Raw genomic sequence first — 144,179 nt, 5'->3', positions numbered from 1 at the left:
GTTGAAGTGCTCTCCAAGCACCACTGAATGCTGTTCTATATCACCGATCCTCTCACAGCATACTCTCTCACACCTTTTTCCTGTAACTTCCAGTCCACCAGTACAGATGAGTTATCTCCCCTATTCCCTCCTCCTCTTTCTGTTGCAGTACAGTTCTTTGCTTTCTCCCATGCTGCCCTTTGTGCTGGAAAGGAATTCCTCATCGATACCCACAAAGTTACCTCAGTAACTGATCTTCCTTCAGTTCCCATGCTGCTCCTTAAAACTCAAATTACAAATCGTGATATACTTAGTAGAGGTTAAGCCTCAGATATGTTCGTATGACTCCATATTGTGGAAATAAAATCCATCTCATTACTGCCTCTATTCACTGACTTCCATCTGTCAATCAGCATCCGCTGCCTTAAGACTTTTAGATAGATATTAAACTCTCTGGGGCACAGAAAATCTCTTTATACTGTGTTTGCAAAGCTCCTAACACAGTAAAGTGCTGGTCCATAACTTGCTTATATAGGCATTGCGGTAATTCAGATAATTAATAATAAAAAATTGTTTATACAAATACTACATCTATAATTCAGTTATAGTAGAAGGAATCAACTGTTTCTACTGAAAGTTATACCAGTCACAGCTACAAAAGCTTGGAATCCCAAGCCTCAGGATATCTACAGATTATAATGATGTTAAAGACCAAGGAAAAACTGATGCAGAAGAAAAATCTCTCTTGTATTGGAATACCCTCCCCATAGGGGCAGGATGCAGGACAAAATGGACCATGAGTCTGCTCCCTATATAACTACATAAATGCAAAAAACCACAACTATTATAAGAGATGTCCAGGACATGCTCAGCTACGTTAAAAATATACCACTTATGTCTTTATGTCAATCTAGTTTTGTCAAATATGGTTCTCATTAATTCCTTGTCCTTTTTAAATAAACATTAACTTAAATAAAATAGTGAGCCATTGAACACTATATTTTCCTTTCCCAAGGAAGCTGTTAATTTATAAGCCATGGTTTGAATCCTTAGCTGCTTGAAAGATTAACAGGAAAAAAGTAGCAAAGCAACTACTCCCCTGTATATTATTTATAAATATGTTAAAATAATTGCCATATTAGAAGACCTGGATTAATCTGGAAGCTTATATAGCAATAATTTTACATTAGGATGTTAAAAAATACTTTAAAATATCTTTTAAACCTAAAGATGCTAAAATTATATTTAAAGATACTTTTGTATCATTTAAAGGTAGAGAGACAGTAAGTCTATAAATTATAACCTTGATATTATTTAATCAGACTCCCTCCAAGTTAGACAAGGTAAGTAGAGATATAAAATCAGTTTCTGGAGTTTGAGCCAGGAATTGCAGCATAGTTTATAGTCATAGCACAGAAAAAAAGAAAAAGGGGGAAAAAGAAAAAAAAAAAAAAAAAGTGGCATTTCTGCTGTGGCTGATTGCTCCAGTCAAAATATTTACAAGGCTATTTAGCAAAGAACTTCTTGATTAAGGTGAAATCTGATTTAGCATATTTTACATTCCCATACCACACTTCACAAATTTTCTCAATTCAGTAAGACTAAAGGATTTAAGACTATTAATCCAGGGATTTGTATTTCTGTCTAGGTAAATATTTTTAGCTACTTCTTACCCAGTAACTTTTACTTTTGTGTTCAAAACTTAACCCCTATGAAAAATGGACTTTCAGAAGATTATCTACTTGTTGAGAGACTCTTAACACCCTCCATGTGCTGATGTTTCACCGGGCAAGCTTCCAGAACAGGTTTTAAATTACATATTCTTCAACAAGCTGATTCATGTGAAGGAACAGCTGGTGAGTAAAGAGAAGAGTGAGTCTAACAGAAGCAATGTGAAAAAGCGGAAAAACTGGAAGTGTAGAAAACTGAAAACACATTGGTAAATGCCACCACACCTCAAAGGGCCCTCTGTTTGGTAAACAAATGGGTAGTTCCTCCTTTATTGTTTACTCATCAAAATATGCTTTCTCTAGGCCCTACTCAAAAGTCAGTTCAACTCACGATTTCAGCAGAAATATTAGGCAAAAGCAGCACATCGTTTTCTGGATTTGTCAGCTGGTTCAGCTGGCCCAAGCAGCTCAAGGGAAGGCTCAGATCCACATAAAGGCATCAGGATCTGTGCACGGGGAGAAGAGGAGTTCTTAGGTCAGTTTGTGAAATCTCAGTCCAATTCAAAGCCTGCTGAAGTCAGTGGAAGTCTACAGATAACTTCATCCTAGTTTTGTATAAAGGACTAGAGCATCATATTCACAGCACCTGCCTCAACACGTGACTTGCAGAGTAGCCACTACACATTTCTCTAGGTGTACGTGACCAAAGTTTCCTCTTGCAATCACAGAAAGTGGGTACAACAAATAGTGGGAATGGTTTTCAGCTCCCTTTTAGTAGTATTTGTAAATTCTAGCAATTCTAGTCCAAAAGGGATATTTTTTTTATTTTTTTTTTTTTAATTCTAGCTCCACTCAGATATTTTGTGTTACTAGACAAAATGACAGGATGCAGAGAAGCGTAGCTGCCCAGCGAAACAGTTCATATCACCATACCCCAATTACCTTGTGAGCAATCTCTCTTTTCCTGCCACGGGGCAACTGAGCAAGTCCCAACTCTAACTTTTAAGGAACAGCAGCCTTTTCTACAGGCATGTCAAAACACACCTCAGAAATCCTTCCCCCAAAGCCGATTTGCTCAGGTCGTGTAAGACCTTCAGTACCAGAAGCTTCTCCTGGGGGATATTGCACCATCCTCCCGTGGATGGAAAGGTCCCATCTCTTCCCTTACCCTGCCCTGGTGCACCCACCATACATTCGAGGGGCAGGTCACCATTTGGGAATGGAGATTAAAAGCCAATCAATGTTCCTGGATCACTACTAACTTCATGGCAAGGGAAGAGGGTGGAGGTTGTCAACCTTCATTAATGCCTGTTTTAAAAGCACTTCGCATTCCTTGCCTGAGATGTGCTTCACAAAAGCCAAGAGCTGTTGTTGTTATTAACAACTCGCAATATAAACACACTTGGCCTGATTTTCCTCTTGCTCACAATAGGCTTCACGCTTGTTTAAATCTCGATTGGGATGGAATAAGCAGGCTTTCTACAGTCAGTGCAAGGGGAGGCTCTGAGAGGTGGTATACAAGAACCTCCAGAGGAAAAGCCAGCAGGAATAAAAAAAATACCTTGGTTAAGTGCTCTATTCCTTGAAGGCTGAGCATGGAATCAAAACAACACTGACTGTATAAGCCTTTGCCTCTGTGTGCTTCTTAGTCACTTGAGTGAAAAATTGTCTTGTTTGGAAAATTATTTTTTCCACAAATGCTTTTTTCCTTTTTATTGTGTCAAACTGCTTGTGATACAGATAGAGCTAGGGAGACATCAAAGAAATTCTGCTGAGATGCTTTGATCAGGAAAAAAAAAAAAAGCCAAAGGAAAAAAAAAAAAAAAAAAAGAAAAAAAAAGAAAGGACACATGGTTTATCAGCTTGGATCCTGAAACACTTTTCTGTAAAGCATTAAGATATTTGGAGAAAAAAAAAAAAAAAGAAAACACCAAACCCTATCAAGTTCTCAAATCAGTCTCAGAGGTTATGAGCTTTAATGTTCTGCAAGTCACAGGAGGCCCCTTAGTTTGTCCTTGATCCTTTCAAGTAGCTGGAAATGAAAACATGGTGCAGAAGTTGCGGCTTCAATTAGACATAATATCAAAAAAAAAAAAGGTTGATAGCTCTTCCTTGCTAATGAGAAAAAAAACAAGTGCTCTGGAAGAATGCCATCCCACCCTGCCAGCTGACGTCAATAGAGCAATCACACATATCTAAATATTATAATAGTCAGGGTAACTTGCAAACATATTTTGCACCTTTCCCCTCTACTGACTGGTTCCTTCAGATGTAGCTAAAACTCTCCCTTTTCTCAGTTAAAGAAGTTTTTGATATTTTCCTCTCATCCTTTTAGCACATTAAAAAAAAAAACAAACCACAAAACAGTCAGGAAAGAAGGTGCTGGATTTTTTTTCTTGTTGTTGTTTCCCACCCCAATTTACAAATCGCACCAAAGAACAAAATTTGCTACTTCTGAAGTCACTGTTGTCCCGACTGGTAACATCACCCTAATATCAGAGAAGAGGTGTCTAAACTTACACTGGACCGATAACATTAATTTAGGAGAGGAATCATGTGAGGGAGCATAAATATATTTCAGTCCTCATTTTGCTTAACATGGCTTATTGTGTGTGCAGATATTTAGGACTACATAAGGCACCTGTGGCTTTACTGCCATGCTTTTCCACTTAAGCTAGTTTATTGTTTGAAGAGCAGAAAGAGATTTGGATTAAAAAAAAAAAAAAAAAACAACAAACCAAAACAAAACAAAAAGCCCCAACAAACAGAAAAGCCATAGAAGTGGAAAGGAAAATTACAGGGTCCTTATTCAGTTCGAACAGATTCTGATGCCACTGCTGGCCTGCATACCTGCCACGAGGAACAGGCAACCTTAACTCATGAGTTAATACAATGAATGACAAACCTGTCAGCTCAGGTCTCAGGACAGTCAGGCTCCACATCCATAGGATCAGAGTAACAGCAAGGCTGATGTAATGACTGCATACCGAGGCTCCATATGAAATATCTGAATGTTCTAGTCTAGAGCGAATACCTTGCAAAGTTCCCTCCACTGGACAATGGGACTCCAAAAGGGGCCAAGAATGTGAATATATGATTATTTTTTTTTTTTAACGATCATTACTGTAGCCCCAAGGAATGAAATCTCTTTCAGTTAAAAGATATTACCTTTCCTAGATTCAGCCAGAGAGTATTAGATTCAGTGATGTTTTCCTTCTACATATGCAAAAAGAAGTATTTTCCTAGCAGCAAGCATTAATAGCTGGGAAGAAATAGTGTATTTGCTGGGAAGTAACTTTGCTTTACGTTACTTGTAATTTAAATAATGTATCAGTTACTATGATATACTAGTATTATTTTAAATATAATGTAAAATACACATGATACAATGATGCTTTCGAACAGTAGCTCACAGCCAGTGTTCCACACATCATTGTAGGGTGAAGTGCAATCTGATATAAGGTGGAAAACTGAGCTCAGCTCTCCATCAACGCCTTACATGTTGCTCAAAGATGAGATATGCCTTGAATGAGTCAGGTCTCTTTTTTGGAAGGCAATAGCTCCAGCACAGCCCAGCAGCAAGGCCTTGCTCTCCCCAGCACCAGCCACTGCTGCTGTCTTTTCTGGTGAGCAGAGAAAGAAGTAGGGGAGCACAAAATGATCACCCTGAGGTCACCCAGTGATATCCCATTGACTTGTCACTTTCTGTACCTGGGCAGAGCGACCACTATGAATCCTACTCAACATATGTTTGGGGTTTTTTGTAGGGTTGGTTGGGGGGGGGGGGGGGGGGGAGGCTGTTGTACATTTTGTTGAATTGAGAGCTGTGAGACATTCTTCGTTTTGTGGCATTGTGTACCAAAATGTTCAGGATCCTTCAATCCTTCATGGCTTGCTATTTTAAAGGAGAATTTACCAGTGAGACAAAATACTGGCCATTTCCTGAAGTGAGCCTTAACTAAAATAAATAAATAAACCAAACAAATACCCTCTCAGAGCATTATATACTTCAACTTCTTGAAACAATTTGTTTTCAGAGTTTTTAGCACTGTACACACTTTTTACAAGACTCCTAGCCCAGGTTGCTCATGGAATTGCACAGCTCTAGCTGTTATAATGGAAGGTGTCAGGGAACTTTCCTAAAACCCTACTTTCAGTTAGTTATGACTTTGCAAAACCCTAATCACTTTATGGATTTTGTGCCAAGGATGCAGGCTCCCTTGATCCTATTAAAGGTACCTTTGAGAATCACTTGTTTGCAGGTAATTAGTAGAGACTTGCTGGACCTTGACAGCCAAGACATCTGAAAATCTTGAGTGTATGGAGGCCATGCATAGTTCTTCCTGTTGAATAGATTGTACACGTGTTAGGCTAAAAACCAAGCTGAGCATGCTCTAGCTTTTCACAACCCCTTAATGCAATTCCCAGAGTAATGAAATTTCTGTGCAATTTGCAGACTTCTCTTTTTTCATATAAAATCAAAAACAAAGATTGGAAAACTGGTTCTGTGGAAAGCTTCTTAGTCTGTAGTTTACCAGTTACATTTATTCATCTTCATACCTTCCCCTGCTCCACCCCATAAGGTAGCGTAAGCATAAGTCAGACTCAGAAACTTCACATTTTACAGCCAGAATAGCTGAAAACTCAGCATTTTCACATGCTGAAACTTTGAAGAAGAGGCCTTTTGCCCACAAGACTCAAGCCCTTATTTTGTACCAGCTAAACCAATTTAAAAGTTATTACTGGCATTTTCACCAACAAAGACACAGCTCACAGGTAACCACCATAGACTTCTAGCATTACAGATGTGCAGATCCTCTGAGCATTGCGGCAACGAAGCTGCACAGAGAAAACCAGGGATACTTCTAAGCTACGGTTCTTACAGCCATTTATTTCAGAAATCATCACTTCGGAACTGTTGTTCACGTTAATTAAAAATAAAGAAAATACTCCCCCAAATATATATCCCTTGTTTCTTATTCTTGTGCATCAAAACATTGAGTGTTTCAACCAGTCTCCACCTCTCCGATTCTGCTCTTTGGAAGGGACAATAGCTACACAGGTGTAATGACCACTGACGATGCTCTTTAGCTTATAAAAAGAAATGGAAAGTGAATAGTAAGAAATCTTCTCTTATGGATAGCTGCTCTTTGAGGAGGGAACATTTAATTTCAGGTTAAATAACTGGAGCACTTCTGCTACAGAGGACTTTCCTTTTCACCACTGCATAGGGCAGAAAAAGAGGACAACGGTTAGGGATTCTTTTCTAGGAAAACAGTTTAAAGAAGGTTGCTTGAAATTGCACCTTATCTTTGTACCCCTAAGGATGATATCACTATCATCTGTAAAATCTCTTCAGATATGCAGGTGGGAAATTCTGTAAATAAATATTATAAATACATCAGCTTTCAGAAATTAATCCTTCTCCATAAGTCTTACTTTTGGGGGTTAGAAAAGTAATAAAATGTTTTAGTTATGTTCAAGCACAGGTGTGGGATTATGCTAGTGGTATTCTCATGTTTTGATCTTGACTCCATCTCAGCAAACCTCAAAAAAATTTTTAAAAAAGGACTGAAAAATAGGGAAGACAGCAGTCCCATGAAACCCTGGAGAGTTGCACATTCACTGCTCATATGGTATAAAAGGCAAGCTCAGAATGCCTTTAAGTCCTTAATTACTGAAGAACAAGGCAGTATAAATAAGGGAGAGGGATGATGTTCTCAGATCTGCAGCAGTATTTATAACTTTCGTATCTAAACAGGTCATTGTATGTTTAGTTTTTCAGATCACATTAATTAGCAGAACTTACGGCTGACTGCAAAAGGCTTACTAGCAAAAGAGCTGGGCATACTAGTTTGCAAGTGAGTTGTCAGCAACTAAGCTAGCAAGTTGTCTGGGGGGTTTTTTTTAGCAATTCTGCGGGGGAAATAACTAGATCAAATGATCTTCACTGAAGGATCTTAAGAAGTACTACTTTAGAAAGAAACTATCAGCAACAACCCAGGCACCATCATCAAAAATGCTTTAATTGGAAGCAGTTGTGTAGTCTTTGAAAATTGTTCTGGATTTTAAAGAAAGATCTAGAACTAGATCTGGAACAAAATTTGATAATTGTATACCTTTAAAGTTGGGAGAATTCAAATTTGAAGCCACACACAGTCAGGTAGGTTAACTATTTAAATAAAGCATGAGCTTTTTTCTTCCTGCAGAGGAACAGTGAAGAATAGGAGTTTTAACTGAATGAAAGGGAAATAATTGTCCTTTTGAGCGAAATAGATTGTATTGTATTTTATTTATATAGCATTTCATTCAATATTATAATTATATAATGCATTGTGTGTTGTATATTGTGTATATATTGCACTGTAAAAAAATAATTTATTATAACATAGGATTTAGCTAAAGTTTGCACCCAAGTCAATTGAATGGTTAGTTCAAAATAAGCCTCTCCTCTTCAGCAGATAAAAAGAAAACCTAAACAACTAACTTTTAGATGACTGCTGCTAAGAGAGATTAACCCTACCCGATATGATAAATATAGGCCCAACAACAAGCAGCGTCTTTCCAAGAACTTTTTTTCCCTGCTTTCTTTCAGACTCTCTTCTCTCTGAAGAGGAGCACAAGGCTTATTTTTTATTCCTTACTCCAAAATACAGAACAGAGCTGAAAAAATTTCACTTTTGAGTAGGACTTCCATTTAAGATTATTAATTTAGCCTCATCTACTGTTAGATAAGCATTCATCTAATTTTAGTAAATTGCTGCAAAACTGCTATCTCCAGACACATCCCTGGAAGGAAAGCCCCATGTTATGTCACAGACCTTTTGATGAGGTCCACAGCACACAAATGCCCTCACCCATCTTAACACGTGCTGCTTATTGCTACCAGAAACTTGCTCTTCATTTACAGTGCAACCTGCGGAAGTCCTTGGGGAAACCCATGAAACGGCAGTTGATTCACGTGACTTCCCCCCTGTTATTACAGCATGCAACTGGTGAGCACATCTGCAGAAACACAAGCCACAGCTTATGCTTTTGTAATGTATGCTGAATTTTAGGGCAAGACAAGTGAAATATTGCAACTGTGACAAAGAGTTTTGAAGTTTAATTGTTAATCAGATGTCAGAAGAACTCTAATTTCTTACATAGTGGGACACTTGCATCTTGCACAGGTCATCTTCCTCTGAAGTCTCACGTGGGCAGATCGTTTGACTTTATGTATCCGTTTTCTAATTTTGTATCGCAAACAGTGATCCAGAAAACGATTTCCAAGACATGCAGTTTTCACTAAGTAAACTTAAATTTTCAGAAATAAGCAGCTAAAATTATATTTGCTTAAAATTATTTTAAGCAAGAACTAAATCCTGTATCTAGGCTCCATGGCACTGATTTAGAAGATTTTGATCATCTACCACTCTGAAAACGACTGCAATAATTTGATTTCTTTGCAAGGTGAATAGAGTGTTTCCTTACCCGAGGGGAGGGGAAAAAAAAAAAAAAAAAAAAAGGAGAGGATATTTATTTTGGTTGAAATGTATCTCCAGGGCACACTGCTAGAAATCAAAATAATTTTTTAACAAACAAATATAAATTATTCTACTGGCTACTTGCAAAAGCCAACAGAAAAAACAAGTCATTCTTATCGAATTGCCGCTACCCACTCAGGAGTTATGTGCACAATAATTAAATTTAAACTTCAAAGCTTGAAGAAAAGCCCTGCATAGCATTGGAGAGTTCAGCTCTTAACATTACCAACTATAAATATAAAAATAAAAAAAACCCAGAAGTTAAATTGTACTGCTTGTCCCTGCAGGTAAATTAAAAGCAGAATTAGACACTGAATTAGTAAATCCAATGACATCAACATAAAGTCCTTGAGTTTAGTCAGGGATGATCATTAGGAGGCAGCAAATTAATTCCCTTCTCAACAGAAATATGTTTTCCAAATTTTTTTTTTCTTTAATTGGTAGGGAAACTACCCCAAATCAACAAAAAGGAAAAGAAAAAAAAAAAAACAGGCATGAAAAACTCTTAACTTTTCTAAAGAATCATGTATGTTCTGGGTTTTATCCTTGATTAAAACAGACATGCCATACATGCTCCAGAGAAAAGTGCACACACTCAGCTGAACTTCCAACTCCTTGGTTCAAAGGATAGTATCTTGACATTAATCACTGAAATATAAAAGCAAAAACAGTCAACAACAGCAAAAAACCATTGTAACTTTAGCATGATTTTCAGCTAAGACAGCTTTGGCTGGCTGAGACCAAACTACAGACAGACACCTCTTTTTAAAACACAAGTTGAATGTTGATGACTCTGAGATTCTTCACGACTACAACAGTAAACTGAATCCTGCTATGAATTACTGGGACACTGCCAGTTTGAAGACAGAACTGTAAAAGCATCCTAAGGAGTCGTGATCATTAAAAGAGAAACGAAAAATATTTCTAATTTTGTGTTGTTTGAAAACAGAATTTATTTTCTATTGTAAGATCTTTTATGTTGTTTCATATAAACTCAGGTTTTGCAGAGAGAGGATTTAAGCATAGTCTTAGCTTGGCTACGTCCAGAAGAACTGGAAACATGATTCCACTACTATCAGGCATCCAGGCTACCTTCCAGGTCAAACAGGTAGTTATACATTTACATTATCACCCCCGGCAGAGAAAGCTGAAGATTCAGAACAGAAGCAGCAGGTTTGAACATCTGTAGTTTTGGTACCCTGACAGAAGACTGGTGGTCAGAGAGATGAAAAGCCTCATTTTATCCAGAGGGCAAGAACAGCACAGACAGTGGTGCTGGAAGCTTTCCATGTTGTCCTACCCCTCAGAAAATACAAAAACAACAAGCAATTTTGAACAAATCCATCTGGCTTATTAATTCCAATGGATTCCAACTCCATCTTCTCCCCTCACCAATAGATCTTGAGCACCCACTATAACATCCCTAATAATAATAAAGTATCTTTCATTTCCAAAGCACCACAGACAGTAATAAATCATGGAACAGCACTGTTCCTGAACACCAGTGTCTTTGTCTTTTCTGTCTTGAGGATCTCATCTTAGTTAAAAGTAAGTGACTGAGCAAGGTATACACAGGAGTTACTGTCAATCACACCATTAAGAGAAATTTTGATGACTGTTTTAGAGGTATAAAATCTTTGCCTGAAATATCTGGCATCTTCAAAACTGCTGTACTATAAGACTTTTCTTTTCCTGCATGACCTGTCATTTTTAAAAACAGGCAAGCAAGGCTTTAATAAAAATAACACAACAGTTAAATTTCTGTAATCAGTGTGCTGTATTTCAGTATTTCCATATTCAGAAATATTTCATTATTTCTAGAAAATGGCTCCAAGAAAAAGAAGGAGTACAGTGAGGTTTAACTGGCTCTTTAGTCACTTGATTCAGCTGTGGATATCATGTGAACCGAGTTGTTCTCTTTTCTAGCTCCAAAAGCTTCTAGCTCTGACTAGGTAAAGCAGCTATAAGTGAGGTCTGGAGGCCAACCAAGTTTAGTGGAGCCCAGATTTCACCCCATAAAAAAAATGACCAAGGTATCTATATATTTTCACATCATTCAGGACCAACAGAATCCAGATTAGGTGAAGAAAGAAGAGACCATTTTTAACCTTAGTTTAGGCTTCATTTTATCTAATCTATAGTGGTAGAACGAAACAATCAGATACTTCTCCAGTTAGCATGCCATTCAACTCTTCACATGCCATTTCATTTTGAAGAAAGTGGGTGGATAAAGGTTTGACTCACATTGAAATGGACTGCCTCTTTCCAAGAGAGTCCCCTTCTGGTCCTAGTTAACTTAAAGGTAGCTCCAAATGAAGGTATAGCTTTCTCAAAGGCATTACCAAAAGTCTGATGTAAAGCTCACAGATGTGAAAGAAGTCTGGCACCTAATGACATTTGATCCACATAACCCATAATGGATTTTATCAGCACTTTTGATTACCCAGAAATGCAGTATGTAACTGATCTCACGTTTAATTCCTACCAACTCGTCTGCCTGAGCTAGTAAAAACAAAACTTGGAAACCGGACTCGGCGTGCCAGAACAGCAGCACACAGAGTAGGTTTACAGTTTTTATTTTCACTTGTAGTGAGATTAACAGGATAATTACTCCAGAGTTTAAGAGAGTCACTGAGGTTTGGATGAAATTTTGCCAAGATTTAGGTTATACAAATAAAGAATAATTTGGTTATAGTTTAGAAAGTGAACAGAACAAAGAGGCTGTTGTTTACTGGGAGCTTCAATAATTTGATTCTTTAATAACCTCTTCACTACTGGTAGAAACAGAACTACATAAAGCTACATTTATGGAGACTGGCTGTTCGCTGAAAAATCTAACAGTTCCTTCAAATCCTGGCCTGTTATCATATTGTTGTATTTTTCATATTAAACTACAATTACTCTCTTTCCATGGTTCAGTTACATTAATTTCTAGATAACATTAGTGTTTGTCTACAGCAGATGCGCTTAAAACAGATGTAGTTTCTTTTGCAGCTGTACTGTTATTGAGACCATATGGCTGTTATGCTGGTGGTGTTTCTTCTTTTGTCCTCCCCGCTTGACAAAATAATAATTTATCTTTAATGTGCTCACACTCTTCAGAGCCAGCCTGAACACTAGTTTATTTTTATCCCCCCCGAGGTGCTAACCTCACAAATAATCAAAAGTCAAGGGAATAGAGCATGGATGTTACAAAGGTAAAACTTCAACAAATTTTTCCACCCATTCCTCTTTTTTTCTTCATCAATATCAAGATTACAGCACAGTTTGAAAAAAAACACATGCAAACATGTTATATGTCATACACATTTGTCTGCTGTTACACTTCCAATTTTTAGTGCTATGGCATTGCGTGTTGCTTGGAATCACCAAGAAAGCCATTACCTCTCAGTGTCACCAATTTCCAAAATTCGGGTTTTGTTGTTTAACCTGAGCCTGTTGAAGGATTTGCCAATAAGGGTATGCAAGTAATATGTAGAAATTAAATTCACTGGACTCCACAGCTAATCTCTATGTGACCACATAGTCTAAAAAAAGTGTATCTGATATGGGGACAGGGGGGAGCAGCCTCGTGGATATCAGAGAGCTGAAGGTGGGGATTTTCTTGGGTCTTCACCGCAGAAGGACAGAATTAACATACAGTTTAATTTCTTTACAGAGCACAACTCTGCATCTCCTTTTCTAAACAGCCTTAATTTAATTTTAAGGTCCTGTTTGCCAGCAGTTTGACTATATATTAAGGCTAATATATAAGAATAAGAAATTTGCACGAAGGAGGATTATAGAACAAGACCAGCTATCCAAAGCCTACAATAGGAAAAAACCCTCAGATCTTCTAGAATTAACAGGAGAGGCATATACACAACTGGTGAATTTCTAAATATTTTAAAAAGAGTTGTATATTTCTGATAAAAAGTCTAGTCTAAGAAGTCTTTGATGGCATGCAGGAGAGATTTGGCATGTGACAGTGGCTCAGTGGTGCAGCCAAGCATCTTACATCTGCCCTGCACTGGTCCCTTCTGGAATGAGGGCACAGCACCATGCCACAAAAAAAGCAAAAGTTGCTGTGCAGTGGTTTTCCTGGTAAGAAAGAAGGAGGAAAACAACAACAACAACAACAACAACAACAAAAAGAAGGGCAGGGGGAAAGGCTTGTCTTATTGTTGGAATAACATGGAAAAGAATGCCATATGACTCCTGTTGTTAGAATACAGAGTCTTCCACCAAAGAGTCATCTGTGCTGTGCTCTTGCCATAAAAAAAACCCACATTTCTCAGTTTTGCTTCTAGGAAGAGCAACCTGGCAGCAGCATCCTTCATTTGGAGCACAGGCCATTCTTTTAACCCTTGGTCTGATGCTTCTTCCAGTGTTTTTATAGACGCATTTCAGTTCATATTTCATTCACGCCAAATGTAATATTTCTTACAAATTTCTACAGCTAGAGCTAAGAATGCAGTCAGACAATCAGCAAAGAGTGACCCCAGGAATATTTTGCACGTTGACCTAAATTTGAAATGAACCAGTTGATAACACACGCAAGCAATTCACAGTGTCTCCAAGTGCAGTCCCACACCTCACGGCTACCTCAGCTCGTGCCAGGGATGAAGGTGGATAAGCTTAGTAACCCATATGCCCAAGCAGACTACTTTGCACAGAGCAAGACTCGTGAAGAGATCTGCCTTGGGCTAGAGAGGGGCATTTCCAGCTCCCAAAGCAACAACAAACTACTGTGTGGTCAGCACAAAGAGAGCACCGGAGTGGAAGCAGGCTGAGGCAGGCTAAAATAAAGAAAGGAGTGTCTGTATCTCTTGAACGCAAGAAGGAAGATGTTATAATTGAGCACACAAGCATCTGGCAGATGCAAACCAGAACCTAACAGCGCTTGCTTTTTAATCCATTTGTCTGCAGGAAGAGTAAGTAAAATATTCCTAACTCTTTTTGCCCACAGCACCTCAGCTGACATCTCTGGGTGGCTATCCAAAAGCTCTCTATTCCAGACACTGTGGTCTCCTGCATGTGGCTTTCTGTGGCCTGTTACCATAGCTTGGTGCCATCGTCATTAGGCAGACGATTCAAAGCCAGGACAAGAGCCTTCATGCAAAAATGAGTGGTGAGAACCCAAATGCTCAGGGTGAAAAGAGGAGGCAGAACAGCCTTTCCCAGAGGGATGCAAGACCGAACCAAGTGACTAAGTTAACACAGAAGAACAAAGCAATAAACAACAGTTGTTTGAGGGGAGGTTTTAAACACTAAACCTACACATTTGTTAATTAGGACTGAAAAGGCAGGCTTGCAGGTTTGTTGTTTTTGTTGGTTTGGGTTTTTTTAAAGAATCTCAAATCCACTGAATTTTTTGGTTGTTTGTGGTGATCTTTCCTGGATTGTTTCAGTATTGTTCCTACATACACAAACCTAGTGCCACTATTTTCAAAACCGTATTTAGCAATTCCAAATTAGAGAAATTCACCTGACAGCCCTATGTGTTGCTTTATTTAAAAAACACACACACAAAAAACCACCCCAACAAACAAACAAAAAAAACCAACCCACCCAAACAGAAACACACAAATAAGACCGGGAATAATGATGTATTTTTAGGTACCATTCTTCACATTGCATCAGTACAGATGAATTTGGATCAAAGACAAAAGAAAATAGAAAACTAAGGACCAAAAAGGGAACATAAAGAAAAGCTAGCTCACATGCAACTTTAATTCCTTCTGTACTAAAATGTGAACTCGCTTGACTCCTGTTCTGAAAGCCAGTTGCGCACACTGATAATTACTTTGTCCTTTTAGTTATATCTAGCAAACCCCCACATTCATTAAGTAACCTTCAGCTATAAACTTGACAAAGCTTTTTTTAGTGAACTATCAACATAAAAAACATGAAGCAGTGTAACAGGCAACTCATCTGATTTTGCACAGCATATTCTCTTTCCTCCTATGCATTTGACTAATGTACTGCTCCTGCTTGATTTCTCTCTCTGCAGCACGGTTGCTGCTGGATTCCTTATCATCCTCCTTACTTAATGACATTGGGACATTTCCTACGGCTTTCCAGGAATGCCACAACTGTAGGATGAATGTGAACATACCATCATCAGTCATAATATCTTCTACAGCAGATATCACTCTCTTGGCTCAAGTACAAGACAACTTCAGACCTAACAAAATCCTCACTTCTAGGTTGAGAGAAAAGAAGCAACACAGTGTATTAGAAAATATCCGTTCCTTTACCTGTGGAACAGTATAAACACCACCCCCCCACCCCCCCTTGATTTACCATCTGGATTGAGTCTACCTCTGGACAAGTGCCCCCCTACTTGGCAGCCACATACATGGACCTACAATCCCTCCAGGCCCGAACAGTCTCGGTGGGAAGGAGAAGAGCAGCAAAACTCTTACCCATCATTTTTAGAGGAAAAAAAAAGAAAGGAGGTGGGAGGCAGGGAATCCAAGTAAAACACCCATAGTCAAGACAGCCCCTCAACCCCCTTTTCCAACATGGCCTGAACAGAACGCCCTCCTCAAAGTGGGGAGAAGTGACCACGCGACCCTCCTCCCTTGTTTTAATCCACTCACCTGGCTTTGTCTGGATGCATAGGTCACCCTCCAACGGAGCCACAAGTCCTCAGCTCACCACCTTACACAGGCCCTCCGTGCAGCCCATTAACCCAAAAGGCCTAACCACCACACTCTCCCCCACCCCCTGATATCACCCCCCCCCCCCCCACAGCTGCCAGGGACAAAGGCTAATGAGGGCCCACCCACACCCTCCTGCAGGTCACAAAACCACCATGTTTTACCAGAAGACTTGGATCGATCCTTTCAGTCCCAGAGCACTAGATTTTTGGAATTAGGCTATTTTTCAGAAGCAGCCTTAGTCCCTAGGCTAGTACCCAGGGACCTCTCCCAGACTGGAGACTCTGCCCGCCAGTCCCTGCCCCTAGAGTCAGTTACCTCTCTGTCACCTTGCTTTACCTGGGCAGTGGGTCAGCAATAGGGCTCAGCTGTTTAGGACTAACTAGCTTGCACCTGAACTGCAGGGCTTACCTCTCCTCAGCTCCAAGATTTGCCATACACCACTTCAGTTTCAAGCAGGAGATGTAGAAGTCCTACTTTGATAGCCTGACCTGTTGCCCCGTGGTTCAGCTGCTCTTCAGGGTCGCATGAACTTATCCTCTCCAGCTAAAAAAATTCAATCTCCCGGAGGGCTTCTGGGTAAGAGCTATTGTGTAAAAAGGGGCAGCAGCAAAACCCACTTCAGCCTTCTCTGACTGCACATTAAAAGGTCCTGCTAAGTGCTTTGGGAGGAAGAAAACCTCAGTCACGCATTAGATCAAGGACTGGGAAGCAGCATGTCTTGGTGTCCTCAGATAAACGTTGAACATAACACTTGCCTCTATTTCCAGCATTTCCATTTTTTAAACTGGACCTAGACATGAGGATTCAATAGGGTACTGAAGGAAACCGCAACTTAGGTGTTAGCAAGCCCTGGTGATTTCTATCAGATGGCAAAGGAGAGCTCAGTTGCTCCTCAGCCCCCGGTGCCACATTCTCTGCATCGTTAGCAGAGTCACATCCAGCCTAGCTAATTGTGGGCAGGCTGAGGGCACTAACCTTAGCCCCACTGATGATCTGAGAAATTTCCTTGGCTGCTTTGTTCCTCTGGGGCCTCAATAATATGCATAGGGTTCTGGGTCCCTGTCTGGGGACCAAATGCTGGAAAATTAGGTTCTGTATTGACTATTTTTAGGTATATAAATTCTTTATTGGACCTAAATCTCAGAGCTATACTGAATGAAGGCATCAATTATTAAGTATCGCCTCAGTAATTAGTCTTTCATGTTAGCTGAAAAGCCTAGCATTCCCTCATTTGATCAGAGGTCTCTATCTCTTCTCATTTTCTGTCATTTCAGATATTTTTATGTCAAGCCTGATCTTTTAAACTTGAGGGCTTATGAATTAGAAGGAAAATGTTCTGTAATATAATAAAAGTGAGAGCTAGAAGTTATTCTAATACATGTTAATTAACTCTGTATTTTATTCTAAAACAAAACAAAGGCAAGCAGTTGGTAGGTGCTTTTACACATAGGAAGAATTCAGCTGTGTGGAGGTCACTCAAAAACGGGGCAAGACTAAATGGATCAATCCCACCACATGATGTTCCAGCCTCATCACTTGTGCTTATGTCATCTCCATGTGATTTGCAAAGCAAGATTTAGACATATATTGCCCTTTACTTTATGGATCTTAGATGCATAAATATTACCTTAGAAAGTGTTCTTTCAGTATGTTTGGAGTTTTTTCCTTTTAGACAAGTGATACCGTGACCTTTGTTTTCCTCCAGTGGCTTGAAGGTTGTGGCAAGATCTTCAGACAACCTGAGTCATGACATTGCAGAAGGGTGAAGATGAAGCTGAGTTCCTCCTCTTCATACACTTCTTTTTCCTAGCTTGATTTATTAAAAAAAAAAAAAAAAAATCCAATTGTAACCTCATCTGTCAGCCTACCTGTCCTCCTACATATGGAATAAACCAAGAGTGACAAAGAGGGGGTAGGCACTCCCTTGGGTGGAAAAAACATCTTCAGAAGGTTTGGCTGCTCTGCAGAATGGGGAGCATCAAAGGGACCGTTGAGGTAGCTCTTCCTTCACCTCCATGCAGCTCAGCACACATGCTGTCAAGCACACACAGTAGCACTTGTACAGAAAGCAAAACTGCTGAGCTGGCAAGTTACTGAACACCAAGAAAATCTTGCAAAAGCTTAGGTGACTTGAAGCGCCACAGTGATGTGACTATTCTGCTCTCAGCTTGAGTACAAAGGCTCCAATACATAGGATGCATCTTTCCAGTGAAGGGCCAGCAGAAGAGGTCCAAAGGGAATGCAGGTTGCACAGCTTAGGACAGCCACAAGCAGCTCCAGTTGAGTGCACCTCATCAGCCTAGGATCAGCTGTAAGATGCCCACAGCAGCTTTTTCCCATTCTGCCACTCAGCTACACTGACAGTGAGCTGAGGTGGCTGCAGACCCCAACAGACCTGGAAGTTACTTGATTTTGTAACTTCAAGCGCTAAGATGAATGAACTTTCAGGCATATCAGCAACATCATTACAGTTAATTGCACTTGTCTTAAGCTCCCACTCACCGCATAAATTGCGCTTTTGCAAATACTAAGACTTCTGGTTGATTTAAAGCAAACCCTTTCCTGCAAAGTCCTCGCTCTCCCACTTTTTTCTAAAGACAATTTTACCCTGTGGGTTATTGAAGTAGAAGCAGTTGTGCTGTTTATATGTGAGGTTCAACTGCACAAACAAATGAGGTGAAACTGCAAGAAAAGACTTTTTGTTGCTGTTGTTGCCCCTATTCAGAAACTAGACAAAAGCATAATTTCAAGAACAAGGTCAAAAAAATGGTTGGAAAGGCATTTTAATAACACACTTCATCCAAACTTTAGAGAGGCACACAGAGTTAAAATTATCCCCACAAACATTGTATTCCCATTTTCTTGCCCAATCCTTCAGTTCTTTTGGGTAGAAACTACCCTCTTTTAACCCTACTCCAGGTGGAGACCAGGGCACAGAGTTAGCCAAAGAGATAGAGAGATGAGAATATGGCCTGATATTCTGCCCAGATGGAAGGATATCCTTTTAATAGCTTTCCCATAGGAAGCAGAGTTATTTATGTTGCCTTTGGTGACAGTTTATGTGATATAAAAAACAGGACTCTGCCTCCTGGGCTTTTGATTCTTGGTAGCAGTACTCAAAGCAAAACTCGCCTTTTATATTTTTCTCTTGTATATTTTTCATTTCATGTACCTGCCACTGGACTCAGCTTTTTCATGAGTAGCATCACTGAAGCACTCCAGCAATCTGGCTACCTCATTTATCAGGGCAGCTCGTGCCTAGTGGTTTACTGTAATTTGGCAGCATAGCTTTTAGTAAATTAATACTTGCTGTCATCTCCCATGAAAGGGAATATGGAGGTAACCATTGTTCCAGCTTAAAGTGTAGGTCCAAATTCTATTCCCTTTCATACTCTTTCCAAGAGTCTGTACTCCAAGGGTTGCCTATGGCTTAGAAAAATTGGGGCATTTAATGAGTACTTCTTTACAGCCTAACTAAGTTTCAGTGAGCCAGCAGTTCTGCTCTGGGGAGAAGGCCAGACCCCAAGTGCTGGCTTTGATTTTACGTGCCTATCATTATAGTGACTTGACAGATGTTTAGAGTGCTCTTAAATAAACATGACAAACAAAATTACCATATTTTCTGTAGTTCCCACACTTTTCACTACGGTGATCCTATTTATTTATTACGTAGCCACATTCCCAGTCAGCTGTATTGGTTAAGAATTATAGTATCATCCTAATTCCACAAACACATAGCAATTTTTTAACATCCTAATTCAAAAAGATTTCTTCTGTGCACAATGTTTTTTCCTTTCTTCAGAATCACCCTGCACTTCACTAGATAGCCAAGGTGATAAATCAATCATTGGTGGCCAAGATAACGAGGGAATACAAGAAGTTCCTGGTAGTCTGTGAGACTGGGCTATTCAAAATTACTCATTTTCCTTGCCACAAGAAAGAAATTAGGCATTTTCAAATCCAGCCCAGTGAAAAGATGCAACTTTTGGATCGCACCATGAATCTGCATTACTATAATACCAACCAGCCATGAACAGAGAACCTCACTGCACATGGCAGAGAGCACAGCAGACAGCAAAGAGATGATCCTTGTCTCTAAAGGTTACAATCCCAGGACAAGAGAAAGTAGAGGGATACAGACAGATGTGGAGTATTTCAGCAAAACGGAGACAAAGTGAGTGACCACAATTAATTTGCTCTGAGCATGACTGTAGCCAAGCAGTACTCCATCTTTTTATCACAGCAAAAGAGAATTTCTTAGAGTGATTGAAGAAAAGGAGATAAAATACTTGTAGAGAGCTTCTCTCAAGCATGAAGGGAAGCATGTGCTGGCACTAACCTGCAGCAGTAAAAAGAAAACAAAATACAATTCCAGAATGCATTCTATGTTAGGTGTTTAAATTTATTTTTTTTTCTTTTTTACAGAGACATCCTAACACAATTGTTACCTATACTAAAGAGGTTCTTGTTGCTGTTGTCTGAATCAGCCACCAACTGGAATAAAGTACATAAACCTAACTCTCAAACTCCTCTTTAACTGCTGTACAACACAACAATTGTAAAATAAAATTTAGGGGGAAAAAAAAAAGAGAAAAAAGAAAAAATGAAAAAGTGAAGAAGGAAAAAATGAAAAAAGAAAAAATGGCAACATCAAAATGGTGGGATACTGCTGGAGAATACTGAGGAAAGAAGGAATTCTGCTGAACTGTTGGACTGGTTTTGTTTGTAATGATTTTTCAGGCTAATGATTTTTAGTTCTGGGTTTTATCATCATCTGTAGGATGTCAGAAGAATACAAAGTCAGGTGTAAAGGACCTGACTTCAGGTAACCCTGATTTGTAACGCTCTGGACTTGCATTAAGGATCACTTGCTTCAGATATAGCTCAAGTACAGGCTGACCATCAAAAGCTCCCGAGATAATTACTGTCCCAAGAATTGCCATTGCTTCTTTGAATTCATTTTTAGTTTTTTTTTTTAATTTCAGGATAAGAAGCCTCACAGGCAGTTTCAAACCCATCTATGTATCTGCAGTGACGAGATAGCACTTCAGTTGTCAAGCTACCTCTCTCACATAGCTCCCAGGTCGCACGGGTGGAGAAAAAAAAATCACTTGAGGACTTCAGGTAACCACCACAGCTGCCTCCAGATCCTTTCAGATCAGTATCCCTTGTCTTTCTGTTCTGACTGGCTTCAAAAATCATTTTGCTGCAAAATTACTGAACTGACAGGCAGACAAGCTGGAAGAGACAGGAAAACAGCTTTGTTTTGGTCGCATGCAATTCCAACAGCTGTCTTAGGCACTGCAGGAAATAGCAAGCCATGGAGGTCTGCACAGGATCGTGTTGTCCTGCACATGCATCGTGTCACGCCACAATCTCCACAGCGACATATTGTTTTCAAAATTTCTGGCATATTAATTTGGAAAACACTAATCAGGTGCTTAGTCCATCTTGACCATTTCTCATGTATGTTTTTTCATAAATTACCCTTTCCACCTGCACTGGAGACTGTTTTATTAATTTCTAATAGGACCAGAAATGTGCAAATCAGAGGTGTACAGCACATTAATTTGCTTCAATGAGTTACATTTGTTATGCAAGATGCCACTAAAAAAACCCATTAAAATGTATGAAGTCATTTAACAATAGTCTACAGTCACAAACAGAAACAAAACAAACAAACAGAAACAATGAAAGGAAAGTATTCTGACTTATCTTTGTAGCTAGTTATGCATTTCTGCATTCTGTTTTTCTGTGAGGAGTAACTGGCTTAGGATTTGTAATTAAAAGGAGGAAAGGTTTACAGTATGCTCTGTAGTTAAGGGCTCTGCATATTCTCCATCGTAATCCTTTACTCTTGGAGCAGTAGGCCGTGTTAAAGGACAGTAAGTATGGAGCAACTTTATTGAGGTTAGCAAATTGATGTGCAAATGCAGCCCTTCTGTACTGACAATAAAAATTAGTTTCAGTTCTAAACCTGATTTCCATGATCACCAACCAACAGCAAGAATTTAGAGGAATTTTCTCTTTACTAATTTTTAAGGAACCGTATTCTTATATTTTCAGTCTACAGAAGTGGAAACCGGTGCTAATTTTGTACTAAAGTCTTGCTCGTTAAAGACAGGCCAAGCTCAAAAGCAGCATGCAGCTGCAGTGATAAAACAAAACTTCAGCCTCTGCTCTGATCTTGATAGTGGAAATAAATAGGAATCCATTTTTTCAAAACCCATTCACTACGTAGAACAGCGGTTTAGGGGCTTCACATTGGAAAAAGTGAATTTCATCTAGCATTCAGCTCTGGAGCGCCTGTTGCCAAAGGCTGCCCCTGTCCTACAAAGGCCAAACTCATCTCTTCTTACTCCACCTGCGCAGCATGAGCAAGAGCAAAAGTTTCTTCCCATTCAAGCTATCCCAGCATCATTAGTCAACCAGCACCCAGAAAGGTATCATACATTTATAACTGGTGCACATTCAGAGCTTGCAAAAGAGCAAGAGTACACTGATATAACGCAGGCTACACCGACTTTCTTCTGACAGTCTCTAAGGACACCGAGAGATGAAAAGGTCTTTGTGCCTGTACCACCTCCACGTTATAAAGCGCACAATAGTACATGACTTGTCACTCCCACTTTCACTTTTCACAGCGGAGCCTAATTTTTTATCCTCCTTTTTGCTACAACACACTAAGGTATTTTCTATTAAAAAAGCATTCAGACTTTGTGACTTTTCACTCTGTAGTTCAGAAGGGCCTAGACTGCAACTCTTGGGCTATTATTCTGTCCAAATGTGCAATACAGTGCCTTTAAAACTGTAAAATTCCATCTCTCCTGCTACGGAACAAGCAAAGGTGACAAATTATTCTAAACGCTGTATACATTACAGAGAAAGGTATGCTAAGTATAGTTGTGTAGTTAAAGCAGAATCTTTCTTTATCCCATTTACCACCTGATCTAGTGGACGTGAATCAGGGATTGTCTGCTGCAGGGATGCACTCTACGTCAGGTGGACACATCCTATATTTGACTCTTTCAGACTATTTACTTCAATACTCATATAGCCCTGTTGAATTTGGCACTCAACTGTCAGGAAATTTGTGCATGGTAGAAAATATAGGGAACCTTTGGACAAAACCATGATCTTGGAAAGAAACTTCAGGAACGGCTTTCCACTACCCTAACTTTAGCATGCTCGAGTGCACAAATACTGAATACTATAATCTTTGGAGAAAATGCAAAATCCACACAAAACAGGAGCGGATTTGTGACTGGTATAAAAGTCAGAATCAACAGTATAGCAATGTATTCTCTCATGTTCCCATGAGAGAAATTTTAACAAATAGATTCATATTCCTAATCATCCAGCAAAGTTAGCCTCTGTCTCTCCTGAGCCAAATGAGACTAAAATACACTTACGGTGCCTCTTCAGCAAGGAAAAAAAAGGAGCTATCACTAAACTACTATTTAAGAAGTCATTTCAGGCTGTTGTTCATCTTCTGGAGAACATTGTTATTTATTATTAATGGCAAATAATACATTCCCATCAGGATCTCTATTATATGCATATTATATGCCTTTCTCTAGAGGACAAAGATCTGGCTGCATGTAAATAGTCTTGAGAATTAGCTAGAATTAACAATTAAGTTAATAAAGTAAATCCTTCTAAAGGACATTCTCACTGAGGACATTCATCTGCCAAAGTCAGACTAAAGATGTCTATATAAACACTCTTGTGACATTCCCAGAAAAAACAGTGCACCCAGAGCATTTAATGAATACTACTGTTAATAATCAGTAACAGTGGCGACAGAACACAGCGTATTATCCCAGTTTTAGTCACAAAGAATTCTAATACCATCAGCCTGGTCATAGTATATTAATTACAAACCATAGAGAGATGAGTTGCTTTCTCTATAATTATATGTCCACAGCAACTAGACTAGAAAAACAGCTAAACATTCAGAAATAAATAAATCAGGCAATAAATAATATATTATTTATTACATCACCATTGCTATAATTCATAAAAAGTTGTGAAGTCCATTGGTTTTCTAAGATACTGATTTTGAATTGAGCTATATTTTCAAATCACTAAGTTTACATGAAACAAGAGTCAGTGTACCAAAGTGGGGATTTTAGTCAATTTAAGATTATACAACATTTAAGATGATACATATTAAAGGCACAAATAAATCTGCATCCAGAATAAAAAGCTGTATAAGCTACTGTATCAGCTGTTACGTATAAAGGGTAAAATGATGTTGTTCTACAATAAGTAATGTAGCTGTTGTTTATAAACTTATTCAATGTATTCCTCTGAAAGTTTGTGAAAGCATGATAAGCAATGGCCTAAAATTGAAACATTCAAGTTTTCTAAGTATAATAAACCTATTCCAATCGATTTTCACACAGGCTCTTTTCAATTGTAAAAATAATTTGGCAAAGCAGAGAATGCTTTCTCAAATGAAAGAGCTAGCATTTTTAATACCTCTGTGTAGCTCAACAGCTTTTTTTTATAATAACAGTAAATCAGCATCTTCTCTATTTTTCCCAAATGGAACACTTTATTTGCAGTAAGGTTATGTTGTTCACTTAAATCTGCAGGGCAACAAAACCAAAAAAATCTTATTCGTGTTTTTATGACAAAATAATTACTTTAACTCTGAGAAATTCATGTAAAATGTATATTTCTCTTAATATAGAAAATCCTTTCCTTTCAAACAGTACTCCAAGGTAGGAAAGAAAAGGTAATTACCACATAACTGTATGACAGCAATTCATTAGAAATATTACTGCTGTATTTCGACACTATATGTAGTTTCCCTGACAGGAAAATTTCCTTCCCAGGAAATAAAGTTATATACATATATAGACTTGTGATGTGCACGTAGGGTTGACTAAGTAGAGCAGCCTTCCATTTCTTCTTCCACAGGGCATGCTGTATTCCTATTTAGAGGTGAGCACTATAGAAACAATGCTGGAGGAGCAAGAACTCCAAACATACAGACCAGATTTTCTCCCATCTGCCATCCTGGCCTTACAGTTTGCTTAGTGACCCAAGAAAGGTCCATTCCAGTTCAAGGGTGGTCCCTTTAGAGGTTTAGCACTTCTGTGGGTTCCTATGTTGCCCTCCAGCTTTCCTCCTGTTGTATCAAAAAAAGTTTCAGGAAGATGTAAAGAGAGGAAGGCACAGCTAGGATGTTCATGAGATTCAGCGAGCCTCTGGGTTTGATCCGTTTGGGCTGTTTGTAGCGCTCAGACAGTAGCACCTCAAGGCTGCCTAAATATTAGGAAAAGGAGGACAGACAGCCTGAAGCTACAAAACACAGAGGCGATGCCAAAGTAAGCTCTTGCCCTGGTACTCAAGCTCTGCAAATCGATCTCCCTGCCTCTCATGCAGGGCTATCAAAAAAATCGAGGTTTTGACCAACACAGACACATAGACCAGATGTAGTACACAAAAGAATACAAAAAAAGGCAAGACTATCACAGGCAACAGTAAACAATATAGAATATCTCTAGCTACTTCTTGGACAGATTTTGGATTGGTTTTATTAATGTAATTTTCTTCTAATACTGAGAAATAAATTATTTTGCTAGGTGGGACACGTGCCTTTACAGATTCTTATGTGCTAGAACTTGTCTCTCATCCAAAATGTTTTGCCAATGTCTTTTTTTATGGTATTTGATTGGCAGTACAAAAGAAAGCAACCCTTTACCAAACTGAAATACCATTTTTACAAACTTGCTTAACTAGCAAGTATCCTAATAGTCTAGAAAGGTCCCCATGTATGTGTGAGAGAAAGAAGGTTACAAATGGATTTTCATTAAGTCCTAATTCATGCTATCGTAGCTCCATATTTGGAAGGGAAAAGTGAGCTATGCAAAATTTCCAGAGGCAAGAAATGCAGGTTTTTAATACAAAAGTCTGCTCTTACAGGAATTAAAAGAAAAACCTTTACAGAGTTCATCAAGTTTTATAAATTCACTTAGCCATCCTCAGCATTTGCGATCTATCACTGTACATGGAGAGGAAGAAAATATTTTCCAACAACATTAATGGTACTAGATGCATTTGGAACGTGATAACTGTACCTACTTATAACATCTGGACTGTTGCATCTTTTCTTCTTCTTCAGTTATTAAACTTACAAATAAAGGATTTTATTTGTTAATGCTTTGTTCCAAACAGGCAAATCTAGTTTGATAAGGTAGGATAACTTAGATCTGTTACAAAAGTGAAAAAAGAAACAATATCTTTTATACATAAATTAGTAGGTGTTCTTTTCCTGGAGATCATATACAAAGTCAAGGTAAATAAATGCTGAATGGATTTAATATCCATACTAATATCTCAAACATTGTCACAGGATCTCAAAACAAGGTGTTCTTTTCAGCGGGTCCCGAGATGCCCAAAAGTTTCTTTAAAACAAAAGAAACCACATAGACACTCATTTCTATAGGTTGGTAAATGGAAAGAAACTGGTTAGAATGATCCAAGGGTTTAACCTACGCTATCACATCTCTGAACGTCAAAGACAATAAACATTAAACATTACCAGTCCCTTTCTGAAAATCAGATCCAAAAGGCACTGAGACACATCCCACACAAATCAGACGATTGGAACAATGTAAGAAGAGTCCTCCCTCTTCACTTACCACCACACAGTTGCAGACTATCCTTCTCTTGGCCAAGACCTAATTAAAGAGGCCACTGTAAAATATTCACTGCAGAAATAACTGCTCTGGTGTGAAAGGCTACTGCCCTTAGGGCTGCTTGTCCAAACACTTCTGCAGAAGGTTACCAGCAACCACAGGAGAACTGGCAGGACAGCCGGTCAGAACTCCCCGCACCTCCCTCAGTGCAAAGACGGAGAAATTGCCATCAGCTCTGTATAGCTCGACAGAAGAAACTGCAGCCTGCCAAGTTTTTGAAACAAAAAAGCAAGAAACACAATTTAAGGTACAGCAACCAAAGAGCATTATTTTTAATATCAAGAAAAAAAATAAATTTCTGTGCTGGGTGAGTCAAGCCTTTATTGCTAAACCAGCTTAAATTAAAGTAGGTGGCAAACTGCTATACTCTGTAGTCAATGAAAGTAGTCAATGAAAGCACAAAAATCAGTTTCACAAATTATTTCTTAGCATTCCAGTTGTAGCAAGCAGGAGATTCAGAAAAGCTTATTTTAATTAAAAACTTTATTTTTCATTACAATTCACAGTTTATACATGGCAAGACGAACCCTTGCCATGTGGACATTCAGAACACTGTGCTGGGGAGACAAGGGTCTTTGTTATAAGAGCATTGCTCGGTGCTGTGTCATGAAACTTCCTTAATTTTAAAAGCATACTCTCTGTAAATGTTAATTGATTGATATTTACACTGAATTGACTGAATTTACATATTAACTTATATTTATTAGAAAACAAGCTAAGCATCCAAAAAACATTAACATTCATATTTTGCATGTTATCTAATGGTCAGAGATGCTGTAAGATTTGCCACTTGAATCATGCCCAATCAGCAAAGTCCCACTCTTTTTTAATTTACACAGAGCCTAAATTATTGTTTAAGGCCTGTTCTATTCATTTTATGTACAGCCAGGTTACAACAGACTAACATAAGAAAAAAATGCAAAATTATCCATTCCATCCTGCATTTCTTCTGAATCTCATGTACACCTACAAGCAAAACAGAAAAATACAAAATCAATGTGTTTTCTTAAAACCAATAAAGAAAACCCATAGTCTGGTTTAGATCTGCTTCTCATTAGCCTATCCTGTCTGAACAATCATCGGTATTCAGATTGTGCTATTTATCAGCTCTTCTTCATGCCTGCACTTATATTCAGAGCCATCTCTATTTGAAATGTAGAAAGTCACAGTGATACCAGTTTCAATTGCATTCCCACGTTAGTCACAGCTCCGGCACAGGCAGCCACTGTACTGTGTGACATTCAGGAAAGCACTCCAGCAGGATTCCTGGGTAAAATATCATATGGCGTCTGGTGTGCCTTGACTTAGAGGAAGTTAAGAATCCTTTTCATGGAGCACATATCTGGCAGAAGGTTTATGCTTATTAAAAATAGCTGTATTCTTCTGCATTGTTTTCTGGATGTGGTTACTAGAATACAGCAATTAAAGGCCTCTCCTGCCTCTCCTCAAAATAGTAATTTTTATTTGCTCTTGTCATCTACCAAATAATTTAGTGATAGATAAGCTGCAGATTTTTTGGTACATCTGACGCAGAGAAAAACAACTGCTGAACACTGCTTGAAAAAATAAGACCCGAAGAGGGTCTGCAAATTCTGCAAGTCAGTGTGAACAAGTATCAGCTGGACCTGAGTAAAACAAAATGCTTCTGGGGGACATGTTTGCAACTTTTGAAACTGCAGTGCCTTTAAATTTAGAGCTAAGAACATCATTTGATGATTGTTGAGTTTTGGCATTCATTCATGCTGGTTGGCATCTTCATGACAGACACCTTTAAAACACCATCGTTTCAAGAAGAATGAAAGCTCAAATCAAATACACTTCTCATGCAAAAAAACCCAACCAAACAAAAACCATACAGGAACTGTAGAGGTTCTGGTTCTTCAAAAGATAAGGCACTGACAAAAATTTCTTAGGTAAAAGGCTGCATAAGAATTTCTTGCCATTTACAAATGTGTTGTAGTCCAGAAATGGTCCATTCCTAGGCTCAGTAAGGTAGACCCTGAAAATTTAAGGACTGATCCCTCAAAGCTACATTGTTACCATAAACAAGTGTGATTCATTCTTGAGGCCATATGGCACATTAAGAGACGTGAAAAACAGTCTGGGCAGATAAAGGCAGAAGACGTTGCTTGTTCCAGCATCTTTCGATAACAGAAGTGCCATTCATCTTTGTGTCTTTGAAGAGATGCGATGGTAACTCTGGACTGTAGTTTCTGTGGAACTCATGCACACATATAAAATGCTATTAGCATTGATCATCGACAGGGTGGAGAAAAAAAGGTATATGGCTAGTGTAAGCCAAGAGCTTCTCGAGGACTGGGATCCAAAGTCACGGCTACTTAATGTTTTCGATAACAGCTATCTCTTCTGCTGCACAGTGCGGTGTCAAACCATTCATGTAGATGCTGTCTGTCTTTGTTAGAGCTGGCAAGATGTCCTTCTCACTGGTGAGATGGTTGACTGACAGGGTTCTCTTGCAGGGAGTCAGGTCTTGATTGTGGTTGACAGCAAGTTCTGCAGAGAGCTTCCTTTTGATAGAGGTAGCCCGCTGGAACTTGTCATAGATCTCCACGCTCAGGCGCCTTCGAGTTTCTTTGAACTCTGCAGTGACGTTGGCTGTCCACTCCGCAGCATGGGCTCTGAATTCCCCTACCTGCGGCAAAAATGAGGAGGAAAAAAAAAAAGGAAGCATTATGGGGCCAATGACTTTAGACACTGGTTAGGCTCAAGAGCCCAGTGAGAGAGCAATGCTTCTTTGGGCTGGCAAAAAGCTGCCGCTGCTGCCGGCACAGATTTCGCATGCCGCAGACTCGCTCTTTTATTGATAGCAACTAAACAGGAAGATGTCGTACTAGTAAGAGTTAACAACAATTCCAAAAACCACAATAAAAATCTTTTCTGCTAAAATTTTAGTCTTTAATTATAGGCAGTCAGCAATACAGGGAAGCTGCAGAGCCCCGACAGCTGCACAGTACCCAGCTGGTCAGGGGATGCTGAAATCCCAGCAATCCGGGCTGTGTTATGCATTGTTACTAGGGCGCAGGGTTATTTATGAGCACTTCTACTGTCTCTGGAAAGACCCCTGGGAGACTTGGCAAAGAATTTTCTAAATTTAGACAGAAAAGCTTTTTTTAAAGGAAAATGTCAGCTGCTTGGGTTCTCTCTTTTCTGTGGTTGCTCAAACGTAGCACCAATACAGCAACAGTTTCAATCATGTCAGCAACATGTCTGCTTACCGCCCGGAGTCCACCGACACAATGTACTAAAAAGCACGAAGACAACTGCAGAACAGGACTCCGGGAGCTGTTACCGATCCCAGCCAAAGGACACGTGGCCGGCCGGTCACAGCCTTTATGGCAAAGGCTGATCCACTCTCACTAAAAACTACCATAATTTTTAGTCCTGAAGATTTCTTTCCACGATTTCAGTGTTTCCAGACCAGGAAAGCTAGAGCATCCCATGAGCCCAGGCTCTGAGGGAAGGGCTGAGGAGGGAGAGGAAGGCAGCTGCTGGCACAGAATCCCAAATTATCCTTGTTTTTCCTCAGCTATGGCATGAGATAGACTGAGCTGCTCACCCAGATAGTAGTCCAAGGTGAACTATGGCCTTGTCATTTATATGCTATTTATATTTTTGCTCTTGTATTTCAACCAAACCAGTGGTACAGTATTAAATAAGTTATATAGGTAATTAAAGAATGCATCTTTTGAGGAGATTATCTCGTTGTAGCTGCAAAGGAAATAGATTGTTTCTCTTTAAATGTCTGCTTTGTAGGCAGTTTAATAGTTGGAAGGTATAGCACAGGGAAGATAGAATGCTGATAAATATAACTCCAAAGCAAAGCATTTCAGGAGAATTAGCCCACTCAAATAAATTAGTCTAATTGGTACTGCTCAGTCCAGAATTTCAATTATTGGCAAGCAAGCTCGGACTTTGTGAGCACAGAAATAATAATAAAAAATATTAATACAGAAAAAATATGGGGGGTGGGGTGGTAAACCATCAGAGAAAAGTGGCCACAGGCTTATTCTTGCTTTGCAGTGCAGTGGAAAACAGGAATATAATGAAGGTAGAAAAATAAATCAGCTCACCCAGGAGTGACAGGGTTTCAAGAAAACTTCTCCCCTCCAGAAACAAAACAAAAAGATCTCTTTACCCAGGGGTCATTTTATTACATTTGTCTCAGCTTCAGTGAATTACACAGATGACTAATGTGGACCCATTATGTATATTTTCTAAAACAAGGATTATTATCTGTAATACACAGAGGACTCACCCAGCTGAATGATTATTAGTATTTAAATTGTGCAATTAGGATCAGACACACTGTACTTCAGATCTAAAAATAATGAAATCTGTAATGCTGAAACATTTCAGCTGCTACAATATTTTTATTTGTAGTAAACAAGTAATCAAAATATGATAAGCAGTATCAGTGCACACCCTGGGGCGGCTTGGTCCTTCTCCAAAGCTTTATTAAAGGCAGCCTGCTCAGGTTCTGGAGCATGCTTCTGTCCAAGGGAGCAAAGAGCCAGTATACAGGTTCTTACCTTACCCTATACATTTGTACCCCTCACTAGCTGTGTAAGCATTTACCAGACCAGTTATTTTGCTCAGGCACACATCTCCGGCATTGCATGTGGTCACATTCAAGGGATGCCATCAGACTCGTAGCTTTAAAATTGTGTCTTGGCAACCTACTGGAAGCTACGAGCATCTTGAACTGTCTCCCCGTATGCTTTTTAACCTTCCTTTTACTAGTAGTTTCAGTTCCCACTTCTCTCATGTTTTCCCAGCAAATAAAAAACAGCTGGCCATGCTTCTGATGAAAGCAAGCCTATGTAACCCACAGGATGGGCTCAAAATTCCCCCGCCAGCCCACCTCACCACATGCTGGTGACAGACCTGTCTTGCACAGGGCAAGCTGCTATATTTTAACTCTTGCACATATAAGTTATTCAGAAGGTTCAGAAGGATTTTAAAATTGTAGTTGTTAGGATATCTGATGACCAAATTCTAATTAGACTTCTTCTAGGAAGCAAGTTTATGCAGCCAGCTGAAGAACAACACTAAATACGCCGTTGGAGATGGGCTCATGTTAAGGTGATGTGGAACATGAACATGGTGGACTCAATTCTATCTGCCTGTAGACCAGAGGTATGACGCTGCTTCGCACAATTTCAGTTTTGTATTAAAATCATAGAAAAAAAATGAAAAATAGAGTGCTATTACTAAGCAGAATTGAAATGCATTAGTAGTAAAACAGAGGTAATTGGCACAGCATGAGAAACTAGCAGTTCAGTGCTGTGTGAACTGTGTGTGCCCCAAATTACTGCTTTCAGCCTCTAGCTTTTGTGTGAACTGAAATGCACTCAAAAAAATGTTATCTCTTCAGAATAAAACTCTTGATTCCATAGCACTTACGGACTCGAGCACAAAAGGTTATAGGAAAAGAAATGTGCAGTCCTTAACTACCAGTGTACATAAGCAACTTGCTCTTATAATTTGATCCCTCCTTTATCCATAGGGGCATTTCTGTATATGTTCAGGTTCTTTCTGTCCTTAGGGTATGACATTTTATCATACTGCATTACAGCTCCTCTTCATCTGGGGGCTGACAGCCACAAAATGTCTTCTGCAAAGTGATTGAAATACCAGTTGCCTATACTGCTCAAAAAAAATCTTAACATACCTACCTGCTGTAACAATTGTTTACTTTTCTCCAATTCTCGTCTCATTTACAGCACACAGCTCTGTAGACTCCCCAGCTGTCATAGTTGGAGGCAATGTGACACAAGGACGAGGCCTCTCAGTCACAGAAATTATTGACAACTAAGTACTTTACATAAGGCTGAATGACACAAAATGTTTCAAAATAGGAAAAACATGTCGCAGTGATAGCACCTGACTCAGCCATACAATAACCAGCACTAATCTGGTGATGCTGCTCACTCCTAACCTTTGGGGAATAGAAATGCCACCAGTAACAGAGACACAGTCCCTGGCCCAACTCCCAGATTGACTTCCTCCACATCAAAATCCAAATCAGACTGCAAGGTGTTAGACATATTTCACAAGGAGTATCAACTCTAACCTATTAACATCATACTTTGAACATCAACCGCTAGCAACTTTATTAGGTATTTATGAAGTAATACTCTACTGCCTTATGAGTCTGGGTAATACAGGTCTCAATGACAAATTCTCAAGAAATATGGTAATGGTAACACAACTAGAATATTCCACCCAGCACAATCCACCACAAAAAAACCTAGATACTTTTCTATCAAATAAACAGTGTTGACTCAATTCCTTGTCCAGCACAGCCTGCCTGGCCTCCAGCTACCACTGCAGATGGCCCTGGATATCCCACACTTTCTACATCATATCTGACAGCCCCATGGGGATGTCTCAAATACCACAGGTCATCTCTAAATAGCATCTTTAAATGTCTATGTTAAGGTGTCTCTGTCTACCTGTGGTAGAAATGTCACATTTACTCTGTTAGGATATAATGAGGAATAGCCTCTGAACAATTTTGAAGCCTGTCTACTCATTACTGTTAAAGTCGGTTTTGTTTTTTCGGGGGGTTGTCTGTTTGTTTTTAACTATACATCAAAAAAATACTGCATAAACTTCCTGAATGACCAAACAGTTCACAGGCTGTGCACATACGTTATCACCAATATAATTTAAAGACAGACATACTGAATTTGACAGAACTAGGAAAACACATGGACATTAAGCAACCATTCCTTCACCTACTCCTGCCAAAACCCATCTAAATTAATAATGACCTAAAACTGGCTCTGAGCCAGTATCACTGGTGAGACCAAAACTCTATTCATTTTCATTGCCACCACGTTTCAGCTTTCTCACTTCGTAGCTGAGCTCTGCACTTGGATAGAGGCCAACAGCATAACCCAGTATGTAAGTATGTCCAAGGGGATGCTACTGTTAAAAGAAAAAACACATCTGAAGATACTGAAGCACCTGCTTCATTCTTCAGTACATTTACTCTAATTCCTTATACTTGTCAGGAGTTTGGGGATCTTTCTGGGCACGATGCTCACAACAGATATCCAAATATTTACACAAACAGAACTACCCACCATGCAGGAAGACCACTCATCCTATTAAGTGTGGTCTGGACAGCACAAGCTATGTAGCCATAACATTTACATGAGTAATTTGGACTTTGAATTAAGCCACATCTGTGGTCTAACAGAGCAAAATGCAAGCCTAATTAAGGACATCCTTAAATAGACCAAAATGAATACACACTTGCCTAACTTAACTTTGCCAACTTTTGCTCCTCTCTCTCTCTGGAGATTCTTGAAAAATCCCAACATTACAGTATAACCAGTTAATCTACTACTTAGAGTGGGAAGAAAGACACCCTGCTTGGATGGAGCTCAGATATATGACAAGAAAGTTATGATATACTTGGGAGAAGCTAAACTACTAAGTACCAAATAGGAAAAAAAATTAGCATTGTATGCTATGCAAGAAAATGTAAATATACATTTCTAAATAACATGTGTAGCTTTTTCTTTCACAGCTGTACTTTATGTTGTTTCCCTTTGGCATACAGGGCTTGTACATTTTACAATGGCCATGTTAGTGCAAGCCAAAAAAATGAAAGAGCAAGTAGATGAGCTGGAGATATCCATCTGACTGCATTTTAGGAAAAAAAAAAGTGGCCTTCCTTATGGATATTCTTAACACTCTAGGTGTTCCTCAGTATATAATTTCTAACATTTATCCCTAATGCATTCTCCAAGATTTTGCAGCTTCGTTTTTCCTCTCCAATGTACTTTTTCTGTTACTTAAAAATAACACATCCAATTAACCTCTCCATGATATGCTACTCAGAGACAAAACTAGAAAGAGCATGTACATGCCACACTATCCAGGCAGCAGAGTACATAACATTTTGTCTTAGCTTTCAAGAAACACATCCAGCATTTGCAGAAATTGTTCTCGAAGCCCCACTTAAAAATCAAAATTAAAAAAAAAATAAAAATGTAGGTACAGAGAGGGTTGACGAGTTTAACAATGCAGCTGCTGGGTGGATTGATTCTCTGCGTGGGTTGGAGGGTTTGTCTATCTGCCATCTCACTTTCCTGCAGTTCTGGGCAAGCATACACTACCTCTTGCCACCTGAGCTACAGCTGGCCGCAAATTTATGTTCACTACATCAGTTATCTATAGGCTACAGAAGACTGGAGTACAGAAGAGAAAAAGACAAGTTTCACAGACATTTTTATTGAAGCCGGTGCATTTGCTGTCAAGGGAATCTCATTTATAGTCCAGCTAAAAAAAGTCCTATCCCAATTATCTGGCTTTTAGTATTTCTGTAATTATAGCATTATTAGTAAGTACCCAAACCCCTTGCACTGTAATCTGTGGACAGGTATTTAGAGTAGTCTGTGCTCTGCTTGTCTTTAAAGGTAAACAGTAACAAAATGCAACATAGAAATACCACAGGCACTAATAAGTAGATACCTATGCTGAGCTTTCCCAAGTGTTTAACCACTATCTTCTATTTCTTCATTCTGTCAGGACTTCAGGTCTGTAGTAAAGAACTCTTGTACACCAGGTCTTTAAGCTACCAGATTTTAATTTCAAAGTGAATAGCACAAATGAAGCAGTAAGTGATGTCTTTTTTGGTTCCCCTGACTGGTATACATGTCCCTCTTTTTCAAGCAAATATTAGAGGGGAAAACATTCTATTTTGTAAAATTGCCACCTTCTGGAGTGACATTTAAATTACATAGACGGTTGTATTTTTGTAGCCATGGTGGTCAGAAATGTTTTGGGAACAATGCTCTCCCACTGGAAATTGGATTATTCAGTCCTATAATAAGTAATGTTTGTGAGTTCACTCTGGTGAGCAATGATTGTTTGGTTTCACCCACATAACTTCCATGAGCACATTTGATGCCTTGGATGAAATAAACCACATTCTCCAATGGGAATGCAGAGAGCCCATGAATTCTGATTATTTTCTTACAGAGGAACATCTATGGTGGCAGCTGTGGGAATATGTTTTGTGGAGATGTGAGAGATGGCAGATGCAGAAATGGCCCTTTTGCTCTATCATGGTCTGATTCAACAAAATAAAAACAGGTAGCCTAGTAAATTAAAAAAAAAATCATGTCTACATAAACAGAACCAGATATACTAACAGTCACCACATTTATTTTGTTTTACCTCTTTATTTCCAGAAATATGAACACTCCTATGTTAGGTACCTCCTCAGAGCTATTATTGAATATTGCCCATCAGACACCTCTTTGCATAGAGCTCTGTGTGTGTGTGTGTGTCTCTCAATACTGTATACAAGTTATTGGCCTGATTATCTAAGTCCCTAATATTCTGCTTATTAATAACTTCCAAAGGAAAAAACAAAAAGATGCTGACACATTCCTATCAAAATCGGCTGTTCTATTTAGTTGTTTCATCTACCTCAGAGAGCCATCCAACCCCTCTTTCAAACTGAAGAGACTGAATGACATTCACCTGTATTAACCACATGAAACTATTTAAATTTACATAAAGCTCTACCAGCTGAGCCCAAGGTGATTCAGGAGAACAGCATGTATTCTCTATCTGCACTATACAGCCACTGACATTGCTGCAGCCAGAAATAGCAAACATCTTAAGAATTATACTAGAAGCATAATGAAACCGAAGCCACAGGCAGTTGAAAGACCATCTCAACTTTCTCCCACAGAAAAGAGACAATGACTGTTTCATAAACTCATTGGACTTTTTTAGCTTATAAAGATATGCTAAAGAAAACAAAAAAAGGACTTTTAATTTTGACTTGGTACTGAGTAAGGAATGGCCTTTGTAACTACATCGCCAAGTCCCTAGTAAAAACTGTTTCTTAGCTTTCTAATGTCAATGTCTGCAGTGATATTTTTGTGAAGTATTAAAGCTCCACCCTGGTTGTTCAACACTAGTATTACAACTGCACTCATCCCTTGTAAAGGAAAGTACTCTATAGGTTCTTCAGTCCTTTTTATCCCTGAGTGCAAAGCAGCTTCTTCCCTGTCAACACAGCTTCTTGAAGATCCAAGGGTATTCTGCTGAACTGGCTTTGTCTGGGGACTCGTCCACAAGATGGCTATCGAATGCATACATGCTCAGTATTACTAACATGTTTTGGCATCTTTTCCTAACAATATCCAAGCACTGAGATTACCTTAAAAAGAGTAAAGTTTTCAGGAATGTTAATCATGAAGATGTGGGCTGAACAGATTCCAGATTAAATATCACTCTGTCAATAGAGTTAAATCACAGCTATATTTGTCATACTAACATAAAGGATCGATTACATCTTGTCTCCAAAAATCAAGATTTCCTAACGTAAACCACGATAATGTATGTTCAGGGAATCTTCATGGGTAATTAACTCCAAGAAATGCCACTGCTATAACTGAGCTCCCTTTAATCAATTTCTCTTATTATGAAGTATAAGTCACTTGCTCCAGTTCTATTTTTGCAATTCAATAGCTCTCACCATCACTACCTGGTTGCATGCAACCCACGCTGGAGGCATTTCCCTCTCCCCTGAGCCCTCCAGCCAGCACAGTGAGGCAAGGGGGAGCGCTGTGGGAGACCGGGGCCAGGCGAGGGGCTGGCAGTGCCCCCCTGCCCTCGGCAGGCACAGCGTGCCGTCCCGCGCAGGGAATTGTACCTGGGCAGCATGTCTCTTACAAGAGAGCACCACACCAGCATCCCTTTGGGGACCTGGTACTTAATATGCCATAACAAAACAGCCATCTCTAAAGGGCTTTAATATGCCCAGCTAAGATGCGTGATATAAATATAAACCACACCAGCATAGATGTTACCTTTGTGCACGTGTGTTGACTCTGAAGTTAATCAGGCATCACATGTCCAAAGTACACTAAGCTACGAGGAAAGACATCTCAAAAAAAACGTGTTAAAAACTATCAGCAGATTAATTTTCCTGGGACCCTCAGAAGAACATGTTCTTTCATGTCCATTATTGCACAGAGTACTACAGCGTGCTTGTAAAAGAGTGATCAATACAGCAACTCAGCGTTACAGACTGTTGCTAGGGCAGGACCAAGAACACCACCAGGATGACTTACAATCTCTTGAGAAGCGAAGAGATCAAATTGCATTCAAAACTGGGTCAGCCATTTCTACTTTCTCCCTACACCAATATCACTTTTTATACATCTCCAAGACTCGGAGACATTATGGAGAGACTGTACTCCCATCTTTCTTTTTTGGGGGGTGGTGGGTTTTTTCTGTCTTGTTGCTAGTCAAATTTGACTGGAGACCTATGGCTGTATTTACTATAGAAAAATTTTATATTTTTCCCCATCTCAGAACTTTAGAAACAATTACCTTTTTGAATGTGGCTATTCTTTCTCAAATACACTTTTCTGTACATCTTGGATGGACTGGAAAAAACTCATAATGCTAGGCAGACTTCTCTTCAGATGGCTCTTTTGTCATTTTTGTAGCTCTCCACATTCTTTCCAAAGTTTAGACCACAGATCTAGGGATTGTTTTCTAATAATATACCTTTTAATAACATCTGCAGCAGTAACACCACTTTCCTACAGAAATTTAATGATAACCTGCTTGCGCATCCTAGAATTGTGTCACCCCTATTAATCATTGCCTTGAAAAAGGACTTCACATGTAATTGCTTTCACATCATGACTGTCTCCCACAAATATTTCTGATTCAGTGCTTTCTAGGAACAGAATTCCATCAAGTCAGTCTGACCTACCTATTGAACTTGTGGAAATACAATTCTCAAAACTACTGCAATTGTCTTTTTAATCTTTTGTAAGAAAATGAAAAGCCCAAACAGTTGTTTTCTTCAGGAGAAGCTGATCTCTTAAAACAATGCACAATGGATCAGCAAGTGGCTCACACGTTTGTAAAAAGCCTCTGATCACCAGGCTGTGATCCTATCACCTTCATTTCTAAGTGAATGGATTTTTTTAAAACAGCGAGAGCCGGATTAAGAGTTTACCGCCACTGCAAGAACCTCTTCCTCCTCCTTGCTCGCATGCCCTCACTGACCAGCCTGTTTGCCTGGTATGCCATTTCAACTCACTAAAACCTTGCAAAACTGCTTCTCACTTGAGTCCACTCTTTTTTTTTTTTTTTTTTTTTTTCATCCTTTCATGCATACATTTAGGGTCCCTCCTTGGGGGATATGAGACATCGTTTGAAGTTCCCTTTAGGCTGGGACCCTTATGTTGGGTGAGCACCTTTAGCCTGAAGCTAGTAAAATGGAAAGACAACAAATATTATAGGGAGTGCAATAATCTCCCTGGCATCCTCATGACAAGCCTAATTTTGTTTTGACAGACATGAGTGACAGCTCTGCCACTGGTGCCAGGAAGATTGAACTGAATGATGATTCAGATGAGTCAAATTTGTTTATAAATATCAAAGATAACAATTGCCTCTTGAATTTCCACAACAAGTGAATGTGCCATTTCTCATGAAATTTTAGTCTTGGTCTTTAAAGCTGGATCCATATTGTTCAACTCAAAAGAAAGACACCCAGCATGAAAAATCACTTGTACAAACTGAGCTGATATCTAACATGAGTCAGTCACCTGGACAGTGAAGAGAATGGGCTCTTCCAGGATGCAAATTCATCTCATATGGTAGATACCTTAAAAAATTAAAATGGATCATGCTAGAAATATTCATTTCCTTCCACTGACTGTAAAGGGAATGTAGATGACTAGGTCAGATGTTGATATCTACACTGAAGATGAATCCCATCTTCATTGACTTTGAGTCTGGACTAGAGCTTAACAAAGAGAATATCGTAAGGCCAAGGGACATAAGGCCTTAATTTTAAAAACAGGAATTTGAAGTTTATGGCCCAAATGACTAAGATTCCTGGTTTGGTAGGCATTTTTGCTGGAAATACTGAAATTCAGAAGCTGCTGCATACTGAAGAAAAATATGACAAGGAAAAAAATCCTGCTGAAATTTTACCTTTCAAAGAGACTAAAATCAGAAGACTTTAAAAGTGCTCTGAGTAATCAGAGTACAGAGAATAATGAAGAGGAGGGAGTTTAAGGCAAGCTAGTACAGCTGAATCTGAACTTCAGAGACAGATCGCCTACTTAAGATTACAGCACACAGCATGTTCCAGTGACTTTCTGACACTTCATCTATCTTACTGTATGAACTGCTTCCAGCAGCAGATCTATCCTTCTAAAACTCCCACTTCTGTCTCTACTTGTCTTTCACTTCCCTCCCTATTTGATTCATTCAAAACTCTCAAGAGTATTTCAGGAGACAAAAGCCACCTGAGCAACTGACAGACATTCTCGTTATCTGCGTTTTAATATCAAAATACAGCATTATTGTTGATCAGTGCATATCTGATCAGATCTTTTTGTCTCATTTCCACTTGCATATGGCAAACTTTTCTGGTAGTATCCTGAAAAAAATAGGTGTTTTCTTTTGTTGAAACTGTAAAATGCATTATTACTGCAAAGTCTTATGTAAACTGCTTTTAAGAGCAATGCAACTGCATTAGTAGAAATATGAACAGGACTATAGATATTAGGTGATATTAATTATCATCATGCCCACTTCCTGGAATATGGAGGTTGCCTTTCACGATATACACTCTAAATATGCTATGAGAAACTTTTTTTTTTACTTTTGACTACAGGAAAAGGCAAAAAGGAGATTATTATGGCTGCCTATCAAAAGAGTCATCAAATAGCTCTACTGATATATAGTTTTGTTTGTTGAGGGAAAGTAAAGAGAGGGGCTTTGCAACACTTGCAACCCCTCTGTCTTCATCCTGGACTCTGGTACAATTCACTAGACTTGGCTACTATCAGCCCTTGGTACAGACTGCTGAAACCAGCACAGCCGATCACTATTGAATGATCTGCTCCCTCCTGTATCTAAAACATGGTCGGCTACTACTATTTTATTCATGAAAGTATGATACTAATCCTACACAAAATCTTGTTTATTTGTAGGTGTTGATACCCATAGCGAGTAAGTTTTGTGAAGGAAAATTTTCAGTGGTTTATATTTCCTAGGAAATATATCAAACTGTTTCAGTTTTCAAAGTGCATTAATTATGGCCCTATAGGTTTTATCATAGCCTCTGTCTCTCAGTAAATTTCAGTATATAACATTGTTTCTAATTTCAAAGGCTACCTTTAGGTACAATGAGCTATTTCCCCAATGACTGACAGGATGTTTCCTTAAAAGAGAGTTAAAAAACCATACTTAGAACTAGCATTTTTCCATTGCACTCATATTTCTACTATTTGAACTCCAGATAGATTCCTCTGCTATAATCTGCATCCATAGAAGCTGGAACAGACCATCGTAAATTTAAGTTTAACTGAAAAACCAGACAATACAAGAAATTCAGAGTCTGCTCTGGCTTCTGCTGGCATAGAGGAGACCTGATGACTACATTTCCACTAAACTCCCTCAGCTTCTTCACTCAAATTTTCCTAGGCAGGTAGTAAGGATGAGCTAAGAGCAGCGGTTTTTGTAATAAAATGCTACCTGTAAAGTGAATATTTGTAAAACGCTTCAGTTCAAACACAGCCAATCTTATAACAAAACACAATATACTTTTACAACTTTCCTCCAACAAAGTACCATTAGGAGAGAATACAGAAATAATTTTTCACATTTTCTAACTAGCACACAACTTGTGCTATGCCATAGTTCAGTTCTCAAACTGGTCTCCATGATTTTTAAAACTGTAGCATTTTTAAACTGCTAAAACATTTTCTTTCCGTTATGAATTCTCAGACATGCCTGAGCAATGGGTTAAGAAGTGAGGGGGAGATTTCTGAACATCAGAGATATGATTAATCGAACAAATGGAACCAATTATGTTACGTCTGTCTTTAATCAAATCTAACACTCGAGACACTTGCATACAGCAAAATCCTGAATACCTGCATCAGCCAAGAGAATTTGGATGCATCTTAAGAATGAGGTTTTCCTTTCTGTAGACAAAATGATATGCTTGCTTAGGCTACGAAGGTGAGAAAGAATGACAAGATGAAATAGGGCATACATTCCTGGTGCCTGAGAAAAGAAAGCTTGGCATAGCACTGGGCTGCATAACCTGGTAAATTGAGTTTTACTTGATAAAAATAGTAATGTATTTAATGTGTCAAAAGAATCCACGAGTTTGTTCAATTCATGTTACTTCAAATCTTTTCCATAGTTAGTCTATAGTGAAATAGGTTCAGTATAAAATAAAAACTAGATATGATAAAATTCAAACGTTCTTAATATATTATAATCATTATAATAATATGGATAATGAGATGCCCTAAACAAGATTAAACCCTCAGGTGCTGTGTAAAATTCTATAGTCAAGATAGATTTTATCCAGAGATCTTACTGTCTGGATGAGAGAAGAATATGAGAAAAGTGAGATTAAATACCAGATTAATTCTGAGAAGTAGTGTGAAGAACTAAACTGTGTGTCATGTGTCTGAGAAATTGCAGCAAAACTCAGCCTAGACAAGGTATTTCTGCATAGTCCCAAGTCATAGTGCCTCAGTCACATCCCATTTCTTCAAGAATCCAGAAACAAGTAACCCAGGGAAACGAAATGCAGCTTAGGAAATGCCCCAAGCTGAGAACAGTTCGACACCAGGAGAGCGCACAGGGGAGACACCACATGTGCTTGCCCAGCTCTTACTTCTTCCTAGTGCAGAGCCAAAAAACATGGGCTAGACCAACCTAATTCTGAAGTTCAAAATAACGAAGAAAAACCATGCAGGCTAATGGCCTTTGAAGTGATCTATTGGTTTCCTGGCAGCCAGTGTAAATCACGCAGGTTAGGTGTTAAAGACGCCTTCAGTGCTCTTCCAGAAAATAAAATGGTGGTCCTGCAAACTGCTGAACTTGCAAATGGGAACACTTGTGTGATACCTGCTGCTCTGTATCTGTGAAGGACACTAGTAAAGCTCGTTGTGTAAGGGAAGTTCTAAATATCCTTTCAAATTTACAGCACAGGGGCAGAAGATGATACTCTTTATATGAAGCCTATCAAATAAATATTGTCCTCCGCTTCAGAACTAAGTGTTTATGAAAAGCCTGGTAAAAGCGTGCTTGTAACAGACCTGCCCCAACGCCGTCTCCAACTACAAAGAGCTAAGAGCCTAGCAAGGGCGATGAAAGAGGGCTGCCCACCCCACTTGCCTCACAAAGTGGGCTTAATCCTGCCCAAGCACCCAGCCCACATCCTCCTGCCTGCTGTCACCACGGCTGCTGCCCTCTGGTCAGAAAGGGGCAGGGACCCCAAGGGTCTGCAGTGAGTGAAAGTATATCGGGGTAAGCTACCCTTTACGGCAAGGCCTTTGGGAACTCAAGGGTTGCCAGGATTACATCTAGGCATTGACGCCGTGCCCTACAGCTAGGAAAACAATTTAAAACAATATAAGTAGTAGGCCACTGCACAGTAACCAACATATTCATTCCATCAAAAAGAAATCAGAGGTTTTATATTCGAGTAACACAAATGAACTGATGCATGCAGAGGAATTGCAGTTAAATTACAGGGAAATAATATGCTGCTTAAAACAAAATTAATTTATTTCTCAAACTTCTAGTAAAGCCTGAACTGTGCTAGCTGCAATCAAAGAAAATTTTGTTTATCCTCTAACATTTTCTTAAGTGACAAAATTTAAAGTAAAATATTGTAGCATCATTGGAATGATAAACACACATTTACAAGTAAAAATATATTTCAACTGAAAGCAATGCACCTGACTACAAATAACTAGGCATGCCACTGAAGATATTATGGTAAAACACACCCAGGCATATTTAAATAATTCATTCCAATACCTTGCATGATATGAAACATTTATTCTCTCACTGCTATAAAATGATCAAAGCTATCTTAAATATAACTATTTAGTGATTTAGTATTTTTCTTTACATACCTGCATCCCATATAGAAACAATCAAAGCAGAATGATTTTTGCCTCAAAAATCAAGGACTACATTCTACTGTCTAGAATAATCCTTTTAGAGAATTTTTTCCCGTAAGTCGGGTGCAATTGTGCACATACACTTAGTTTAATAATACATTTAATCTAATTTTATATGCAGCCATGTAAAAAAAAAAAAAATCACTCTGACTAGATTGCTAGAAAGTTTGCTGTAGTTTGAGCTGCAGCATATACTTCATATATAAACAGATTTGACCTATGCCCTAAGAGCAAAAGCAGCTATAAGCTCACCCGACTGCTAATCAAAGTTTTTAAAAAGTAGTATTTCTTCCTTTTCAAAACGTTCTTACCTCTTCCTTTGTCTTTTTTGATATGACTCTTAGCCAGTCTCCAATCATGCTGAGGACAGCTGCAAAGTAAGCAAGCCCAACAAGGATCCAGAACCATACCACTGGCTTATAAAAATCTAGGTACTCAATATCCGATCCTCCTGAAAAACAATACAGTTAAAATTAAAGCAGACTTAATAGTTATAGGTGAAAAACTGTTTTAAAATTAAATCTTTTCCTAAAAAAAACAATTATATTTCTTGCAACTTCTTCTATTTTCTCACCCATGCAAAGATTCATAGCAAAACATTTTGTTGAATTTGAATAAAGAATGATCTAAATTCATCCACTCTTGAAAACACAGTTTGGAGTATGCAAATTTTAGACAATGATTGATAATCATTCATGATAAATAAAAAATTAACACAAACTGATTCAACTGCTGATATATCATTAAGGTAGAGGTCATTGAGCATAGCTTGAATGAAAGGACTTCCCACCTGCTCCAAATAACAACTCTGTACCAAATTTTAATTATTGCTCTGGAATATGTGATGTGTTCATATCCTGAGAAATCTGATTTCGCACAGACTTTGAAACACATCTCAATACTTACATGAATCCTTTAGCCCTTGCAAAGAAGAATAGCACCTGCATTAGCAAGTGTCCCTGTTGGGTAGGCAAACATTATCACCTCCATTTTGCAGGGGAAGAAACCAGGGTATGGGAACTTGAGCTGAACTGATCATACTCAAAAAAAGGTGGATAAAACAGACATCAACTGAAGGCAGCTTTTTTGAATCCCACTGCCGCAAGCACCAGTCACTTCCTTCCTTCCAGTGTTAAAGTAAAAAAGGATAAATTTCAGAGATGTCTGTAATGGAGCTTACATATACAATATACCTATAGAGAACAGATGCTTTATTTCTGTACCAAAAAAGTTATGTTCATCCAGAGCTCTTGACAACACAAAATAACTCACATTTCATATCTTGCAGTAAAATAAAACAGAAGCCTTAAATTTGCAATTCAGTTGTGTTATGATAAGTAAAATCAGGATCCTACTTTGGGTTGCTGCAAGTAGAAGTTTGATGTGTGTATCTGCCCACAATTGAAGAGAGTCTACTGTAAAACCTTTTCAGGCACATTAAAGTAGTCTGTATGGGTACATAATATGTTGGTTTATGTATCTGCATCCTCTACTGGGACAGTACAAGGAAAATTGGCCCCAAAACATCAAGCACCTTGTTTACAGTAACAAGATTAACTCTGGTGAAGAGTAACATTTTTTTCCTAGCTGTTATTATCTAATCATCGCAGAGATTACATGCAAATAACAAAGAATTTTACTGATGGTTATCTTTGTATGAAAGGCCTCATAGACAGAAATTTTGCTTTTCTCATGTCAATAAGCTATTTCATCAATAAAATCTGTTGAGCTGTAGTGGTTTACTCAACTATCCAAGAGATGAATCCACACTGCAAAAATGGATACGCTTCAACACTTGCACAGTCACAAGTAAGGTAGAAGACAGGGCTCTATCTGGAACAGAAGACAGACAACCACCAAAGGGTTCACAAGACAAACTAAATGTCAGAAATGAAGGGATTTCTTTACATCATCCAGCTCATCTCAATCCAGTAAAACAGGATTTTAGGGATGATTCACCCAAAATTTGTTGTCATTCAAAAAATGGTTGATTACCACCATGCCTTTGCTCTGTTAGGAGCTAGCAAGGAACCATGCTCGGTGGTTCACCATCTTCTCCTTGTGTCCATACAACGCACAAGAAAGTATCGCATAAAGCATGCACTCAGCTTGTTTCTAACCTTTGGTGTGTTAGTTTTATAAACTGAAACTGGAACCTAACTCTGCCAGTCTGCAGGGAGCATTTTCTTCACAGTTTATATGTCATTTGTTTACAGCAAAGTTAATTACCAGGGCAGGAGTTAGGACAGACAGATTCACATTCAATCATGAGTTTTCTTTACTGTCTGGCCAGAAGATGGCTCCATCTAGCCATGCCCAAAGGAGTTCAGCTTTCCTAAAGTTAGAAAGGGACAGTCAACAACACTTTAGGAAAAGGCTTAACAGCTAAAATGTTTATTAGCTGTTGAGTTTCTGAATTTCAAGGGCTCCTTGGGTGAGGTCTCAGTTTAATGGAATAGCAGGGAAAGACATGCCTAAGGATGTTTGTCCTGAGATAACTGTCTCCTATGATGCTGAAACATCACAGAATGACATAACACAGTTTCCTGGGAATGTCATTAAATAGGATTTCACTGGTAGGAAAACATGATCAGAAGTCAATTGTACTGAATTGAAAGTAAATGGAATTCATTAACTACTGATTTACAGTTTACATAAATGGGTATGAATGTATTTTGGTATGAGTATGTATAGGTATAAATGTATTTTACTGAAGTATAAGATAATTCATCTAGTGATTTTACTGGTAACATTGTTTAACTGGTAACATATGTAAAAAGCATATCAACATAATACATTCGCATGGATTTTTCATAGCATAATTTTTACTTAATAATGCTATCATCTTTGTTTTGCAAAGCAGATTATTTTATATAGCCCTTTAGGAAGCAAAACGCTGAGAAGGCAGAAGCTGAATTTTGTTGTTTGTTTGGCAAAACCAATTTTGTGGGCCAAGGGACAAAACTTTTTTCCAACTTTGCTTGATGTCTACCTGAAATAGGTTGCAACCACAATAAAGAAGAAATACATCTTCCAACTGGAGTGCACTTACTCTTTAACTAGAAGTCTCACTGACATAATCTTTATGAAGAGCAGCCACAGTTTATTGCCAAGATGTTCTGTGATAAAGATTTGATCCAAAGTCCCTTGCAATCTATGAGAAATCAAAGAGTTTTTCCATCCATCTTCATCACAGGCTATTGTATTTGCTGCTGCCACCATTCTTACATCTGCCAAACAACTTTTAAATTATTTGGGATTTTCAACACTTTGGAAGGCATAGGTAGTTTTATGGCCCAAACACATATTCCTTACTGAGGTGAAAAGGTCTGTGTTTTAGTGAAGGATGTCATTAGAGAAGATTTCAGGGGTGCATTAGGACAGATTCTGGTTCTCAGGTAAGGGATCAGGCTTTCAAATATCTGTATTTATTTACATAAAACAAGTACATTTTAAGTAAATACTTTTCTTTGTTGTTGCCACTCTTTTCCCCATTTATTCTACAGCTAACTGACTCAAAATAGAAACATGCAATTATTTCTGTAAAGTCATCTGGTTTTGTTTGCATTTTTGCTTCAGAAGTAACAGCAGAGAATTGAAGGTGCTATTGGCATTGAGTATTTTAATTCCATACCAGCAGAAATTTCTAGGTTATTAAAAAGGAGGCCCTTCAAACCAAGAAATGTCTTTATTACTTTTTATTAGCAGTGCAAATTAGTCTGGGTGTAGAAACGTGACTAAATCCAAACACAGTTTTAATTGCAGAACAACAAGTAGCTGTCCATCACCCCGTTATGACAAACCCGGCCAACAGGCTTAATCCAGAAACACCATTTGTCCCACTCCAAAAAAATAGAGGTCCAGCCCTGCAGCTTGAACGGAATTACCTCCGAGGACTGCAAAAAGGAACGGAGAAAAGCTAGCTTATCTGGAGACGTGGAAAAGCAGCATCCTTGGGACAAGATAACAATGCACTGTCTGTGAGACAGAATATAAGTAGGCCATACAAGTTACTTGATGGCACTCAGTGGAAAATGGAGAGCTACTTCACAATACAAAGCACAGCTATAAAACACTCCTTACATGCTGTCCTATACAGAAATTGAGCAATGCAGGGCACACTGACTTAAGCTTAAAGCAGGCTGCATGGTTCACACCAGACAGCACCCTTATGGACATGAAGTCCTGAGGTGGCAAAGAGCACTTCCAAATGCCAAAAAGACACAAAGCCTGCAGGAGAGTCCACAGCTCTCTTACGGGATGCTCAACACATGCCTCTTGCTCAGTAGAACAGCAATTTCTTTCTGTAGAGGTCTTTCTGCTGGGTAAGTAATAGCACACAGTGAGAGAAGATCAGCTGGGCTGCTATGACCACCAGGTGAAGCCTTCCAGTTTGGTGACATTAAATGAGACTAAAATATCTCAATACTGTACAAAATGGCTCTCAGGCCAAGCAATACAGTACAGACCCAGATATCTGTATTACAGTGGCAATCCACCACATCCAATTACAGACCAAAACAGTAAAGAAGCAATAAGCTAAACATCAGAGTTCAAACAAGGAAAAACGAAACAAAAAAACCCCACCAAACAACCCAAGAAAACAAACAAACAAAAACACAAAAACCCAAGAGTTAGAATTCATTTTTAAAGTGAACTCGCAAAATTCTGTGATCTGTTGGACTGATTGCAGCGTAACCTTATTATCATCATTATGCCCCACTGTGAAACAGATTAACTGATGTGCTATTTATATTTCTGTCCTCTACTTAATTCAGTCAGTTTTGGACTTCTTATCTAATTTACATCTGAAACCTGTTAGATTAACTCCCTTAGAAATATTTGTCTATACCTTCCAACCTGCACTGCAGTTAAAGGATTTATCTGCACATATGAACAATAGGTTGTCGTGTTATACATATATATACACACACACGTACCTCAGTGCTAACTTTAGTACTCAATAATATCTTTCATTATACTAAAAAATGACACATTTGACACGAAAAGATCTTTCTTTCCTCTCAGAATATTCATAATATTGGCTGGATTTTCTTCTGTCATATTAAAGTCAATGGCTTCTCTTGAAACCAAGAAAAAGGATGTTTGACTATGTCCCAATTTTCATAAGACAGTGCAGGCTGTAGTACAGTTTCTTCCTTCCTTTTTTTGTGAAAAGCTGTAACAATAAACTTTCTTCAATTACAAAAAATTACTTATTTCCCTACAAAAATAAAAAAATCCAATCGCTCCAAAAAATAGGAAAATCAAACCATTTCGTAAGACGGAAATGTTAAGTTTATTTTTTGGAATATTGTTCATATATTTTCTTGAACATGCACTACAAGGGGTCTAACTTTTCCCTCCTTGCATGTACCTTGAGCGATCACGTCTTTTATGTTTGCCTTAAGGCTTCTCTTGCTGATGGATACTGTAGCTGAAATTTCCATAGGCTCCAAATAGCAGCCTAGACTCTGAGCAAAAAAGGGATGTTTTGGCATCCTAGTTTCTGGGAACAGAGTATTTGCTCTCCAGTATAAATGAGAAGAAACCTATAGAAAAATTCTGGAGAACTCTACAAGAATTTTTAATATGACAACCTGTACTACAGCCTTTAACGCCATTATGTTCCTGAATCCCAAGTTCTTCTGTTGGGTCTCTTGTGCTAAAGCTATTCAGAAACACTCTCTTCTTTACCTCCTAAAAGTTCTTCAGGGCTTCTCTTCAGGTCTTAGCTGCATGGTGCCAGAAAGCAGCAAATTCCATGTTAACGAAAAATGACAGTTATTGCAAGAACTATTTCTTTTAACCCCAATACAAATGTCATGGTTGTGATAATGTGTATGTAGGGCTTGCAAACATGTTTTTTCCTCTGGGATGACAGTTCCCAGAAAGAAAATTACCAGAATATTTGGCAGTTTTCAAATATTTAGGAATTTTGGATTTTTGAGGGAACTTCATGAGCCAGAACTGACACATAATCATGAAATATCCCATGGACCTCCAATATGCTACAAAATTTGCCAATTTTATTTTTATTGCTAGAATAGTTCACTGTAATTGCAAGTTGGAGCATCACTGCCCACCGCTCTACTTTAGATTTGACTAAAATTCTGAGTGGAAGAAGGTAATTTTCACTCTATTGTTTAAGAAATTTGCCTCTCCCACCAGGAAAAATCCAAAAAGGGAATAAATTAATGCCATTTTGAAGAGGTTTTTTTCCAAATTCATTGCCATCTAGGCACTAAGTGGACTGAAGCATCATTCTGCTTGGTGCATGCCTCACCATGACAAACCAGAACTAAGCAAGCCGTGCTCTACAGCCACAATTTCAGATGCAATACCCATATTTTATCATGATAACCTCCCCTACATCATCACATGCCTTAACTCTACATGCTTGTTTCTCCTCTGTTTATGGCACTCAGCTTTCCTAAACTTCAAGGAGAGAGTGTTCTAGATGAAGCCTACCACAAAAATATCAATGGCCCTTAATGTCTGCATGGTAGTTATGACTTACCTAAAAGAAAATCAAGCAAATCAAAACCTCATAAAGACAACTTACTAATTTGTTAGTGTGCAAAGATTCTGCATACTTCCTTAAAATTAATAAGGAACCCTAGCCCTTAAAACAAATTTTATCAGCTCTGTTGAGAACTTGCAATGTCAGTTTTCTTCAAATAGCTTAGTATTTATGCACACGAAAGACTGTAAGCTTCCACAGTGCAAAGCACAGTCAATGAATACCTTACCTATGTTTCAGAATTTTTATTTAACTAGACAATTATGTACTGGAATGACAAGAAAACAAATGGACCTTTATGAAAAATCCTTCAGGTCATCTGCCATAACCTGACTATGTTAGTCCACACAAAGACGATAATATTGTCAAATTCTTCTCTGACAAAATACAGTACAGTGACAATGTTAACCTCCCGGTTACGATGGAGATAGTCATCTAACCCTGTTCTCTTGAGCATCATCTCTGCAAGTACAAATCCAAATCCCCCACACTGAAACTTTATGTCAATAACATATTACAGTACCAATACAAGTCTTGTGCACGTTACTCAAAGAAATAGAAAACATTCCTGACATTTTGATATCATGCATTTACAGTGGAACTTTAAAAACAAAAAATATATAAGAAGTGAACCATGAAAGGCCATAAGCTATAGAACAATGTAATACAAGGACATTCTGTAGAAAGAGAAAGTGTTTCCTGGTAAAATTAAAAAACAGACATGATGTAGGAACAAATTATGAATCAATTGGTCTACAAATAGAAAAATCTGTGGACATTTATAATGAGAGTAATGATGAATGTACTCAGTGTTCTAGTTAGAGCCAAGTGGGCCATTTCACATGGTGCTTTACAGTAAATATAACCAGGCCTTTATACACTATTATTTTTATTCCCTGTCATACACGTACCCCTCAGGAATAAAAGTCTAAAACATCCAGACTCTTGGCTTGGAAACAGCATACATTTTTTATTTGGTGCTAGTTAGAATCTGAACAGAATCACAAATTCCTGAAGACAAAATGGAAATAAGAAAAACAATATGGGAAAGGAAAAGGAAAGGGAGAAACCAGTGAGACACATTCAAAAGAAATGTGGAAACATCACAAAAACCTATGTAAAAGTCCAAATAAATCTCATTTGCCATTTTACAGCCCAGTTCTATAATTTCTAAGAATCTTCAGCAACTTCTCACATGGCCTTCATTTTTTAAACAGCTTGCATAACGTAATATCTTCAACACTAAATTTCCCCCCATTTTACCCAGATCATTTATGAATATGCCAAACAGTTCAGACACTTCAGAGGTCTCTATGGGACTTCACTAACCTGGAATGCTTTTGCCAGCAACAAGACCAGTCACATTCCTGCCATCAAGGCAAGCTCCAGGCAGGTCTGCAAGTCACCAGGAGGAGCTACCCAACCTGAGAGCCTCTCCTTGGTGCACTTGGACTCACGCAACAGCCCTGGCTACAGATGGGACATGGAAGGAGCCCATGCCATGTGGATGTCTACTAGAAACACTTCCCTCCAGCAGAATAGCTCACCGACAGCAGCCCAGCACTGCTGTCCATCCCAGCTACCTTTCTCAGCTACCTCTGCCTTGCACAGAGTTCAGAGGTGGGAGATGCATCTCATTAAAGAGAGAGATGATGGTGCTGCATCAGGAGAAGCATGAGATCAGGCTGAAGAAAGCAAGACTCAGACTCAGAGCACAAAGCTCTGAATTTCTAATCCTCACCTGTGAGGGACTGTGCTGACTTGCTGACTCACATTGCTGCTGCCTCAACAACCTGCTGTTGTAGGGGAGTACGCACAAGACGTCCCCAAAGAAACCACCACATCCACGCCTGCCGAGCTGTGCTTGCCCGATAGGGTAATGAGTTCCATGGAAATGGGTGGACTTTTCAGAGAAATTGTGGGGACTGGGACAATAAGAGAACTGGGTACTCCCCTCTCGTGAACGGAAGACCCGAACCTGGAAGACATCGGAAGGACTGTGACGCCTGGATCTGAAGGAAAGACACCTGACTGGCAGCAGAACTCCTCGACCCTCCATCACCGGCGTCGGAACCGACTCAGTGGGACGTTGCTGGCTTCGTGGTGGTGGTAACTAGTCTTGCTACCTCTTTTCCGTTCTCTTGCTTAGGTCTGCCTCTTTTTCTTCTTCCTCCCTCTGTTCTATCGCAGTTATTGGTTGTTGTAGGAAATAAAAGTCGTAAGGTTGTACAGCATCTGACCTCGTTTGTGTCTTAATCTCGCTCTCAGGATCATTTAACAACCTTCCCCGATATTGGATCGGGACATCACCTCAACACACCACTGACTCGGATCAACACTCTCAATACAGACAACATACTTACTCAATTGTATTCTGAGCAGTGGTCTAACACCTCTAACACCTTTCCAAGAAAAAATTTGATGCAGAGAACTGGCACAAGCTTTTTTTAGCTCAGTTTGTCCAAGTTATTTGCAACCAATCCAAGCTGGGTTAATAGAACCATAAAAAGTTGGACACGTTATCTACAGGTTCTGCTAAACCTCCTTACATTACAAACACTGTGCAAAATATTGTAAGATAAAGAGTTATGAGAAAAATCTTACCTGCAACATAGTCACCAAATCCAATGGTAGTTAAAGTGATAACCACAAAGTAAATTGCATCTAGTGTGCTCCAGCCTTCTATGTGCTTGAATATAACTGCAGGAAGAGCAACAAACAGCACGCAGCCAAACAGTATGAATATTATTGTTGAAATTATGCGAATCTTTGTCTGACTCACATTCCATTTCTGGAAAGGGAACAGGAAAGAGAGGAAACCCATCATTAATAAAACTGCGCCACTGTACGTAAGCCCCTATCACCCACAGTGAGTACTATGTGGCTCAAGAGGACAGTCCATTATAATTCTCAAACAAACAGGGAAATCAAAGCAGGGTTTTATTTTCAAAGGGTTTTCAAAGCAAACATGACTATCCTAGGGAACCTTTGCCAGTAGGAAATACAGAGCAGCGCTGGACTCTTCATTGTGGCCACTTTTTTGATCTGTGTGAGTGGCATGTGTACCATTCATTAATATTAACAGCTGATCATGCTAAAATTTTGAGTGGGAGCTAGATATTTGAGTGAGCTTCAAGTAGTGCTTGCACCTGCAATGTCTCTGCTTTTGTGCATCCACAAATAACTGAATAAAAAAAAAAACCAGTGAATTTTAACCATACAGTTCTCTCTAATCAAGTAACTGGCTAAACAGAACCACAGAATCCAGAGCTGGAAGGGACATGAAGCCATCACCTTTTCCAAACCTGCCCTCTTCCAAAAACAACCCCACCTAACCCACTGCAGACACATTACCGGCCAGGCAACGTTTGATCATGCTTAACTGTTATTGTCATCAGAAAGTTTTCCTAATGCTTAACCTGCATCTCATCTCCTTCAGTTTAAGTCTACTATTTATGGTCTTATCTAAGACAAAGAAATCACTCCTTTGGTCTTTCCAGTAAACTTTTACAGGTGCTTTCTTTCAGTCATATGTTCTTCAGACCAAATAAATGCATTTCTTTCAGTCTTTCTTCACCAATCTATTCTTGTTGCTTCCCTTGGCTCCAGCAAATTAATCTATGTTTTGTTAAGTATTGTACTCAACACTAGACATAAAAAATACCACAAAACAGAATGGAAGGATCCTTTCTTATGCTTTGCCTATTTATTTATTTACACTTCTATTTATACTTCTAACTATGATGTATGCTTTTTCACAGCATTATGACATTAAGCCATGTTAGCATATGAGCCCCTAGAGTCCTCAGAACATTTCTACAAAATTGCACCTAGAGAGATGTTTCCTGAAATGTAATTGCATATTTTATTATTCCTTTATATAGTACTTTGAATTTGTCCTTCTGGAATTGAATCCTATATACTCAGGCTGCTTTTCAAACTTTTCAAGATCATTTTGCATTCTAATTCTGTCTTCCAACTTTTAGTTCTTTCTTCAGCTTGAGATTATCTGTAGATTTAATGAACCAAGTTCTTTATCTGTTGTGTAAGCTATTAATGATTCTTTTTTTGAAGTGTACCAAAGCTAGGAGCAAGCACTGCAAAGTCCCGTGCGTGCCCCGCCAATTTGACATTTTTCTAAAGAGTTTTCCATCCATCCAAAGCATGTTGGTTCAACTTAAAAGAAGCAAGGGAATGCACAAAACCAGAAACTTTCACAAAAGGAGACCAAAAATGAAATCAGACTGTTAATGAAAAATGTTTTCTTGTATTTAAGTTTAATGCCAATGGAAACTACGTTTTACAGTCAGCCTGACCAAGGTCCAGCTCTTGTAACCCAAATCACAGTAGTATGGATTATGGTAACATGAAATTCCCTGCTCTGACCCACCAGCATCTCCCAATTCTTCTTTTGGAGAACTAGTAAATGGAGTGCTCCAGACTGCAACATATAGATCAGTGTTTTCATTCAGATATTGCCAAAAGTGGGCAAGATGTTGCTTTTTATGTTGGGGCATTCATGTTGTAGGGATACATCCATTACGAAAAAAAGGAAAACTATTATCCCTATGAGTAACAGGCTAAGAGAAACAAAAATAGGTCTCAAATCTTTTGTACTTTTAAGCAAAAAATAAAATTCAGTTATAAAAAAACCAGAAAGCATAAAAAAATAAAATGTTCTTATGGAATGTTCTTCCCTTTTTAGACAAATCTCAATGGAAATGGATGTTCTTTACCAGTATCTTGTCTGGACTTAAGCTGATATTTCAAAGTAAAAAATACGTGCCTTTACTTAAAAAGCTTTCAAGCTTGTATTTACCTATTGCATAAGACTACTCAGCACAGCTCCAGTTTGCTTTGCTTCAGAAGTGAAGCCATGGCAGACCCTTTCAACATCGAAAAGGTGTGCTGCATTGCAACATCAGGGCTTGTTGCAGAAAAACAATCCTTCTAACACTTGCAGTGCTGATGCAAACAGCTAAAAAGCCAGGCTGCTTACTAAATATTCACTGGATATGACATGTTCTACATATCAAAAGACAAATAGTATTTCATACATGTTTTGAACATTAGATAGTAGTTAAACCTACAACATTTTATTAAAGGTTAGTAAAACACCTAAATAATTAATATTATATTAAGTTTCATTATGCCATTTATTCTATGCTTCAAAAATATCAGTAAATACATTTTTAATAACTGCATTAGTAAAATACATTCTTAATAAACTTTTCTGTGTGTGAAACAGACTAAGTCAAGTAAATTAAGTTCCTCTGCTAGAATTCAAGGCATTTCATTGTTAAGGACTGGCTATGGCTGAGCTTTATCACTATCTGCACAAGCTTCTAGTCTGTTTGACAGGTCTCTTCCTCTACTAAAGCTATGCCACTTTGCATGAATAATTAAAGATCAGTAGCCAAAGAAAATGAAGGGCATGAACCTCTAGGCTGTGCTAAGCAGTTTAGCAGAAGAGGCTGAAAACACTTTGAACTGTAGAACATCCTACAACCTAGTGAGCAGACCACAGAGGAGTCCAATGTCAGGGAAGCACCAAGAGGCTCTGTACCATTTAGGCTGTCCTTATTCTGTGAATGCCCAAAGCTTTAGTCACCTACAGACCCATAAATCTGGAAATGTAGGTGCCTGCAGTCTGTAAGCATTTCCTCAAGTATGATGGCATCTGAGTAGAGATTTTAAGAACTGTGATTTTAGACTCAGACACCAAGTGTCCTCTGTGAATCAACTCAAAGCAGCAGCAATAATTTCCACATTACCCCTCCAGCTCCCCTCTTCCATCTCTCAGAGTCACTGATTTCCTATCACAATCTATATGAGAACCTTTAAAGGTAAGCATCACAGCAACCTTAGGAGCCTTGTAAGGGCAAAGCAAAAATAAAATATTTTGGATCTTGTTCCTCTTCTCAACCATGATTATTGTAGAAAATGTCCAATTCTCCATTAGAGGTGTTCAATAATATGTTTAGACTTCGCAAAGTTCTTCCTACATTTTGCTATATGTCTGGTTACAGTGATGAGCTATACCCCGTTTTTCAGACTTTTCATTTCACTTGTTAACTTCAGAACAACGAACAGCATGAAAAACACATGAGGCAGTGTGCATACTCACAACAAAGGTATCTTCTACTTTGGCAATTCCTTTTCCAAAGATTGTCCCTAGTTGATCTCCAACACCAGCCAACAGAAAACCAAAGAGAGGAATTCCCAATAAGGCATAGATGATACAGAATATCTTTCCACCTTGTGTGCGTGGGGAGATGTTTCCAAAGCCTAAATTACAAACAACTTGAGGTGTTTAAGAAGTTACATATATTACATTACACATTTTAAAAGGACTCTAGGAACAGAACAGTTAAAAATAGGTCCTACTAGGTTAACCATATGACATAGCAAACATCGTGAAAAATCAAATAAGTGTAGGTCATATAATCCTCTCTGAGTTAAAATTAAACTGCTGCACAATTCACCAATTTATTTTATTTTGTACGTGTACTGTGAAGAAGAAAAAACTCACAGTTTTGGTGTGGTTTTTTTTTAAATAAATGACAGCTTTTCTTATCTACTACATGTAGTTAATACCAGTTAAGCTATGCCTTAGCCTCTGCTACCTGGAAATGTCTATTACTGGACTTGTAATTGGCAGGCTGCAGTACTTGTAAACAAGATACAATTTTCCTTCAGATGTGCTGTGTTTCAAAGTGAAGCAGCCTGAGAAAAACCCACTTGGATGATCAAAACAGCGATTTCTAGCATAAATGGGACTACTTAGAGTCTTCATTATTAAAGGCTCTGGTTCTTTCAGTGTTGCAAACAAAGCTTAAAGAAACAGTTTACAGTTCACAGCTCTATTTGAAAGTGGAAATCATTTTGTCTTCACTGGCTTAGGTAAAAAAGCACCTTGATACACCTGTGATCCCTGATTGCTGCTGGTCCACTTAGAATGGAGAAAATGAAATACAAAGAGCACAGGCCCCAGCATCTGTGAAATGCCCTTAGATGCATCTCCCAGGATTGTTTATTTTAATGATTTGGCCAAGGTCACCTAGGCAGAACCCTACAGGCAAATTTCATGAGTGTCAATCCTCAGTTTTAATTCAAAAGTTTTTCTCCTCCAAAGGATGACTCATGTTTTGAGGGAGCAGTAGTAGTAACACCCCAGCATTTTTGACATTGTTTCACATCTCAACACAAAAATGTGCGCTTCAAAGGAGGCCAGAGGGAGAACTTGTCAGAAGAAGGCTTATTTTCCATGGTGAAATTAAACAAAAGCCTTTTTTAAAAAATTAACTTTTTTGGTAGGAAAAAATAACTTGTAAATAAAAAGCAAAATATTTTAGCAAGTAATTGAGAAATCTGTTTCTTAGCATCTTAAATTTTGCATAAGAGATACTTTTTTATATACACAAAAATCATTCAATGAAAAACCAATTTTCCTGTGCAAAAGCTGATAGACAAATTTTATCGGCTCTACTGAGAACTTGCAATGTAGTTTTCTTTTAAAAATAGCTTAGTATTTTTGCACAATGAGACTGTAAGTTTCTACAATATAAAGTAGATTTCCTGAATATCTTAGCTAGTTATCAGAATTTGTATTTAACTATTTTGAGCATGTTGGTTTAACATACAGATTTTCTGTATGAAACCTATTATCTTAATTTTTGGTTCTGCTTCCATGTAGGTAAGCTATAGCAAAGCTCTTATCAAAACTACTTTTTCCTTTCAGTACACAGGAGACAAAGCTGCCCCTCACTCAACTTCACTAAAATAAGTCACATTGGGAATATATTTTACTCCTAGACATTTTGCCCTAATATCAGTTTCCAGATAGTAATTGTGTAAAAAATAAATGCAATGTTGATAGAGTTCAGTTAGATAAAAAAGTAAAAAAGTTGATATTAATATTTTCCCCAAATCTTGACTAATAAACCCTGTCAAACTAAACAAAAAGGACAAAATTACAGGAAATATCATCAATTACAGGTTATGGAGCCCTCCAACTTTGTAAGTTTTCCCTGCACTAATATAATGGAAAAAAAAAAAGTCTGACTCAGGCAAGTGGAAAAAAGTCACAGTGCCTTTAGACCAGCCTAGTATCCTTCCCTAACCGAGAGCCAGGGCTAAAATTACTGATTATTATAATTCAGGAAATTTTAGCTCCACTGAGTTCACTCTGTCCCTTTATGCACCAAGCAGAAAAGACCCTTGAGTTTTAAAATAAAATTAGCTGATCACCAACCAAAAAGGGACAAACAGATCCAAGCTACTCTGTTTTCATAAACATGCCTGTTTATGCATCAACAGGAGCTTGAATAGTTGCCAGGGTGTAATTCCTGAGGGGTCTTAATGTAACTCAGAATCAGGGGTCTGGATATATCAGATTTATAACACTCATATACTAGAGGATTTGGAAACTGCCCTCCCTGTTTTTTTTTGCTGTAAGAACTGTATTCACTTGCTCTACAAAAGTGGTGTCTCGTAATGGTGACAAAATACCAGCCCCGCGAAGCACATGCCAAGCAGAGAGTTTTGCTCAGTTAGCTTCATAAAGCAAACTGACATTCTTTGTGCATCCCACAGCGATCACAGAGACAATTGCTACGGCAGCATACTTATCTGCTGCTAATTGGTACGAGGACATGAAGTTCACATTCAGCTCTATGTATTTTCCTCCCTAAATCAGTCACGTCTTGCTCAAGAAAAGGACGGTACCTCACTTCTACGCTCACAAATTCTTGCTTTTCATTCTGAAAAGTGACAAATGCTTTTCTTCCATAAGCAACAAAGGCGGCCTTGTATTATTAATTATACTTTAAAAAATCTCACACGTTACTGGATGAAATAGTACTCCAACAGGTAGTAGTTTACCTCTGTCCAGACACTCACTGCACGTAATACAAACCATGGCGCTCTCGTGGTAGGACACGTACTTCAGTGAACTGATCCACCAAGGGGTTTCCATCACACATTAATCATATTTCCTACAGTGTCATGTAGGAAATAACAGTCTGCTGCTGTACTCCATAGCCTACTTTGCAAGTTACACAAATTCTCCTTACATCCTACTCTCGGTTTCTCCAGTGAAAAGCTAATCCATCATTTATGCAATGGGAGAGAAAATGTATTTATATTTCATATGGTTGATGTAACTCCTGAGGGGTTTCTCTCAGAAAAGTATTATTCTTTTCTTTTAAAATAAATAAACAAAAAATCAGAAGAATTCTGCTGCTAGCTAAAACCCAAGGAAAACTTCATTTCAGGCACCGTGCTTGAAGTGGAGCACATGGCCACAGGAACGCCACCACATATCCCTGCCTACCCACGCAGCTCTTCTCCACGTGCAGGGCAGGAACGCCCGGCACCGCTGCAGCAGCTCCCTGGCACAGCGTTGTCACTTCAGAGTTCCCACGTCTGCTCCAGAGATCGGCATAAAGTCAGTCTGAGTGTCTCGGCTCACTGAGAAACCCGAGGGCATCGACCACATCGCCCCACGCTCTCTGCTGCTCTTCCCTCCCTCCCTGGAAGGGATGGGGAGGGCGCACACTGTGATCCTACAGGCAGCCTCAGTACCTCGGTCACTCTTCACACCTTCGGTCCCGTGCGGCTTTTTTCTTCCTCTGTTTCTATTAGGTGGGTAGTCCCTAGAGCCAGTTGGTTCCCCATTACAACGAATACACTTGGCTTTGAACATGGAAATGAATGAAGCACTTGATTTAAACTTGCTGAATTTATCAGAAAGTTTCCCTCAAAGCTTTTAACCAACGCTCTCTGCAATGAACAGTACAGAGTGCAAAATTTAACTTGCAGAATGGGATCAGTTTCACCCAAGATAATGTCAGACTGTCCTTCCCCAATGCACTCTCCCCACTTCACTGTCACAACCAGGAGCACAATTTGCCTCCTAGTTTCACCAAATCCCTTTCATGTCCTGCTAAATGCTTAGCATGCCTTTAATGCCCAAAGGACTTTGTGCATTTGGAATACGTTGTCTCTGACAAGCAGCTGTGGATAAGAAATGCATTTTAGAAGGAGCTTCCAGTAACCCCTGAGTGAATCAAGAATAAAAGGCCATTGTAAATAGATTGTAACTAATTGCTCCATTCAACAAAATAACATATTCCATGGTTTCAGCTCCAAACCCCTTACAGCCTCCATGATTCAAGTCAGATTCAAAGGGAACCTCAGTCCCTTTGGTCAGCAATAGAGATGGGAGCAAGGGTATGCTAAAGGAAAAGAAAAAAAAAAAGAGACTTTATAGGAATTCTTTTTTATTTTCATGTCCCCTTTTTTTGACATATTTCTTTGAGGACAAAGGTGTCTAACTTTCCCATCTGAAAGAGACTTGCTATTAAGTAGAAATCACTAGCTTTAACAACTATAAATATGTTACTGCTTTTGAGCAAAACAATGTTTGAAGTTGCAATGCCTGGTTGGGGATTTTTTTCCCCCATGACAAACAATTGGTTATATTGCAAATATGAAAACATTTGAAATGCTAGAAGTTCTCATACAAGCGACTGGACACTTTTGTTCAAATGATGAGACTCTCTTTGCATTCAAGCCTTCATAGAAAGGAAGATTGGCAACTAATTTAAAAAAAAAAACAAACAAAAAAACCAAACACCTAATTTCTGTTTCAAGTAGCAAAAAAGATCCCTTTGCTTTCTAGTTAACTGGTATCTCAGTCTTTCAGCAAGCTCTTTTTGATCCACATTTTCCAAGTGGAGTTAGAAGAATAGAGGCTCCAAATGAATATATTTTCACAGAAAATTCCTAGATGAAGCAGGGCATCTACTGAAACTGGCTGGCTGCAATTAAGTATTTCTCATGTGAGAGATTATAGGTGCTTTTGAGAGTTCTAGGACTAGATTTTACTTGCAAAATTGACTGGAAAAGAATGTCACCACTTATGATTCATTTATATCAAATAGCTCAAGTGGGATTGAAAGGTCTGGGGAAGGTTTGAAACATTTTCTTTCCAAACAAGAAAATGTAAATTCAAATACCAGTAAATGTTTTCTCACTGGTTTTGACATACCTCAGATTACACAAGACATCATTCATCAGGTAGCAAACAAAGTGAAAATTATACCGAAATAATGTCATATATTCTGAGATATCAGAAACTACTCTCAGCTGTAGGTTTGGATATGTGGGCAATTGATGAAACAGTTCAATACTGAAAGAGAAACAATTCAGTGAACATACACACCCTTAATTACATGAAAATGGATTACAGAAACTTGATACTGAGAAGATTGCATAGACTCAGAGGAAAGGGTGAGCTCCCGGCTGCTGAATTCCGCGAGGCCAGAGCCAGGTGAACCGGCTGCCATGCCCTCGGCTTCAGGCACCGGACGCCACGTGCGACTGGCAGCGGTATTGCCGTAGGTTCACATCCACCCTGACTACGCAGCTCCATTACAGTGATCACCCTTTTCAAAGGGCATGCATATGTTTTGATATTGAACGTCAGATTGATTTGAAGAGATCAAAAGATGCTTTTTCCAGGCCCTGAGGAGCTATCTGACGAAATCTTTATGAAAGATACCTCGCTGAATTTCTAGTAGCTAAGATGCTTTTTCCCTTTGGATCGCCACTTGGGCTCAGAGGATTAGCATTTAAATACATGCCCGCCCAACAGTGCCAAGGCAAAGATACGCACTTATTCATAAATAAGATATCCCTTTAGCATAAATAATAGTCTAGACGTAATCATTAAACAAAATAGCAGTGTAAGTACCCATACTGGCTATGCGAAAATCTCTGCATACACTGCAGAAATAATAAAACTTGCACGTTTGTGTTCACTGTGTGGAAACATCTGCATTTTTACACTGACGCCTTTTCCTTTCCTCTTCTTAAGTCTGTCCTACACTCCAAAGTTTGACATCCTTGTGTATGCCCGTGTCATGCACTTATAAATAAATACTTCATGGGGTTTTACGCCTTTGGTTAGTAATAGTATAAGGGCATTTTCAGTCTTCCATGTGACTCACCTCCCAACATTGTGAAGTAGCTAGAGAATTCCTGTTCCTCTTTTTAGAAGCAAGCAACTGAAGCACAGAGGGAAGGGAAATCCAAAATTCTCTGTATCATTTAGGTCTGTAACTCATACCAAATCTGTGGCTGAGAACTATGCAATCACATTACATTGACCCTTAACTATGGAAAGTTTGACATCTGAAGTCCTCAAAGAACTTCAGTCAAGCTTGTTCAAGGCCACACAGAAATGTTATGAATATTTACAAAGTCTATAGACTCCCCTTCTGTCAGGGCCAACACACATGCACATGTGCATGCACGTATATACCTGAAAACAGCGCAAGAGAATTTGAACACTGAATAAGGACAAAGACTATGTGCAAATCTGAATACCTGGATGAACTGAGTACGAATACCCTTGCAGTGAAAGCACAATATTTCTGTGTTACATATATACATGAATTCTTTCACACATGCACATACTATAGCTATACCTTACAGCCATTGCTCACAAGCTGTTGCCTGTGGATCCCATTACAGGTATGCAGCTAACTCTCCTCCTCCAAGTTAATTCTTCAATTTAAAAGTTAAATACTTTTCTGTACATGCAATTGATAAAAGTGCTGCACAAATCTTGCTGAAGGAATCGCCCTGTGCAAGAATGCAGAGGTGAAGGTACCTCTGTTTTAAACTGCAGTCTGTTATGAAACTGAAAATCTCTGCTTTACAGAAGTTAGGCATAATTTCTTAATCATTCACTATAGAAGCCTTCTATATTGACTTCTAGAAGCCAATTCTCTTCATAGTTTTAGTCAGTGATTTGGGAACATGTTGTCAAAGTACAGCTGTTTACTTAATATCATTGCTCAGCACACCACTCCCTTTGGTGTTATCTGGATTCCAACCTACAAAATCCTGATTTTTAGCACTAACCCATAATTCTGTGTCACAAAAACTTCAATATATTGTTTTGAAGGTAAAAATGTTGCGGCTCAAGCCTGAAAAGAGACATTGTTTTAAAAAAACCTCTCAGTTACCAATACCTCTCTTTTTCAACTATGAATAATAACAGGGAAACCTAGACTGACATTAATAAAATGTATAATATTCAAGAATTGACAAGACAGAGGCTGATCTCCTTTCAGTGGTTCCTTTTCATCTGTGTTCTGTGGGAGCAGTAATCAAATCAATAAAACTTCTTTTAAAAGAAGAAGGGACTATAAATATTCATAGAAAATAAGTTTCCTTCAAGTCAAAGTGCTATGCTGGAAAGGTGAAGGAGCGCTGTAATGAAAGTCTCTGTATGGATACAGAAGCTGTTGCAGCATGCAGTAACTCACATTCAGTTGCTAAGGCAATTTCTCAAGGAACTGGGTAATAATTGTTAAAAGACTTTTAAAAGCTTAAACATCAATTCACATAGCTCTGCCTCCCAGTACAGGTTCTTCATTTCATTCAGCTGTCACTTTGCCCAGTGAAAAATATCTATTTCTCATCAGTAGTAGGACTTCTGTCCCTTTTTCAATTATTTGTTTTTTTGTTGTTACTGCTTGCATTCATTTTACCTCTAATTCTTACTCTAGCAAAATTGAATCAGCTCCAAAATCCAAAAACTCCCACTTGCTTTTTTCCTGTAAGTGAGATTGCTCCATGGGAGCAAGATGCCTGGCTAACACAGCTAGCAAGACCATGATATACTTCAAAGTAAAAAGTTAATGGTTTACAATATCATGAAACTTTTACTACACACTTATTCTTATCAATTGTAAACACATATTAAATTTGACAGTGACACTTGTTCTGCACCAGTCATGAACAATATCAATGTGATGATACAATGATCCAGGTGATCCACAGAAAAACAAGAATTGTGAATTTTAGATGTACTGACAAACACAATCTATGAACAATTTTTTCTGACGCTGTAACGTTAATGGAAATCTGAAATAATTTTTTTCTAGAGGTTGGGGGCTTTCTTTTAATACCTCCACTTTTCATTCCCTTTAAATAATTGAAGAAACAGGTTTGGTTTTTTGTTCACAAATAAAGCAATTCTTGGTGCTAGGAAAAGCAAGCTCTCACTGGCCTCTCTATCCCAAGTACAAAGCAATCTGCATGCTTTCCAACTTAAAAACTACCCTGCCTGTACATGTTTGTCTTCCCTACAAATAATAAAATGTAGCAAAAGTGCTAGCAAATTAAAACTATAGCAGACTTAGAGCAACAAATGAGACGTGAACAGCTAAAATATGTCAAGTCTCCAGCACTCACCCTTTCTCTCTAGGGGTACTGCTATTCCCAGATGGGAGAACATCCAGTTTCTCTTGTGAAACGTGTTCCGTGCCAGCACAGGTATTCTGTAAATGCACTGTGGTTTCAGTGAAGTCACAGATTTAAAACAAGAACTAAAAATCCCATAATCCTACAATCAGCAGACTCAGACCTTGGATCATGTTAAACTGATACAACTGGCCAAAATGAATGCAGGTACATTGATCTATTAGGTAAGCTACAATTTTTTTTGTGGCTTTAAGCTTTTCTTCATGCACCCTATTACACCTTAAGAGACCTTTCACCAGGTCAGTGTTCAAAAATGCAAATATTTTGCTTCATCAGATTTTTTTTTCCTCTATGTCCTGTATCTATTCTTGCTATAAGCTACACACATACACAGCCCATATATCCAGATCATTTGCCCTGAATCAGGGATAGGCAGAGAAATTCTGGGGAAGAGAGAGCAGTTCAGGGGATAAGGGGGGCAAGGAGACTGCCAGGAAAGAGAACCTCCTCCTTTGCACATATTTTAAGTAGACGACTGCTTAATCTTAATAAGACAGGAGGAAGGAGGGCTCTTCAAGAGGAAATATATACATACACACACACACACACGTTATTTTGAACATAATGTCAAATAGCCGAGTATCTTATCACTAATAAAAATGGATCTTGATGCAGATAGTCCTAACATATACCAGCATATTAAGAAACACAGTTTCCTCAAAAGAGTTAAGCTTAAAAGAGAAAGAACACTACCAAGTTTCTAAAAGAAAAGATCTGAAGATTTTTATTCATAGTATTATGTTTTTAAAAAGAAAATGAATTTTTTGTCAGTGAAGCTTATCATCAAGTGTGAGGTCATTCTCCTATTTATCATTTTTCTTTTTTTTTTTTCCTGGAGCAATCTTTACAATTAGGACTAACACAGAATCTTAAAAACAGAAAAAAAATGAACCACCATGCATAAATAACTTCTACTGGCTTCACAGTTTGGCTTCTAGCTACTTATGTGTTATATTCTTGATTCAGCAAAGCAAGTAGCACACTTAACTTTAAAAATGTTTCCGTTTATCTCTATTCAGGTAACATTTAAATACCTGAAAGCATACTCATTCTGTCAGCACATACACCTGCAAAGATGAACAAACATATATATTTGTCAAATGAAATTCTTAACAGATTTTCAATTGATTTTCAAAACCGTCATGGTGTGGCAGAAATCAGTCCTGGAAATCATACTGTCACCAGCTCTTTAATGTCCCAGAATTTCACACTATATATCAAAAATCTTTTGTTATAATGTCATTATGCAAGCAATTCAAGTGCAATTACAAGACTGCAAAAATATTTAAAATCCTTCAAAGGAGAAAGAATTAACTTCTGCTTCCACAGTTTTCAATTTTTAGTGACTTAAAACTATGCAGGTGTGGGGGTTTTTCCTCTGCAGTGAGAGTGCTTCAGCAGAAGGCAGTGGAAGAGGCGCAGTCGGTGGCTCGCCAGCATCCTACCAACCCTCAGTACAACTCCACGGCTTCACCCAAGCCATTTGGCGAGAATCCCCAGAATGATTAGCTCACTTGATTCTTTGGCAAAGAGAGCAGTCTAAAGATGGGGATCTATAGAAAAGAATAAAGATAATTTTCTCATAAAAGTCTGTGATTCTAACCAAAAGTTCCTAACAGAGCAGTACTCGAGTATAAAATTGTCTCTCTGCATGCTGTAAAGCCATTAAAAAGGTTATTGTCAGGCAGTACAAAATGAATTCCAAAGTTTGTGCTTTTAGTGCACTGAAATATTTTGGGTTTATAGTCCCAGCTTGCTTTTGAAAGAAGCAAATGTGAATTACAGTGGACAGGAATTTTGGCAAGTAGCAAAATCATAAGAAACCATTTCCTTCACACCTTTCTTTTAAATAGACAGGCTATGATTTATTTATTTATTTTACAAAGTAGGAGGAACCTTTTAGAAATCTCTTATTACCTCACCTGCACATAGGAATATAAGTCAAAATGGGACAGAATACTTCATGAGACAGAGAATAAGGCTTTCAGATAAAGGTCTTAAATTTATACAATCTTGCATTTCAGTTCACAGGGGGAAAAGAAACACTAAAATAAATATATATAAAAATTAACTACATGTACAGATACTTCTCAAACATTATTTCACTTCTCCCCCTACCCTCCAAAGCCCTGAGCTGGAATACAAATAGCTAAATTAGTGTAGACTAAGCCATCTGACTCTACAAACATAGCTCTGAGTCTTGCTTGGACTATGGGATATGTACTGTCTCCTGAAATCAGGTGTGAAATACACAGTCTCAATTAGACCAAGCACACCAACTAAGAGTAAAATAAATGATTTACTTATTAAACAAAGGGAAAAATCAAAAGGAAAATAACTTGAGAATTTGACATCTAAAAAGCTCAGATTATCAGCTGAAACATTTCATGCTCCTCTCCCTCGCGGCCGTGAGGCACTAGGCATGACCTGTCTCTTCCCTGGCCTTCCCAAAAGTCCTCCAGGTATTCCCCAACCTCAGATTCTTGTAGAGGCTATCAGCCTGCTGTCCTATTTAATTCTAAACTACTTGGGGGCATTTCATATCCCGCAGGGTCAAGCCCTTCAGTTGCTCCATCCTTCGGTGTCTGACAGCCCACATGAAAGCAAACGATGACTCGGGAAAGGTACCGGAAGTGAATGAAGACCTGGGTTGCATCACCACTGCCAAACAGTAAAATGGAGTCTGAAAGAGCATCACCTCTGGGGAGTGCACATTGGTGTCTTTCAGTATAAAAGTTTTACGCTTGATGGATGCAGGTTTGGTCTATTTTCTACTTTGAGCAAACTTCTTCACCGTTATGCCAGTTTTAAAACGCAGAAGCATCAATTTATTTTTTTCTCTGTCTCTCCTTAAGTGTCAGTACATCCTGAAAAAGCAACAGCTCCCTTTTCATCAAAAGCACAATATCTCTTTGAACTGAAAGACAAGGAAAACCATTTCCTGAATAAAATAATATTGTTTCTCTTCCCCTAAAACAGGAAAGCATATAGAGATATGGACAGCAGTTATGCGAGCTAAGGACAGTAAATCTTAATCACTTTTAAATAGGAATATTCCTTGTATGAGGAGAGGACAGTTACATTAATTAAGTATACCCCATGCCCTTATTCAACCTTAAAAATTAAAAGAGTAAGATGGAGGTAAGAAGAGTAATATTCTTAATAGTATTTTGGCAGATAGCATATATTGATATTAATTTTTTCCACTGTTATTATAGCACTCTGAAATGCATTGCAGAAAAGAACATATGGTAGTTAGCCTCACTAAAGGTCACGACTACTCCATTACTACCAGAAATAAGCAAACAGTAGCTCAGATTCATCTTTAATCATAGGGAAAGTTTCATCAACATTTTAGCTGCTGTGAATTCCCTATTAGTCACTCTAGTTTGAAATAGCAAATATACATGGAATTTAAAATTCCGTAGGCTACATTTCGGGAAAAAATCCTGTCTAGAGAAAGAAATCTGCACTCATTTTCTTTAAATGTATTTTACCCTTTCACACAGAAATAGTATTTGCCAGAAAATATTTAGAAGTTTTTCTACAAATATTCTGCAGCAGTGTTCCTAAACTGTCTTTGAAGATCTGAACTGGTGTTAATTTTAAGCATGTTTCTACTCCTTTGGGCTTTTAAGACACTTATGACATTTACATATAGAGTTTTTGTTCATACAAATATTTATTAAGTTGTTGTTTGTAAGCATTTCCACCCTGAACAGGTATGTGTGCTTATTTCACATACTCTCCTCATGGGACAGTGTGAAAACCCAGACATTAAGAGTCTAGGTTAATACAAGAGTATTACTCATCATACTTTTATCTACACACACACCCCCCAAATGTTTCCATTTTTATTTAGGAATATACAATCCTGAAGATCACACCAACATAACCAGGGCTGTCTATGCTGAAGGGTTTAGAAGAAGCCAAATGTTTCTTCCAATATTTTGGCAAATAATAATAGCTAATTTTGCAGAAGCCTGCATAACAATCACAAAGAAAACAAAGAAAAAATATATATACTGTCCCAATCCATATTACTTTCTTTACATTCAGCTTGAAGAAGGAAATCAGAGCAGCTAGTTTGTGTCCAAATACATAAACAAAATTGTCTCCTATTTAATTTATATGGAATCATCACAGAAAGATTACTACTCAAAACATTTTGTAACTCCAGCTGCTTTTGCTTACAGGATCTCATTTTCCTCAAGCAACCAGAATGGAACCTAACTGGGATGATAACTGGGAACACAGTGAATGTTTTTAAGAAAATCCCACTCAATGCCTAAATTCATTTGTTTGTACTACAATTGTCTGATTCTGCTGGACACTATTCATTCAAGAGAACACCATAATCCTCTGATTATAACAATTAATTTTGAAGCAAGTAATTAAGCTATCAAAAACTGAAGCCTAACTATTTTTAGTTTGCTTTAACCAGGACTTCTTTTCTGGGACCAGAAATATTTGTAAGAGCAATCTGTGTCAGTTTGGTATCTCCCAGCTTCATCTGTCAACACAAAAATGGGAAACAAATTGTTTGTTGCCATTTTGTTTTTTCAGCATAGCTCTGTGACTCTTGGGAGAAAACGAACTGTCGAATGAATTCTTTATGTTTACACACAAACAGATGAAAGCTAAATTATCACGTCTATTCATATACCCAAAGATTCAGTGGGATTCGTTAGTGTAAGTCTTTTGATTCCCTTCCTTAAGTGATCATGTACAAATGTTACAATATTTATCATCTGGCATTTTAAATTTTTCCACACCAAAAAAATATCTTTAGGCTCTCAACTGGCTACTAAGACATTAATGAAATCCTTACTGCATCCCAGATGTTAAAGTTGAAGTCAAAAGAACTTACGCGCCACATTTTTTTCCCCCAAATAAGATGACAAAAATCAACTATATGTGTTTGGTCCAACATACATTAGCTCCAATCAAAAGGATGAAACCCTGGGACCTAAGAGTTTTCCATACTCTAGTTCCTGAAATCAGTCTAAAGTAGTACTTCAGTATTCAGAGCATAACAAAAAGTGTACTGCCACCACACAAAAAAGGGGAACATCGCATACTGTAAGAATTTTAAGTGAATGAATGGCAATAACAGTTCTTCCAGATGGGACTGTTGGCAATTTAGATTACTTGGTAGGTAAATACTACACCACTACATGCAGAAAAATACATTAAAATCATGAATAACCAGACTAGAAATATTTTTTTCTAAACAATTCTATGTAAATTTAATTTACACTCAGTTCTACAGTTCAGAAGGGTCAAAATAGATAAAAAAGTTTTGAACAGAAATAAATGTTTAATGAAATGCCTACAGATGAAATTTATTCTCAAAAGAAATCCTGTTCCCAAATGCATTTTTCTACTAGAATAAAATGGTTATATATGCCTGCTAGAGGAAGTCACAGAAATAGAGCTGAATGATCCAAAGCTATCTTTAATTGTAATTGCCATTGTGAAAATAAGTAGACATAGGACTCACACAGAGCCACACTTAGGAAACAGAATATACAAAGATTCTACATAATAGTATCCTATTCTATTCGTGTCTTCAATTATATTCATGTAGCACACACACACAAAAAAATTAATTAGGTGCAATAGATCTGCCTTTCCTTCTTGTTACTTACTCTAAGAAAATTGCTGTAGACATTGGCTCATACTAAATCAAAGTGCTCCAGAAATACAGTTATTTTTATGAACACATATCGGTGTATTTATTGAAGTAAAGAAGAAATGCCCTTCCAAAAAGATATTAAGACTAAGCTTTGAACACATCTGCCTTCAGAATCCACACATACAGGTTAGAAATACATGCAGACAAGAATGAAAACAGACCAAATCATGAGTTTGTACGCAAAGAGCCAGTCTCATATCTCTCAAAGTGAGAAAAAAAAAAGGAATCAAATTTTAAAAATCAGAATCCCCAGCATGGGTACATAACAACCCTCAAAAAAACATGTACCAGACACAGGTTTTTAGAAGTGAAATTGTAGGTTATCTATTCTGATGAGATACTTAAGTACTTGGACATCATAAGATGTTGATTATGAAAGAATGAATCACTTTCCTTATCTTGAGAAGGTTTTTGCCAATTAAAAATGCCAATCAATTACAAGAATAGTATAACAATTTTCCACAGATATCTCTAGAAAAATAAACTACCTTTGACATTATGTATATTTTCAGATGTGTATTGACTAAAAATAAAGTCAGAATCATTTTAACTATACATTTAACAATCTCAAAATAGGTAATGCCCCTCCCAATTCTTCTCCAGGCAAAGAACATACTGTGAACTGGAAATAAGTGTATTCAATACTACAGAGAGAGTAACTGGCTCTATATACCACAATTCTTTTTCCCTGCACATCTTAAAAAAAATTTATTGCATATGACTAAGCCACTTGATGCTACCTCTTCTATCCTGAACAATAGCCTCCAGATGCTCATTTTCATATATCAGTAGAACTGGGGGGGGAGGGAGGGGGCATTATAAATCTGATACCTGTGATGTCTGCAGTGGAGAAATACAATCTGCATTTAACAGAAGCTGGCATAGAGCTTTTCAGCGCTTCATTTGAAAACTACATTGTGTGCCTCAGCTGTGTCATACAACCCTGTGCTCATGAACCCTTGGCAAACACTACAGAGTCCTAGTAAATATCGAGTACACAAACAGTCTTTCCTACAGCACTATTATAATTTTGATGAACTGAGAATCTAGAAACTACCGCACAAACTGAACACTCCGTTGAACAATTTACACTAGGAAATACAGGATTCCACATAAAAATAGCCTGAAAACCAAAAGTTTTCTCCAGTCAGTATATCATGGCAGCATTTAGCCAAAAAAAAAAAAAAAAAAAAAAGAAAGATTAATTTATTTTCTTATTTGGCATCAGTATTTTAGGATGCAGGCCTGCCTGTAACAATGGTGAAAGACTAGGAGAAACTGGGCAAGTGATATAAGAGGGAAGGAAGTTCAAATCCAATTTTTAGGATTGGATAAAAAAAGTTGCACATTTCTCCAAGTGGCTGATGCTTCTCTTATCATCCCACTCATTTTAAACCCTACCACTGTCAAGCTGATTTGAGAGCAAAGATCTCCTTGCAAAACTATTGTCATACATATGAAAAATTCAGAGCTTAAAAATGGATATACACCCTGGCCTTTGGACAGTCATGTAATAAAATTAAGAATAAAAATTATAATGCAACTTCTTCCTGTAAGAGCCCCCTGATGAACAAAATCAGGTATTTAAAATTCCTCCATGTTGTTCATGCACAAAAAGAAAACCAGACATGCTGCTAACTCCATTCCTCTTCTTCAGGGAAGCCACATGAGTGTGTCTTTTTTTCACTGTATTTCTAAGCAGGCACAAAGGATAGGCCTGGTCACTTGCCATCCCTTGATTTCACTATCCACATGACTCTTTCTGGCTTCAGCTACCACTACCCGTGTTGCTTGTTATCTTCTAACTTGAAGGAGGAAAAGGCATCTTTTAGCCAAGTGACATGAAATGTCCTGGCTTGAAACAAGGGAGAACATGAACAGCAGAAAGAAAAAGCAGAAGGTTTTTTTTTCACCCACGGTTACTGAATTAGCTTTCTTTTATTTGCTCCCACACTCCTTTCACAACACCCCCTTCAGAGAAAGTTGACAAACTCTTGAGCCCCACAGAATTTAGCTCCATTAAAATGTCTCTGACCAGAAATGAGACCAGGATCCAGAGCTCTGCCAGAGGCTCTGACCATAGTACCAATCCTCTGCAAAGTTCCTAAGACAGTATCTTATAAAAGCTGGATATATTTATGTTTTCTACCAGAGATTAGACCTGCAGAAGCTAGAACCCTGCTCAGGGCTCCAGAAATTCCTGATATGTTAGATAAACTGCATTATTCTCACAGTGACTGATAATATGTATCCAAGATCACTCCTGCTATCGCTCAAACCAAAAGTCTCCCCAGACAGTCAAGCTTACCTGTCATTCAAGAGCTTCACAAAGAACAAAACTGCACAGCACAAGTGCCGCGGACCCCCTCCCACAAGGCAGGGAAATATCAGGGCAAAGAGGAGAGGACCAAAGCTGTCACCACATCAGCACCACAAGCTACTGGGTCACACAGCCTTGGTGCAGCCATCTGGCTGTAAAACCATCTGTTACCCCAGTTCAGACCAGCACTGCAGACACCAAAGGTTTTTAATCAGTGTTTACTTGTATACTGGTTGAGGGGATCATTTGTATCTTTGCATCCCAGAGACAAATACATTCAATGGACATTATACAGCAATTACCAAGGTGTATCAGCTACATGTGAAGTAACACTCAAAACAACACCCAGAAGGAGATCTTAGGTACGCAATTTATATACAAGAAATCTGATTTCTCATAGCTGGTCAGCTTCTTTCCTCTTTGCATTAATTTGAAGAGAAATCTCTGCATGAACAAAAAGTGGTTAACATACACTTATGTGTCTGGAGGTGGGAAAAATGAGTGACTATTAAAAGGTAAATACACATACTGCTTGTAGAGATGTCTATATATATATATTTAAAAGATCCTGATGCAAATACATACGTGTAAATGCATGTTCATACCTTTGAACACATATTATTTGTGCAGTTAGAGGATAAAGAAGTTTATTGTACACAGATTGTGTTATACTGTTCTTCCTACCACATGGCCGAGCCATGGCACTGTAGCCAAATACCAGGAAGTCTTCATATTCTAACATACAACAAGACATATCCTTCTGGAGGTCTTTTGCTGTTCCAGTTAAGTTATTTTAACCCCCGTTAGCTCTGAGCAAGCTGAGGTAAGTTATGGGAGCAGCTGTGTCTGCCCTACAACACACCTACCAGGAACTAAATTGCTCCACTATTAGAACAGGTAAGAGAAAAATCTCCAAAACCTCCCAGTGCAGAAGTACCTTACTAGGCTGGACTTGAAACCTTTCTGCATTGTCAGCTGGGACAGTCTATGCAGCACTCAAAGCAGCACAAAGGTCTGAACTCAGCATCTGTGTACCAAGTCACCAGTTTTGAGTGGGATTTCAGTGGAAAGTCTCCAAAACACAGTAAGCATGGGTAGCCATTGGTGAAGTACACAATAGCTGACTGCTGAACTTACGTGCTTTATGGAGACTGAAAGCCAGTGAGTCAACAGAAACATACAATGTCTAGGAAAAATAGAATTTTGATATGTATATGAAAGGACAAGGATTGGCAAAGTGGACTTTAGCAGTATCAAAACTCATCAGAACCTAATGTGTAAGAGAGAGAAAACTAGAATGGCATTGATTTGAAGAAATATTAAAGAATATATAGCCAATTAACCTGGAGGTAGTTTCAGCAAAACTACCTTTACATTGGACGATGGTTGCATTCCCCAGATTGAAGGAAAAAAAATTTAATACTACTTTTTTCCAGTGTATTTAAAATAATTTGTATTAGTATTAGCACAGAGTGCTTCACAGGAAGCACAAAATGTCATGACTACAGAAAGACTTTAGAAGCATATGCCCCTAACACAGACTGAAAACAGAAGAGTGGAAAATTCTGGGGTCAGACATCACTGAACTTGCAAATGCTGAATCCAGCTGTAACACCAGGCACATCTTGTCTTCTCCTAGCCTCAAACCCATCCCTTTTCCACAAGAGTTCTCCAAGGTCCTGACCCACAGAGAACCTCCTCGCGCTCAAGTAAGGCACACGCACAGGCGTTTGTAGGCTCAGGACCTAGCGTTTTAACTACACATCACACATGCATTATTTTTAAGTGTTCATGGTTGGATATGATTCCATCTGACTCATGTATAGATTTACCAGCTGTATGCATCAATACTGTCAAATGCCGTCAAATCCGCTTTTCTCTCTGGAATCTTCAGATTTTAATTTCCCTAGAAATTTCTTTGTGATTTAGTATTTACTTATAGTGTTAATGATAGTGCCATATGCAATATATTATGTGACGGATTTATTACTAGGGGCTCACAACTGGACTAGCCCCAAGACTAAGTTTTTTAAATGCTTCATGATAAAAAGAAGCAGCTCCAAAGAGTGCCGCTTGCTGTCTCAAAGCCCCCCTCCCCATTCAGATGCAGGCTGCAGCCTTCCCTGGCAAGGTGTCCTCTGAGTTCTGCAGTTATTTTTCTGGGTGAGTTCAGAGGGACAGATGGAAAAGGAGACAAGAAAGGTGGGTGTAGATGAACTTGAGATGAAAAGGATGTTAGAAAAAGATGGGGAGAGAAGGAAAGAGTGCTGGAGAAAGCAGCCAGCACAGGATGAAGAACGCCCACTTGGGCTTCCAGACAAATCGGAGGAACATCCCAGCTTTGATTCTTAGGTAGGTGTCTCCTCTGTACAATTCCTCCAAAGGCCCTATGCCAGGGAGAGACATAACATCCCCAGAACCAGAACACGCTTTGCACTATTCTGTGTCCAGTGGTCCCTCACCAATAAAGCTTTCACCATCGCAGCTGCTTTTTCAGCTTCTCCTGCTACGATTTTTTTGGGTGTTAGTTAACAAGCAGATCTCTGTGGGAGCATTTTCACAGAGGACTGCAGTTGAAGTTTCCATCCTCTCTCTGCATGACTACTTAGCAACATGCTGTTCTAACAAGCATCTGGTAATCTTCCATGTCTTCCAACAGCTTTCAATATTTCATTCCTCTAGCCCATCATTAGAGATAGGTGCTTTAAGTAGAACACAAAAATTTATCTTTTGAAAAATCCTGAACTTCCTGGATGAGGATGAGAATGAAGTAGTTCTATCTTTACATCCAGCACATGAACCACCTTACAATTGCAGGAGTGCGTGACCAGCCAGTGGCAAGCTGCCATGACATATTTATTGCCCTTCTGAAACACATCACAGCACGTACCCTCAGCAAAGGCACGCTGCTCACTGTTGCATGCAGCCTGGCTGGCACAGAACTCGCACATGCCCAAGACTGACAGGCTACTTTCATGATGGATAACTTTATATATTCATATATATGCACATGCAGTCACACATCTGTCAAACATAGGGTTCACAAAGCACCACAGTGTAAAGCTACCCACTCAAACATGATGGGTAGGTTTCTCTCAAAGTCAAATATAAAAATTCTTGATGCTAATGAGATCTAAATATGGATCCCATCCTATCGTCAATCTCTGTTTTATTGCTAGTTCTAGGGGAAAGTCCTCACGTTTCCTTCTTTGATTCCCACCTCTATTACCCTATCATGGCTGCAGAGCACAGGACAGGACTTGTTCAGCCAGGCAGAACCTGGAGAAGGGAGGTCTTTAATGTGGAAGCCAATGTATTACAAATTATTTTCTTGACTGACAAATAATTTTGACTGCTTCATTATGTTTTATGAATCATATCTCTAAATTCATTTATTCTAAAGCTGATATCTTATTTTCAGCATATTATGGAAGAATGATTATTTCTAATTAGTCCCTATAAGTTACCACTGACAGAGAAATATTAGACAACCACTGAGGTTGAGGTGCTCTAACTATCAAACAAAACATGTGGGCTTGGAGGGGGAATAAATGAGTAGCACAGATAGGTCTTTACACTTCCACTGTCAGCGCCGTACCTGATATTTGTATGATAATCCAGCAGCACATAATTATGGAAATCTCATTTTAAAAATTAAGTGGGAACAATAAACATTTTTAAATGTTTTACTATGGGAGTGGAGACATGAGTCTCAATATCTGCAAGATGGTTCAAACATTTCATAGAGACACCTAATAATAGTTCTTTCATAATCAGGATGGTAGAACTACACAAATGGGGTAAAATGACAGAAAAGCAAAATGTCTTTAAGTATCTGATATAATTAGAAAAACAACAGTATTTGGGGTAAATGAGGCCTTCCTCAGCTGTGCCCAAAATGCTCATCTGTTCTTTCAGCTGTTTTGAGTGGCTTTAGTAAAAGATAGTGCCTTTCTCCACAAATCATACCTCTTCCTACAAAGAAGTAATCGCCCATTATTGAATTCTAGTCATGTTACAGACATTTTTCTCCATCATAAAATGCTGTGGTTTTATCAATATGTAGTAAGACTTGCTCATAAAAGAAGAAATCTCTACAAAACCCATTCTTCCAAACTTGCAATAGATCACCAAGAAATCATGATCATACTCTGCTACAGTCTACTTGTTCACACAACCATTCCCAGGTTTATGAACTGCCTTCACTAGACTTATCTGAGAATTACTTTAATTTTAAAGATAATTTAAAATTTAATTTAAATTAATCTTTAAAATTCCCAGTTCCTTTCCTGTCTATCTCTTCTTCCCTATTAATATTATTGATTGACAAGGCTGCTTTTTAACTCTGTAAATCTCTCTAGTCTACAAGATCGAATATTTGCCATACTACATTATCATGTAGGTTCATCAAGCTCACTACCACTGGGGGCAATTACCAGAGCTGGTTACTTCAAAGGTTAGCAGAACATGTCATAACATAACACACCTTTCCTATTGTTCTTGAAGGAACTATACTCTTGCCTTCTCTATGCATCACTTCAATGAAACAAAAAAGCTGAACTTAAGATATCAAATGTTCATTTCTGTTATAAGGTCTAATACATGGAGTTGCAAGACTAGGTATCTGCCATCTGCAGTTCCTGCAACTCCAGCCTTTAAAATGGAGCATGATCCTTGGTCTCTGCAACACACTGACATTCCTTCATACTAAAAAAAAATCTACTGCACAAAGTCCCAGACAAATTGATATGTACACTTGGTCATGCAATTCAGGCTTCTCACCCCACCAGTGAGGCACTCCATGCAAACATTTGTCTCTCCTGCAAATAAGTAAATGAAAATAAAAAGAAAGAAGGACATGTTGGTATCTTACCCTGTACACTAACCCAAAATCAACTGGTTTAGTAGCAGGATACAATTTTTTTTTTTTTTTTTCCTTTTTATGCCAGACCTACCAAAATCACAGTCCTGGTTTGGGCTGGGATAGTTGATTGTCTTCCTAGTAGCTGGTACAGTGCTATGTTTTGAGTTCAGTATGCGAAGAACGTTGATAACACTGATGGTTTTAGTTGTTGCTTAGTAGTGTTTAGTCTAAAGCCAAGGATTTTTCAGCTTCTCAAGCCCAGCCAGCAAGAAAGCTGGAGGGGCACAAGAAGTTGGCACAGGACACAGCCAGGGCACCTGACCCAAACTGGCCAATGGTGTATTCCATACCCTGTGATGTCATGCCCAGTATATAAACTGGGAGGAGTGGGGGCGGGGAAATCGCCGCTCAGGGACTAACCGGGTGTCAATCGGCAGGTGGTGAGCAATTGCCCTGCGCATCATTTGTACATTCCAATCCTTTTATTATTACTGTTATCATTATTAGTTTCTTCTTTTCTGTTCTATTAAACCGTTCTTATCTCAACCCACGAGTTTTACTTCTTTTCCCGATTTTCTCCCCCATCCCACTGGATGGGGGGGAGTGAGTGAGCAGCTGCGTGGTGCTTAGTTGCTGGCTGGGGTTAAACCACGACAACCACTCTATTGGTAATACTGCAGCTTGAGGCATCTATGAATCTATGTATTTAACAAGACATCTAGCAATAAAATCTTTAATTCTTGCATTTCAGTATCTTCACTCTTATCTAACGCTATTTGAGATTAATATTCTACTAGTAGCAATTGCTCAGTTATAATGTGTGCATTTCTGATGGCACTGACTCATTTCTTCTCTAATTATTGCTGCAGAACCACACTGGTTACTGCTCCTTTTACCCAATTGCAAGAAAAAGCATAGCTTGAAGATTGCAAGCTAAAAAATAGAGCAAAGAGTACAGAATAATGACTTCTCCATGTCTTCACTGACCTATAGTGGGCAAAAGGGACTATCAGTTTAGCCGAACAATCAAATCCATGTTTCATATTTGTCTGTAGACATGAAAATTCTGAACAATATAACAGCAATGACTAATTAGCAGTCAAAAGTTCAGACAAGAGCATGCAATACTTGCAAGTACAGATTTAAAAGCATTTATTAGGATGAAAAATATATTAATAAGAATCTGCGATAAGTCATTACAAATTTATAGATGTCTCTTCACACAGATGATCTACAAACCATCTCACAGCAAAATAAGGTGTTCTAGGAAAATGCAAACCTAAATTACATTTTTATGTAGCCTAAGAAAATACCACTTCAGAGCTCAGATAAAGCTCAATAAATCCCATAATGAGACATGCAAAAATTAAAAATTTCTCAGTCTTGATGATCGATAATGGAGCAGTGAATCAGATAATGGATTCTTGTTCTGGTAAGCACATTTTCTCTGGCCAGTTCTTAACCAGACACTAGACAGACATATGGTCAGAGAAGTTCTCCTTTCTCAGGCTGTTGAATTACACTTTCTAATTCAACTGTCCAAAGTGTGGAGCAAGGTTTACAGCCCCTAATATAGGTCCTTCCACATCCACCATCCTTTCTTCTATTAAAGAAAGAATAGAGCAAGCAGAGAGCAAAAGTTTCTTTGCCTTCACCAGGAGCACTGTCATAGCTGTCAGTGCTCTAACTCTTCCCAAATTCTAGCAAATGTATTTTCCTGCACCCATTTCTCCAAACAGCAATCATGGCTGTTTATCAAAAGCCCAAATGCTGGGGTTTTGCAAATAAACTGTAATTTTCTGATCAGAGTGAAGTTTATCAATCTGTGGTGCAATAAAAGCATGAATTGGTATCTACAGGTCAGTTTGAAGAGGAGAAAAGGTTCAACAGAGCAACAATGCTGGCAGATTTCTAAAAGCTTTTGGTGACACCAAATGTGTTTCAGCATGTTTATATCCAAATCTAAGACTACATTCAGACTGCCAACATGATTTCAGAGTGGGTGTCAACAACATATAATCAAAGACCTTTTTAAGCCATTCAAATAACGGGTTATTTCCTATAGAGAATGTTACCTACTTAAAAGCCAAAGTTAGAGGCTCTAATAGCCTCTGACATTACTTTACCTTATTTAACTAAAAGATTATAGAGTAAGATTAAAAGATCTACCACTACATTGAAAAAAATTTCAGACTTTTTGTCTGTTGTGGCTTTTTATTTTTTAAATAGTATTCAAATATCACATAAAATTAGATCATGTAAATTAGAAGTAGTAGCGATCCTTAATCTGAGAGAACTTTGATGCAGGAATTTTTCTTGATTGCAGACCTAGTAAAAAAGATTAGCAATTTTAACTGTATATTGTAAGATATCTAACATGTCATTAGTTAAACTGAGCAATACAAACACTTGATCATATTGCTACCATTATGATCCAAAATACTTGCTTCAAAGAGTTTGTGATCTAAACAAACAAGACAGACAAAACAACACAACAGCAAAAAGATCAGAACAGTGGATGGCAAGCACCATGCTGGTTCCACAATCATTTGTTTGCTGTGAAGCATAACACTGCAAAAAGCCTCAAAGACCTGTGAGACAAGGTCTTCCATCCATCCATGTTCTCCCCTGATAACTGTTTTGTGCCACACTACCCAAAGAATGCAGGTAAACTGAGCAAGTCATTACTAATAAATGATCCAATTATATAATTTCAGAATGAAAGTCTGCAAAAATTAGAGGTGAACAAATAATTCTTGCTATGGCTAATCCTGGGGGTTAAAGAGGAAAAAAGACAACTAAAACATTCTGCATTTGGACAGGAAGAAACAGCATCCATAAAAAAGAGGAAGGACTTTCCTTCCTATGCAGTAGCTTCAGATGGTGAAAGTCTTCACAGGTTAGCAAAATGCTAACATGTAATAAAAGAGATCTGATTCTTCAAGCATTTATCTTTACCAAAAAGAAAACTTTCTTGAACTAAAATTAGTTGTACAGCTAACCCCAGTGACAGAAAAGAGTTTATTTGTTAGCCCCACAAGTGCCAAGCATCATCAATCCATTCTTGAGAAGTTTTTAATTCAGGTTATATGCCTGGAGAAAACAAGTGAGATGAAAAATCTATACAGCAAAAGGTGATGACAGCAAGGAAGCAATTATTCAGAAGTTACAGCTGGAGCCTGGCTATCCAAAACAAGAGAAGACCCAAGAGTGATGTCCCCAATACTTCCATTTGATTAGAATTTCAGGCACCCTCATGACAGTCCGGCATGTAAGAAACACCATCAGCATTTTCAAATAAAGTCACCCTTAACCATACATAGTCTTAACACTGGATACCAGAACTTAAACATATGTTTTATAGAAAAGAATAACAAGTTCTGTGGAATGAAAAAAAATGTAGTTACATTCAAAGCCTTAAAAAAAAAAATAATCTTTGTCTTGATGGATTTTGTAAAGCATTTGAATTCTGAAGATTGGATTTCTTTTTCCTACTCAGACTGCTTGAGACTTTCCAACTATTCATCTGAATGTTAAATTAATACTTCCACACCCACAGTATCTGAGCATACTGAATTAATGATTTCAGATGGACAAATAGTTGAGTAAGTATCCCTGCAGGTAAGGGAGACTAACTGGGACCATGATTACTATCAAATTCCTGTCCAACAAGTGAGACTTTAATTTACATAGTTTGTATCATTGTTATGAAAAATCCACAGTAAAGATGTCCAAATGAAGTAATGTATTTTCTTTAATTATACTTGGCTTTCTCTAGGCTTTGGTTACTGGTTCAGCAAAACACACCAAAATCCCACACAAGTGCAGAAAATGGAGAAAAGCACATCTCTAATAAAGCCGCACCAGTAAAACTGTCTCCAGATTTGTCCCCACAGGACCAGAAAGCCAAAAACTTAGATGCTAACCTCTTATTAACATCAAAGAATATTTCTAACAGCTTCTCTTAAAAAACAAACAAACAAAAAAACTACAACAACAACAAAAAAAAAATCAATCTGAGACTGCCTTGGCTAGAATAGGATGAGTTTCAGAAAGTAAGTTAACAACAAGGATAAAGGTGTTATTCTTCCTGATCCTGCTTCGCAAGTCCAGAATAAAATTTTAACCATTAGTACACAATATAAGAACATCTTGAGAAAGAGAGCAACTCATCGCATGTTTTACAGGCTAATAGTTGTACTAACACACATATTTTTTTCTTTTTGCTAGTATGTAGCAGACAATTGTCCTTCCTTTTGCTTACATCCCATTTTTTTCACACCTGGAAAAGCATCTAACTATTCATTGGTGAAATCCAGCATGACCAGAAAAGGGTAGATAATGCATATATAGGGCTTTTCTGCACTGTCACCTAAAATTTGCATCCCATGATTCCTTTTGACCACCTATCTTGCTAGTAACTTGCAAGTAACAGGTGTCTTCTGTAAATGTCTGCTCCTCCCAAATGAAAAACTGAAGACATTAGAACATAGCTTTTGTAGTTAATGATTATACTCGCATTAGCTGTTCAAATCAGTTGTTATCCTCTTTGTCTTAAGCACTGCACACACAGATTATCTGCATGTTACTGTAGAAATAAACATGTGCTCCTGAAAAATATGGATTTCTAACCCACACTGAGATGCAAGCTAGAACTTTGCTTGCAGTCATACCCACTGATGTAGATCTTGCAAAAAAGGATGACACCAGAGGGTGAGATTTTCCAAAGCACCAAAGGATTCAATACAGCAAAAGACTCGCGGAAAAAAGTTAATGGATTTTGTTAATTTCCCTTTCGCCTGCATTTCTACCCAGATTCCCTTTTGGTCTTTCAGGGTTTTTTAATGGCACCAAGCTGCTGGCAATAATGAGAAAACTATAAAATATAGAGAGCTCTCAGTGTATAAAAAAACCCAATACTTTTATAAAATGCTATTGGATATTCTGATGTGCTGTAGTGATACTTTAATGCTATTTTACTCCCTACTGCTGGATTGCACAATGCACCAGATTTTATACTACTGGCATTTCACCTTTTCAAGAAATCTTTAAGCCCTTATAGGCTATAAGCATAACTACCTTTTCATATTCTTTGGGGAAAAAAAAAATAATAGTCCACTTTCAAATATCATTGAACTAGAATCCATCAGTTTTTCAATTTCAGCTGTCGGGGATGGTACATCCCAGTTTACATACAAACATTTAAGTGAATAGAGGGCTAAGAGGCTATCCTGGCCAAGCAAGCCCTTTCTTCAGCAGGTCCTAGATCTCCCATTCAGTACACCACTGGAATATCCAGGCCCAACTGTTCCCTGCGAGCACTATCCCCTCCCCTTCTCCAACCAGTCAGAGTGCCAAGGGGCATTCCTGGGACTTGTGAGCAGATGTACAGTTGATGTGTATTTTGAGCAAAACCTCAATACAACACAAGCAATCTTCTTCAGATCTTAGCTTCCAGGAAGAAAAACCACTCCATCCTACATTCAGGTCAATGCCGTAGGCAAACAGAGTGGGACTTGTATTAGGCAGGTTCTCACCTGGTATAAAGCCATATGCTATTTGGCCAGATTTGTCAAACTGCTCAGCAAGAGATCTTCAAGTCTTCAGAATCCAGAACTTCTGATAAAGGCACCTAAAAATTGCCTTACTTTTTAAAGTGATTAGTAGGCAGAAATTCCAGCTGAGGTAGGCAGCTTCATTTTCAAAGTAGGTTATAACCCAACACACCACACTTATATTGTTAGTCTTTTTTGAGGAAAAAAACCCAAAAAACTCTGGCATTGATTATGGCTACCATTCCCTTTTTAAAAGCTGGTCCTGTTTAGCAGCTGAACTAAACATAAGTGCAAACAGCTGTGAATAAAGCCGCACATAATGGTAAACAGCTTAACATGGTCAAAGGGGAACTTACCAACAGATTATCCTGATGAGATACACTACATACAGGTGCTTTTATTTTGACCTTTAAACCTTACACACTCAATGACTCCAATTTTGTTACTCTTTGTTTAGTAGAAACAAAGCATAAAACATTCACTTTTTTCTGTATTTTCCAAAATCCTGGGCCTCTGTTTGCTTATAGGATTTGAAGTTCTCATGGTTGGCTGCACCACTCCTGATGCAATTACAAAAATAAACAGAAGGGGAAGCAGGAAATAATTTAATTCATCCTAGCATTCTGCAAACAGTGTAACCATATGCAGCAATTCTTCCTAGCAGCCCTTCCTTTATTGATAGCAACAAGCTTTCATAACTTGAAAATTAAAATTGACATGAGCGGGAGGCTTGGAAGCCCTATACTGATCAGCCAGTGGTGAGAAATCTGAATAAAGAAAAGAAAAGCCAGCTCCATTAGCACACTAGCATTAGCAGAGTAAGCTGTGAAAATTTCAGCGCTCATTTGCAGTGTAAATTGGGGACTGTGTCACAACTGACGAACTGACATTTTCACTCCACAGCAAGACCTCAGCAGAATTGCATGAATCATAGTCTGTTGTTTAGGAAATTACACAAGGTACAAAACAGTGGTGGAAAGCTGCATACCTGGCAATTTGTTTTAACATAACTTTTTGCTGGTTTTGAGGAAAAGGAAGATTAAAAGGTCAGAATGTATGAGCACATCAAACTGCAAAAATGGTATGTATTCCTCCTTGCTTTTCAAGATCCAACAATAAACAGACACCACACCAAAATAAAACCATCAGTGCTGCCTAACAGGCAGATTATCAATGAAATTAAAAAGGCTTTTTTGACAAAACTGATTGTCAATGAAATCACATCAATGCTGAAAAACATTCCAGGTGGTCAAAAAAATATTCAAGAACATAAATATAGTTGGAAACTCGGTGTTACAAGAAAATAAGTAGTTGGCAGTGCTCTGAATCAGGATTAAAAGACAAAAAAATGTGTAAAAAAAGATCAGTGCAAAAAAGATATGAAAAGTGATATGAAGTGTCACTGATGCTACTACAGTCCCCAAGGAGACAGCATCCCTTTTTACCATCCATTGCCAAGTTTCTTGTCCAGAATTCAGAACTTACCAGGTCAACAAAATCTCCCTTGTATATTCACACCACTAAGAGGCTATATCACCCTAAGCTTTTCTAATATAGCTAATAATTTAAAGTAACAATATGACCAGAAATATCAGATCCTTTCTGTTATTAATATGGCCCACAGAACATGCAAGTGCTGGCAATTTGACATATACCTGCATGTCAGATACCTGTGTATCAGAATGGAGCTGGTAGAAAAAATAGCACTTCTCTGTGTAATTAAAGCTGTGTATCATCCCATAGATTTGCACTTCTTCAATTTCAGAGCCTCTCTTAGCATCGTTGAGTATTCTAGCACATGCAGGGAAAGAGTGGTTCTCTCCTTCTCTTAGTCTCAGTTGTTTTGGTCAGTGAGGCTCAATTTTTTTTCTCTGATGTGCTCATTCAATTTATTTCAATTTTTTCTGATATACAAGCCCTCAATGTCTCTAACTGAGCTCTTCATCTAATATTTCCTTTCAGCTCTTCACCATGGTCCTTCCTCCACCACTGTTCCAGGTTTCCTAGCTCCCAGCAGTCCTATCCTAATTATTACTCCTGAAACTTGTATGGTCCAAGTGTTATTTCCTCAGCATTCGAGTCAGATAAGCCCTCCTTCTCGCTGCCTGAACAAATGCAGGAGAAAATTGAGGGCATAGCGGTAATACACTCTCTACTTACTGTCCTTGGGAGAAATAATTACAGGGGAAATCTTGTTTAGTCGCTACTGTGCTGGGAGAGAGTATGCTCCGTTCAGATGAAGTATTTGGAGAGTTTCATTGCCAAATCCTAACAGGTCTCTCCAGAGCACGAGCAAACTACTGTTTGTCAACAGCCAATAACTGGGTCAAATTCAGACACTTTTTCACAGGAGCAACAAAAGAAGCAAAGGAGATGGATAAATTAGAATGGAAGAAATAGAGACTAAAAAGCTATTTTTAGCTCTAACTTCTTCTATTAAGAACAGCAGCACGGGGATGGGAAGGTAAGCACAATGCTAACCTGGAGGAAAGACTGAATTCTGAAGAGATCTCAGGGGGAGTTTTTTTAAATAATATAGTTCTTTATGTTGACATTTCATCAGATGAGATATATATATTTAACACACTTTGGGAGTCAACATGAAATCACGGTAAGACAGCAGGAGTTTTCAGTGGAGTCGTCTTCAGAGTAAGAGATAGAAGGAGCATTTCCACCTCATTCCCCAGCGACCTCTTTAGCATGTCCTTCACTACCACATTTGCACAGGCCATAAATCTTAACCACTCTTATCAATTGGTTATACTCAGCTTTTCCACACACATACTAGCTAGAAGCTATATGAAATCTGGACACATCCATCCAGGCTACTAGTGGAGGATAAGATCCATGACCTTGCCTTAGTGAAACTTTACCTGTTGCTTTGGAAAGGGAAGCAAAGAAGATTATTTCATGTTGAGGGGCCTTGAAAGAAACAGGTCCTCAGAAGCCATATACTCCAATGTCCACCATGTAGTCAAGTTCATTTAAATCATAGTCCCAAACGCAGATTTGAATACTGATATGATGGAGAAAATCACATATCAGAATATTTTTCAGGCAAATGTATTTTATGGTTTTTTACTTTTAGGAGTTTTTCACCAACTCCCTCTTCAATCACCTCAGCATTTGCACTTCACTCTCTTTTGCTTGCTTCTTCTCTCTTCCCTTTCAAATACACAAACAGACATCCCAGCACTTATATTCTGATAAGCAAATTGGAGTAATCTTTTCAAATGAAATTTTTATACTCATCCTTGATAGCTCTGTTTTTTCTTTGGTGGCACAAACGAGAACAAAAAAAAAAAAAAAGAAAACCATTCTGACATAAGTATGTGACGCTTCTTACTTTTCTGAACTAAGGGAAAAAAATTTCCATGTTATCTGCAATTTTTTAATCTTTATTATTATCTGACATACTAGTTAACACATTTGATTATCAACAATATTTGTCTTTTTATAACACCAAACATATTTTGTATATTTTAGTTATCAACACATTATTCTGTTACTTTGTATTTCAAAAATGCAGTGAAATGGTGCCAGAAGGGACAGATTTAGCAGCAGGATTTTATTATTGTTTCAAATCAATAAGCAAAGTAATAAGACTTTTCAAAATACCCTGCCTTCACAAAAAAAGCTTGTCCAGGCAGTGGGAAAATGGCATAAAGAAGTACTCCTTACAGTGAAATTGCATTTGAACCTACATAACTAATTGCAACTCTCAAAGTGACAAATCAAGTTCAGATTTCTAGTCAAAAATATGAATCTTTTTTCAGAATCTTAGTTACTTGCTATTCACAACTGTTCCCTGAAACATAAACATTTACAGCCTGTTTATTTTTCTTTTTTAAAAAAAGATTCACATTCCTTTGCACTCTTTAATAACAGTTGCTAGGCTTCTGGACCCAAAAAACATAACCGTACTAGCATAGCTAGCTGCATGAAGCTAAGTTAAAGACTTTTTTAGTCGTGAGTGAGCTTCTCGAGAGGCTCAGCTTCCAGTGCATATGAGAAGTTTGGGTTCAAAAATCAAGGGCTGGTGAAAAAAAGTGGAAAAGGACAATGGGTTCTTGCTTTTTTGATTTGTAGACACAGTTATTAGCAACTATTGGATTTATACATCAATGTGGCTGCAAAGTATCCTTGAGTGCTAAGATATTAATGGAGCTCTGTGAGCAAAGCCCCATGCAGACGCGGCTCTGTTTGAAAGGATGCGCTCTGGCAAATCACAGCTACCAGTGTGGTTGCTGGCACTCCCGATGTGCTCACAACTGCCATTCAAGATATTCCATCTTCCAGGAGTCTGAATAAGTGCCCTTTCCGCTATATGTCTAATTGCAGTGCTTGAAAAAGTCATTATAGACTGGCTGGAATAACAGCAGAAATAATACAACTATTTTAAATGAAGATCCATAGGAGTCTCATAGAGGTTTTCATGATATGGTTTCTAATATTATGGTTGACACTACATTTTTTATGTGCTGAGACAGCAGTCATTTGGGAAAACAGCTACTAAGCTCAAAGCCTTGGCATGTCTGCTTTGTTTTTTCATTCTTCTAGATACAGGTCTCAAGCTTGCAGTACAAGAGGTCTCCTTTCCTTCCCAGCTGCCAATAGAAAACATTCTTGGGACCTAAGATATAAGTTGTCCTGGGGGGAAGCTGGGTGTGCACAGGTTGTGTCTGTATGCCCATTTCTGAGTTAAGCTACCTGTTGAAGGAAATGATCTAGAGGATAAAAAAACATGTGCAGTGCCAACAATGCACTCTCAGAATAAAAAGAGGTGACATAAAGATTATTTTTACCTCTTCCTCAGTACTATCTCCAGCTTTACGATTGAGTTACAATTTCTTCTTGCTTTTCTTCCCAACTTTTTTTTTCCTTTTCTTTGGACATGTGGTCTTAGAACAGGACTGGTTGGATAATGACATTTTCAGGTAGAAAAATAGAGTATCTTTTGTGCTTTGCAGTGTGCACGGTATCCCAGGGAACAATGCAACAATATTTTTCATAGACAGTTTTTGCATTCCCATTTCTCCCTGTTACCCTTTTCCCTCTTAAGGACTGTCTGAAACTGCTCTATACGCACAGAGTAATCACATAGTTTCACATTTCTTTGTTGAGATGAGGCGTATTTGTTCTAGAAACATATACACAAGCGAGAACACTTAACTAAGCAAGCCAAACCTACAACCAGTGAGGTCCCTTCCTGAAACAAGCTCTATGCTGTCGCACAGTAGTAAATGCAAAGCCAAAACCAACCCACTCAGACATGGAAAAAAAGCTACAAAGGATCTTTTCTAAATAAAGTCTGGTGAAATTGTTTGATCCTGACCTCTCAACTAAATCCACTTCTTAGGAAAGATCTAGTAGCAGTTTGACAGATTATGTTCTATTAAAACTGAGTTTATTAATTCTATAACATGCGCTGTAAAATTTATTGGATAACATGAAGGATTATAAGAGAATAAAAAACCCTGTTAAATAAACATCAAGCCATGCTTTCTCTTTTGTGAGCGGGCTTTGAAGATCTATAGGTTTACATGTCCCCATCACAAAGCCTTTCAGCAGTCTACAGGAGACCAAGAACAGTAAGAAACTACAGAAGGTTCTGGACTGCTGCCAACAGCCACCAAAATACACTGTCAATATTTTTAACTTAAATGTTCATCACTACTCTGATACAATAATAATAGTAACTGTAAAACAATAAGTTATTGCTTAGGGAAATGCTAAAGGCTTTATTTATTATCCCCTCTCCCCAGGAAAAAAATACTTGTGGGATGGAAGTGCTACTGTCATAAAGAAAGGTTTGGGAAACACTATCCATAAATAAACTCTTGGTTCCATTTGAATTTCTTGGAGTCTGAGATATCACCAGAAGGAGTGTAGGCTAAATGATAAGGTAAAATTATAGTAATAAGAGATTTGGAAAGCTAGAGAATCTGCTGCAACACTGGAAAGCTATCATTTTCTCTAAGTGGTAGTAAATCCTTTTTCTTGTATTCCAGTACTTCCTAAGGTATACAGTCTAAAGGACATAGTATTTATAAATTTTATTCATATTCATGAAATTGCTTTTACAAATTATTTCTGTAAAGTTGTTTTATGAATTTATAAGGTCCTGTCTTTGTCCACAGAGAAAATCTGTAGTGTTTGGCTGAAACCTATGGCAACTCTTTGGAGATGCTCATAAACCACATTTTCAGTCTCTTGAGAAACTAAAATATCAAGTTACATGATAACCATATGCCCCCTAATTGGAAGGAATGCCCTCATTTTCAGAAGGTTACTCAAATATGAAAAGGTACTGCTCTGAAAACAAAATCACACCCAGCTTTTACACTTGTCACCATTTCCCAGGAAAGTCACAATTCCAAGGGCTTTTTGTGACACCTCCACCTGCTGTCACACCGCAAGCCCTGTGAACAATGCCAACCACACTACAGCTTTCATGTAAGTGTGCTGTCCTGAGGGCCTAAGAAACAAAGCTCAAAACTGCAACTGACTGGGAGCTTCCCATCAGAAAGGGTCTCCGAGGAAAAACACAGTTACTCCAAAGCCAAAATATTTTATGGAATATTTTTTTTCCCCCAGAATTCCTCAGCTTTCTATCACAAAACCTGAAATAAATATTTACAGTTGCCTAGTTTGGCCTGATTCTGACTGCTTGGGTTTGCAGAAATGACCTGAAATATTAATTTTCAAATGTATTTCCTATTGGGTTATCTTGCCTCTTGGGGACAGCAGATCAGAGGCCTGGATGCCTTTGCAGATCCCCTGCTCACCTCTAAGCAAAACTCATGCATGTTTTGGTAGAATCAAGTCAATAAATTAAATCAGGAAACATTTTGATTTAGAAAAGCCTTAGTTTTACTTGGAAATAAAATGGCGAAATGAAATGTTCCACTGCTCTAAAATAATTTTTGAATCATTTAATTCCTTGAACACTTTTCATACATTAACTTTTATCCTTATTGGGAGCTGAAACAAATATTAAGCATTTTCTACAGGACCATGGATACTTATGACATGAAGCTTCATGCTGTCAGAAGAGGATAACATAAGACTGATCCTAAAGCTATCCTTTCAAGGTTCTTGCTCTTTTTTGGTTATAATTTGTTAAAATTACATTTTTCAATACTTGGGGGGTTTTTCATTATCTTGTGGACCTACTACTATAAAATCAGTAAGTCTGTTGCTGTTTCAGCTACTCTAGACATGGAAAAATATTACACACAGACAGAATACTTATACATATACATAGACATGCATATACTCAAATACACAGAAAACTATAGTACTTACACACTTCTACATAAAAAAAGAACAAAGGTACATAGACACTTGAAAAGAACATCTTCTGTCTCAACATGCATACAAATATTATGTAGAGGTAATTATTGTAACAGTGCTACAATTCCTTACGCATTACTCTTGTAATGTAGGTCTTATATTTTTCTCATTTGATTTCTTCTTCAAATTTCCATCCACCTTTGCGAATGCCCCTTCCGTGATCTGTGAGCTACACTACTACATCTTTGAACTGCGTACTATGTGCACTATATTGTAGTCAAAGGGAAGAAACTGAAAGATCAAGCACTGCTCCTATTCACACCTACTGAGAGGGACAAGTGGCTCTTAAACCCTACAGCTTTGGACTTCTCTGAATGCAACAGAAGCATCAAAGTAAGCCTTTGAATGTAAATCTGCCTATCAATACAATGCTTATAACTGATTAAATTAAAGCTGAACCGAATCTTTACCATTTTCTCATCTTTTTCAGAATTTAGAGAAAACAGCAATATAGAATGGGATTATACAGAGTTGAAATTCCATACATCTCAGTCAAGGTTTAATGCACATGTGCTTTAAATCATGCCCTATTTAACAGTTGTGATTACACAGTTGACCAAATTCCCCCCAGAAAATGTTTCCACAACCTCTTCTAGTCACCTCACAGAAAGACACAGGAACATTTTTCTTCTACAGAAGAATCATTTACTCAGCTAGGGCTCCTTATAGACAGCTATCATTTCTGCCCCCACATCTTAAAAGTAGCTCTCTACTTTAAACCAGAATATTTGGAAGATTTACCATTAACAAACATTATGTACACACTGGAAATCAAAAGAGTGTCAGCTCATTTACTATGAAAAGATAATAAGCTGTGTCCTACCTATGGTGGTAATAACAGTGCCAGCAAAGAAGAAGGAACTTCCCAAGTCCCAGTGACTGATCTGAGTAGATGTGTTTCCTAAAGGTATGATTCCTGCATTTATTGCTGCCACTACTTGCTGCAAGTTTAAAAAGATTTTTGTCAATATTCATGAAACAATGATATTAATATACATTACACAGTAAATTGATTAAATCACTTATTTAATCCAATCAATAAACCAGAAAAGTATCAGTGTTGCTCTGCTTGAGTTTTATCATTCAGTCAGGCTATAATTCAATCTTTCGCAGATACCCCAAGCACTTCAGCATGCACCAGGGCTGTAAACTTAAGGAGAAAAATCCACAATATCAGTAACAGCATCACCTTAGCTAGATGGCAAACACAATTACTTTTACTGTTGCAATTATTTGGTGAAGAGAAGTACGCATTAGACAAAGACTTACAATGAGAGTTTCCCAAAATATTCCTCAGTTCAGTTAGGCAAGCAAATGTACTTCTTAAAACACAGTCATTTTAAAACTCCAAGAAAAAATGCCCATGCGTTGTTTTGGATCAAATGAACTCCAAATAATTAAAACACTTTTGTAGAACAGATAATTCAATAATTAAAGATTAACAATTACACTTATGGTTATATAACTTTCACTATATTAATAAAAAGATCAGAGTAAAATAACAAATGTGTATCTCTAGGTTTATACATCTATATACCGCATAAATGTCGTTCTTCAAAAATTCAGTTCTAGCAGCTAAAATGAACAAGCTTGCCACTAGTGACATTTTCATAGTCTCGAGAAATATGAAATACTTCCTATTGCAGCAGTCACCTACTGTAAATTCTTATCACTAAAAGTATTTCTGTTTAGTTATATCTCTGTTGCAGATATATACCAGTATTGGAGTTAAACAGTACACATCAAGAAAAAGTATTCTTAAACTTGAAATAAATATTTTAAGGAATGTAAGTTATCGTTTCATTCTGAAACTTTAAAATGGAAGTGATTTCATAATCATGATCCCTATAATAATAATTGGTGTTTAACAAAAGAACAACAGAGGAAGCAACACTGCAAAGCTAAAATTAACATTTTAACTAACTAACTGTTTCTGCTTGGTGAGTTGTCCAACAAAGATTATGTTCACAAAGATACTCAGCAATAGGGCAGACCAGAATGGTTTTCTGTGCGGGCAGTCTATTGTAGAGGAACAGCGCTGTGCAGCAGCAATGATTTTTCCAATCCCGAAGTACACTGATAATTTGCAAATGAAAACATTTTTGTTTCTAAACAGTGCCCATGGAAGCCAGTCAGCTGGTCAGAAATGACAAAATACCAATGCTGGATTAACCAGGCTATCGGCTTTTCATGGCGGGATCTCAACTTAAATCCGCCATTTCCAGTTTGCCGTTTTCAAAGCTCAGATGCACAAAGTAGCCATCTCAAAGCCCACAGCTGCGTGCCCGCAGCCCCGGGATCTGGCTGCCACACCTGAGCCATTTTCAACCTCCAGGGCTGTCAACAGAAAGGCAGCTGGGGGATCTTTACATAGACTTCACACCGGTTTATCTTCTATACCTTCCTTTAATTTTAACTTTCCTTAAAAACACCAGAAAGGCAGACATCAAAGGTGTGAAATTTTCAGTCCTACTGAGGAAGGAGAAAGGACGGGGAAAGGGAAGGGGAAGACAGTTTACTTTTCCTTTGCAGTGGAATAATAAAGCTTCTTCTACGTTCATACACCGCATACAACTTGGCAACAGTAAATACAGCAGCACTGGTACTGACAAGTGTTTACATTACTGTAGGAAGGGACACATCAGGCTAAGCAACATGTGAAAACCATCCTCTGTACTGACTTGATAATTTACCCAATACAGGTATTCCTTTGACATAAAACCCAGTGTGCTGCACTATAAAGCCCACTGAATACATTTTGAGTACTGTTTCATTCCAGTGGACTAAGAACTTTCATCACAAGTCCTTGTACTTGCAAATGGGAACACGCTCTCCAGTGAGGAGATTACATGGTAAAGCACTGGATCAATATAATTTTACGGGACCATTCATGTTTTATTACAGTTTATTGTCCTGGCTGAATGCACCACCCAGAGCAACACACCTGTTCAGGCAGTCTAGCAAGCCCAAGTTCTATACAGATCTAGACGTAAAATGTTTTCAGAGCTTTGTATCGTCACCACACGTTTTTGAAGCCATACTACATCAATGTCTTTTCTATGAAAGGTATGCCAACCTAAAATGCTCAAAGATCCATTACAGCTATGCCTTTCCTAACTGCAGTATACTGTACCTACAGACTTCCAGGAAAAAAGATACAACTTAATCCAAAACTATTCTGTTGGGTCAGACCTAACAAAACACAACAGATGGCTACAAAAGACAATCAGCCACTATTATTATGTCTCTGATTTTAACTAACTGCTAATTAGGAAAAGAACCAGGGCAAGTAAGCAAGTGATGCTTTCTCTTCATATATCCTCCTAACTTCTGACTAAGCACAGTTTTAGGGACTTTCTGAGTGGGACACTGCATCTGTATCATGGTGTTCAGATTGGTTTGGGTGGATCATTTTAGCATGAATTTATCTAACAACTTTTGGAGCTCACTTGTATTTTGGCAGCCAGGTCATTCTGTGGCAGCAAGTTCTGCAATTTACTTGTGGATCATTTAAAAAGCATTTCCCTTTTGAGATTTTTATGTGCTTCAAAGTAATTATATTAAAGTTCTTATGTTATGAGAAACACTTGAATAGCAATTTCTTAGTTGTCTCCTTCAAGAAGTTAATGATCTTATGGACCCATTAGCTGCCTCTTTTTTTCCAAATTAAAGACTTTCTTATTAAATAATATATTTACCTATTTAAATGAATCTGTTGAATATTGTATATAACTAACTTTTTATTGCCAGTATTTCTTGCTTTTATTGCCAGACTTTGTCCCTTTACTGATTTATCTTATCGATTGTTTTAAACATAGTTTTAGTCATAAAGGGCCAGATGATGCCTTCTTCATCACTGGGTTATTGTTTCCAAACACACACTATTATGCTTTCTCCTGCGCTGTTCCCACGTTCGGGAGGAGCCAGCCTTAAATACTAACAAAGCTGCTCCATTACATTCCTTCAGAGTCTTCTGTAAGAGTCTTCCTTACTAACAAGGATGACAGGTAAGGTTGCTGGTTTACCGAGGTCAATAGTACTATCTCATAAAGTCTTTGCATGTTGCCTGCAGATTTTTTGGGAGGGTTAACTGCATTTTCAGTTCTTTGGATCAGAGAACACCTTTCTTCTTTGTTTGGCCAGTGCCTATGAGCAGATCCTCATCTAAGACTATTCCCAAGCATAATTTTAAAAGAAATTAATATAACTCCTAACATATGTACATTTCAGGGCACTAACTTCAGGGTAGCATCTTCTTCCCGACTACGTCCACTGCACAAACTTACCTGGAGTACTGGTTATTAACATTTCCTTAGCCCAGAATATAAACCCAGGCTCATGCAGCTGGTTTCCACTAACTTCACTAAGGGCCAGGATCTCACCCTCAGTGTTCAAATAGCATGCTATTCATTGTCAGTCCTGTTAGATTCAATTTGCTCTGCCACTTTATTCTTGGTCTGCAGCCTTTTTTCTTGACTGATGCCTTACTACTAGAGCAAACACGACCACTTCATTTGTCACAAGTTTGGCATGTCATTCTTTCCTTCCTTCATAACCTCTTTCTGTCATCTGAGCCCTTCAGCTTATCCTAACTTATACAATAGCAATAGTAACTCTGCATTTTGAATCTCAAAACAGTTAGAATCCTGAAAACTATATAATCTGTACATTTATCACGTGTTGCAGCCTGTAATCACTTTGTGTGATCTTATTTCTTGACTTTAAAAATTACTTTACAGTATTGAAGTTAACTGACCATGTCAGTGAGAATTCTTCTAGTTTTTCTTATTTTTATTCCATATACAAACTAAATTCTGACTTAAAAGTCAGTGTCACTTCAGCACTACAGAACCAGTCAGCATTAGAGTAGGGATGTGGACAGTTTCAATTCTTAAACTACGTGGATTATTTCACTTGCCTTACCGTCTTCCAGAGCCTTTTACTAGTTTTTTTTATATGAGATGACTGAGGAGTGAGCAGAGGATGGGTCACACAGTACATGGCACCCAATCAAGGCCTCTGTGTGCAATGGTTTTAAGAATAATGTTATATGGCTACAGTAAAAGTAATAGGTTTTTCTCCTTTAGTTGTCTTTATAATGGTGAAAATTTGGGCTTTTTTTGATAGTAGAGAACTGAGATAAAATTTTCAAATATTTAAAACTTTTAGGAACTTACTTCCCCTTTTTTAAGTTACGTGGATTCTTAGGCTAGCTCTGTCCTATATCTTGGGATAGGCATTAGCTGTGTCTGAGTACAAGCCCTAACTTGTACTATGTCCAAACTACCTGGCTTTACACCTGTATTCAGGAATAAGCTTTAGTAAAGCATCAGAGAAAAGAGGCAGAGATGTTGAGCCCAGAGTGGATAGGCCAGGCATGACCTGCCTTACTTTCAAAAACAGGACCTAACCTCCAAAAACATATAAGCATTGCGTTCACACTGTACTTTTTTGCTTGAAATCAGAACACTGGGAAAAGGAGAGTAACAATATAAAAATCTCATTTTAATTGAATTTCAGCTTTTCATTTCCTATATGATTTAGAAACACTTTCTGGTAAATACATTGTGCAGTTTTGTATTATCACATCCCTGCGCTCATGCAGATATCTGTCTGTAGAGGCCATGCTGAGCTACCCTTGCAGATTAAGACACAGAATTTTGTGACTTTTTTCTGTCAAAACAAGAGATAAAACAGCTTTTCAAATGGCACAGTCATTTTGTGAAAACAGCAGACAATTCTCCTAAGTCAGGGATTTCAACCTCTGGTCCTCTGACCCTGCAAGGAGTCAATAGAGACGATGGACAAAAGCCAGCCTGTTGGCCATAGAGCTACATCCACTAAGCAGGGGTCTGCAAAGCCACAGGAGACGTACAGAGAGGTTATTAACTGAGAAGGCTAGCCCCTGGTAGACAACCGCTGTCTCATACAGAGATGAGGGAGAAATAAGTATGTGTCAAAACAGTTACTCTAATGCTCACCTCCTTGTTCCACACCAGGCTCTGCATACATGCTTTTGTACCATCTTCCAGTCACTTCACTTTTATGAAATGAAGTAACACAACACTTCATTACTCTCAGCTTTGCTATCCAAAGATTAAAATAGAAACACCTTAAATTATGCTTCTGATAAAATACAGAGCGTGCAGTCTTTCGTTACCCAGCTTGTCAGGAGTTAGCTTGTGCTTCCTGGCAATCATTTAACAAGCAATGTCAAAAAGTCAGATACGCCTCAAAGTTTCTGGAAACCCATTTCTCAGCCTGGATTTCTTCCTTCACTGTCCTGCTGCCATTTGACAAGAGCACTCTCTCACTCTCCAGTATAACGATACATCTCACATGGCGCAGTTACTGCGCGAGTCCTGCATTTTTATTTCAGCTTTGGTTTACAAAGAATGGAAATCCTAGTTCTTTGTTCAGAGGCACACTAGGATGTTTTTAACACTTAGCAAACAACTCTTCAGCCTCCAAAAGCACATGCTTTTGAGCCTTGCTGTCGAAAAACATTGCAATGATGTTTGTATTATAATTCTGTGACTCCATGTTTTTCTTTTTAGTTTGTATAACATTATGACTGTAATCTGCACTGGAGACTGGCACCCAACACGTTGAAGAACTGAAGAACTCTTTTCACCCGATGTTCACAATCTACTTGAACTAAAAACATGTAGAAACACATTGAAATACATTTCTAAACATGCATTACAAACAGACTACGTATATAAATTTTGTGTGCGTGCATACATATATGTATGTGTGTATACACACACATTCAGGGAAAAGGGCTTTTCTTTGCTTCTTGAGATTAAAGACAGGAGGAATTATGCAGACAGCTGCTCAGCAAAACTGACTTACTAATGAGTCATATCTGCCACCCTTTCTAAGACAAAAGCTGTCATTCAGATGCATTCAAGCTGGCTAGGTTCTAGGTCCTATAAAACTGTTCATCTGGACTAAATGTACCCTTTAAGAGCCCGAACACCAGAAGCAAAATAAAAAGTTGGAAACGAACCTGCTTGAACAAAGAAGTGACAAGGGCAGTTAGAATTTATTTATTATCCTCCTAAAAATCTGTATTGTTGTTATGCTCATGAAGGATGAAGACTGTGCTTAAAAAAAATTCCTTCTGGTTTAACCGCCATGTAGAAAATAACCACAGAAAAGGGAGATCTCCCATCGCCGGAGGGAATGCTCCCAGGCAACAGAAAATTGGCAAAAATTCCCTCCCTCCAGGAGCTAAGAGCAGAGCCAGAAGAGGGGATCTGGCTGTAAGAGGACAGCAGGAACTGGAGCAACCCTAAGCGAGGAGCACACACACCCCAGGGGCTTCTGCAGCTCATCTGGGCTCAACCACAGCAGGTGGGTATCTGTGTGGAGGACAGGTCTGGGTAAGGTTATGACTGAAGGTCTTTCACAGAGATCTTTCATTCAATAAATATTCCTTTGATCTGGGGATACAGGTAGAATTGGGGGGGGAGGGGGGGGGCGGGGATTTACTCTGGAAGGAGACAATAGCATCTAAACATTTATTTCTGACAAGAGTGAAGCAGAAGGAAAATATAACTGGGGTGAACACTAGACTTACAGACTCAGCAAGAGGAAAAGAGAAACAGGCTCTTACTGTACCAGTTCGGACTACCTGTATACTTAAAAGTTAAGAACACATAAGCTTGAGTGCTTTGACAGGCAGACACCTTACTAAGGACAGACATATGCATAGAGTAACAACACAAACTACAGTTCCTGTGCTTCATGCTTTAACTAGTTTAAAAGTCATTCATATCATTTTGCTTTGAAAACACCATCAATGGGCAGCTCTGCTACTGGTATTTGCAATTTGTCATAAGTGTCATGTCTGAAATGCAAACGGTACTTTAAAAAACTGATGCAATGCTATTTTGGATGCCCAGATAAATAAATAAAATATGCTGCAGCATCAATTTGCTTTATGCTGGTCTATCAATCTTTTCAAGGCTTTAAGTTTACTAAGCATAAACGCCTGCTGCTTCCAGGTTAGGATCCAGACGTGGGATGGTTCCTGCTTGCTTTTGGAGAGGCTGAAAGGAATTGCAAAAGGGAGAGACTATGAATATTCAGGGTTTAAACTGGTACATTCAAACTCCCTCAGAAAGTTCCTGCTTAGAGGACCTGTAAGCTACAGCTGACAGGACTGAGAATGCCTACAAATGTTGTGATTCAAAGAATGAATAAAATTTTATTTAAGCTTAATAGGCATAGCTAATAAATTTTAAATTTGTCTAAATAAAATTCAGAATTGTCTGAAAACAAGACCGTTGCATCTCTGTGTTTTATTATCTCCAAATATGATACAGCAAGCTCAAATATCTTCTAATCTCTGGGAGAGAAAGAAGGATTTACACTTCTTTATTTTAACAGTTTTCTACATAATCAGAGCGGCTGAGGCTGAAGGAGCTTATCTGGCTGAAATAAAACAACATATTCCTGAGGATGCAGCAAAATTAGTTTCTTAGGGCTAGAATGCAAGCTGTAAAAAGCCCTACAAAAAAAGACACAAAATCAGCTACTGATGGAGGTGCAACTTAATGTAGCTAGCTACCTTGAACTATAAAAATGAAGTCACAGAAAACACATAGTTTAAAGTAAAATATTTTTACAAGCAATTCACAGAAGAAGCCATGATGACATTCTGGTGATGCCAGTCTGATGAAAGAAACACTGCTCCCATGTCATTCATAACTGTGTCAGGCTTCCCTCAAGAGAGATAAAGAAAGAACACATTTTTCCTCAAGGGAGATAAAAAGAAAACACATTTTGGCCTCATTCACAGTTTGAGAGATGAATGGAAAGAAAAGGGAGAATGCAGCTGATGCAAATATAAGATGAAAACAGGCATGGGACATGGCTGCGGACCCCAGCATGGAGAGCTGTTCTCCTCATGTTAACCACGAGCCCACGCAGAACCCAAGGAGATCAACTTGTGGGATCAAGGTCAATCCAGCTAATCCTGGTGGTTCATGAATTCTTGTTTTTTGTTTTAAATGCAAGCACATTTTTGTGGGCATTCAGTTTTCAGAAGAAGCCACATACCCTGAAAGGGGCTGGACTTAAAACTCTTCAAGAGTACTTTATTGCTGACACAGCTTGGTGCAGCACCCTGAAAACTTGTTCAGATTTCAAAATGAAGGCTTTGTAGGACAAAAATTACCACAAACAGCACTTGGAACACATTAAAAGATTGTGCTGTTTAGTGTGATATTATTTTTTCCACTTGTTAGGGTTTTCAGAACAAATCTATTTGAAGGACTTTTCTGCTAAAGGAACCAGAAATTAGGTATGTTCTGTTATTAAGTTTCAGCGTACCCTTACTTGAAAACTCTTTATTAAGTTTCAGAATTAACTCACCAAGATAACTAAAATAATTCACACTAGCTTGCTGGGATACTCTACATATTTAAAAGAATATAACTGTATTTCCCTTATTTCCGATTTTTGTATGTAAAAATTATAAAATTTTTGTATACAAAAATAATACATTAAACAACTTGATGCTTGGGGATTAAAAGGAATTTTTTTTCCATTTTGGTTGATAAAGGCCAACACTAAACCAAGTAACTGCTGAGCAATACATAATTAGGTGATATTTACACAAAAAGCTCTTCTCTTTTTTTTAATCAGCTTTCTCTTTGGCAGGGGGACAAATAGTTGTCTCTCATTGCCAAGACATCCCACAATCCGCAATACTGGTCACATCCTTACCTCCTAGGAACAACGTGAGTTATGGGTGGGGGTAAAGCAAATTCATTGTTTATGTATATATATAAATATATATATATATCCCCTATAGAGGGAATGAGGTGTATGAAACAACAATAATGACAACTTTGTAAAGTTGTTGGCTATCATATTCAGTCAGGCTCACCTCTCCCCAGAGACAAACTCTTAATCCCAGTTGACAACATGAAGGTATACGCATGTATTTTGTGGCTGCGCAGCACTGCAGGAGGACACGTGTGCATCCTGAACATCAGCAATGTAACTTAAGGTCTCTTTACATTTGTTACTATGCATAGGTGCATAAAAATACAGCAGGAGATTTTCTTAGGTACTTGGCAATACACTTTGTGCATCTGAGTTTGGAAAGTGTCTCCAACATTTTCAAATGTTTAGTGGCAAGCTTGCTATAAGGAACAGTCAACACACTAAAAAGAAGTAGAACCAGATTGAAATAATTAGATACAAGTTCTCTAGAGAATTTTTTTCATTCTTTAATGCTTGTTGTTATTTGCATGTGTATAGCTGGATTACTCCCAGGTTTCTATCAGCTTCTGCCAACAAAAAGCTCAGTTGTGGTGAAAAACCTGTTACAGGAGAGATGTAAAAAATCCCTAGTGTAAATGAAGATCAGTTTTACATATTTTGTCACATATACATAAAATCCACACAGTCTGAACTACATTTACGCTTTTATTCTGTCACCTGGCAGTTACTTTGCGTTGCATGGCAGGGCCAAGTTGAGACCAGGCATGGACAGAGAAACCAAAACACCATCCATAATGAATTGTCAAGAGTTCTTCTTCCAAAAGAAGGAATAGTAGCAAAGTGTCAGGCCACATCCCTTTCTACAGCTTTATAATATATTAGATATTATATATAACCATCACCAAACCAATGCTTTCTCATCTGTTAATAACTGAGATCCTTTCAAGCCCTTCCAACTGAAACTTTAAAAAACGAACTTTAACATCAGACCGTCCACAGCTTGCTGGTCTGTTGTATCCTCATGAGACTCACCAAGGTAGTGTTGGTACGTTCACATGTTTCCCTCCTGGGATATTTCTCTAGTTGTAGATTTAGATATACCACCACCGATTGCCATGCACTGCCCACCTCAGCACTGTTGTGCACAGCATGCAGTGATCCACTTAATATTGTTGTTAATACTGGCTTCAGGCTACAGCAAAAGGAGTTGAAATTGCCTGGAAAAAATGGCCTGCTGGGTGCTCTGTGTGACTTTTGCACATTTTAAGTGTGGTACTAAATAGAAGTGCTCATGAAATATCAAAAAATTGTTGCACCTAGAAGCAGGTCTCAGGGTCATACATCGCTGTTGTTCATTGCAGGTATATTTTATTATAGTGAGGCAACAAGTATTTGAAGTGGTTCAGACCTGTGGTTTAGAAAGAGATTTGCAACAGTGGACTATGGAAGTCAGAGACGGAGAAGGTCATGAAGACCACCTCTTGGTCAACACACGAACGGTGCTGCTGGACTGGGCTGTAAAGTTATGAGGAAAACACAGGTCATTTTTCTGAGGCAGATGGCTGTCATCATCAGAGCACTCTATTTCATTAACTTTGTGCATTTTCTATGCTGCGTAGCAGCGCTCCATTGCCCCATGTTTCATGTGTATATAAAATGTATGAAGACTATAAAAGTATAATTCCCACCAAGTACGCCTGGAGGAGCCACACAATCAATGTGAAAATACACAGTTTCAGGAATTTGAAACCCAGGGAATAAAGGTGTGTGTGGTGAAAAGTTGGCAACAGTATACATTGTTGTGCCAGGAAGGTTTTTGGTGATTGGTGAGATAAAAGAAGGATGGAGAAGACAGGAAGGGAAAATTCCCTATCCTGTGTGCATTTATAGAAGCACACAACTCTGTGTTGTAATCAGCTCTGTGGCACAGGGAAGATTTTAGCAAAGGCGATGGAAACTAGTTGGCCCCTGGGTGCTAGCGAACTGGACTTTCATTCCACTTGTACAATTTTTTTAGCTGAATTTGTGCTCTCAAGCTAGTCTCTCTAATTTGCCCACCTGACTAAGCCACCGCACATTGTAATGTTGGTCAGCAGTCTTGGGATAGTCAAGCCTGCTTCAGAGTAAGGATTAAATGGCAGATCAGAAGTTGTGAAGATTGAAAAAGCCTGGCATGATAAGCACCTTGAGCCATGACTAGCACGAACCAGACCCAAACCAGTTTCTGGATTCCCAGAACACTAAGTTCAAAAGGAAAAGTTTACAATGAATTTCATTATAGCTTGACTCAAGGTAAATACGTGATTAAAGAAGACATTAGTCTGTAAGCTCTGTAATTTTCTTCACACACACTAATCATTCTAGCTTCCTACTACACTAGTGCGTATTAATTTTCAGTTTTATAGCTTTCAGTGCATTCTTAAATATCATTTACTTTTTCCTCACACACACTATTTATTTTTATTCATACAGACAGCCAACGAAAACTGAAGAAACACTGCATTATATTGTAATAGCAGTCAGACATAAACCCAGAGAGACAAAATGTATTCCAGTAATTCAGCTTCTGTGACAAAGTGGTAAGTAGGGAAGAAATATGACCCCATGGTTAAGATAGCAGCCTAGACTTGCAAAAATGGATCTGAGACTCTCTTTTACCACTGCTTTCCTTTTTACTTTGGTCAAGTCACTTAACTCCCGACCCTTCAACAACTTGATGTAATTCATTATCCCTTATTCTGCGTAAAGAAAGGCACCCAAATGCGATTGTAGGACCAGGCTCCCTATGCCTCAGCCCTCCTCCTATAAAAGGAGCGTAACAGCACGTTCCTACCTCCACATCGTGGTGTTCTTCTTCGCAGAGAAGCGGAAGGGAACAAAGAGTAATTAAGTTTTCCATTTACCCCAACATCAAGCAGAGCAAACTCTTCCCACAACTATCTGTCATCCACGTGCTGTAGGAGGCTCTGTCACCCCTCCGTGCTTCACAAGCCCGTGCCTTTCCGGCCATGCCAAGATCCCTAGCTAGGATGGGAGCTAATGCTGATACAGGTATCTGTGGTCTGATAATTGTACTGGAACTGTCACTTATTTTACACAGGATATCAAATGGGCATTGAATGCTGATGAAGTGGGGGTTTTATCACCAATCTGTGCTTCTGGGTAGGGAATCATAAATGCTAAAATATCTAAGTACTCCAGAGCAAATTTCAACAGTTTTTGCCTTAAGGACAACCTCACAGATGATGTAAGATAATATTGCTTCAAAATTTCTATTTTTATCTTCACAAGTACAGAATCTGACCTAAAAATTTCGCACAGGGATATTTATACTAGCTATAAGAGATTGTTTAAATCAGGATGTGCTTCTGTATTTCTCTGAAAGATTATCTCACATTCTGCTGGTAAAACCACTAAAACATAGTTATTACACAGCATCGAAATTAGCATCAACAGCATCTCCCCAGGCATGCCTAGTCAGGACACATGGAGATAGGAACTGCCTGACAGTCATTTAAAGGGTAGCAGTTTTGGAACACATTTTAGTAACAAGGCAGGGGAGAAATCACAAAATACAAGACATTTTCCCAGTTTGCCTTTAAAATTCAGAAGTAGCGTGCCATAAAAATAACTTGTTACATCAGAGGTCTGCATTTAAAACTGAAAAAAACCCAGGTGTCCATGCTGATGCTGAAGGCAGATTGGTCTAGAGAGGTAAAATCAAATTCTAAACTCCCAGCGATATCTGCTGTCAAAAAAGACCTCCAGAAATCTTTGCTGCCCATGCAATTGGCATGCTCCGGAGCTTGTGTTAGCCAGGGTCTAGATGCCTGCCACTCTCTCCTGCTCTCTGGTGTCCCATCTCTGGCTCTGCAGACCCTGATGGGCCCCATGGCTACTGCTAATAAAGGGGTCAATCCTTGCCAACTCTTGGCTGTTCACTCCAGCCACCCATTTCATGCTCTGACATTACTGGCAGCCCCTTGCTGTTCCCTGCAGTGCCACTGGATATTCCTAGGCACGTGGGATTTAAGTTGGAGGGGGGCTCATCAGGCTCTGGATCTAGTTCTGTGCTACTGCGAATAAATATTTCCTATGGTTCTGAGGCAGGTGACCTGCAAGGGTAAAGTCATGTTAGTAGCAACACACCAATATACATCCGTTGTGGGTGTGCCTTTAAGAAGATTGAGATTTAAGATCAAAATAGCAAGTCCATGGTACTTTCCTGTACTTAAACCAAAATCAATAAAAAGAAACATACAGCTGGAAGGAAAGCTAGCTTGATACAATCACGGTAAATTAGAAGTCCTTTAAGGCAGTGTATGGTGTATTTTCTTCCTCAGAATTAGCCATTTCAAATATTGACAGACCTAGTAAGGCACAATCAATATATCAATTCCGTTGTGAACTATTAATTATATATATTGCTGATGAATAATCATTTAATTAGCACAATGGGAGGCTTCAGTGAAAAGGCTGTCTACCAAGCGTATGGGACCTAAAAATAGCAAGAGATTTTCAACCATGAGGCTTTGCATGAAAATGCTATTGCTCAACTTCTGGTCTTAACACTTGTTACATCGCGCGGCCAATACAGAGCTTTGCTAATAAAGTTTTTCCCCTTTATCACAGCAGTGCTGCCATATATCATTTGTTCCTCTAAGGCATGGTGACAAGGGTTTGGTATGGATTACCTGAATCAGTTCATCAAGCTCTGTTGCATTCACACAGGAATGCTGAGATACAAACGTCTGCTTCTGAATCACGATGGTGGTTCTCTGGGAGGTCTCATGAGGCTGCTCCAAGGCTTTAAATACTGTTGCTCCAATTATTAAATACACGACTACCACCAGAAAAATTGTTGACACTGTCTTCCATTTCATAACATTAATAGCCGAATCACTTTCCTCCCGTGAAGAGAGCACGGTAGGCTTGGTGGAAAATGATAATCTTGGTTTGGAGTTCTGAGTGGCCGATTTGGGATCCAGCAAGTCAGGTGCCGCCACTAGCAAAACAGAAAAAGAAAGTTAATTTTTACAGTGCCACTCGGATCGCGTTAACTGAGCTTCTTGCCACGAGATTACAGAAATTCTGTTGCTTCTCACTGCAATTCTTAAACTGTTGAATCTTTCTCTTAAACCCCATGCCACCTTACAAGAAATCTGCTGCTCTCAGTAGTATTATCCATTTTACACATATACATACATTTGCAACTTTTTCTGTATGTGTCTGTCCCCTTACGATATTCAACCATTTCCAAAATGCACAGCTCCCCTACGCTCTTGCATTTCATTGAATTAGTATAAGGTGGTATTTTGCTGCAGAGATTCTTCACGTCCGCTGCTCTCTCAAGCACTGCTAAGCAGCTTTCCAGCTGTGTTTTACCCCGGCGTTACAGCAGCAGAGCAGAAAAATACAAATCCTTCCTTCTCTCACCTATTTTGTCCTGCGCTCCGAGAAACGCTCTCTGATAGCAGTTGCGTGATCACTTCCGAACTCCCCAGACACGACCATAAAAACCACGCACTGCTCACCATACCGGTCTTAAAGCGTCAATTGCGTATCAATTACACCTTTCGGAAAACACCAGTAAAACATATGTGTACTTACTGGAAAAAAGCCGCCCATTTGTTAGAGCGTGTATTTCTATTTACAGCTACAAAAAAACCACCGAGTTAGGAAAAGAGCAGCTGAGTGTGTTATCAAGTATCTCGGTAACTCATGTGACTACCAGCAACTACACGGGCACTAGAAAAAAAATCCGCCACATCAAGTGCAGGTAAAGGTCTCCTGCGGGAAGATGGCCACAGCACCTGACCACACGAGCTATATTTAAACCGATTTCAATTCCAAGTACATTTGGCACGGCCGGGACGGGCTTCCAGCTGCCGCTGGGAAAAGCCCAGCTCCAAACCGAGAGGAAAGTCTCCCTCGGGACGCCGGAGGTGGGACGCGTCCCCCGCAGGGGTGGCGGTGGCACTCGGCAGCCTCACCTCCCGGCCTCCCGCCGGGCTCGGCCGCGCACCTCGCCGCCGGGGGAAGGGGCCGCCGGGAGGGAGAGCGGCAGCCCCCGGCCCGGGCCGAGCGGCCACCCGCGGCAGCCCGCACCCCAGGCGCGCCGCCGTCACGCCTCCCACTGCCCCGGCCCCCGCCTCGCCCCACACCTTGGCGGGGGCAGCCCCCTCCCCGCCGCCTTCCCCTCTCCCCGTCGCGGCCCCCGCGACCCTCCGACCAACCCCCCCCCCCTCCTAGGGACGGGGCCGGGGGCCGCTCCTCTCCCGGCCGGGGCCGCCGAGCTCGCCGCCCGCCCGCCCGCCCGCCCGCCCGGAGCAGCGCCGACCCGCCGCGGCCGCCGGCGGCGAACAAAGGAGCGGGCACCGGGCAGCGCCGCTCGGCCGCCGGCCCCGCCGCCCCCTCCCCGCGGCCGGTGCGATGCGCAGGGGGGATGCCCGCCGCCCCCGAGGGGCGAGCCCCGAGCCGCCGCCGGCGGGGATGCTCCGCGTCGGGGCGAGGCGCGGGGGCGAGGCGGCCGGCGGCGGGGCTGGGGCGCGGCGCGGAGCGGGGCCGCGAAGGGAAGGGAAGGGAAGAGAAGGGAAGGGAGGGAAAGCAGCCGGGCGAGGTACAAAGGGGGGCCGGGCCGCCGCGGCGGTGCGGGGGGCATCCCGGGGTCCCCCCCGCGCCCGGGAAGCAAGGGGCGCATGCAGCATCCGCAGGGCTGGGAGCGGGGAGGCACGCCATTGTGCTCGTACTCACTTCTTATTTACCGACCCGGTGCCCTCTCCTCGCTCCACGGGCAGGCATTTTTTCAGGGCTTGGGTAGATACAGTTAGAGCGAATTAAAAAAAAAAAAAAAAAAAAATTAAAAAAAAAAAAAAAAGGAAAGAAAAAAGAAAAGAAAGGAAGGGAAGGAGCAGACCGAGAGGAAGAGGCTGATGGATGGGTCTGGAGGAGAGGGAGCGGCAGGGGCGGGCGGGCGGGCTGGCAGCGCGGATCCCGCCGGCTCCCCCCGGCCCCGGGGCGTGCGAGGTACCTCACGTCGCGCATCGCGCATCGCACATCGCGGCGCGCGCGCGTGGGGGGGGGGGGGGGCAGGCGGAGGGGGGGGGGGGGGGGGGGAAGCGCTTGTGAGTGTGTGCGAGTGTGCCCGCGCGTGCCGCGTGTGTGTCCGTGCGCGCTCCGGTGCGCGGGGCGTGCGGAGCAGCCCCAGCCCGGCGATGCCTTTTGTGGGGCGGCGGGCAGCCGCGCCGCGGGTTGTCCGCCCCCACCCCACCCCTCCCCGCGCCGCTCCCGACCCGCCGCGGGGGTGCGCGCCCCTCCGCGCCCCTCCGCGCAGGCAGCCCGGCTGGGCGGCGGGCAGATGCTGCGGGGGCGCAGGGAAAAAAATGGAGGGGGGAGGCAGAGCGGTACCTGCGGAGACCGAGGTCTCTCGCCTGGAAACCAGCGAGGAGAGAGGCGGGAGGGAGGAGAAGGCACCGGCCGGCAGGACCTGCCGGCGGTTCCCCCGCTCCAGCCCCAAACGCGACCGCCCCGCCGGAGCCTCCCCGTGAACTTTTGAACTAGAGGAAATGTCACCGCGGGAGCGGGGGGACGCGCGGGGAGACCTCGGCCCTCGCCGGGGAGCGGCGCGGGGCTGCGGGGCGAGGCGGCTCCGTCCTTCCCGGCTTGGCCTGATTTTTAACCCGCGTGCTTTGCAGCCCGGTGTTCTGCTGCAAGGAGTTAACTAGGTGGGATCTAGGAGTCGGGGATGGAAGCTGCTCTCCTATCGCACGCACCGCCCGCGTACTGCCTCCTTCCATTTTAGCCTGATAGACAGATCAGAAACGCCGCTTCGGCTGTGGTTTCTGCCCCTAAAAAGCCTGAAATTGTTCCCGTTGTCTCTGCCACGGGCTAACTCCCCGATTCCCCGGTCATCTATCGCCTGTGACATTATCCGTGGGTCAGCTGTTCACACTGAGGTGATGAACATCTACGCCCGCCTAAAAGGCAGAAGAGGATTTACCACGAGAATCCCACAACCGTTCTCTAAAAAGAGGGCCGTTCTCTGCAAACACGTTAAAAAATTACTCACCGTAACAAGTGGGTATAGGTCACCCGCATTTAAAGCCAGAGGCTGTATCTGTGAAATGGCCAAAGTCAGTCATACATCGGGTGTTTAATGGGCTATAATCCTGCTCAAATCAGCAGCACCATCAGCAAACACTTTAGAAGTCACTTATTTTAACGCTTCTCCATATCAATGTGACATAATACAAATGAGTGTAATATTGAGTTCCTTAGGACTCCAATTTCAGCAACATCAATCACGCCAATCTTCCCCAGTGTGTTCACACGTCTCCACGAGATGCAGCGTAGGGCAGGAAGCCGCGTCTGCTATTTCAGTTTGAGCTGTAGCTCATCGCTCCCCATCGCCGTGAACCAGCAAAGCAGTTGTCGAGTAACAAGAGCCGTTGGGCCCAATCCAACAAACCCTTTCGCAAAGTAGACCTTCAGTCACACGGTTGACTTCATCGACATAGTCCCAATCCTCAAACAGCAGAAGAAAAGTGAAATGCCCGCTCCTCCTACTGATACTCCTTTGCTCAAGGGATTCTTGAAGATGAAAGATTTTCACGCCTGGATCTTTTCTATACCAAAAAAATCATCATCCTTCCCCCTTTCTCCCAAAAAGATTTCTTAACCATTAGCCTATGTAAACACTGTCTGTTCATATCTCATGGAAAAGAATAATTTCACAGGATTTCTTCCAGCATCCTATGGGAAAACAGGCATGAAAATTTTCCTCCGTGTTGACCCGTGTCTGTATAAAATATTGTGGAAAATAGTACTACATGTCTTTCTTTAGCAATCTAAATATTTGGAATAAGATTTTGTTTTTCCTTGAGTGGAGTTATTAAAAGCTGAAAAAGGGTCAGACTTATTGCCTACAATTTGAAATCAGTGGGAAGCCTCCCAATAGCTTCAGGAGAGTTTAGACCAGGCCTTAAATTTAGGCATTCCACCTAACGGGCAGAAACCATTTTGAGATCCGCTCCAGGAATGACTGCATTGGTGCCTCAACTTTAATAGCTGAAGAGCTGTGTCTGTGAAAGTAATTATTTCCATTAATTACCTAGTAAATATCTCCAACGTCTACTTTCAGTTGGCTGATATTTTCCACCTATTGTGATCCCAGATGCAATCCTCAGCTGAAGCTTACTGCTTACTTAAAGTGGACTTGAGCTGTGCTTTCTCACTTCTACCAGGGATATAAACACTCCACATACGGCAGACATCTTCAAATCCAGCAAGAAAACCAGTAATTCTTTTTGTGGTGTACAACAAAAACTATTGTGTATAGCAACTCCTGTTTTCTGGAGGCCTTATACAGCACGAGCATTTATTCTGTAGAGTCGTGCCCTCCAATATTTTTATTGTAACGTACACCACATTGTTTGAATATTGTGTGTCACCATTTTGCCCTCAAATTTGGAACTGACATTCGACAAGTTTGATGTGTCAGGCCTGAGATTTACTAAACAAACACACTCAAATGCAGCCTATCACTGACAAAACACACCACTGACCAACACGGACAAGATTAAGTAATAAAAGGGGCTACAACACACAGCTCCAGCCCAGCAAGCAAATGGGCTTGCTGCTGAGCCAGAGAGATTTATCTGAACAAACTAAAAAAAAAAAAAAAAAAAGCTTGAAAGATTAAGTATATGCAGGTTTGTGTATTTCATGCTAACATGAGAGAGACTAGAAAGACTCACAAAGTACAGGACTGTCGAATGCTGTCTAAAAATGTATTGGCATGAGTTTGGGATGGCCGCATTACTCACAGACGGTGGCTGCTGGAAGCTGCTCAACTCTTTGAAATGTTAAAAGTAGGCTCAACCGAGAGAGACAGGCATGCAGCATGCAGAGGAAGTCAAAGTTGCATGATAAACATAGCGATCACGTATTCATACAAATAACAGCTGTAGATGATCTAAACATAGTTTTGATAGGACAGGAGCCCACTTACACTTGTAAGGAAATAGTTATTCCAGAAAAATATCCCCCTAGAAAGACCAGTTTAAAAAGCATACATAAGAAGTACCCTTATCTGTCACTAACGCTTTCTTTTCCTCTTTCCAGTTGCAGGAGCCATGCCCTCCCTGGAAGGCCATGAAGAGCACTCGCTTTGTGCCCGGAGCATGGGGCTCCTGCTGAGCCCCCCCTCTGGGTGCAGCAAACGCTCTTCTCCTTTAATCAGCTGCGTAACAGAGGGCACCACAGGTTCCAGCCTTCTTCACTCTTACTTAGTTGCCAAGGACTTCTACATTCCCAAGGGACTGTTAGGGCAAGGCTTCCAGTGAGGGCATTTCCCACACTGCCTTCAACAGACTATTCCTATGGGCACCTATTTAATTTGCCACAGGGGACCAGTGCCTTTGATCAAACAATGTGTTGCTGTAGGCTTCGGGCCTTGCTGTGGACACAGCATCTTCCCCTCCAACGGAAAGGGTACTTCCTCGTGACATGAGAGCAGGAAACCTCTGCCTCTCTTCAGAATGGGCCAAGCCATACACCCAGTTAAAGTCAAGGATAAACCTTTGCTACTGCTCAGTTTTATTACAACAGAGCTCAGCAGAAAAACTACTGGACCTATTTAGTAAGTTCATTTTAAGGCTCATCATTGTACTTACTCAGCAGGACTTACAAATTACTTGTCTTTTGACTTCTTTGGAGACATTAAAAGATCTCTGTCAGTTCTTTGGGGATAATTATGACATTAAGGCCATGCCATGTTACTGTATTCTGCCATTAAACCATTAGTCACATCCTGCTATGGGAATTTACACTAAACGAGAAAGTAATGGCACACAGACTCCTTTTCCTTTGAGCAAACGAGCAGACAGACCATGTGCTTCGCAGGCAGTAAGGACACAGGGCTGTTCCCAGTGACCATGCTGAGACGGCACCCTCCCAGCCCACCAGAAGCATCAGCAGGGCAAAGAGAAGGCAACAGGCAGGTGACACTTGCAGCTAAGTGATACTCAGCCCTCATCTGCCTCTGAAAATGGTAAAGCCTTAAAGCAGTCCCATTTAAAAATACGTTTTCATTCATATTTTTAAATGAGTCAAGCATATGCAGCGCAACTAGAATATGTATTAATGAGTTTTACCTCACTAGCAAGCTATTACATCTACCATGAGTGTCTTACAGTGTGACGAATTATTTGTTCAGCAGAAAAGCCATTGTTTCTCACCTCATCAATTACTAGAAAAAATGTTTACATGTGCCCATCTATTTTCATACAGCTCAGTTGTCAGTTTTAATTAGATTCCAATTCTTTCCATCACTAGTAATTCTTATCTATTTATCCACATGCAGCAAGTGGGAAGTTGTCTTAGAACCCATAAAGTATTCGCTGTTGTAATTAATGTTGTGAATGTGTATTTTTCTTTACTGGCTTGCAAATCTCCCAGTGGGTTTCCTCCCTGCCTGTGTCGTGTTACCAGACCTAATGGGATTTATTTGTCACATGTTCTGCCACTGTTTTTTCATATTTGCTTTCACAAATCTGTTATGCTTGGACAGCTTCAGAAGCAACAATTATAACTAACTTTTCAATGCCATTCTCATCAATGATAAATGTGAATTGCCATATGTCACCTTTATTATGGATTATTTCTGCACAGGAAAAACTTACTACTACTTTGAATTACTGATCTCCTTGAGGGAAAGCTAGTGGTGCTTCGGGATGATTACAAAATGTTTTTCTGTAATCATCAAAATGTTCTACAAAATTGCTGGTTTGTAATTTGTTTTTCATTTTTGCTAGTTGTGGTCTCTTCAAAATAGGAGACTGACAATGGGAGTATCTAGATTTTATATCTGGCTGCCCACACCCATTAGTACCAATCATGCAACTGTCCTCATAGATTTTCATGGCACTACTGGATGACTTATGAGATGGAAACCTAATCTCTGTATTGTCTTTGCAGACTGGGAAAAAGCATGGAGTATTCTGAAAGACGAAGAATGTGCATGTAAGACTGCACACATCAGGCCTGACAAGAGAATGGCCACAGTTCGTGCTGACTCTAAAGGTAGTTTTCCTCGAGTAAGTAAGCAGGTGCTTACTTTTAAACCATGTCTTGAGGAGCTGAGGATTTTATTTTTATATTTATAAAAAGTACTACATCCACATTTTAGGGAACTTTGGAAATAGTGACACAGACCCATGGCACAACAATCTGTAAATAAAATAAAATACAGACAGAGGACACAGGAAATCACATAAAATAGCATTAGTGCTTTGCTTGTAGAGTAATCCACAAATAAAATTTGGAAGAAACAAAACAAACCAGACAAGAGAAGAGAAAATAGCCTAGGCAATACTAAATAAGTATCATGCAGGGATAATGAAAGAACTTGCTAGCAGAAATAAAGAATACAAATGAGGAGATGAAAAAGGAGAACATTAAGTATCATCTATGTTTTAAAACCACCAGACTTACTCTACATGGCAGCAGCCATAAAAGAAAGTGCAATGAAATCTATGAATTATTTTCAAATGTGCACAAGAGACTCTGTTTTCTGGCAGTCTCTGTGTGCTCAGCTACATGGAGATACGTCTGGAAAAGATGTTACAGATTTTTTGTAGAAAGACAGCATTTGGTAGTCTTTTTTTTTTTTTTTTTTTTAATTTGATAGCTTGTTCTAAGGATAGACCTCTTATTTTATCTCTTCTCAATTATTTTGTCATTTTCTCCTCCCCTCATGCCAGGCACAGAGCTCACAAATCACAGTGTGAAACTAAGCTGTGTGCTAATGCTAATGTCAAAATATGGCAGTTGTAAGTAATGGTTAGTTAATTTAAAGAGGCATAGAGTTTCAGCTTTTGAAACTCTGAGCAAAAAAAGTATCTCCCAGATTTACATGTAAGCACCTAAACAAAGGTGAAGAGGCAATTTCATATCACATTAAAAATCTGACTTTGAAAATCAGGGCATCGCAACCTCATAGCTTTACCTGCAAAGGCTCACCTGCCCTTTCTAGCGACCAAATCTTTCCACTGTGATAAAGATGCCACTAGCACCATGCAGGCAGAAAGCTGGGTGAACAGAGCCCAGTTTTTGTAAGGTGCTTGGACAGCAAGAAGCATAAATTGCTGCCATTCAGATGCACAGTGCATTGGCATTGCTCAGCACTTCCATCCTTGAACACTCTTCCCTCTATTTGCTTTAAAGTTTCTTGAAGTTCTGGGCTTGGTGATTTAATCTTGGGCTGGCAGCTATGGACTGCGTTGGCAGGAGAACAGGCTACAGGTTCATACTCATCTTTTCAGCTTTAAAGTATTTGCTAATCTATCTTTACAATTTTGCTACAAATAAGGTCTTTCAATTGTGTCATGCCACTGATGTTAAGGAAATTGATCCACTGTTTTGTACAGTTTCCTGTTTTATTTTCAGTTGTTAGAGGGAACATCAAAAGCTGGTCTCCAGCTCCACGGAAAATGTCGGTACAAAATATAGGGGAAGATTGGCCCACATTTTGCTCTTTGCATAGCAAATATAAGTATACCCGAGATGTAAATCCTCCAGGCACCAAATAGAACCAGACACACGTAAGACTGTGAGTGGTGAGAAAGCTACTTTATATGACCCCTTCACATAAACCAGCTAAAATTAATATTATGAAATTTCCATTACATTTTAGCAGCCTGGACATGAAGGCTGTTCTATTTCTAAAATCCTCAACATCTTCATATTTTTATAATCACTTGCCCCAAAAGATCACTTGCCCTATCACATAAATGGGCAAAGTAAGATTGTAAAAAAATCATTACACTAGTGTAAAAGGTATTCTTCAATAAAAATTACTATTTTTCTAAATTATTTATATTGGCAACAGATATAGCATAAATGTAACAATTTATGTAAACTTTCTGTGATTTTTTTTGTTAAAAATGGGAGTATACCGATTTAAGATGTATGATTGCCAAGAAATGTTAATAGAAAAGCCATAAAGAAACCAATTCCTGAAATCATTGCTTTCCTAGCTTTTCATGTTCTTTCTCATAACAACTTCAGATACTAAGGGGATTACTACTCTAAAAATTTACTTAAGGCTTTATCCAGTAAGAATATCTCAATGGAAGAAATACAACAAAAGCAGTGAGAAAGGAAGCCTCAGGCTGAACATTTCTACCAGATTCTTGGGGACGCATTGGCAACTTATTTCTTTATTTTAGAGGGAAGATCTGATGATTGTTCTTACTCATAATAATTGCCTAGAATGTTTTGGAAAGTCAGCTATGATGACAATACTGTAACTAGTAAAGTAGACTTGTGGGAAAAATATCCCTTATTCCCAACTTACAGGGTCACAGGGAGCAGGTCCTGCATCCTGCTAGCAAATCTACAGAAATACATGTAATCCAGATGTGAAGGATTTTGGATATACCTGTACATCACAGCAGAACCTCACACAAGAAGCGATGTGGGAATCTGGAGCAAGCTCCTGCATGCATAAGATTGTGCAGCTTAACACAAAAATACTGTCAGCTCCTGAAGGTAGGACAGGTATGGTCTTCACAGCAGCACCCTCAAACTAGTAACTCTGACCTCTCAGCATGGCAAAGTGGCTCAAATACAGTATTTCCATGGCATGTATGTGTTGCCTCCAGTCCTGGTGTTACCTCTATGTCAGCTACTTTGAGTTCTTCTGTATCATTGTGCAGGGACAGATATGGCATCTGACTTGGACAGAGGTGCCTATATGCAAAATTGTGATCCTGAAAATACTTCTTTTAATTTCTGTGTGCCTCAGTTTTCACCACTGGTGTTCTTTAGTGAGCTTTCTGCTTCCAGACACAAATACACTTCCCACCACACTACTCAACACTAGTGACATTCTTATGCCAAATTGATCCAGAAAATAAGCCTTCCTTTCTTATCTCCTCGGGGGAGGTTTTTTGGTAGGCTTTTCTGGAAGGCTAGAAGAACAAACTTTATGTAAAATGTAGGGATGGTTACCACTCTCTTTTAAAACATAAATAAAAGAAATGCCTCCACAAGATTTTATGCAGTAGTGCAATGATTGGAAGATTCTCTCAGGAAAAGGGGAAAAAGGACTCTAATTATTTCTTCTGCATAAAGGAATTTAAATCCACATCTTTCACCTTCCCGGAGAGAGCCTATCATTGGGACTCCCCTAGTTGCAGCAAGCCATGCTTAGGAGATCTCTGATCCTAATGCATCACTGGACTCAAATGCACTGTCCTGTGATTGTGTCTGGTCTCTAGGAAGTATTACTGAGCTGTATTTGTTGCTCTCACTTAACATACTTGTGCAAAATAAGGTTTACACTTGAGTATTATAAATAGTAATATACTTACATGGGTACTTAGAAAGTTTAATCTCTCTTGCCATCAGCAGAAAGAATTTTACTGATAACAGGTAGATGACCTGTTTACCCCCAGATCAAGTACTGAGCTCGTCATTACGTTTTGCCTTCCTGTTGCGTAAAGGGTTTCTTCAGCATCAGTCAGCTGCTGACTTCCAGCTGAGCCTACACTGTCACAGAAGGGCACTCCAAAGGCATCTTTATAGAGCAAAGACTAACCCATGCCAGGCAGGATGCAAGAGAACTGGATCCCAGCGCCAGAGGGCTGTGGCAATTATTTTGGAAATTATTTTGGCTTAAGTGCCTACTAGCTACGTGGGAAAGACAAATCACCTTGAAGCCTAACTAGAATGAGATGTAGCTACAACATGGTTTATTGTTTCATTTCTCATACGTCTCTCCAGAAATACTCACTGATCTATGGGATTTTTTTAATCTTAACATTTTAGTATAATAAATTAGTTTTATTTTTGACTGAAAGCTAGTTAGAGCAAAGATGGAAGATGGATTTTGGGGTGGCTGACAAACCTTAAGCAGGCATGTCCTTAGTATGTGGTAAATCCTTCAGTGTACATCAGTCTATTCTTACAGTCCCAAGCACCCCAAGTGTCTCCTCTAGCTTGTAAGATTCAGTCTGCTTACTGGAAAAAACAGACTCCAGGTAGGAGATTAGTCCCCCACTATCAATGTTAATCAGAACCTACTCAGCAGGCATCAGGGTAATAAGGAGTTGGCATGAAATTCCAGGGACCTCCTTAGATTTATGACAATCTTGTAATCCAGCAGGCATTAAAGAACTCTAACGTAATCCCAGTTCTTCCTGCAGAATTCAGGATTCATGAGGTGGGAAAAGGACAGAGGGAGAAAGAGAGAAAACATTCCTAGCTTAGTGATTACATATGCACTTGGCAGAGGAAGACATGAGTTCCTGCTCCAAGGACTGTTTATGCATTTTAACCAATGACAGTTTCAATGAAAAATCCAAGTACAGAAACAAATTACATCTGATTACTTCCACAGATATTTATCACTGATAGTCATCATCAGTCTCAGGAAACACTACACTGACACCACCTCCCTTCAGATTCTTTACCATGTTTACTTGTTTGGCATGCAAGAAGACAAACCATCAAGGATGCTGCAGCACGCAGAAAATTCCTGCTAACTCAGTTCAAACAGAGTAATTAACAGAATTAATCAATTTCAACTGAATGAGATCAAAGAAATCTCCCATCAGTTGACTGTTTAGAATAACTCAAGGAAGATTAATTTCTATGCCAGTGTTCTCTTGATCCCAATAGGTTGTTGATGACAGAAGAGTAGAAAGAAAGCTTTTTATCATCAATCACTTTCATTATTACTTGAATACCCGCTGTGTACAAGGATCCACACATTCCTCTATTTTTAGGTAAGAAAGTGATCTGTCAATAACTGCTGAACTACTAGCCATTCAAAATGACCACTTAGAGAAGAACATAAGCATGATAGCTGCTGTGTAGAATATTTAACAGAAAGCTATATAAGGAAAAACACAAGTTATATTTAAAGTGTCACACCCAGCCATGTTTCTTTTAAAGTAACATTAAAGCTGTATATAACAACTACTGATGAACTAACAGCAATGCATCCTTCAATGTACTACTTGCACATTTTAGATAGGTATACATCTGTATTATCTACACATACTCCATTTATATACTAGCTATAAGGTCTAATTATTACTATAATATTAAAAATTTTATTAGTACATCGTAAGCAGTTTATAATAATGAAATAAGTATCAGTAGTTTAATGAACTTGTTTATACACTCCTATAATGCAACAAAGATAGAGCTATCACTTAGCTGAACAGACTACTGGCATTGAAATATGTGACTTTCTGACCTGCAGCATGGGACTTCCTATCTTACCGTAAGTGTTCCCTAAGGGCCCTTGCTACAGACATACTGACATACAAGATGCCACAGTCGTAAAGTCTGTGACTTCATGTTCCTTAGACTCATATTCATTTAATGCTACAGAATGTATAATGTCAAGCTGCAGGTTGGAGGGTCACCAGTTTGTGAAAGGAATTACATGGTCTAGCTGCCTGCAATAACAGAGGACAAGGGCAGGTGACCCAGTCTTTTTTCCAGTCCAGATTCACATCTCGTCAGTTACTGGGTATTGATGTGATCTCACTGACTTAGATTACACCACTGTAATTAAAGTCAGTCAAGCTTTGGTCGTTATCTCTTGTGATTTCACCTTGGTTCTTACAGACTTTGGGCTTAGTCAACACAGCGACTTAAGAGTCACCACGCTCTGCACTGATGCACCTAGCTTTACTTGAACACAGCAGATGTAGACCAAAGTTAGAGCCTGAGTTCCCTATATAACATATGGGGAAAGTCAGTCACCCATGAGAGGAACTCACAATGGTCCTCCAGGAACTGCTATCAACTAGCCACTGGGCAACGCTAGAGAAAAAGAAGTGTACTAAACCCTGTCAGGCTCTGGGATTTAAGTCTCTCAGGAAAGGATCTGTCCACAGGTCAGATTCCAGACGTTGTTTTGGTGGGCTTTTTAAAGCACTTGACAAGGATGGAGTAAAAAGTGGGAAGGGAGGGAGGAAAGGGAGAGAACAAAGAGCTAAAAGGCACCACTCAGTGCAACTCAGTAGTTGAAGCATCCACCTAGGAGACAGGAGAGGAGATCTGGGCTCACAACTTCTACCTCCCTAAGAATGCTTTAACCAGCAAGCCATTGGGTGGAGTGTTCTTAATCCCCAAACATTTAGCTGCTTATGACTTTGGCAATAAAGCATTTACTATCGGCACCCATGTCCTAACAGGCCAAAACTGAACACTTTTATTCCATTTTTATGCATACCTTATTCAGGCAAATTCCCATCGACTTCAAAGGAAGCCTAAAAACTTACAGGCATTCAGTTCTCACATTATCTATGGCTGTGTCTATATTTATGTTCCTATGCATGCCTTGGCATGCCCCAGGGTCCTGCTCCACAGAGCGTTCAGACCAACGCCCAGCTACAACATGCCATGGCTCATGCTCAGGCTCTGGGCTTGAGCTTTCCTTGGCATGGGAACTGGGTCTGAGAAGTGTGGGGACAAGGGATTAGCACATGCCTGGGTCTTGCCCCAGTACAGCAGTGCCATTCAGTCTGCATCTGCTTCTGAGCCCAGGGAAATGGAAAGGACTCCCACATACCATGACACAGAAGTAGCCTACCTGCTTAAAAAGCTTCCGTGGGCATTCAGCAGAGCACAGCTCTCAGAAAGCACTAACTGCAGGAAAGCACAAAAGGCAAACACTAAAAAAAGTGTACCTAAAAAAAGTGTACGCAGCTTGGTTTTGGATAAAGTGGAACAATGATAGAAACACACTTACTCGTCATATTCAAAATCAGTGTATGAACCAAGCCAAAGGACAGTCACCCGTTAATTTAAAATGTAGGTGTATTGGTTTTGTTTGGCAAGGTTTTGGTAGCGGGGGGGGGGGGGGGTTACAGGGGTGGCTTCTGTAAGAAACTGCTGGAAGCTTCCCCTATGTTCGAGAGAGAGCGAGCCCATATTAGCCGGCTCTGAGACGGACCCGCCGCCGGCCAAGGCCGAGCCAATCAGTGATAGTGGTAACGCCTCTGTGATAACATTTTTAAGGAAAAAAGTTGGGACGGAGAGAAACTGCCGCCGGAGTGAGGAGTGAGAACATGTAAGAGAAACAAGCCTACGGACACCAAGGTCAGTGAAGAAGGAGGGGGAGGAGATGCTCCAGGCGCCGGAGCGAAGATTCCCCTGCAGCCCGTGGGGAAGACCCTGGTGAGGCAGGCTGTCCCCCTGCAGTCCAGGCAGGTCCACGGTGGAGCAGATCTCCACCTGTAGCCTGTGGAGGACCCCACGCCGGAGCAGGTGGGTTCCTGAAGGAGGCTGTGACCCCGTGGGAACCCCGCGCTGGAGCAGGCTCCTGGCAGGACCTGCGGATCTGTAGAGAGAGGAGCCCACGGAGCAGGTTTTCTGGCAGGACTTGTGACCCCCTGGGGGACCCGCGCTGGAGCAGTGTGCTCCTGAAGGACTGCACACCGTGGAATGGACCCATGCTGGAGCAGTTCGTGAAGAACTGCAGCCCGTGGGAATGGCCCACGTTGGAGGAGTTCGTGGAGGACTGTCTCCTGTGGGTGGGACCCCACGCTGGAGCAGGGGAAGAGTGTGATCAGCCCTCGTCCTGAGGAGGTGAAGCGGCAGAAAATAACGTGTCATGACCATAAACCCCATCCCTGTCCCCCTGTGCCGCTGGGGGGGCTTGGTGGTGAAATCCGGGAGGGTAGTTGTGCCTGGGAAGAAGGGAGGGGTGGTGGGAAGGTGTTCTGAGATTTCATTTTACTTCTCATTACCTTGCTCTGGTTGATTTGTAATAAATTGAGTATGTTTTGCAAATTGAGTCTGTTTTGCCCGTGACGGTAATAGTGAATGATCTCTCCTGTCCTTATCTCGACCCGCGAGCCTTTTGTTATATTTTCTCTCCCCTATCCAGCTGAGGATGGGGGAGTGATAGAACGGCTTTGGTGGGCACCTGGTGTTCAGCCAGGGTTAACCCATCACAGTAGGGCATGCCAATTATTCAAAGTGTCTTATTCCTTTAGTCCTTACCATAATTTTTCTCTCTAGTACAGACTGCTAAGTCTAGCTAGGTAAGTGAGTGTATTGGCCTCATTATAATAGCATAGATATGTTAAACATTGTGAAGTGCTCTTTATTTCATTAATTCTTTGAGGTGGAAAAGTGCTGTTGTGCCCATTTTTATCAAAGGGACCTAGAAAATAGTGAGTTGACAACATTACATAGGGAGTTCCCTGTGGACAAGAAGTTTTTAACAGGTTGCGGTTTAGCTCTTTGTGTACTCAGTTGTATGCTGAGAGAACTGGGCCATTTTTCTCCTTTGTAGTGGACATTTGTTTCTAAAACCTCCAAAACATATAATGGATATCATGATCATGGATAGAAAGGTTCTTTAATCATGCATGTATGTTTAACAACTTCTGATCTTTGTTCTACATTTTCCTTAGTATTCTCTTACAACTGTAATGACTATTTTAATTATTATTTTTTTTTTTGTGAAATTTGCCTTATAATTTTTTCTTTGTTGTCTGTACCTTAATTTAGTTTGGGTTTTTTTAGATCTGTTTTTCTTTCTACCTCCAAGTGCTTCTGGCCTTCTAGCTTATACATTCTCCCTGTGAGATGAAGTACCACACATACTTCCAGCTTCTGTCTCCCTCAATAATAAGTAAAATTCTATGCTTTCAAGAGACTGCTTTGCAGTTACATTTAGTTTGTATACAGCTGTTATGGAACTGAGTTTGGCACTGCACAACTTGATCTTTTTTGTTTGTATTCAAATTGACTTAAGATTTCATATTGACCTGGGTATCAATATCCAATTTATAAGCAACAACAATTCCATTCATGTTCAAGGGGGCATTTCAGTCATCTGAAATAGCTCTCTACCTGAGCAATTTCCACAGAACAATCTTCTTCACTGTGAAGAATATTTATACTTAATTTCCTTTTAGGTACAGCTTCCCACAGATAGTTTTCTTTCTTGCCAAAATAGTAGCTCTATCGAAAGCCAGGCATTGTTTAGTTCCCCATTTTTTCCTTCAAGGGTAAACTTTCACGTTACTTCTTGCAAATTCACTCCACATGAGAATTGAACTGTTGAAGTTTTTTTTTTTTACTTCGTCGGTCTTTTTTTTTTTTTTAATAAGACTTTTTTGTCAGCCCAATCTACTCTGCCATCACCTCTTTTCTTCCTAAAACTTGCATTCTCATCCAAGAGTGTTCTGCAGCCTGGCAAACTAACACAGCTGCTTCTAAACATAAGTCAGAATCTCATACAATGTTTTTCTCTCAGTTTTGGTCTCTCTGCTGCAATCTGATCTCAAAATTAGGATCCTATAAACAGGGAAAAAAGCATGGGTTTTTTACAAATATTAAATAAATTCCTCTTTTGGGTATTACACATGCAATTAATCCTCTCAGAATTTCATTCTTTCAAAGAGTGTGACTCTCTTGACTTTTTTTCAGCACAAACTGGTAATTAGACTGCTCTTCTTTAATTGTAGGTTATTAAATAATATCCACTGCCTTTGGCCTGAGGTTACTGGAAAAAAAAGAGTAGCTAGCTTTTGCCCACCTTTCTCTTTAGAAACTTTTCTTTTCAAAGAGACAAAATTTTCCTTTAATCTCTCTGCCTGATGCATTGCTTGAGAACCCCAGATGCAATAGTTGTAGTCCTTAGCTGCTATTCCAGGTCCTTCATGCCTCACATTTTCTTCTACTTTTCTGACACTGAATGCATGTTTCTTTTTCTGTCTCTTCTTTGGATACCGTAGAGTGCTCTGGGTGGTAATTAATGCAAGTGCCCAGGTTGGATTTTGTAACTGTGATGAATCTTTCTAATTGTAACTGGTAAACTGACAAATATATATTGGGTATGTGTAACACTGGAGCTTGTAAGGGAGGGAAGCTGCTGCTTCTCTTCTTCCTCTTGCTTTTGAACTGTTCTGGTTCATTGCACAGGGAATGTTACACTTCTGCTTAAGACTATTCAGGGTCCAATTATTCTTAAACCCTTGCTTCAGCCTGAGTCTAAAATAAGCTTTGTGGCCATAGGAAGGAGATTCTTATGAATAGAAGGTCTCCTAGAATGGGGAGAGTTAGCACTTTCTGAAAGGAACCCAAAGTGGCCAGCCCATGAGCAGAAAGCCACCAAACATCACACGTTTGGGGTACTGATTCTTTCAGACCCACCTACAAACAGCACCACCCATGTGGGCCCGTGCATTCTGGTTCCTGACCCTGGTGTTATCACTGTATGAATACAAAGAAGTGCTAGGCCCTTCTAGTCTGTTTTAACCAAATTTATTAGAAGTCCTGTTAAATCCACCATCTTTTTTATGCTGATTATTTTTGCTAGTATCAACAATACATAGGAGGTGGGGTTCAGCCAGCAAGTGCTATCAGAATGCTGCATGCCAACCCACTGGCCCCAGTGAAAAATCAGGGGAAAAGTGCACTTAGTTCTAGTCATTGGTGCTCTGCAAAAATTAACCCAAAGAGGAGCAGAAAAGACTTCTAGATGGGTTGTGTCAGGTGGAACTGGAAGAGCTCAGCTCACTTATTCTGGCAAAATGAAGGCTGAGAAGACATCTGATTGCTGTGTGTAGATCAATCAAAAAGACTTTTTTGAGCTAATGGACCACGTTGGCACAAAAGCAAAAACATTCTGTGAATAAATTTTGGCTGGAAATCACAAAAAGCATGAGAAGAGCCACCTTCTGGAACAATCTCTCAATAGGGAGGATGAGAACAAAAACCTCACGTTGTAAATAGAGGCTGGTCAATTTATACAAAAGATTTGTCTGACATGTTGCCTGCAAAAACAGGAGATTGGTCTCAGAGGCTCAGCGGAGAGATGGTCAACCTTTGTGAACCCATAAGCCACATTCTCCAGTCCTCACAGAGCCACAGAGATTTCAGAGAGCTGTGGGGAGAGTAGATAGCTCAGCAAGTCCCAGGTCTTTTACTGTTTCCTTGTGGATTTGGGCTGGATGGCTTCTGCATCCCAGACAAAGTCATGCCCGTTGGCTCATGTCCCCCAGCAGGCTCCAAACCAATGCAGCCCACTGCCACATGAGCACTGTAACCCCAGCATGGGAGTTCATTTGGCATGCAGCTCAAAAAAACCAAGACCTTCATCCCAAACCCTCCCAGCCACACACACCGAGATGTAACATTCTTCTAACCCACAGCTCTCAGGTACCAGGCTGTCCCTTCTCCAGACTAAGGAGAAGAAAAATCATCTGGAAGAATGTCTTTCAGAACAGGTTTTTTTTTAAGAACTTGCTCTCTGATCTCCTGTATTTTTAGCAACAGTAGCACTAAGAACCACAGTGGAAATCGAACATTTTTGTGCTAAGTTATCATCATCAGGGTGAAATACTGTACTGATAACTTGAGAAGATTTGAGATTTAAGAGGCAATAACGGTGTCCTGGACTGCATGTTCTACCAAAGCCAAAACACTCACAGCAAGTAAGTGTCAAAGCCAAGGATATGTGCCATTTATTAATAGAAGATGAAGCTATTGCTGAGTTAAGAAGTAGCCTCAAGTTACTAGTATAATTAAAAAATGTGATTAAATATTAAAATGAATGAAATAAATTAAATTGTAAGGTGTCAAAGTGCCAAGTAAATAATTTAAAGACAGATTTAAAAAGCAGTAGGAACACCCTTGTGCTGCTTTTTCTACTTCTTCATATTACTAACCCTTTTTTACCCTTTCTAATATAATCCTCACACTCTGATATTTGCATAGGTTAGCAAGGTTACTTTCCCCTACAATACACTTCTGTTTATAATACGTGTTTGGAAATTGCAGAAGAGGCTGTGCTTGTTCCCATGTGAAATAGAAAAAATGTCACAGTGAATAGGAGGACAACCCTTTCCGGGGCAGTCACAGGGAAAAAATATGTCTTAGTGGATAGAGCTAGGAAAATGAATCAGAAGAGTGGACATGGGTTGACTGTGGGTTGTTTGGTTATCTAAATGTTTTATTTTCAGGATTTTTCCATCTTCATTTTCGCTGCTGCTGCTTTGGGTAAATAAAAACTTTTCCTTGTTTCCTCTAAAGGCTGTCAGAGGCTGATATGACTTATTTGCTGCCGAGGAGGATCTAAGAAGCCAGGCAATTGCTGAAGCTAAACTAAGGCAGCAGCGTGTGCACTGACTGCACAGGCAGTCAGAAGCTGGATCTTCCCACACACGTGAATGCCCTCTCCCACATACTGGGAGAATAAAAACTTTCTAAAACAATTATTTTTGTTTCTTTGTTTTGTTAAGAACTAAGTAAAAGACCCTCACACATTCCAACAGCAAAAACAACTAAACTGTAGGTCAGGACCCTCACCTGGAATATGGAAGAGTCAAGAGACAGTATTAATCTGCTTGATCTAGCAACGTAACTAGCCTGGCAGTATGTAGTTACACTATTCTGTCCAAGGTGGAGCTGAAATGCAGGTTCCCATGGGAAGTTTCAGTTAGACCAGTGCTTTCCTGTGAGCAAAGGTTTTTTTCTTGAAGAACAGGCTTTTGTCATTAAAGACATTTTATTACACCTCAAAAAAATTTCTCACCATCTCCAATTCATGGTAGCAAAGAATAGCAACACAGGCTTATCCCTGCTATGCCAGATGTGCATTCCTGCTGTCTAGTTCTGTCTGCCACCAACCTGGATGAAGGCATTAGTCTTTCATGAGCATCGTACATCTCTATTACTACATGCTATGTCTGCAGTGATGCAAATAGACACCCACAGCTAGAGTGCAGGGTATAACTACATCCATGCACAAAAGCTGTGCATGGCTAAGGCACTATGTATGCAGTGTTGAATAAACTCAGTAAAAGCAAAGTTCCTACCCCATAATTTTCCCCATAGATCATGGGAAACAGCGCTCCGATGCACACTTTAATGTTAGTTTAAAATGAAAAGTGCACAGTGCCCAATGGATCAGTGAATACATTTTGGAGAAGCCAACACAGAGGTTCCCAGACAAATGTGTACCTAGTTGGAGAATTTCAAAAGGACAGTTGGGAATTCAGTAGAGAAGACAGTAGACTTCCCCCCGTTCTTAACTCTGAGGACTGCCAATCTGTGCCAGGAATGACCCTCTGCTTAAGAGCTGATGATTTGCTGTCTAGAGATCTGTCATACAGGCTGCCTTAGAGCACACTCTGAAGTCATACAGCTGGAGGCATCCACAGTTCTGCTATCACTGTCTTGTTACAGTCCTGTCTCCCCATAGCTTTAAATATACTTGAGTTTTTGTGAAGAAGCCGTTCTCCACCCACAGCGAAAAACAGGATTTCTGCAGTGTTTGTTATGGTTTACTAGAAATTCCAAATAGTTTTGCAAAGTCTGTTGATAAATGTGGTTCCTGGATATAGCTGCATTTTTCTTTCCTGTCCTTACATCTCTGTTGAGAGACATTTTATATCCACTGGTTTTCAATTTGATCTTTTAAGCCACCCTCCTCCATGGCTTTACACTTGTGTTAAGCACGTTTGCATTGTGAAGATGTTGTTCTCTTCCTTGCACAAGTGCTCAGTTCTCTATGGAAGCAATAGTATTTGTAACTTACAGAAAACTTCCATACAGAATTTCATTTCTCATCTGTGTGCCTTCTTTTTACCACACAATAGCAGTCTTGGTGAGCTCTTCATGGTGGTGTCCCCTTCTGCTGGATACTTATCTCAGTTGAATAGAAACTCAAAGTCGATTCTTGAATATAAGTATCCCAGCCTCCTTACAGTCTGTATGAGGACAGGATTAATGGAATGAAGCATACAACTGACAAAAATGTGTATTTTGTAAGGTCAATAACATACATTTTTTTCTCTCTGAGGTTTTTTTCTTATGCTAAAACGGTTTTTTATCTTTATATTCATAAAGGATAGGCTTTTCAGATGCAATTTTTATAGATATATTGAATTTCTTTTAAGAATACCGGAAGTATATCATTGCTACCAATTCCTTGTTCATTAAATTAATCTTTTCTTACCCTTGGTAAAAAGGCACAGGTTATATATCATCTTCTTTGGGATTTTTTAATACCAGGTTGCATTTATGTAGCAAGAGAACCAAGACTCTTGCAGCAGCTCTAAGTAGCTAAAGAAAAGATTCCCAGGACACTTGCTATACAGGCAAATGGCAACACAGTTCACGTGCAGTGCCCAGGCAATGATGAAGAAAAACTGTCTAAATACCTGCAGTGAAACATTGGTTTCACTGAGTTTCAGTATTGATTTCAATGGAGTTTTACACTTAGTTTTACTTTTCTATCATATACTTCAGTAAAGGCAAGAATTCTGTCCTACCTTGAAGAGGACAAGTACTGTTACTTTCTACTTTGATTCAGCGGTGTTTTTGCACAGGCTGAGAACTGACCATTTCTCTGTGAGTTGCAGAACCACCATAAAGCCATTGCTGTCACATTAGGTGGTAATTGCCACAGTCTCAAAAAGGACTTAACTCCAAGCAGCACATACAAAGAACAAGGGAATCAGTAGCGTGCAGCATCTCCTGAGTGTCTTGCCTCTCTGTGTTTGCTGATGGTATGAAGAGAGATAATCGTGGCCCAGAAGACAGATGGCAAAGTATAGCTCATATTCAGAAATACCAACTACAGCAGGGTTGAGCTACGTCAGTAGAGCTCTTCAGTGAGACCCTTCTCTGCTGTTTTCTTGCAACTGTTCTGTTCATTGGAAATTGCATTCCAGAGGTCATCAAATCCAAGCAGCAGTGACTCATAGATTAATAGAATTTTACTTTCAGTCTCCTACAGTTTATTTTTACATGGGTTTTCTGAATTAAAGCAAAAGTATGATGATGCCTATCACTTTTCATCACTTATTTCTGCATATACATCAGCAACAGGGGCTATACGTGTTTCCACTTCAGTCCCAGACCAGATTATTTGTGCAGCTGTGGTTTTTATACTCTTCTTGACCAATGGTTTTCAAAATTCCTTAAAATAATTACAATAACATTTCAAAGTAGTCAATGTCTCATCTGAAGCACCACAACATTCTAAAAGAGGCCTCAGGAAAACTTTAGAAACCTTTTCCTGGATGAATTGGTAGTGGCTATCATTTCAGTATTTAATTTGGTTCTTTGCAATAGCCGTGGTTATACTGGAGGTAGCACACCTTTAAAAAAAGTATATAATACAAGTTCATTGTGATTTTCAAAATGTCACACTCAGCACCAATGTTTGATTTATGTCTGCCTGGACTTCTTTGGAAGCAAATGCTTGTTCATGTGAGAGATCAGAACATGTACACCAGGCTCAGCCAGCAACATGTGAACAGTACAGATGGACCCTGCTGATCTGCCTCCCTTCCTACAGCAGAGTTGGACAGAAGCATTTCAGGCAGCACTGGTACTGTAATAGTCAAATACAATCTCCTAGTTGAATGTGTGACCAGGTGTTCAAGGCTCTGCTTTCTCCATGTGAGAGGGACAGTGGGGCTGAAGGCAGATCTCTTTTGGTATATGTGTAGGTTAACATGTATGGCCAGCAGCTGCTATGGCCTCATTGACTTACACCGTGAGAGTATTCCAAAAAGGGGGTAAAGATTCAGCTCAGAGCTATTGAGGCTGCACAACCTCAAGCCACATGTTTATAGATGGAGATATGATCTGAGGTCCCATCTTCCATGTGACAAAGATCATCTGCCCAACCTCTGGTTACAGCCTCTGCATCCCTCCTGCTACTTCTGGTATGGTGGTAATGTCTCTGAAGTTATCCTCGTCAACCAAGGAATGGGGGGAGAACAAGACTTTGAAGGGATCCTGCAGTAGCCTCTTAAGAGTCCTTCAGACGTAAAGTTACAAGTCAGAAAATAGAGCATGGTGCCAGCACTTTCTTTAGCATTCTACTAACTTTCCTCTGTGTATACATAAGTGCACACAATAGACTAAGTTGTTTTGTGAGAAAATATAAAGCAAATGGTGGGTGGGAAAATTGAAAGATCTATTTGAGGGAATAATGGCAATATTAGCAAGATAAAATCATTATGTAGGCATGTCTCCCAGTGAGGAGTTCTTGTTTTCTACACATGTTTTTGTGAAGAGTGGGGAAAAAATAAAGAAGGTATTAGATGCAGCAGGGAAAATCCAAACAAATGCCCTTACCTCAACCAGAGAAGAACCCAGCACACATCTAAAGGCAAGTCAATGGGAATTTTGCCTTATTCATCAGTGCTATGGTCCCAGGCACCCTTAATGATAATGTTCTTTATTGTACGAATTATACTATAACCCATAAGTTATTTATCTCTGGTCATATAATGTGGTTTCTATTTAAATTTAAGTTATGTGGTTTTACCAGTTTGTAAGAGATTTGGCCTTTCACTTGCCTTTCTCTATTACCTACCAACACGTTTTTAGACAGTGATACATTTCTGGTTTGGAACATGATGAAAATGAAAAAAGAACAAAATAGCAAGCATTTCCCAGTGGCATAAAGGATAATAAAACTGGAGATTCTGTGATTACTGTGCAATTCAGTGAGTTTTCAAATGAACAGTTCAGCAACCACCACTCCATCATTCAAGTGGCTGTTAAGAAAGATTTTCTTCTGTTATTAACAGATGGTCAGTTTATAATATGATACAGCATATATTACTCCAAATCTTTGAGGGAGAGAACGAGTCAAAATCATTCTTCTCCTAAATAATCTGTAGATAATATTTTTAGTACAAACATATGAAATGAAAATAATTTTTTTCAGGTTTGGTGCAAGGCTTGGTCCATGTTAAATACAGAAATAAGCAACACATTTTTGGCTTGGAACATAGGATTGGCAGGGTTTCTTCTATTTGTCAACCAATTCTGAATGGATTGGTATGCTTGTATAGAATCCCACTGATTTTACATATGGAGACTTTTATACTTATCAGGTAGCAGGAAAAAGTGAGGTTACAAGTTCCCTAAGTTGCTTTTCAGCTGGTCTATCTGTGTCCAATATATTGTTCCAGTACAACTCCTAAAACTACTGATTAATTTTGTGGAAAAAATGTTATTCTTCCCTGGGCTTCTCTTCCCACAACATATCATCAGTAAAAAGCATTACAGTATAATCTTAATCTTGATCCTGAAGTAAATAAAATAGTTTCCTCATTAAGTTTATGTATTTTGAATCACTTGATTTCACCATCAAGCATTTAAATAAGTAACTGTTTTAACTTGTAAAGAGTCCAAGACTAAGATAAAAAATTAATCAAGATCCAAAGAGGCATTAGGATATATTTGGGGCTTTTAAACTGTTTTATATGCAGACTCAAAATTAAAATGAAGTGGTGGGGTTTTTGTAACATGTAACCAGCAGCAGGCATTCTTCATCTAACAGAGATCAGGTTAATGTTTAAATAACTAATATGGGATATACTGATCTCCCTGAAAATAGCCTGAAGTAAGACACTCCAGATGATGGTAGTAGCCTTTGATTTGACCCAAAAATCAAACCTGGAGTTTTTGATGAATATCACTTTACCAACATATATTTAATTCCCAGCAATCACAATTCCTTTGGCTATTCATTCCAAGAACAAATATCCTGTAGTAATGAAAGCAACCTTTCGTTCTTCATGATAGTTAATTTTTAACATATTTCAGATATGTTTCTTCATTCAGAGAAAAAGTGATGTTCATGGATCTATAAACATATTAAATCATTTGTTTAAAATCAAAACAGTATCTTCAAAATATCCCCTTTTTACCTAAAACAGGCAGAGCATGTGAACCAACCTCACATGCAGGCACTTTTTCTGTTCACTCTTTCCCACACTGGAGTGTTACCAGCCCTGTGGCCTCACACTTGTACAAACCCCTACATAGGCAACACATTTTTAGAATGCAATTTCCTGCCTGCTGGAAGCAGACTTTCAAGGCAGACTTTTGTCATTGTTGCTTATTTGTAAATCCATTTCATAAGCCAGAATCAAAGATGTGACTCCAAAGTTCAAACTAGAAAGCTGCCTAACAGTGCTACTTTGTGGCCCAAAGTTATCATCTGCTACAAGAGGACTATTCATCCAGATAAAGAATGAAGCTCTGCAGTTTTAGCTTCAATTAAGAAAAAAGAGGCACTCTATCTAGGTCGATATTTACTATGTACCCTAGATAGGGGAGAACATGCCTTCCTTTTAACTTAGGCATTAGTTAAAGCATTTTAGGTATTATGGAGCAAAGAAACAATGTTCTTTTTGTTTCTAAAAACATCCTGATTCTCTTTCTACTTTTTCTAACTAGAACTTTGCAAAATTTGATGCTTTAAGCTTACTAGTTGGCAATTTAATGTTTTTGCTGTTTCATCTAGGTTCATGAATCCTGAGTTTTGTTTTTAACTTCATGTTTTTCTGAAATAAATGTAGTAGTTAAAATGGATTTCTACTTAAAACATTATGGACTGGCAAAGGAATTTTGCTTTTATGCCTAAGAACAGCATGTCTATATATATCTGAGAGTGCAGATTCTTGCAGAATGTATGTAAAGCATATTTTAGAGAGCAATTTTTAAAATCTTGCTCAGTGTTTTATAACATAGAACACGAGTCTTTTTAAAAAAATAAAATTAAAAATATTGATTACTTAGTTAAGTGTCCCTGCAATACAATGGGTTTATTTCAAGAATTAAAAGACATAGTCTTCCTTTTGGAGGGCTGATTTTACTAAAGTTTAAGAAAGAAAAGGCCTTACTGTCAATGCTGCTCTATAAGTCATCGGCATTTCAGCAAAAGGATTAAAGTAACAATCCAGAACTCAATCTGTCACAATTGTCTCTTATTTTACTGAAGTGGGGTTATTTTAGTCAAAGCACAGAAGGACTTCAATTCTTTGAAGTATACAGGGATAGAAAGCTGCAGAACTGTACTGTGGTCAGTTTGATCTAGTTTGGTAGCGGTGAGAGTTAAAAAACTCTCTGCATGCAGAAAGTTCTGTCGCCAGGCACCCTCTTTCTGACAGCAGGGTCTTTTTTGCCTGGATTAGTACTCGGTTCTTCTCTCTTCTTCCCCAGTCCATACAGCCTGAGCACTAAGTGTCACAGCTTCGTTGCTGCCAGCTCTCGGCCACTCACCTTCCCTTGGTCCCACCGCTAGAACCCCTTGCACTGACACTGTATCCTTGCACAGTGGCAGAGCAGTATTTCATCTATCACAGTTGCAGTAATTTACAGAGTACCTAGCATCTACTTAATCCGCTAAGTGCTAGTCATGTTATTTCAAAGAATAAAGAGTGACCAAAGAAAGCTGATCTCCATCTCCTTCCAAAACACTAGGAACAGAAGCTGAACACTAAAGATAGGCTCATGTTCTGCAACTCTTGCCACTGATTTTAATTTAGGAGAGTGCTATTGTAACAGTGCTTCAGGAGGCCAAAACTCAAAGTCATGGTTATTTTCACTCAGTGCTTATTCAGAAAAATCACACTGAACTCTTTTGCCCAAACATTTTTGATTGTTTGTATCAACAGGAATACGAACCTGCCCAAACTTTATGGGTTCAGCTAGTCAAAGTGTGCAGACAGAACAGTTAGGAAAGGAATTTTTAGATCCTGGCCTAAACTTCTGGGGATGTGAAAGAGGAGGCAGGAAAAAAACCCAGCAAACTTGTTCTAGACTGCTGTGAAATCCTGGACTACAATATATTACATTTCACTGGGAACCTGCATTTTATCTGTACAGGAAACAGTACATTAATAAAATCATCCCTCTCCCAGCCCACTCTGATGTCCCTTTAGAAAGATGTGCTCTCTTTGAGTAACTCAAAAATCATGCATGGACAACTCTATGCATTTACTGTAATGTTTCATGTAGTAAGTATTGTCTCAAAACATGAAATTGCTAAAAGGTGTCATGACTACTTTAAATCATGTATTTTTTTCCTCTCTACCAGTTAAAAATAAAGAAGTACGTAATAAATAAAGCAGTGGAAGGGGGCCAAAAAGGTATTTGTCTTCATGTTATTTTGTGGTTTACCACATCATACTGAAGATCTCAGCGTTATACCATGTTGAATGTTATATGAATTTGCCTGCCAGCATAGAGCAGTTCCTTTCTGTTCCAGAAGTGGATGTAGGAAGTAAACTCTCTCTTTTAATTACAGATTAATGAAGATGGGAAGTGGTTATACATATGAGAAAATTAAACTACCATCTATTTTATCTATGTCAATCAATCACATTAAAATAAAAGTATGAAAAGTCTACTTAATCTCAACATAATGCTTCTCAACTTCTCAAACATGCTTTGTCAGTAGTGCTTACCTTTTTTACTTCATACTTGAAAAGTACTAGGAATTAATTTCCATCTATTTTTTTTCTCTTTTTCAAACCATGTCTCATTATCTTCTCCCAGATAATTTTCAGCTTTCCCCTGTTCCTGCAGTCGGTATACTTCCAAATTTAAAATCTTGACCACAGTAGAATTCTCACCAAGGGCCAGGAGAAACACAAACCATACATACTAAGCATACATAAATGTAAATAATCTCTGCAAACTAAGTCCTTACAGCTGTAGTGGGCTGACAAATGCCTGGCTGTATTTATTGATGCCGCTCCTTAACTAATCTAGAAAACTATAAAGTTTGAAGACCACTGGAATAATGGAACAGAGGTTACAAGAATAAAACACCATCCGTTTGGCTGGAGCATGATCTAGGATGTACCAAAAATATTTGCAAGGCAAACAGTTAGTCAAACAATGACTGCCAGTTCTGGGACAGCCTTCTACTTTTTCTCCTCTGCTTTCAAACATAATACCTATTTCTAAGATATTTAGAAATACCAGAAATATTTTCTCTTTTCCATTCTCTTAACAGACTTTCACCTCAGCTTCTCCAGTATCCTCACAGAAAGAAGTTAAGGTGCTGTTTGTGATATTAGGCTGTTTATGATTTTTCCTTATTTCTGCTCTTAATTCACCTTTCTTATTTTAGATTATGGCTTTTCTGGCAACACCTGTCTTGCAAATACTGGAACTGCATCAATAACCCTAAAGATCTACAGATTAAATGTATATTAGACACAACCTTCAAAGCAAATCACGTCTGATCTTGTTGGCTTGTTTGCATTATGTTTTGTTTTTCATATGAAAAGGAGTTTGTGCTACAGCCCATGGCTAATATTTACCTCCACCTTCTTCCTATATATGGTGCACCAACTCTCTTTTGAGATGTTCTCTAATGTACTCTTCAGATTTAATGCCACAGATAGATACAGAAAAGGATTGTGTCCTACTAATCCAAGCCCCTATATGAAAATTCCATTTCAGAGGACAGAGTTGCTACTTCCTTCCCTTTTCTTTTGAAAAGTACTTTTTGCTTTTAAATATTATGTTGGTGCAATTACACCCAATAGACAGCAAATAACAGAAGTTATATTCACATATTCTATAAAATGTAGATTGCATAGTATAGCATGATGGCTCTGTTCCATTATGCTTCATTACTAGGTTGAAAATTACTGACACTGTACTTTTTCCTCTTTAGTATTCTATAATTTTAAATTATGACTACACTGTAGGTTACTCTATGTAGTAAATAATCTAAAAACATTTCCTGCCTGGCACCCTACTTACGGCGAGCAACACTTTACTTTCTTAGGTGGTCCTGGGGCCTTACTTAAATTCTAGTTAGGTAATTACATTCTGCCTGCCTGAGGTCTCCTTTAGACTTTGTAAATATATTCTTCATTTGTCATGAGTTTGTAGTGGAGCTGCAGGCTATGGAACACCTGTACTTAGGTCTACAGCAGTCCTGGTACCTCAGTATGATTTACCTCAGCTGTTTTCCAGACTGTTTAGAATCATGGGATAAAAACTGTTAGAAAACAACTGGGGGTGGTGATGGTGGTGTTTGTTTTCAGTATTTAAAAATAAATGCTTGAATTCATCAGCTTCCTAAAGATTCAAAACTACTTAATCTTCAGCTGTAATGCTAATGGTTGACAGGTTATCTAAAGCCGCTGACATTGCTTCAGAAAGCAATGTTAAACTACTTCTAGAGAAAAGTATGTAATCACTCATACTCTGAGAGAGCAGAGAAGTAAAGAAAGTAAAACAAGGAGAAATCACCATAGGCTGCACTTTTTAATCAGAAATTCCAGCCTGAACATCCACATCCATGGTACACACCTTAAAGCATTAAAAGGAGTATAAGATAAAGGTTTCAATTAATTCAAGGAAAAGTGATCCTTCAATAAAAAGTGTTAAGTATTTTGGAAGGCATCATTGCAGCATAATTATGCATTTAAAAGGAAGACAAATTCTAGTTCTCTTTCACAAATCTGGAAAAGTAGACAGTAATCCAAAGGAGACACGTAACTCTGCAAACAGAACTGCATCAGAGAATACAGTTCTGTTACATGGCACTAAAAGTTCCATTATGAAGGTGATAAGTTTTTTTTATCCCCAGTCCAACACAATTACCTGAGATTATGTTTACTCTTATGCTCAGTGAGAACTACAGACAAGCAAGCAGAAAGAGAAAATTCCTGCTCACAAACAAAAACCACTCATATATCACATTGGAAGGAAGCAGACATTTTCTAAGGGGGGGGGGGGGAAGGGGGGGGGGGGAACAGAACAAAAAATACACACAAAAAAAAGGAAATATTCTAAAACCAGAACAGCTCCTTTTGTGGTGGCTCAAAAGACTCATCTCTAATTCAGAAACCTCCAATGCATGTCCCTACCTAGTTTGATAGACATCTGCAAACAGATTTTCCTCTTTCATGCAGCCTAAGAACTAGAGCATTATTTTTCTTTCTCAGATTTTGGCTAGGATTTTCGTCAGGGCCTGAGAAAATTTTCCAGTCAAAACGTACATATCTGCTGATAATTCCCAAATAAAACCACAAGGACCTCCAATATCTGACTGTATGATGGACTACTGACACTAATCTGTTTAAGTGAAAGCATGTTTTAAGTGGGATTTTTTGGGTAAAGATCACTCTATTCAACAGTTTCTTAATCTCCAAGTTCCAAAGTAATAATCACATTGTTATATGTAAATAAATATGCACAGTATTTAAGTGATATTTGTGATCAAAGCAAAGCTAAGGATATCTCCAACTTCCCAAATAAGCATTCTCACTCAGTAATAGCATACTGGGTAACTGATACAATTTGCCTAAATTATGCCATTAGATACAGTAAATCTTCAGCACATACACAAGTGTTGTGTCTAAACAGACCTTACTACAAAATCAACATTTCAAAAGAAAGGCCATTACCTAAAATAAGACACCTTTATTTAGAACGGGTATGTATGTCATTGAGGCATTTTCTCCAATTTCATTATTAATCAATTAAATTATTCAATTAATCTAATTCTACATTCTGGTATACCATCTTAAGTTATGGAAACTGATTAAAAACTGTAAAGTTTAACTAAATTAAGTATTTGTCTATAGTAGTGGTACTTACAGTAAAAATTATGTCTTGCTTGTGGGTTCCTCATTTGGTGATGTAATATTCAGAAGTCACCATGCTTTTGTTCTAAGATAAAACATTTCCTTTATTGCTGTCTTTAAGGAGTCTTCTGAACAAGTCATTTCATCATAACATATTCTCTTCCGAAGTACACACGTATGTTCTGTCTCTGTATTTCCTGTCCAAAATACTCAATGTACACATAAAAGTAAACTAGTAAGTTACTAATTATGATACATGGCATTTATATCATGTTTTACATTTTCATAGTACTTTACAAAGGGCAGCTGATTGTACAGGTTAGGAAGTGCTTAGAAGCCTGAACCAAAATTACCCAGGGTCCCTTAAAAGACTGAATAATTGTATCTCAGATGTTCCAGAAGGTTTTAAAAAAGACAACAACTTCTTTAGTATAAATGAATAGATGAAAATCAGTGTTCCCATTAATTCTTCCCTTCTTAAGCATCATTCACATGAAACATGCATATGCATCATGCAGTCTAATTGCCACTGAAAGATCCCCAGTATGTTTTAGAGAGTCAGGTGTGCCTCAAAGTATAAAATTTGCTCCATTGTTTAAAGGAGGAAGACTTACATTGCTACAATATTTTTTTTTAATTTATGGGTTTCCTAAGCAGCAGTCACAAAACAGGCTTTTAAGCATCTTTTCTCAACTGTATCAATAGTTATTGATTAGGACAAAGGAGAAGGTAATAACATAATCTTTAGAGTTTTATTTTCTGTAACTTTTTTTAGAAATCTAATTTTTCATGTCTCCCCCATCCACTCTTGCTCCCCATGGGCTACAATATTATGACTACCGCAATTATAAATTTTGAAAAAGGACCCTGATTTATTTAGTTCCCTACCTTCAGATGCACAGAGATTTGCCAAGTTCAGATGTCAGTAATTTGAGGCATACTGTTTATACTTTTATTGAATTCCTTAAAAAAATAATATGGCGTAGTTATTCCATATTCTAGAAAATCATATCACATAGGAATCTTACACAGAAAAAGTGGTCTGTTAGTCATAATATTTGTGAAAATGTAATTGTCACAACAGTCACCTAAAATAGTATTCTCTGTCTACTTTGTAAAGTGATGTGGTGATATGGCAGTCATATAACCTTATTCTTAAATTTCTGATATATCATTTTAAATATTTGAAGATATGGTGAAGGGTTAAGAGAATGAATGTAACTATCTATTGCTCTTAAATATTCTGTAATCCACTTGTAAATATGTGCATCCACAAACAAAGGAATATTATCATCACTAAAAGAAAGTCTGGCTTTACCCTTGGGACTTTAACTTGTAGCCAAACATGCATGCACGCTTGATTTCCAATCCACTACTTATAACCCCAATTCTTTTATGACCAATAGATGAACTCCTCTAGACAAAAAGAAAATGATCTGGAAAAACTGTGTCTGAAGGCTGTGTTACAGAGAACTCATTCCCACTCTTATTCAATTAAAAAGGAACTTTTTCTCATGCGTTTCACAGGTTGGTAATCTGGGCCCAGAATCTGGAAACAGACCTGTATGGGATAGCACTAAAGCAATTACAGTGCTCACGGCCAGTCATATGATGTCATTTCTTAAGATTTTCACAGAAAGAACCTCTTAATATGGACATGTGCCATATGCGAGTCCCTGTGATACATACGTGAATAGTTTCACATACCTAACTTTCACACCTTTCCACCAGGAGCTCTAAAATAGTTAATATTTTGCTTAAAGACCTGATGTCTAAAGTCAGGCAAATATCTTAGAACACATTATTTTCTTTGATTTCTTGGTCTTTTGTTTGCATGAAGAGCTGGAAATATGAGTTGTAGACCAAATAAAATAAGATCATAGTAGTATTTTTTATTAACTTTAAAACTTTGTACTTACCAAAAGCCTGACAGCTCTGATGAAGATGCAGATGCAAATTAAAAGAAAATCTGCCTTGCAGCAAGATTTAGCTATCCATTTTTTTTTTAATAAGTCACTAGTGCAAGCAGTTCTTTAAATTAGAGAATGTTTTCTATTTTTGTGCATTTTAAGTACAGGATCTCAGCTACCCTGTAAGCAACTGCAGCTTTCTGTCTCTCTATGAAAACAAACATGTAAATGCTGCCACCTAAGAACCAACAAAAATCAATCCCACAGAAAACCAACACCCAGGAATATTAGGTCAAAAATAAGTAAGAAGTTCTTGGAACTAAAAGAAGCATCAAAGATGGTCAAAGCAAGCCTGACACTGTAATCTGAAAGCATAAATTATCAAGAGAGATTTTCAATATAGCATGTGTTTCTGCTCTAATTCTATTTTGATTGCTTGGCTTTTTTTCTACAGTCAAAAACATTTTCCTGGTGTGCATGTCTACGAAAACACTTTCAGATGATCCATTCTCTTTATTTAGGCCATTTTTGATCATTTGGTTATTATGCAAGCACACAAATTGCCTGTTCTCATTTCCCATTTCTGTGAGTTGTGTAACTCGTTTCTGTGAGCAATTGCCACAACTCTCTGTAAATCTAGTGTGCTTGCACTTGGGTACTGACAATAATTAGGAATGTATGAAATGAATTCACTTAATATGAGTCAGTTACTGAAGATCTTCGAGTGTAAATCCAGAGTGGGGGAAAAGTCAGACTCTATGAATCAGAGACTAATTAACAGGTTTTCTTGGAATTCCTAGGGGAATGGGAACTCTGCTGGGTTGTCTCCTGAGAATTCAGGCAGATTTTGATAAAATAATGCAAATCTCATTTGTAGTCCAAGATTATGCGGCCATGACTCTGATATCATATCTCTCTCAGTCTTCAGTTGTAGTCATTTGAATTTTCTAGAAACTGAAAAAATACTACAGCTAGTAAACCTTAGATTAATTTCCATTTTGTCCTTACTGTCTGTTTCCTTCCTTTCCTTCCCCTACCCTTTTCTCTCTAACCCTGTCCCCCAAAAAAGGTTTTTCAGGCTCTCTTTAGTGTCTGTTGTAGAATAAACTTATATTAGATGGCCCAGAAGATCTTAATGTCAGATAGAGCAATTTTAGATTTAAAAAAAAAAAAAGCAATAATTAGTTCTGTAAGTTTATCTGCTTTATGAAATGGTTTGGGCATATTATTTTGCTTAATTCCATATTTTGTCCTTTTATATGTAGGTTTTTTCCTCTATTAATTGCAATTTGCAGTTGTGAATATATTCCCCCAAAACCCCAAATTATTCATTTCAATAAAGCTTAAACCCTCAAAATTGCTTTACCTCTTTCTCCTTTTCCATCAAAAACTTCATGAATCAATTCCAAGTTTCTCTTTTTTATGGAATTTTAGAACATGAAAATACAGTCAATTTTGCCTGGTGTACCACAAGCATCTCTCATTCACATGCAAGGTGTATGCACGGTAATCTATGCTTCTGAGCACAGTAGCAATATATGCCTAACCTTGGAATAGACCCCAGAAGCATTTTGCCTAATGTATCAGAGAAACTTTTACTGTGCTGTACTAGCTGATAGAAGACAACACAAGAAAACAAATTTTCAAATGCTTTTTTGGTCTTCTACCATCAGACATAAACCTGTTGACATTTTGTAACAAATAAAACAAATTACTCAAATTGCCCTTCTCTGAAGAAGGTAACAAAAGACTTTCCTGTTTACAAAGTTCACTAAGTTCAGATGCTTGTCTCACACCTAAGGCATGGAAACCTACCAAAAAAGAGGAGCAGGAAACACTTTCTTGTCCCTTTTCACATCACAAGACAATCAACACTGGCCAGTTACTATAAATGCTTGGCTAAAGACATCCACTTACTTCCTCATCTGGAGTAACGGGCCTCAATTCCCAGTAGCTGAGAAAATGGGCCAACTCCAAACATGGCCCGGGTTCAAAGGCAGTGCAGAGGGACAAAGGTGCCCCGAGGTGGGGCACCCCGAGGCACAGGGTGGTTGCCCATGCCGGCTGTGAGCTCCTGTGGGCTCGGCACCCAAGCACATGGCAAAGTTGCTCACTCAAAGTGTCATCCCATGAGCACTCTTAGTCCATTCCAGAGGAAAAAAACCAACAATAATCAGTCCTCAACATCTTCCTAAAGCCTCTCTGACTTGCACCTGAAGGTATATCCTTCTCCTGCTTCAACACAAAGTCAAACAGATGAGTTTCAGGAATTGTTGGAGTTGGTTTTAACTAAACTGTCTGACTTTGTCCTGAAACAGTGAGGAGTGCTCACAGGCTGCCTTACAGTGAATCAGCTTTTAGTAAGCCATTGTTTGCTACATCTTATCTTCTAGCTATCAGTTCTCATGTCAGACACAATGCCTGAAAATAGTCCTGTAGGTAGGCTGTAAACCTGCTAATCCATAAAATGTAGAGGCAAATTTAGCATTTCAGCAAGCAAGCCCTAAATAAGCTTGGGTAAATAAACCAGTGGTGCACTTTTTGACTCTATCTGTGGCTGTCTTTGTTTAAGCACCAAATGTTTTCCTTATTTAGATAAAGACATCAACTCTCTTGCCTTGTGAAGACGTAACTTCCCTAAAAGTGTAATATTTTATATATTCATACCAGATATGCCATTTATAGGGATAAAGAAAAAGTGGACAACTGAAAGAGTGACATTATTGTGTCATTAGCAAAATATTCTAAGTAAGTATTTTTCTTATAAAATCTTATCAAATTAATTGTATTCCTTTTGAAATCAATGGCAAAACAGCACTTTGGAAAATTCCTACATACAACTCTTAGGAGTTAGAAGTATAAACTATTTTTCTAAATAAAAATTCTTCTCCTTTCAAAGACATATGAATCCCATCTAATCAATCATCTGTATTCTTTACAGGTTCCAAAATGCCTCTTTATTCAAACTCATATCATTTTACTGAGGTAATATTGACTCTTATTCTATTCTGCAGATACAAATACTTGGGCAAAATAAGGTACCCTAACTGTGCCAGAACTGGGATAATTAGGGATAAAACTGCTTCTGCTCTATACTTCAGTCACTGAATTACACAAAGTCATGTAATGCCTGCAAAATGCTGATCTACTGATACTGTTGGAAGGTAGAAGTTTGAATGTATGTACCTTCAACAGCATCACAGTCATAACCATACTAGTGGCACCATTGATAAATAAACTATTTGAGCTGATGATTTTGTTTTCATCTAAGAAATGGGAAACAGATCCATAGGAACTGAATTGTAGATTTTAGATGCAACCTTATCTTTTTTAAAGGCATAGACAACTATGTACACATGTTGGCATGGGAAGTATTGTTACACAATAGGAACATCATACTACAATGACACCCAACCACAGCTGCAGTGAAAGTAAAAGGTGATGAACTCAAAACTGAAGAGAAAATCCTTTTCACTGAGTGTGAGGAGAATTGACAAGATCAAAATGAATTTAGGCTTTTCTGTGACTATTTTTTATGTAGAAGAATATCCAGAATTATGTAGTTGTTCTAAAAGTTATAAAATAAATTAAATAATTGGTAGAAATTCTTAATAAAATCTCTCTTTACTAATATTTAAGATGAGGACTTACATAAGAAAGTGTGAAAAGACCACAGGACTAAGTGAGTATGAAGAAATAGCACAAGAATTCAATAACAGAGTCAGAAAGGTTAAGAAGCAAAATGAGTTTTAAAAGCTATGATTATAAAAAAAAAAGCAACCAAGAAAAGATTCTACTAATACTTCATAATTAAGTGAAAAACGAAGGAAAGTACAGATGCATTATTTCACAAGGAAAAAAGCAAACAACAGATAACTCAGAGAAGGTTGAAGCCTAAGGTAAGAAGGTAGACTATGCAATTAACATAGTTTCAGTTTTAACACAGTCTTACTCACCTTGCTAAGCTATTGTTCCCCCCATGAATAAGATGCCCCATGTCTCCATGGAAAATCTACATAACTGTGAGGTAACTGTATAGACAGTCACAAAGTTGGTGCTAAAATAACCTTTATGCTATGGCCATAAAAAGGTCTGGGAAGGAAAGATGAACTGTTATGGCCATTTTACAGGGGATAGTGTGGCATCAGATGTATTTGGGGTTTAGGGGAAAGGATAGGAGTATGACAACAACTTTTGTATCTAAGAAAAGCACTCTCATCTTGAATGATGTTGCATCAGTCTTAGAAATGGCCTCTCAGCCAACAGTTAGGGGAAGGAATGAGTGTTCATGAAAACAGCTGCCAATTTGGAGGAGAGAATGGAGCATGAAAAGGGAGAAAATTGGGACACCAACAATCGCATTCTGTCCTGTTTTAGTCTGGCACAGCAGCTTTCAGCTATTTACTGCATTCATTTTTTCTTATAAGATCATGCTCCTCTAAAGAATACAGAAACAGCCTTTCCTTAAGCATCTGATCTCTTCATACATGCTTGCAAACTGCCAACTTCAGCCCAGCCAAGCACGGATTTTAAGAGCTGGATTCTGTTCCTCCTGGATGAACAGAATCAGATGGATGCTGTCTGCAGCTACATCTGCAGTAACTTGCTGTAATCTGAAGGCTGTGAGACTGTATCACTGGAAAGAGACAGCATAACTCAATATCCCTAGCATGAAAATGGAGTTATTTACTGTCACTTTTCAGAAAACTACTAGGAATTTTTTCAATTATAAAAGAGCACGCTTGAGTTTTAGAAAATATGGGTGCTTTTGTATACTTGAGGCAGATGGATAGCTGCTGTGTCTTAGAAAAACACAGGGCTGCATGTTAGAAAAACAATATTCCATAAGTTGATATTGAAATATTTATATTTCAAATAGGTGACACCAGACACTCAAACATCTTGCACATTGTTCGCATTAGATTAAGCTGTTTTGCTTGATGATGGGAATGTGACATTAGGAAATTATAATGAGCCTTTTTGATGAGTCTGACTGCCATTGGGTAGCATCTCTGGAGAAAGACTGGCTTCATAAGTTGCTCACATCCCCACCACCCACTCAGCATTTCTGCCATAAGGCTCAAATCTACACTGGTATCATAGAGAGGTGAGAAATCTTACCCAAGAAACACCAACATATAAATGGATTGAACTAAGAGCTGGTCTAATAGTTACATTTAACTTTTGGTGCTGCTGGGCAGTGTATTCCAGATGGTGAGATGGTGTGGGTGCTGTGACCATCTCTGACTGCCTTCATCTGAAGAAAGGCAAAAGCTCCATCGTCCTTTGGAAAGAACAAGAGTAGTGGCTCTCTCAGTAACAGCATTTAGATCATCCAAGCCTGCAAGTTGCTTATTATTAAATATAATGATTATATTAATGGACAGCCATTACAGATGTACCTCAGCCTTTCTAATGATTTCATAACCATGAGGAACAAAATTATTTCTATTTCCCATGGAGTACATATGTCAGCTTTAATGGTCTAAAAGATAAATAAGAACTGAGCTGCTAAATCCATACTAGCATTCAGTATCCATGAAAATCAAAATGTTCTCCATTGCACTTAAACAGAGGGCCTTAGATGTTTTCAGATCATAATCTGAAACATAATATAATCTTTGCCCAAAAGGCAAAAGGAGTAAACAGAAATATTTCCAGTCATTTCTGTACAAAGTATAGTGAATCTGCTTAAATCTGTACCCAAACTACTCAAAAGGACAAGTTACTTCAAAGTTGCTGTGAACCATATTGTTCTTCCATGGATTTATAGACAACTGGGCTCTTACGGATATTTGGGGTTTGTATATAAATTGTTGAAAGCATAGATTTCCTTCTACAATGAGACAGAGCTGCTGCTAACTGGTATGCCTGAGGAAGAACAGAATTTATTCTTCTCCAGTTCACCAGGTGAGGGAAGAGTGGTACCAAAAATAGATCCTGTTCCTGCTTCCTCCTGTCACGTTAGTTTCACAGTCAAGAAAAGGTCTTATAAGGATACAGCAGTGTCCTCCTACTCCTGTGCCATATAAACATACATTTCAAGGCCAGCAACAATCAGTCTGGATGGGAAGGAAGAAATACGGGCAGGGATGAATACAAGAGTGGACTCCATCTCTACTATGTGGACTGCAGCAACTTGGAAAAGCAAGCTGAAGGCAGGGCAGGAAAACTGTAGAAGCTTGTCTGCCTTTTGTCTAACCCAGAGCATTTATAAACTAAGATGGCTGCAGTTGTCCCAGGGAGGGTTGGGGAATATGTTGAGGGGGCAATAAAAGTAACCAAACTCAACTCAGATTTTCTTGCCACCACCTATTATCAGGATAGGAGCAGTTAACCCAGTTCCAGCCTTAGCCTCAACCACTAACTTTTGCAACAGAAATAAATATTATTTCCAATGTTGCAGCAGCTCATCACAACACAAGTAGCAGGAAAAAAAATGGTCTCCAACTTCTTTTAGGCTACACCTTCCCCCTGATGTGGAAATTACATCTATCTGACCTTCCTTCTCACCAGCCTGTCATTTTACATGTTTCTGCATTTCATCCAAATGTTGCCAGATTACCAAAAAAACACCCCAAATCATCATACATATTCCTAAATCCACTTAAAGGCACTAAATGTAACAATGTGATAAAATGGTACCTATTACATTACATTGAAAATCCAAGCACCTAAAAGCATGAAAATTAATAATTAAGAACATCAATCTGCTGCCCACAATGTAGCCAACTTACACCTATTTCATCATAATGCCATTTACTGTCACACTTTGATTGTTTTTAAAACATAGAATTTTGTTTTCTTGATGTCAGTAGCTAAATGTGTTCACTGGAAAGAGTGGAATCTGGATGGGAGGTACACAGAAACAGAAAAAAACCAACCCATTACTCAGCTTTTAGA

General features: G+C 39.0%; 1 protein-coding gene across 2 annotated transcripts; it reads right to left on the bottom strand.

Annotated features, from left to right (window-relative positions):
* Positions 1 to 27,046: 27,046 nt before the first annotated feature.
* On the bottom strand, positions 27,047 to 135,484 carry KCNK2 (potassium two pore domain channel subfamily K member 2). 2 transcript variants are annotated; one of them, XM_049833606.1, is made up of 7 exons: positions 135,380 to 135,484; positions 104,650 to 104,960; positions 91,038 to 91,155; positions 56,209 to 56,369; positions 52,686 to 52,872; positions 43,870 to 44,009; positions 27,047 to 29,187 (listed from the first exon to the last, which is right to left on the bottom strand). In XM_049833606.1, exons 1-7 carry the CDS (start codon positions 135,411 to 135,413, stop codon positions 28,870 to 28,872), a joined length of 1,269 nt encoding a protein of 422 aa, XP_049689563.1. In that variant the 5' UTR covers positions 135,414 to 135,484; the 3' UTR covers positions 27,047 to 28,869. The 2 variants fall into 2 exon arrangements, with proteins under 2 accessions (XP_049689563.1, XP_049689564.1); XM_049833607.1 differs by lacking the exon at positions 135,380 to 135,484 and adding an exon at positions 106,709 to 106,772.
* Between the last annotated feature and the right edge of the window lie 8,695 nt (positions 135,485 to 144,179).

Source organism: Accipiter gentilis, chromosome 30, assembly GCF_929443795.1.
Source record: "Accipiter gentilis chromosome 30, bAccGen1.1, whole genome shotgun sequence".
NCBI classification, from domain to species: Eukaryota; Metazoa; Chordata; class Aves; order Accipitriformes; family Accipitridae; genus Astur; species Astur gentilis.
This window is presented reverse-complemented; position numbering and strand designations above follow the sequence as displayed.

Bases quoted from the DNA above. Each gene is read 5' to 3' on its own strand.
- KCNK2 (XM_049833606.1), bottom strand. From the start codon at position 135,413: ATGAGGAACCCACAAGCAAGACATAATTTTTACT. The intron at 56,370-91,037 runs GTAGGACACAGC...TTTGTAATTTAG, and splicing joins CACTGTTATTACCACCATAG to GCTTTGGAAACATCTCCCCA. The intron at 44,010-52,685 runs GTAAGATTTTTC...ATTGTTTTTCAG, and splicing joins ATTTGGTGACTATGTTGCAG to GAGGATCGGATATTGAGTAC.